Here is a 144179-nt window from a genome sequence, read left to right as displayed (position 1 = left end):
GGTGATACCCCAGACGCTGTGCTGCCATTCAGAAGGACCTCAACAGGTTTGAGAGATGGGCAGAGAGGAGCCTTTTGAAGCTCAAAAAGGGCAAATGCAGGGTCCTGCACCTGGGGAGGAATAACCCTGGGCACCAGCACAGGCTGGAGCTGACCTGGGATGCAGCTCTATGGAGAAGGACCTGGGGGTCCTGGTGGACAACAAACTGTCCATGAGCCAGCAGTGCCCTTGTGGCCAAGAAGGACACCTCCTGAGGGCCATTAGGATGAGCATTTCTAACATGCTGGGGGAGATGATCCTGCCCCTCTACTCAGCCCTGGTGAGGCCACACCTGGAGTGCTGTGTCCAATTCTGAGCTCCTCAGGACAAGAGAGACATGGACTCCTGGAGAGGGTCCAATGAACGGTGACAAAGATGATTAAGGAGCTGGAGCATCTCTTTTATGTGGAAAGGCTGAGGGAGTTGGCTCTGTTTAGCCTTGAGAAGAAACAACTGGGAGGGGACTTTATCAATGTATACAAGTATCTGAAGGCAGGGTGTCAAGAGGATGGAGCCAAATAGTGGTGCCAAGCAATAGAACAAGACACAAGGGACAGAAACAGGCAACTAGCAACAGGACGAGGAAATGGCCTCAGGCTGTGCCAGGGGAGGTTCAGGATGGACATCAAGAAGAATTTTTTCACTGAAAGGGTGGTTAAGCATTGGAATGGGCTCCCCAGGGAGGTGGTGGAGTCACCATCCCTGGAAGTGTTCAAGAAATGATTGGACTTGGCACTTAGTGCTGTGGTTTACTTGGCATGGTGATGTTCAATTGAAAGTTCAACTTGATGATCTTGGAAGCCTTTTCCAACCCTAATGATCCATGACTCTGTGATTCAATGAAACTGATGCACCTGAACATGAGGAATAACTTAACTGTGAGGTTGACTGAGCACTGGAACTGGCTACCTAGAGAGGTGGAAGAGTCTCCTTCCTAGGAGATATTAAAAAATCCTCTGGACACAGTCCTGAGTAACATGCACTAGGTGATATTGCTGGAGCAGGGAGGTTGGACTAGATTACCTCCAGCAATCCCTTCCAACCTGGCCCATTCTATGATTCTGAGATGGGATGGTGAAAAATGTGCATAATACATGGAATGGGGATGATAGATCAAAGGTGGATCAGGAGGGTTACAGGCAAGATGATAACTCCCTCAGCCATTGTCTCTAGGTGCTGTGCTCCTAGAGGGTTTGAAAGCTTATCTGCCTGATGAGCTACTCCAGGAGCAGTTTTCCACACTTCTCATAAAATGGACTACAACCATTTCCTCAATATCTACAATCTCCTCCTGACTGAAAACAACTAGCAGTATGCAGATAGCAGAATTAGAAGAAGAAGGAAGCTGTAGAGAATGTGCTATCCCCAGTTTTATGCATTTTTAATATCTATTTTATCAGTATTAGGACTGAGTTTGCAGTATAAATAATGGGAAAATATGTTCTGTACATAAAGCTTACATGTAGGATTCTTGCTAACATGACAGAAGTTGAAAGAATATGAAAACATAATAAGCTACAGACTATGTTCTGACTGTATTAGAATCAAGCACTATTGTATAGCAAAAATATTTTAAATAGTATTCTTCTTTTATGGATGATGTGAATATCTCTTGATATTTACACCATATATAAAAGGCTAAACAATATACATTAGCCATATAATTTTCCTCATCTTTCACCATTCCATTTGTTTTATTGCTCCTACAAAACATAATTCTCTGGGCAATTTAGATGAGCAAAGAGCATGAAATACTGGTAGCCCCATATCTCTTCCTTCTATAGCTGAGATATTCCTCTCTGGACTGATGGGTCTCAGTATTCCTAGGCAGTACAGGAGTATTAGACTTTTTTTAGTGGTTTATCAATGTGCTTTTGTAGCAGTCCTCCGAATAAATCAAAGGAAAACAAAATAGAAAAGGAAGCTAAGATTATTGGCTTGCAAAATCAGTTACCTGAATTTGAGCTGAGATCTAATAAACACCATTTATATTTAGGTTTAGGTTAGAAGGTTAGAAAGGTAGTCAAAATGAAATTTGCTACCTGAAGGGTGAGAAGGAATGTAGCAATCTGCTACAGGAAAGATAAAATGTATGAAACAGCTGGGAAGTAGAACAAATTCTGAAATTCCTGGGTTGGTTGGCAGAGGTTACTGTGTGAAGTGGTGCAGCTGCTGGAGGTGTTGCTGTCCTAGCTTTCCCAAGAAAAACAAGCAGCGGGACTCCAGTATTTTGCAGTCTGTTGTCCTACATTGTTTCCCTATGCCTAAAGTCAGCTAAGATAGGAAACAGAACCAGCAATATTTAAATGAATAATGGCAAATAAAGCATAGCAAATGACAGCAAAAACAAGCACTAATATTTAAAATAGATGTGGTTATTTCCTCAGTAGAGAAAGGACTAATGTTACACTGCAGTGAACATATGTGGAAAAGTGCTGCATGTTTCTTTGTGCCATGCACTGTGATTTCCAGACAGAATTCTTGTCATTCTAGTTTTTTGGCTGGTGAGACTTCAGTAGAGAGAAGGAGAGATGGAATAGAAGTAACAACTTTTTTCTTTTCTAAACCAAATTATTCTTTACTAGGCCCTGCAAAATGAATGACTCCAGTACCAGGAGTCCATTCCTGACTCAATTTTTTTAGCTGTATAAGCATAATTTGTACATACAGCTGTTTTGGAGAATTAATTCAAATAATTTATCTTGGTAGCTAATGCCAAAACTTTCTTTCATAATAAAAATTACCTGGAGAAAAGTGATGGCAGAATTTGAATTTCTACAGAGCAGTCTGTTCTGGGTGCTTTTGCACCTTTGCATGGCAATCATCAAAAGGCAAATATTTAAGATAAATATTTCAAAAAACAATATGCATACTTTTGTGACAAATCAGCTTTCTTGCAGATACATGTATAGGTAGCTTGATGCCACTGTTTTAGGCACATTGCTAAGATTCTAGCTGAATAAAAGTGTTTTGAAGTGCATACACAAAAAGTATATTACAGATAGCATACTTCAAAAAGGCAGCATAGTTCAATGCCTCTCCAGAAGAGATTTGTTCAGAAAGTTTTGAGCAATAAAACCTTATAAAAGTAAAGACTATTGTTACAAATTATCCCAGTATCTGTTGTTAAGTCTAACATGATTTCAAGCCAACTGATTCTGATAATGACTAACCAGACTTTCTAAGAATTTCATTGTGTGTTTCTAGGTTTGCTTTGTTGCTATTTTTCCTTCAGTGATGAGATAGTGCCATGCAACAGTTCTGGTCACTGAAATTACAGAAGACCTTCAGATTATCTCAAAACCACATTTCATCCTTATCCAGCATTTTTGTTCAACATTCACAAATGTCTCTCCTTTGACCAGAAGTATCCAGTAAGGTCATCCTCTAGACAGCCATGCCAAGTGTAAAAGAAAACCCTAAAGAGCTTTAAATGGGACTTGAACCTTTATGCAGGATACCTAGATCATTTAATTATATATCCTTTATTAAAACTATTATATTATGTGTTCCTATAATAGAAGAAGAACTTACCTTCTCTGGGCATGGGCGAATGGTGGAGAATTGAACATCTGTTGAGCAATGCTGAAAGCCTGGGTAGCCCTTGGTCTTTCAAAGAATTGTCAAGATCTTTCCCCATGAAAACAAACAAACAAACAAAACAAAACAAAATACAAAACAAAACACAACACAAAACAAAACAAAAACAAGCAACCCCCCTACACACACACACACAAAAAACCCCACAAAAAACCCCGCAGATATGCCTCTCCCCAAAAAAACAGAACCAAACAAAACAACCAATCAACCAACCAAACAAAAACCCCCCACCAGAATCCCACCAACAGTTGCCTGGGATACAGCCTAATGCATCATCCATGTGTTTAAATTAAAGCATGCACAAGGCCAGTATTCCAACAGAGGTACACAGCAGTGTGCACACTTTGATATGCTCTTAGCCCAGTGCAGAAATTACTCTGGATCAGGAATTCAGTCAGACATTTCCCTGGCCATACTGTGGTATATCAGGTCTAGACATTGACACAGAGGCCAAATCTGCATGATAAATTCTGGTTTGCCATAGTTCGTTAGGTGGTGTAACAAAGTGTGATTGACAGAACTATGGCAATACAAACTGCTAGCATGGATGTGATTTTCTAGAAAAGCTTTTCATGTGCCTGAACAGTGTCTTTAATTTAGGAAAGAGGGCACAAATTCAGACAGCAAAATAATAGTTTTGCCAGTCTAAAATATATGGCTTCACATTCTTTCTGAGGATATATATCAGGTGGTGACAGTAGGAAGCTTTCCAAAGGCAGACCTTTCTTCATTTGTAAACATTTTTATTAGAAAATGAGTATGTCTCAAAGATTTGGTTTGTGTCATTTTTCCAAAGTCAGGAAAATTCATTAGATCAACATTTGTTTGAAAAGTTGGCTTTTCACGTCCTTTTACCTCCATATATTATCTGTGAAATGTGGATTAGAGTATTTGCCTGCTTGACAGGAGTGTTGTATATAGGTTTTTTGAAAAAAAAAATGAGTTTCTCAGGTACCTTAAGCTCACAGAGCTTTTTCTGGAAACAGAAACACTTTTTTTTTGTTCAAGTTCTATGGGAAAATACACTTTTTGACAAGTATTTTTTGACTCAGAAGCTTCCAAATTTCCAAGCATTTTAAGACAGGAGAAGGATGGTGGGTTCAGGAAACTGACATGTCAAGATGATATATAATTTTTTACTTCTTATTATACACAATGTAGAAAAGAAAAATCTGTTCCAAACTTGGATAAATATTCAAAGTATTAAATAAGAACACAATGTTACCTTGATTTAGCTACCATCTCTGAAAATCTGAAATTCCATTACTTTCTGACTACAGCCTGACTAAATAATAACAGAAGAAAGTACACACAGAAGAGTTAGAAAAGTTTCTGTAGTTTTCAGTAAAACTTATTTCAAAATCAGAAAAACAGATATGTGAAAAGCATAACACATTAAAGGAGAATGTGTTTGCTCTGTAAAATAAGAGACCAGAAACAGTAAATCAAGACTTGGTCTTGCCTCTGGCAAACACCAGAGTTTCTGAAATCCAGACTCCTGGCAGGTCCTGGTCTTTAGGTAGTTTTATGTGGTTACACAGATAGCAGCATCATTATGCTCCTGCCATACAAGAGGCTGTACAAGTGAGAGATTAGAGATGTAGTTGACCACTTAAGTACTTTTCTGAGTCCTGCTTTATTGGTGTTTTAAAGTGAAAACACTGAACAGATTAGGTTTTGATAGAGGAATACCCACCAACTAACCAATGAACATCTTGCCTGCTACAGTGCAGGTACCTGTCATTTGTGCTCATCTTCAGACAGCTATGGCCCATCCTGTGAGTTATGACATTGTTGCAGTGTGTATTCTTACTCCGACCCTTTTATAAGGCAGAATGTGCTTATTTTGGTTTAAGCTGTGTAAACTGGCCATACTCCAACTCAGCTAAAAAGTATATGCAGTAAGATTTAGGGTGACTGAACTCATCAGTATAACTTAGTAAAACACTGCATTTGCTTATGGACTCATACTTTATTTCTGTTGTATTGGTTTCTACTTTCACAAAATTTACAGGAGGCATTCTGTAGATTGGTAGGTAGGAACACTTCTGTTTACTGTGGATTAAGAGTTAGAGACTGGAATACAAAGAAAGAGCCTAAGTCCAGCTAAGACAATTCTGTTTCCTTCAGGAGCTGTTTCATGGACATCTAGAAAGGATAAGACATCAGGGCATGGATTGAACTATTTATGAATACTGACATAATAATTAGCATATAAAATTCTCAAATCAGATTTTCTATTTCGTGACATTTTATTTCCTGACCATTATCAGAATGAATTTGTCTCTTTAGGAGCTTATTCACACCTTTGGTCTCTTTTCATTTAAAAATGCACAAAAAGGTATTTGCATTTGCATCAGTTTGATTTACAGATGTTGCCATATAGTAGCATGAAGCGTCCCTCTTTTGTGCTGAGTAATGTCAAAATCATGGGGTTTCACACTCAGAGAATCGAACATTCCTTGTGAATTTAGCTTCCCATCCCTTTTGTGAAAATGCAACAGTGAAAATGGTGATTGAAAAGAACAGATTCAAGACTATGTTACAAACTATCATGTTGTATTTCCTGAACTGTGTTTCATTGGATGACCTTCAGGACTATTAGCAGAGTTATTTCAAAAGTTTTCAGATTGCTTTAATGGATATGCCATTCAACTGATGTTAACATTTTAATATATTGAATTTGTTGTGATGTAAACGCCCTAGAGTTTTTCTCTCATAAAAAAACCCCTAAAGAACAGATAATGAAATTACATTGGCATGTTGCCATTTTCAGTACCATGACCATGTTTTGTCAAGGCATTTGGATAATGGTAGATCTTTTTATGGAAGGTAGCTTTCCGTCTATAGTTACAGTAAAAAACATGTATTGAGGAAGGAAGGAACAAAGTTCTGTAGCACTTTACCAAAAGCAATAAACCACTGACATTAGTGTGCCTTTGGATATGTAGTGGATTATCGTTGGCTAAGGGCCAAACACCCATCCAGCCTCTCCCTCACTCCCCTTCCCTAGCAGTACAGGAACAAAAATAGGATGAAAAGCTTCTGGGTTGAGATAAAGTCAGGGAGCCCACTTACCCATTATTTTGGTGGACAAAACAAATTCTTCTATGAGAAATTTAATTTAATTTATTGCTAGTTAGAGCTGAATCAGGCAGTTAAAATCAAAACCCTCAAAATTTAGAAAAACATCTTTCCTCCCCCTTTTTCCAGGCTCACTAGTATTTTAATTCCCTTTGATTTATTTTTTCTATTTTTTTAACTTTTCTTTCTGGTTTATTTTTAAATGACATATTTTTATTTCTTGCTCTTTACCTTACACTTGTTATATTTTTAAACAGACACCAGTGCAACCTTAATTCAGCAATCATTTTAGACAAAATTATTTTATACCATTCTTATTCTCCCTCAGGCATCAAAAATACCAAAACAGAGAAAACAGAAAAGCGTTTGTTCTGTGAAACTTTTTGTTCTTATTTCTAGAACTGGTCTAAAAATAATTTTCAGTGAAAAATATTTCTGAATAATATTCCACTTTTTAAAGATTCAAACCCTTTTGCAAAACACCATAAAAGTGATAAAAATAGCAAATAAATTCAATGCAAAATGTAACAGATTAGTGTTGCTAAAATTCAGTGAAACCTCTCTGACATGCTGAAGTAATCTCTGTGAAACACCGCTGTGAAATACTGCTTCCAAAGCTATTCAGAATGTATTTGATATCTACTGCAGAATTTAATTTGTATCCCAAAACATTGCTAAGTTCAGTGGGATTGTTCTTATTTCACAGCAATTTCAGTTTCAGTATGGAATGGGTTTTTTTTAGTTTGATGAACTTGCCTACATGAGCTCGCATCATTTGATAATTGATGTGGTTTAAAAGGACCTTTGTAGCACTATGGACAGTTGTAGAAATGGGTTAATTTACTTCTAGATTATCCTATCAATGCTATATTACAGTAAAAGTTATAGCTAATAAAACTTTGCTTTCAAAGTTATGCCAGCTACTTCATTTTTTTCCATTGTTACCCTATATCTAGAAATATTTTCTTATATTCAATAGCACATCCTGCTCTGATAACCAGTTCTAGGAAATATTTTGAGGTTTTCTATCACTGCAGTGACACCTGGTGTTGAAAGAGAAGTTGTTAATAGCTCAAAGGTATAGGAGAATCCATTTCATAGCATGTATTGTCTTAAGCCCACCAGCACATCTGACTTTTCAGTGCCTGCTAACTTGAAAGAGAAGGAAAGGGAAACAGAGTAGGAGAAGAAAAGCAAGGGGGAAGGAAAGGGAAGGAATTCGGAAGGAATTCAGAAGGAAGGAAGGAATTCGGAAGGAAGGAATTCGGAAGGAAGGAAGGAAGGAAGGAAGGAAGGAAGGAAGGAAGGAAGGAAGGAAGGAAGGAAGGAAGGAAGGAAGGAAGGAATTCGGAAGGAATTCGGAAGGAATTCGGAAGGAAGGAAGGAAGGAAGGAAGGAAGGAAGGAAGGAAGGAAGGAAGGAAGGAAGGAAGGAAGGAAGGAAGGAATTCGGAAGGAATTCGGAAGGAATTCGGAAGGAAGGAAGGAAGGAAGGAAGGAAGGAAGGAAGGAAGGAAGGAAGGAAGGAAGGAAGGAAGGAAGGAAGGAAGGAAGGAAGGAAGGAAGGAAGGAAGGAATTAGGAAGGAAGGAAGGAAGGAAGGAAGGAAGGAAGGAAGGAAGGAAGGAAGGAAGGAAGGAAGGAAACATTTCCATAATTATTAGAAGATACTTAACAGTTGCTGCATGGATAAGATTTTTCCCCACCAAAAAAACCCCAACTTGGTTTAACTCTGATGTCCCTTGGTCATGGTCTTATATAGAAAAAAATTGTCAGAAATCTGTCCTACACTGAAGACTGATTCAGACATTAGCACAGTTGCCAGGGTTAATTTTTCAACTTCACAATAGCAACTTTTCAAATTCAGTGGATTTAGAAAAGCTTGAGGTGTCTGTGACAATAAATCAAACAGAGAAGTGAAATTTCCCTGTGTAAATTTTTTTTTTTTCCTGAGGAGAAACACTGACGTTTTTAAAAAAAATTATAAGGAAAATTAAAGCATTCCTTTGTATGTCTGTGTATGTAGGTATATACATATGTTTCTGTTTCAGCTGAAGAAATATAGTTCTGTGATTGAATATAGAAAAATGCTTCAATAAAGTCTAAGTGGAATATACAATCAATGGATTTAAATCCATATATACAGTTTTCTCTGTAACAGAATTCCTGTGTGCTAGCATACATAAAATATGAACATCTCTAATAAACAGCAGCTGGAGTATATAGCAAGCTGGATCTTTGTGTGGAATATCTTTAAGGTGTTTTTGGCACAGCTTCCAGGACTGTCTTGACCAACACTTTCCCAGATGTGTAGGATTATGGGATATATCTTCTGGAATCTCTCAGGAAAGCACTTTAATTCACAGCCACACCTGGGTTGGATATTGCAATCAGCTCCCATTTTCCACTTACAATTTTCCTTCCTCGTTCATTTTAATTTCTCTGTTTTCTCCCTTATCACTTAATATATTTTCCTCATTATTGGCATCTGGGCTGTGTGTTCTAACACAAACACCGAAAGACCAAATCAAGATTAAAAAAAAAAGAGCAAAAATATTCCCATTTCAGATGGAAGAGCAGATGGAGCTCTTGGCACTTCAGAGGATTCAAATTGACCCTCTGCACCAAGCTCAGGGAAGACAGACTGTCACTGCTGACTGGAAAACACTAAAGAGACCTGTTTTCCCATCGAATATACAGTAGCATTTTCTAATTCTTTAGCTCTAAGCTGTGCATGGCCATGAAAGAGCAGCTGAGGGGTTTTTTTTAGATTAGACTCTTTCATATCTCATGGATGCTGTTCTCTTTCTTTTATGTTAAAATTATTGTCCTGAATTTTGACATACAAGTTTGATTCTACATTTTCTTATCAGTGCCTGAGAGAGGCTGTGATTAAGTGGTCACTACACCCTGCTCTTTCCCCATGCCTTCTTGATAGTTTTAGAAGTTGCATCACAATCATCCAAGGATTAAAACACCCTGAAACAGCTCAGGTGGTGAAAAAGAATTCAGCTCTGCACAGAGCAGTTCATGATCTGGCCTGAATGCTCAAAGTTACTATCAGGGAATAACCATCTTTCCCAGGTACTATGTACTATGGTGATTGCCTATCTTCAGTAATAACACACTGAGCCTTTAATGAGCTTTTCTGAATAGTTTATGCTATTCCATTGGTTACAGCAATGTTTCATTAGACTGGTGCACACTACTCAGTATGAAATGTAATAATTTATTTCTAAATTATATAACTGCAGTTTGAACATCTTTATTTTTTTTTCCTGAAGAGGAGAACAGAGATATACTTTGGTTAAAATTTTTCTGAAGAAATAGGGCAGACACAAGAAGTATAAATCTTAACATAATATATCCACTTAAAAGGCATCAAAGTTTCAGCTAAATTTAGAAGCTGAAAGACAGACACAAATCAGATTCTTGCAAAATGCTCAGGTAACTTGGATTCTGACAGAGCCTGAGGGACTTCTTGGAGATACCTCCTACTTTGGTATCTCCGTCTTATTCCTTATTCTGATCCAACTGTGTCCATTATATCAAATATGCCAGTGCCTGAAGGGAACTTGCAGGAAAGATGGGGAAAGACTATTTACAAGGGCATGTAGTGACAGAACAAGGGGCAATGGCTTCAAATTGAAAGAGAATAGGTTTAGATTAGATACCAGGAAAAAATTCTTTACTGTGAGGATGTGAGACACTGGAACAGGTTGCCCAGGGATGCCCCATCCCTTGAGGTGTTCCAGGCCATGTTGGATGGGGCTCTGAGCAACCTGTTCTAGTGAAAGGTGTCCCAGCCCATGGCAGGGGGGTTGGAACTTGATGATCTCCATGGTTCCCTTCCAATCCAAGCCATTCTTTGGCTCTAAAATTACTTTTGTGCAGTCACATTCAGGAAAAAATCTGTCCAAGAAGTAAACAGGAGATTTGAAATTATACTGTATGTGAACAAAATAGTATCTTTGGTGCTTGGCCAGCCCTCCTTTGTTACTCTAAACCAGAGCAGAGGAATGAGCAAGGGAGTAAGCACTTCTACAGGTTCAGAAATAGTAATAAGTTGTCAATATTTTACAAAGGACATTCCACGACTTGTGCTTCATCAGGAACTGTATTGATAGGACAAGGGGGAATGGCTTCAAAATGAAAGTGAATAGGTTTACAATAGATATTAGAAAGAAATTCTTTACTGTGAGGATACTGAGGCACTGGAACAGGTTTCCAACAGAAGCTGTGGATGCCCCAACCCTGGCAGTGTTCAAAGCCAGGTTGAATTGGACTTTGAGAAACTTGATTAGTGGAAATCCCTGCCCATGGCAGGGGGTTGGAACTATATCATCTTTAAGGTCCCTTCCAGTCCAAACCATTCTGTGATTCTATGCTTCTATCCAGTGTGGTAAGAAGCACACTGTGAGAATGTGGGGATTGCCCATGCTGTGAGAATTTTAATTCTTCTTTGTCACAAAGAACAACTGTGAATGGACACATCAGGACTTGGCAATTACTTGACTATTGTTCATGGGCAGGGAATTCTGTTCTTAAAGACGGGCTGAGCACAGCAACTGTACTCTGAAACACTCTGTTCAGCATATGTCATTTTGAGGAGAACAACACAGACTGAAGAGATTTTGCTCTCCAGGTATTGTCTTCTTGACATGTATATAGTGAGAACTGGGTGGAAGTTGCTGTATTAAAGGCATTACTTTTCTGAGGAATTTTTATGAACAATTCTGTAGCAAAAGTAGACTCTGAATGATACAATAAGGCTCCTCTCCTCCATCCATGGAAGGGAACTCTACCCAGGAGATGCCAAGAATCCTGTTTCCAGACATCACAGAACTTTTCCCTTTTTACACTTTCTTTGTTTTCTGTAATGGAAGTCTAATTAATCACTGAGCTAATTTTAAGAAGAACTCTGAAAAAAAGTCACCAGTTCCACTCTGTGCCGTTTTGCATTATGCCATGGTGGATGTATTGCAAAGGAGACTTATATGTGATGGCAATACTTCCTCTGGCAGGAGCTGCAGAGCCACATCATAGAGAGCCTCATCCAGGAAAGATGCAGATGTAATCTAAAATGTGCTGAGATCCCTCATGATTTATTTAAATCCAAAATAAAAAGTCAGAGCTGTACATAAATATTTCTCATCATATTTTGCTGAAACTAGGATAATAAAGAAAAATCCTTCACTCTACTGAATGCATAGTAAACTAAATTTGGCCCTTTTACTAATACAGTTTTAGTTGTCCCACTCTACCTCAATTTTAAAATTAATTCATTTTTATCATGTACCCTATTTTTCTCTATAAAACTGGCAAAAACAGATTAGCTTCAAAAAACATTTCCCTTTTAAATAGTTACTTTTCAGTTTTAAGGGAAAATAGAAGCATCTGAAATTATGAACATCATTTGCCACTCAAATATATTTTTGTGCCAAGTTTTGGTATAAAGCAAATTTTCAGCTGAGTGACAAACCAATAAATATGTAGGCTTACAGTAGCTCTTCTGAGAAACTGAACTTCAAATAGTGTCTTTATAATACTAACAAAAATGTGCTAATTTTTGTGCTTATTTTTCTTTCTTAGTTTGTTCCTGATGGTTAGGAAGTTGATCGTTCATTTTTCTACTGCCATTCACACCAGCTGCTATAAAGCAGCTATAAAAATACTCCCAGTGCAGATCTTGACCGTAGATCACTGTACCTAGACCCAGCTGCAGATGGATGGAGCAGCTGGTCCAGAGAGGTGCTGTTCCTGACTCCCACACACACTTGGTCATGATGCATGAAGCAGCACAGTTGCTCCCCAGCCACAATTCCCATTCAGTCACAGATTTATGAAGTAATGAGCCGCCTACCAGAAAAAAACAACACCAGCAGCTCTCCAGCACACTTTAAACAAACACCCAAGAATATTCCATAATTATAAAAAACTGCAACTCAGCCATCAGATGAATTGTTAAAACTTTTTTACATATCTTGTTAAATGGGAAGGAAATAGAGTAGAGCAGGGAAAGAAGGAAATATGCCTATGTTGGGAGATAGCAACATGAAAATTGGTAAATATTTTTCAGGATATTTTTCAGGATATTTTCTCTTTTTTTGACATCAGTGTGATGATTGATGGGGCTGTTTTCAAATGATTTATGAATATTTCATATAACCTGGCTATTTTAATAATTCTAATGTGAACATGCCAGCTTATCCTGACTTCAGCTATAAGATATGTATTCTGTAGTAAATCCAATATACTATGAAGGGACAGTAGGCAGCCTACATCTTGTGAGGATGCAAAGTCCTGGCTCCAAAGCAATTAACATTGTTTTTTACTAGCTTGGGTATAGCAGCCTGTCAAGGATTAGTGGCCAAATGGAAATAGTCTCTCCAGAGGGCAGGCGAGAATTTCTTGTGAGGGGTTCCTACATCGTCCCTTTTTGTGGCATGTGTGCAAAATAGACCTGTGCAGTCACAGATTGAGGTGATGGGGCTTTTGGTAAGGAGGGCATGGAGGGGGTTTGCTGTTCTAAAATTACTTTCCTTTTTGTGTTTTGCTTCCAGTTTTAAACTATTCATTCAAGAGCACTAATTACTGGAGCTGCCAAAGGTGGGGTGTTTTTAAGTTCTTGAGCAGTGTATCTCACAGCTGTATCCTGATACTGCATTAAGACATCATTCTGGTGGAGGATACACTTCTCTCCCCACGTCTAATGCCAGGGTTTTCATGTAAAAACAACCCAAGGACAGACAGAAGAAACCCAGTGCACAATCTGAGCATCAGTGTTCAGCCTTGACCTGGACACTGCAGTTCCCAGGGATGTGCTGTGGTGCAGATACTGCTCGCTTTCATCAGTGACCACAGTCTCAAACAGACAAGAACTACACTTGTCCATTCAGTTTGATCTGATGGACAAGTGCAGTGAATATGTAGAAAAATAACTGTACATTACACATTGGACAAAGACTAGAAATAAGGGCCTGAGAGTTAAAGTTTTAAAATACTTACTTGCAAAAAAGATTTATATAACAATTATGTACCCTGCAGTACACCTTTCAGAAACTTAATATTATTTGACTTTGCTTAGTATTATTTAGTGCTGATAAGAAATATACTTGCAGCTCTAAAGAACCCAATCTCCTGTATACTATTTGTTCCTACAGAAGCAATACTGAGCTGTATTATTTAGTTTATTTTCTACCAATTTTTCTTGAAAAATCCACCACAGATCTTAAGGCTTAAAAACAATACAATAACAGTGGCTGATTTTATTTGCTGTCAATTATCCTTGAAAGGGCAGGTTCAATCCTTTATGTCTCTCTTCTTCAATGAGCGTAAGTAATTCAATGACTTCTCCTGTATCAGCAGGAAAATGGCTACATTATATAATAGCCTTCTTCCATCTCTAACTTGTAAGATCCTATCAATGTGTATAGTTGAATTGTGTAACAAGGCTAATGTATTTACAGAAAGCCAAGATAATGGAAATAATAAAATCTAGACTGAGGGACACTCCAATTTTAATAAGATAATACATTGATTTTTTTTTAGCAGACAAAGATTTTCTTTTTTGTTCTCAATAGCTCTCCTCATTGACTTTGTCCTCTTTTTTTTTGGAGAGCTCTTATATGAATGGAATCCCACAAGAAATTAACCATAGCCATATATAAACTGATTAGTTAAGCAATGCATGACAGCAAGGGCTTGTATGCACAGAGACTGAAGGGAATTTGGGACAGAAGTCCAAACTGTGACCTTCCCAGGTACTAACATTTAGGAAGTGAGAGTATTCACTACCCTAGAGAAACCCGGAATGAAGTTCTCTTCTGACCTTTGCCTTCTCCTGCAGAATTAATTGTCCTTGCTCATTCCATTAACACTTTATTTCAGTGAGGTCTATCCAATGCAGTGGCACAGGAAACATAAGGGTTTTAAAACTTGGGCTTATAGGCAGCTTGGGCTACCTATATCTAGGCAGAAGACAGCTAATTTCATAAGGTGATTACATTCTCCAACTTCTCCTCACAACACAATAGAGTTGTAACAAGCAAGTTTGTTTTAGAAGTAACAATTGGAAAAGTTTACTTTTTGTAGCACTCATGTAAAGTGTACTCTTTGATATAAAGGAAGTCCCACCAATAACTCAACACAGTCATACAGAATTGTAAAACACAAACAAATACAGAAAGCCCTTCCTTGCTTGCTGACAAGTTTAATTTTATTTCCAACAAGAACATTTGCTGAGCAAAAAGTGTATTTCTAAAGTCCACTTCAAATACCAAGATGTGAATGAAATCTAAAATATGATCAAAGATTCAGTTTGCTGTCCTGTGGCCTCTCTGTTCTCAAGCACAGTGAAACATATCTGTCCACAAACACAACATGCTTCATTTGTTTGTTTTCTGAAGTGTTAGCTCAAACTCTGTGATTTTCCCTGGAGTTTTGTGTGCTGCTCTGCATGCTAAAATGAACCCCAGCATCATTTTCTGTGAAGCTTTTTTGGACTTGAGTTTATTTTAGAGGCATCTATTTTAGAGGCATTTTGTCTGAAGCAAATGGCTCCAGAGGAAAGTTTGCTAGCAGGATGGCATTTCTGAACCTGTCTTCCCACAGCTCCTGAGCAGTGTATGTGCTTTTTGAGGTACAGTGTCATTTTCCACTGGCTCTGAAGAATGTATCTTTGTGCTGTAGTGGCTCACCTACTTAATAATAGTAAATTGCTATATAATCATTAACCGACCAATATCTGTTAAAGTAAACCTGAAATAAGGAAAAACAGATGTTATTTTCTGTGTTTCATGAAAAAGGCTTATGCATCCTCATGCCATATTGTCTGACCTTTCTTGGGTTTGGACCTTATGTACCAGACAGAGGTATTTACCACATAATCCATGTATTTGAATGCTGTTTACAGATTACCCAGAATACATCTGGAAAAGCAAAACAGCAGCCCCTGGTAAATGTGCCGATGAACACAACCTTTGAGCAAAGAGAAGTGAGACACCTGAGAGCTGCAGATCCCAGAACGTAATTGCTCACATGCCCTGTCATCCCCTGGAGGCGTATGAAAATTTCTACACTTAAGAAACCAGAACATTTCACTTTCTTCAAAATTTCACAACTAGGTGAAGAGGAATAAATATCACTCCATCACCAGCACATTTTAATTATTTCATTCTGCTGCTGGGAAAAAAAATGCATCATTAAATGTTTTCCAGATAGAAACAGTTTTTGACACATCCAGAGTGAATGGCAGCTCTTCATGGTTGAATAGAATAAGTACTTAACCCATAGAGCTGACAGTAAGTGTGAAATGGTGGGATGACTTCTGCATAAATGGGGAGCACAAGCTCAAGCTTCTTTTTTCGGAGAGGGTAAGTCACCTTAGAGATATCATTGACATGGCCATAAATCAAGATGCAAGGATATCTTTAAAGGTATTTGACCCTATTTTACTGGTGTAACTCAGGTGATTTCTCTCTTTAGGCTGATTTTATAGCCTCATTGAAATAATTCTCTTATGGTAATCAAGGCTTCAACAAGGCCATCATTCTCTGAGTGTGATCCAGTCATTACTGGAGGAAGGATATTACTGCAAAGAGGCAGGAATAGCAGCAAGAATAACAGCTGCCACAATCTTACCTCAGCACTGAGAATGTTGCTCTAGTGCAGGAGGGCAGTGTCTCATGAGGGATTCAATCCACTGCTATAATTTCCAGTATGAAGTTGCAAAGTCATATAGATGTGCTAAAATTAGTGCCTTTGCTATCACAACTGTATTGAAAACCACACCTCCACCCTCTCCCTCATTGTCCTATAGGAAACCAACACCTTTCCTCTCAGGGGAAGTCTATCTACATGATTTTGGCCCTCCTTGTATTGCGTGAGATTAAAGGTTCATCTAGTTTAGTAACTTGACTTACAGTGAGCAGCCACAGATGCTCAGGAAAGAATAAGAGGAGGTCATGTGTAGAGTGATCCCTGCCCTGCTATGCACCTCTAGTTTCTGACAATCTAGATGTACTGACTTTTGTTGAATGAAATACACAACTTCTTTCTGTTTTGATGCAAAGTTCACACTCAAAGTTCACACTCAAAGTTCACACACCCACTTCAAAGTTTTTATTTTCAGCTTTTTGTTTGCTTGTTCATTTTTAATCTGCTGACAGCCAATTTCACTGTTTTCCCTCATTGTTCTTTGTCTTACCATGGTCCACAGGTACAAATGTGACAATTTTTCAACTATGCCAGTTGCTCTAGTTAAAGATACAGTCTTTCTTCCTGCAAACCTTCGTCTGCCACTGGCTGCTTTCCAGTTCTTGTGTTCTGAGATATAATGATGAATCTATCCTATATGTATTATTCAAAAAATCCATGGTTTTATACAGCTTATCATATTTTCTTTCAACTGTTCTTTTCTGAATGAAAAGTCCAGGTCTAGCCTCAATTCTAATGGAAATGAAAATACGGATTCACTGGTATAGCAGCTGAGACTTTGTCAAACTAGTCAAGGACACTTCACCAAAGTATTTATTCTTGGAAAATGTCAGTTTTTAGAAACTTAGTATTTTTCCAGGAACATATCAGACTTGAAAAATCTTTAGTAAGAGATTTCTCTAGTCAGGGTAGGTTTTCTGACCAAACTAAAACAGAAATGAGGGAATAACTGCACAACCGTTAGCTGCTGTGATGTAACAACACGGAAATGCAAATGTCATTCAACCTATCTTCAGAACCAAAGTGTTTATACAAAGTTAAAGAAATGCTCACTGGATTAAGTAGTTTGCAATTAATCCAGGTCAAAGAAGGAACCAGTAAGATGGTATAGTGAACCCACAAATTTTCACGCTTGTGGTATTACTCTAAACACTCTGACAAAATGCACTCCATTCTCCTTCACCCTAGGGCTCTTTTACCAAAGCTAGCAACATAAAGAGCCCTCAAATTATAAAGCAAAAATAAATTATTATCCATTTTCATGTAGTTCTACATAAAATGTGTGTTGCTGCCCAAGAAACACAAAATTGCTCTGAAATTATAACAGAAAGGAAAATCATTCACCAGAACTGTGAAACTTGCCTTTGTCACTGAATAGTGGCTTGAGCTGCATCTGGACACCAGGCTCTGCCTTTGGTGAACTTTGCTCCAATATTTTGCTTTGGAAGACAGAAGGGTAAGAACAAATTCATCATTTCTCATTCAGAAAGCTAAAGATTGAGGCATCTAAGGGTCATTTCTGGTGAAAGGCAGTTTTTGGATTGTATACCACAGTTCTCAGATACTCAGCATGTTGCTGCTTGTTTTGTATGAAGTCAGCTGTAGTGTTAGTGAGCATCAGGGATGTCATAGCCAACATTTCATTTCTTGGCTCAGTTAACAATTGCAGAGTAGATGCTGCTGACTGCAAAAAGTAGGGAATGAAGTATTTGTGCATGGAACTCAGTCCCAAGTAGAGGTTTTACTTAACTTTAAAAAGTTTCAAGATTTTGTTATTTTTCCAAGTTTAATACTGATATTATTTCAAAAGTAACAACCAAGGCTGATCCTTCCAAGTGTTCAATTTCCTCAGCAGCAGCTGAATTCCACATTAAAAGCTGGTGTGTACATATATTGCCAACCAGAGCAATGCAAAGATACCACCTAGAGTTGTACAGCAGTATTAGCAGTACTGCAGTTCCTAACAGCGAGGCAGACTGATACATCTCTTCCAGCCCTGGATGTGATGTGGGTAACTCTAGAGCAATAGGTAATTTCTTTAACCCACCAGCCTGGAGGTATAGTGAAAAAGAAGTATGTTTTGAAAAAGTGTGCCTTTTCTTTTTTCTCTCTATATAATTCTCTTTCTAGTTGGAATAATTTTCTTTCCCATTCTACTGCTAGGAAAGCAAGTGAGCTTTCAGTGAGGCTGAACAAAAGTGGAAAAAAATCTGTGAAGAATCATTGTTCTTTACTATTTAAGCACCATGTATGAATGCAGCTTGGAACAAATGTACCTCTGCTGAGAGGTGGAAGAGATAGACTTACTTGTGTTGATATAGCTGTATGAGAAAGGAGCTAAATTATCACTTTTCCCTACCATTCAGTATCCATGCTGGGAAGAGAGCTTATTATCTCTATGACAATTACTCTCCTGTGCATTGCAATATGGAGAGTAGTTCAGCTAAAGCATGTTGTCTCTGCTGAACTAAAAATGACAAATTTCACAAACTCATATTCAATGTCAGCTTCTCCTTTGTTCTTCAATTTTTTGTGATCTGCAAGATTAATCTCCTGGTTAAATCACTTAACAGCTACAGTACTTACAGCTTTATTGTCTTCACATTATCCAGCACATCAAAACCCAAGCCAAAACACAACCACCCAGGTCAAATTTTTGAAAGGGTGTGTCTAGGAACAAGTTTTTCCTTGTGAGTAAGGAAGCATTTATATAAGGTTCTGATTAAGAGTGAATACTGTGTAGCCAGTGACAAAAATATTATTTTCATAGCGATGCTTAGAGCAAAATGTCTCCTGTTCTGTACCGTACTGTTGCCTGAAGTGGGGAGTATAGTTCATACTCTTATTTTACCTACACCATGTTTTGTGTCCATAGTTTTCTGTGTTGCAGTGGGTTCACAAAAATCCAAGTTCAGGTCAAGAAGGCCCCCGAATGATGGATGTTACAAATATACCCTGAAGAATTATGAAAGATAAAAAATTAATGATACATACACTAAAAAACCCTAAGCCCCTCCAGAAAACAAACAAGAAAACAAGCAAACAAAAAAACATTAGGAAAGAACTATGTAAAATGATTTTTTTTAATCAGAACTTTGTAAAATGCTTTTATATCACTAAAAATGCTTCTTCAGCCTGGTAAAAAGACCCAGTTCTTCAAGACCCAGAGATTTAAGGCTTTTCTCAGGATGATACAACTGCTTTTCACTATAACATACATAAACCACTTATAATTCCAGTCAATTCAATTTTTTCAGTCTAATTAAAAAATCCGTATCTGTATTCTGAAATCAGATGCTTCCATAGAATCAGAGGCTTTACAGAAGGCCAGGTAAATTAGATTTCCCAGATTTTCTTTGTCTCAAAAATCAGATATCTTCTCAAAGCAAGTGAAGAAACTAGTACATAAAAATTACCTTAAATTGACTTTTTTTGTTCAGTTTTCAGTTGCACCTTTCTGTTATTTCTTTTGCAGTTTGTCCTACAGTCTCTCCTGCTTTTAAGGTGAGACTGGCAGCCCCAGCACTGCCTGCAGCTACCAGATGGAGGGAAGTCCTGGCCCAAGCCCTTTCTCTGTCCCAGACTTTTGCATTAATTTATTTGTCTGTGACTCCAGTGGTTATCTCTGAAATGGAACTGCCCTTCCTTTAAACAAAGTTGGGAAGTGATTTACAGTGGTGGCCAGTGGCACCCTCAAAGTCCCTCACAGAAAGAGCTGCGGGCAGGCTTTTACAGGCACACACCCAGCTTTCTGCAAAATGGCCATTTTGCAGCTTTTACAAACGCTCTAGAAAGCATGAAAGCACTAGGCAGCTTTTCTTCTCAGGCAGCATGTCCTTGTGTGAGTGTTCACGAGGTCCACACACACCTAATCGGGTACCAACCAGTCTCTGGTGAGGGTTCTGGATGGCCCCTAGGAAAGGAAACATGACTGGCAAAAGTCTTCTTCCTGTTCTGCAGAAAAACACTCTGATGCCTCCTGATTGCACACGCTACCGGCGATTGCCTTTGCAAAAGAAGGTAAAACATGAAATTTAAGGCACTTCTGCATTAAAAGACACAAAAGAAGGAGAAGGAATAAATGTTGCAAATATAGCTGTAGGGGATAAAGCTATCCTCTTTCCACTAAATGTGTCTGCGGAAGAACACTTGAGATAAGCTTCATTATCTTTCTATAGACACCTTGCTAACACAGGTGGGAGTCACTTAGGTAACTAGCAGATGAAGGGTTTGCTCAAGGTCAAGCAGATTCTGTCAAAGTCACTGTTAACCCCATGAAAAAATTATATTGAAAGCCTCCCACACAAAAAAAGCTCTTTTTCTCTTTTCAAAATGCAAATTTCCTTAGAGATATTTTTTTTCTTTTTTGTTCAGTTTTTTTTCACAAGTCATGAACAAATGTTTGATTTTTTAATTGTGATTTTTTAAGACCCTGCATTTTTCATGTCTTTCCAGTGTTTTGTGTGGACAATATTGCATACCTCTTAGCTGTAGTCGGTGCCAGTTGTGGAATCTGGAAGTACTGATTTCCAGACCCTTGTACTTAAGTATTTCATTTTATGTTTCAGTACTTCAGAAATACTATGGTTTAAAAAAAAAAAAAAAAAAAAAAAGAGAGGGAAAAAAAAAAGAAAGGAAAGAAAAAAAAAAGAGAAAAGAAAAAAAAGAAAACTCCCAAAATACAGCTCCAAGTGATCTGCATAAAGCAAACAAAAATGTAGATGCTGGATTGTGTCCAGGACTCCTGGTTTCCTGCAACACTTACAAGACAAAAGTTAGGGCAGCATGCTGCAAAAAGATACCACGGTTTTCCAGCACTGATAGGCTTTCCACATTTGCAGTGCCACAGCTATAGAATTAGTTGTCAGACCCAAATTATCTCTCTTGCAGCTTGTACTGCCCAGGTTTGCAGGGCCATAAATCAAGGCTACAGTCTGGCAATCGGGAGAGGAAAGAGCTTTTAAATATTTTTTTCTAAAAAGTCTATTACTTTTTTTAAAAAGGTAATTCCAATTTTCTTATTAAAAAAGGTAATTCCAATTAACTTTTTAATCTTTCTGGTGTTTTGTGTGGTAGTCTGGGGGCTTTTTTCCCCTTCCCCTATTACTTTTTTGTCGTAAGCAGTGGGTTCATTCCATGGGAGCTTCTGGAACAGGGACTATAGGGGAAAGAGAAGCATGCCTTCAGAGATGACATTTTTAATTAATAGTTGAGGGTAGTCTAGGAGCAAATATAGGCTAGAATGAAAATCTGGATTTACATACTGCTGAACTGGGACCAGCTCATGCAAAAACTTCAGGTACAGTGCCTTCAGAAGCAGTCAACCTAAACAGCAGAACTGAATTCAAACCTGGTTTGAGCCAGGTCTAAAATAAGCAGCTTGATCTTACATCTCATTCCTTGATACACATCTTTCTTATCCCCACATTAATGGCCAGACAGTATTTGTGCTCTTTTTTCTTGATTTTAAATTTTTCTCTTGTAAGAAAAATTAAAAGGTTTCTTGGGAGGAGAAAAATATATGTGCATTTTAGGGAAGGGGGCTCCTGCTTTTCTGAGGAATCACAGTGAAAAAAAGATTTTTGTCAGAGTTGGAAACCTGAACACGAATGCTGGTAGGAAGGCAGTTGAAGAGCTACAGCACCATCTCCTGGAACTCAGACATTTCTGAATTTGTAGACCCAGTCTAGAAATGCACAGTCACACAGAGAGATGAAATTTAACTTGGGGTTAATTTAATATATTTCCCTTCACAAAAACGTTTTAACAAAATATGGGGCTAATAAAAAAGATTCCCATGACTTTCAATATTTGCAGGTAAATTTTTCCATATAGGAGTTTATTGCCATCAGGCAGTACTTGGTCCTTAAATTTAAGCATTTGGTACTAAATCATGAGAAAAGGGAGTCATAAAATTTTACAGTAAGTGTGGTTAGAGATTGTCCTTCAACAAAAATGTAGTTGGTCAGTTTTTAGTAATTTATTGTGACATAAAAATAAAAGTATGCAACTAATTCTGCAAAAAATAGTAAAAATATCTAATTCTGAAAAAAACTGCTAGTAGTATTTAAGGTTTTGAGATGTTACATTGTCAATTTCTGCTGTCCTAAAATCAGCATTATAACCCAGTAGCATAAATTAGTCTTCAAAAAAAAGTGATCGTGAACATGTAACTGTGTATTTCAAAAACAAAATATAAGTGTTAAATCTTTTTGCCATGAGGATTCTTGACGATTTCCTCCCAAATACCTACTGAAATCTTTTAGCTGATCATAGTATTCTCCGGCAAGTTTTTTTCCTGAAACCAGAGGTTCTCCTCCATGTTAAGAGAGCGATTTCCCATTCCTGCTGAGGATATGACTCCCTGACTAAATATGTGCTGCTTATCACCTATTCTAGCTTAAAACATGTCCCCAGTGTGAATGGCCCTGGAGCTTCTCCCAGTTCCTGGTGCAATATGTCCCTGAACTCACGTTGGCTCTCAGGGCACATGGGATAGTGCCGAGAAGAAGCTGCAGTCCGAAGAGTCCTGACTGAGGCAATTCACAAACAGGGTTTGGCAGGTCAGCTCTGTTTTCCAGGTCAGGTGTTTTGTGTTGGGACTAAATCTCCTCTTAACCTATTTTTGTTCCATATGCATTTTATCTGCAGAAGGGTAGACCCCACTTTTAAAAAAGTGATATCCAGCAATAATAACTCAAAGAGCCCTGCAAAGTAATTTCCTTTGCTAAAACTCAGTTCAGCAATATTGATAGGCATAACAGGCACTCAACAGAGCTCAATAGGCTTTAAGACAATTTGCCTTCATGTGCCCCTGCTGAGACATATTTTGGCTTTTTTTATACTGAATTCTTCCCTCTTTTCCGCCTGCTCTCTGCAAGAAGCCGTGTCTTGTTGAGACACATCCAGAAACAGCTTATGTTTTTGCCGTATTCACATTTCTGTTTTAAATTTACAGTGTGAAATGTCTCAGCCAAGTTTGGCAGCTCGGGCAGCTCGCTCCATCCCGCGGCAGCTCCGCTCCTTGCAGCAGCGCTTCCAGGCTCCCCTCGGGCGGCTCCAGCCCGCAGCGCCCGGGCATCACACACGGCAGCGCACGGCTGCGAAAACCCACCCCGTGTGCCAAAGCTGGGGACAGCGCCATTGCCTGTTCCTGAACTCCATGGGCACCTCGTCCGTAACGCCGCACGCTGCCTCTGCTCGGGGACGGAGCGCTGCACGTTCTTGTGGTGCATCCTTGCTGCTCTGGCTCGCCTCCTCGTGCCAAATTGCAATACAGTCTGGATGCACCCCTTGGGAACAGGGAACAGTCCCCTGAGAGAGAGCCCTCAGAGTGTCTCTGGAGCAAGCGGCTTCAAATTCTGCTCCTCTGAGCATTGCTGATCACATCTGCTTTCACCAAGACAGGAACTCAAACTGGGCACACAAAAGGGTAATACAAGAGTGCTTTCAACATGGAAAGTAAACTCCTGTGTAGACAAATCATGAAAAAAAAATCACATTTAAAGACAGCATTTAGCATAGGGCTTTTCCACAATTATTCCAGTCATGAGTGAATCATGGCTAAACACTGAACTATTCTGTATTAAAAAAATAGAACCATAAAAAAATAGGATTTGAAGGAACTTCAAAATCCTACTGCTCTATGATGGGATCAGTCACATTTTTTAATTATACCCTAACTATGCCTTGTAAGTATAGATCTATACTATGTATATACTAAATCTCCTAATCACCAATCAACCTCTTCCACTGGTTCACTTTTACTTTTTTTTTTAATTTTAGCAAGCTTCCACAGTGTCTGACCTGAATGTCTTCTGTATTTCTTCAATTTCCCTGTTTTTCAGTATATCCCTACTGGATGTGAAAAACAGATTATCCTTTTCCTCTCTTCATGAGCTCTTTACATTATTGAAGCCTTTGTTGTTTTGTCTTCTTTCAGGTTTCTCCAGGTTGCCCTCCCCTCCCCTTTAGCTAGTTATGACAATATTTCCTCATTCCTCATGATTTTTAGACCTCTAATTCAGCTTCCAGTGTCTCCAGAAGGTCCACTTAATTCTTGCAGTGCAGTATTCAGAGCTGTGGTACTCAAGAATAGCTGTAGTGGTCCAATTAAGCCCTTAGCAGCAAAGAGAAAACTTTTCTTAGCAATACTTCTGTCTTGCTTTTTGTGGTTTTGGTTTGATTTTCTTTTTACATATAAAGATATCTCCTTCCTTTTATGTTCTTGTGGTATCCTGTCATCAAATGTACATTGTATTTTATTATTCAAAATTCCACCATGGATAAAAGCACACCCTCCACTTGGAAATCCAGGGTTTTTTTGCATGTGAGCTCTTCAAAGTCAAAACACTCTTGTCCTTGAAACACAGACTGGGGTCATGTCAAATGTATTCAAGATTGACTTTGTAATGAATGTTACGGTCCAACAAGAAGACAGAAACCAAAAGGCCTGAGAATTCGGTTCCATTTAGAACAATGGCAAAACACAGTTGGCCTGAGCTTCTATCCATCACACCTGGCTCAGAGGACTTCTAAGCTAAAGAGTCATGCCGGCATCAGCTGTAGATCACGTATTTTTTTATTATTTTTGTGAAATTCCAGGAGAAAGAATGTTGAAACAGTGCATATGTTACATATCAAAACCACCTGGATATATGTTTCTTCAGCTATTGACATTACATCATGACAACTGAAATAGCATTGCATAAATCTCTCTAATACCCTTCATGAAGGCCATCAATAATTCTTAAGTGTTCATAACACTGAAGTGTAAGATAGAGAAGATAGTGTTGCTCCTTTGGACATAGGGATGCATTGCACTTAACCACAGCATTTTAAATAAATCTCAATAATGAGAAAGTACATAGTGACATGGTGATGGTCTTGATTTTTACCTCAGCTACCTATGGCAATTTTAATATCTTATCTTTAAGCAACTTTACTTGTGCTGTTTCTCATTCTTTGCTTTCTCACATTTGTAAAATGGACTTCAAGATACCGTTTGAAAATTGCTTCCTGATCAGAAATAGATGAGAAACATGGAAACATATAGCTCTTATTTTCACATCTACATAGTCAAGATAGTGAAAACTAAAGTCTTCCCTTAAACAAATTGTTTTGTGAACTTTACAGCCCAGTATTTGCCTGGTTTAGGAATAGCAGAAAAGGTATTACACTGTAAATGTTGTAAAAATCTTGCAATCTGAAACAGACTGGTAAAGGACTTTGGGATATCAAATAGAGGATACTAGGAAGAATATAATCAGTTGGACATGTAGTGAGGAACAATATTAAAATAAAAATTACATGTCATTATATTTGCAACTTATTTCCCCTTTCTTCTTTGCCTTGAAATTTAGTCTAGGAATTTCTTCCCAGACCAGAAAGCCTTGCTGGCCATGGACAGACCAAAGAGCACTGATGGACTCCAAACCCCAGATGCCACCTGTGGGCGACTGCTGCATCATCTGAGTCAGGGCAGGAGAGGCTGGCCCTGGTTTTTTCTGTGTGCTGCTGCAGATTGCTGTGCCAAGCAGCAGGGCCAGGTATTTCTCCTCAACAGGTTGGTCTCTTATGGAGCTAAGGGATTAAGAGATGGGAGAAAAGCAAAAAGGATGCTGAAAAAGAGCACTGCAGCTAATGAGAGGAAAGGTGATGAAAGTCATTGTATGATCTGAAAGGAAATGTTATACAGGATGTAGTGCTGGAGTTTGGAAAGAGCCCAAATATCTCAGCTTCCACAAGGCTCCAAAGGGAGCAGAGATGTTTGGAAACCTCGACAAACACACCCTCCAGGGGCAGGTGTTCCATGCTGGTTCATCCCACCTCTCTCCCCTCCTGACCAGGTAACCCAACCTCCACACCTCTCTGTGAGTGGAAAGTGTATGAGATCTGTCCCTAGGGAAATGAAGCAGCAGAGTTAGATTGAGGAGGAGGAGGACAAAGAGCCTGTTAGTCACCTTGTGCTGAAGGTGACTCTAAGGAACAGGAATTTCTATTTATATATGTACTAAATCTAGGCTGAATGCACAGGAAGGTCAACTTTCAGCTACCGGCCCTGCAAACGTGGGAGAACAGACTTGACCACTGTCAGAGACTGAAATAGTTCATGCCTCAAACATTGATGTGAAGTTTTAAAGAAGCTGCAGCTACAGAAACCTCCTTCAAGAACTTTGGACTGTAAGTTGAACTGCTGATTAGATAAAAGGAAACCCATTGTTCAATCACCTCAGGATGAGGGAAAGGTATGCATCCACAATAGGCAAAGCCTCCAGCCGAGTGAGTTTGGGGTGGGGGAGAGCACAGCTCACAGAAGCCAGGTTTACACAGACTCCCCCAGCTGAGGGGGAGGAGAAGGTTTTGGGTGCATGGTGCAACCTCTGGTGAGAGGCACTGAACACCCACCCTCATTTACACAAACTGGCCCAGCTGTGGAACCCCCAACCCCACAGGGCACATCCACGGGACTTTCCCGTGAGAGGCTCGGCCCCACAGGACTGCACGTGATGGAACAGACCCAGAGTCTGCTGTGAGACACTGACCCCCACCCCAGGGGGACATGGCCAGACATGCCCACCCAGCCTGAGCATGTACACCCATGGGACTCTGTGCCTTCTGGGGGGACCTTCACCACCGAGAGACGAGCTGGAAAGGATCAACAGCACATCTTGGGGTTTATGGAGTGATGATATTTTCCTTATTTTGTCCCTGTCACTCTTTCTGTCCCCCACAACTATACAACTATTTTCTCTCTTTCTTTCTTTCTTTCTTTCTTTCTTTCTTTCTTTCTTTCTTTCTTTCTTTCTTTCTTTCTTTCTTTCTTTCTTTCTTTCTTTCTTTCTTTCTTTCTTTCTTTCTTTCTTTCTTTCTTTCTTTCTTTCTTTCTTTCTTTCTTTCTTTCTTTCTTTCTTTCTTTCTTTCTTTCTTTCTTTCTTTCTTTCTTTCTTTCTTTCTTTCTTTCTTTTCTTTCTTTTCTTTCTTTCTTTCCTTTCTTTCCTTTCTTTCTTTCCTTTCTTTCTTTCCTTTCTTTCTTTCCTTTCTTTCTCTCTCATATTTACCATCAAATAAAACCCTTACTATTGTCACTGGCATATGGTCTCGTTTGCACCTTAATTAGGGCAGAGGCATTTCTAAGAACCTTAAAACTGGATCATAAAAACCACTTAGGGAGACAAAGTAAAGCAAGGAAAGGTGGAGGTGAAAACTGCACATAACCAGATGACAGGAAAAGTGGGGGAAAAAACCAGCTTGCCTAAGGAAATTACAAATTAAGTGTCAAAGTAAATGAAGAAAAAACCAGGAGAAGACAAAATTGTAAAATTCAAAAAAAGGACAGTGCATCCCTGCTAAAAACAGTGTTTCATTAGGACTGGTGAGTGTTTTGGGGAACCTGAAGAGTGTCAATGACACAAAGATGACATATTATGTTAAATTAAAGACATTAAAAATTGCATTAAGCATAGAAGAAAAACAGCAATTTGAAAAAATACAGTCACCGAAACAAGACAGAGAGCAGGTACAGGAGCAGTTGCTTTTAAAAACTGAGATAATGCTGCCATTTTATCAGATTCTGAGAAATTCAGGCTAACTCCTATTCCCTTTCTCCTCCTGAGTGGAAAACCAGAAATCTGATAGGACAGGCACGAGAAAAGTGAGGTGGTATCAGAAATTTCACTTAGAATGCAAATGTATTTGAGAGAGGAGGAATTAGACTGAGGATGTGGTAACACTCTAAAGTTAAAAAAAAAAAACAAAACAGCAACTATTTCTGGAGTTAAAATTCCATTTTTTCCCCTGCTCCCTATGAATAACATTTAGCAATAGCTATTCTGGTCCTTTGGCCAACTTTATTCTGAGTACACTGATAGCTCTGCAGTAACCAAAGATTTTAAAATCTCTGTCAGACTTACACAGAAGAAAATATACTAATTTTGATCATGAAAGAAAACATGACAGCAGGAAAAAAGCAGGAGAGTTTACTGCACCTTGTTCTGGAAAATCTATCATACCATGGGCATAACTCTGATTTGCTACAGAAAAATAGTCACACAGCAAGGTGGAAAATAAGCCTTGCTACTTTCCTACCCTTCATTTTGCAATCTCTCCACATCTTTCTCTATTATCACATCTCCAGCATTTAGAGGATGGATGAAAGACCTGTGAGGAATTTTTAGAAACTGAGATTTTAAGAACCTCTTAAAGTACTCTGCTGAGTTTACTGGCTGAAATAATAATAGTCCTAATTTTATGCCACATTGCAGTAGTTCTCAGAAGATTTTCTTGAATAAGCCTGTTCAATTTTTTTTTTTTTATATCAACAAATAAGTTACACCTGATTCACAGGTGGCTCTTCTTTGAAAGGATTTTTCTTTTAAAGTATTTTATATGTTGACATAATATGAAAATATAATAGCAGTTGATTAACTATCAGTTTGCTCTGGGTAGAATTGAAATTAGTGTAAAATATCCCAGTACCATTAACCCCAATGGCTTAAGTCACACTCAGTTGCAGCTTTCCTTTAGATTTCTTTTCATGTCCCCTGCCAAAAACTATTGACCTTGTCTTGTTTAGTTTGAGTCTTAAAAGTGTGAACACAGGATTTTCAGAAGAACAAGCAGGGAGTTTTGGTGCTCCTCTGGAGGTACTGCTGGGGGGATGCTGCTGAGCTCAGTGGAGAAGTCAGTCCCAAAAATAAATGGGGCCCTGGTCAACCCATTGTACTTCAGCACAGAGGTTTAGTTCAGACTGTTGGTCTGGTCTTAACTTGTGGCTAAGAGGCAGGAATTGTGAGGGTCAGCACTGCAGAAATGCTGATTAGTAAAATGTGACTAAAAACCTCTTCAGAACATCAGCTGATGGGCTACCACGTTTTGATTCAAATTTGAGTTTCAGCTTTGAAATATTAAATCAGGGACTTACTTAGAAGCCCCTTTTCCCATAGAAAGCTTGGGATCACTTAAACAGCAACAGATGGCAGAAAGAGAGAACTTTGTAAGGAAATTGGAATAAACCAAGAGTTTACAGGCTATGGAAAAGAAGGTAATAAGGCCAGGTGATTTCTCCCTGCTAGAGGTGTCTCAGCAGCCAATGCTTCCTCCACCTGCCCTCAGCAGAGCTATGACCAGACCAGGATCCCAATGTAGATGTTTTTATCTGGATCACAGTCTGGATTTTCAGGGTATGTGGTTTATAGCAGAATCCAGAGAGCCAGGAAGTGCGATTTCCTAGAAATCAAATGGAAGAATTACAGGAAGAGAGGGTGGGCTGAGAAGTATGAGGGAAAGCAAAAACTTCATAGATGTACTAGACACGGAGACTCCAAGAACAAAAAAGCTGAGGTCTGCAGAAGCCTCAGCAAAAGAAAAGGAACATTTCTCCACAGGGAGAAAGTTGGCTGTGACCTACTATTGCTGGCAGATGGAGCTTCAGCCTCAGCTGGCAATCTATTAGGCTTTAAAAAAAAGTAGTGAACTGTCTTGGCAGTGAGAGGTAAACCAACTGCATTGCTGAAGGAAGAAAAACCACATGCTCTGAAGGCTTAGTGGTTCATGACCCCTGCTCTCAAAAGAAAATGAAAGGTGGCAGTGGTTGGTGACTCACTTCTCTGGGTAACAGAGACATCTGTTTGTTGCTATGACCTAATGCTTATGGAGAGGCTTAGCCCAAACCAGAGCTATTGCACAAGTTTGCCAAGGCTCGTTCAGCCCTCTGACATCTCCTCCGTGTGGCTCAGTCACTTCAGAGCTAATGCCACTGCTCTAGGAACAAGCAAGGGAAAACCATAAGGAACAGCAGGGATCCTGAAGTGATGGTGAGAAAATTGGAGCCTCAGCTGGTGTTCTTATCAATCCCACCAGAGAGGGTAAAAGCCCAAGCAAGGACAGACACATCCTGGAGATAAATATATGGCTGTACAGATGGTGAGGCTTAGAGTACTTGGGTTTCCTGAAGGGGGAGGCAGTATTCATAATCGGGTCATAAGAGGGATGAGAAGGAAATGACTGAATCGGTTGTAGATATGTGTAAAGTGTTTTGCCTTGTATGATGCAGGATGCACATGTTCACTCTGAGATCTGGAATCTGGAGGGAGACAGACCTGTTGAAATTCTCCAGGGTAATAACAAAAGAAGGACAGGACATCTTTGGGAAAGAAATAAAACAGGATGCAGAGAACGCAACCCGGGGTGTGTTTAAATTTATTTTAGATTTTCATAGTTAGGTATCTAATTTAAACTAGTCATGTGGGCTCATATTGCAATCAGACCCTTTCACCTGTCCTAGACTGCTATTTTATGATGGGAAAAACTGCCTCTGAAGGAGTTTGTTTCTCTTCATGGACTCTGAAGGAAACCTAGGTAACTAAGTGCCTAAGATAGCAAAAAATTCAGAATAAAATATTATCTCTTTCACAGATCTGAGTGGAAATCAAATCCATTCTTGACTTGATTCTGATCAAAAAGAAAAACATGACTGAAAATAAGGAGGGGCAGGTAAATTAAGGGAGAATAAGCAGTGAAGTGGTAGAATTGACACATCTTGGAAATGGAGGAGGAGAGAACACTGGAAAAACAGGACAGTGGGCTTCAAGAAAAGAGATTTTCATAACTCAGTGAACTGAACAATAAGACCCATTAGGAAACACAACTATAGGAAAGAGTGAGAGAGTTGCAGTTGGCAGTTTCTTAAATAAGGCAAAGAAAGATGAATGGCAAAGTAAGTATAAGGAGGAGCGGCCATTGCCAGGCTTGATTTAACTTTTTTGTCAGCAGCATTGCAAACAGAACAGAAGTGAAATCTTTCACTCCCTCACAAGTTCCTTTCTCCCTCAACTCTTAATTTCCCCTTACCTGTAATGAAAAATAATATTGCTTTTAAGTTCCACCTCAGATTCTCCTTGAAAGCAAATGAATGAACATAATAGAGAGACGCTTTAGCTACCTCTTCAGTATTTCACTCTCAAGAAATGAATATAAAAAAGAAATTGGCCAAATTCTTAATGACAAGCATGACAAATGACATAAATGTGAAGAGTCAATGCCAGAAAGAACAAACACAAGATAATTTCAATACAGTTGTCACAAAAAAAGGAGCAACATTAAAGCATTCTGCGGTTTTTTTAAGTAGTAAGATATACTCTTCTGCTTAATGGAAAGGGAAGGCTAATGACAGATGTTGCTGATGGATCTGAGGAGTTTCATGGGTTTCTGGCTTTAGTCTTCACCAACTGTGATCAGATAGCTAACACAATTAGCATCAATGTCAAAGGATATGAAGTCCACTGGCATAGAAAAAGAGCATCTTGGAGGCTATCTAAATAAGCTGACTGCTTTCAAATAATTTGATACTCTCTTAAAATTCTCTTCAGAGAAATTAGGGCACTGTCTGGGGCAATGCCAGAAAATGTAGCCTTTATTGAGGATGGTTGGGCTACAGAAGACAGAAGAGATAAAACACAGTGTAATGTGTATAAAAAGAAGAAAAGTAGTCGTCAGTCATTTACAGACCAGTGGAACTTCATATCAGCTGTGTGATGACACTGGAATAAATATATATAAAGAAAAAGGCTATAAGTATTTGACACATAGACTAGTAAAGAAAAAGCACAAATCCATTGAAAGACCTTTGATGACAGAATAAAGGGGTACATGGATAGGAAAGAAGGAATAACCAAGTATGACATAGTTGTGTTTCTTTAAGATTTGACTGTCTTCTATCCCAAGTCTATAAGCAGGTTAGGAATATATGGTTAAAAAAAATAAATGCAACATCAAGATGGGAAGATGCATAAAGATGGGATCTACAAGGTTTTGTTGTTGGTCTGGTAGTCTCCAGACTAACATTTAAATTATTTAAACATTAAATAATATGGACAGGAGAACAGAAATAAGTTTTTGAATTCTGAGGTTGTACAATCTTGTAATTGTAAATATAGTAGACAGCAAGATTAGAAGTCAAAATGACGTTGATAAATTGATTGTATTCTTGATGTCAAGAACGACATTGAGATATTGAATAAATGCCATGCAATAAATGGGACACAATTCAACAAAGCTGTGTGCAAAACATGGCACTGTGAGAGAGAAACAAAAGTGAAGTACAAATACATCACTAAATCAACTGGCTACAGGTAAAGCTCTTGAGGCTACAGTGAATAACTCAGCACATAAACTGATGGTTCAAATAAAGTGTGACTTCAGCCAGAGGTCCATTCTAAATGTATTTCTGAAAAACAGGACACTTTTGGAGAAGGTCCAGAGGTCACTGACAACTCTGATCAAAAGTCTGAAGACCTAGAAGACCTAAGAAGGAGCCTTGAACTCACTCTTTTGGGATTTCTGTTGGGGTTTTTTTAAGTGCAAATAGAAGTGAGGGAGAGACTTAAAAGCAATTTTCAACTACATCAAAGTTTACTGAAACAGAGGAAGAAGGTTTTGGCATTAGTTGTTTTGAATTTTTTTCATGCACACTGGAGACAGAACAATTACTGGGGATTTAAATTGCAACAGTAGAAATTTTTACAAAGTTTTCTCACTGTAAGGAGAAGGAAATTCCAGATTGTTTTGTCACAGATGATTACAGTATCCTCAAAGTTTGTTGACTAAGTTAGGCAAACAGGTATTATACACAGAAACAAGGAAGAGAGAGAAGGAGGAATTTCGCATTAGGTTTAGGCATTTTGGGCTACTTCTTTTAGGCTATTTCCTACATGCTTTCTTTGAATCCATAATCTTAGAGAATAAAAATTATTCAGAGCAATATTAACCTCTTTTTGGTGCTTCAATCCTGTTGCCAGTTGCTAGACGTGGTATTCATTTTGACAAAGATAAATGTGGAGAGTATAATAGTCATGACACTGGGATTACAAACTGCTCTGGAAGGGTTGAAGATTTGTGATGGATATCACTGCTACTCCTTTGAGAAACTTCATCTCACTTGTGGATGAGATTCACTGTACAGCATAAAGTTATTCCAAAGGAACTGAGCCATCCATGGGCCTAAATTTAGGGAGTTATTTTTAGATATCCTTGGTTTAGACTACAAAATATTTCAAAGGTTCAGAAGAAAAGTTGTTGCTGACAGATTCGTATTCTGGAGTATGACACAAAATTAGTCCATTTGAGGGGTGAAAAAGACACAAACAGCCATTCCTTATCACTCAGGTAGAGAGAGCATTCTTTCATTTTCATTTAAATCAGTAGGATATGACTGAAAGTTTTACCCACAGGCACTTCTGCTTGAAATCTTTCACATCAGTCAAAAACCCTTTTAATCTTGGGGAATAAAAGTAGAGGGCTTTACTCAGCTTTAATAAAATTTAAAAGAAAGGAAAAAAGAGACACAACATGAAAATAATTCCTTTCGGCTCTAGGTTTAGTGAATTTTTTATCATAAATTCTAATGAAAAACGTATATGACAAGCCCCTAAAATTGTTTATCTCCAGGTTAAAAAAGAAGACAAAAAGAATTTGTGTTGCCTTCTTCATTTAATAAAGGTTGATATCTTATTCTGTGTGAGAAGTAAATAAACACAGGTGGTCTCCTTTATAATTAAAAAAAACCAACTTGAATTTCCATTCTAATTATCGTGGAACTGTCTTATATCTCTCTGGTCTTTAATACATGTCTTAATCCTACAGTTTCATCCTTACAAAGGCCAACTTTAATTTTTCTTTTGCATGTATGGTAAGAATTAGTATTTCATGATAACTGCATTGATTTTGCATATGTTCCCTAAGAAAAAGATATTTTTAAAAAAAAGTTACAGAAAAAAACCACCAAGGAGACATTTTATTTTTATAGAGAATCTATCATTTTATAAAATTCTTTCTAACACTAGCTGACCTCATCCGTTTGTATTTGTTTACTAGCTGAGGAGGAAAACTTAAATAAAAATAAGCCTTCAGCAGCCCTTTTAGGTAGTGGATAATTTTTTTCTAATTTCACATGAAACATGGGAGTGATAGGCCTGATAGGCCTACTTGTTGAATGCTTATTATCAATTCTACCTAAAGCAAATTTAACATTCAGGAACTAATGAAAAAGAAAATCTGATCAATCAAAGTCAGAGAAGTTTTTTTAACATATATATTGAATTATATGCATTGGAAGTTTAAAGAAACTGATTTTAGAAAACTTTTCAGGGGACAAAGATTCTCATACATCTGTCCTATGAAAACACATAAGGCTTAGTCTAGGGTAAGCTGGGAGATGATTGTGTTCATCCAGCTTTTACAATGTCATAAGAAAAATGGTCCCCACCATTGTTATTCATTGCAGTTGAGAATGTCTTGTTTTTTGAGAGTGGTGTAAGGCTAGGACTGAACACTGATTCATTTAAATGTTGTTTCTTCCTTTGGAAAGCTGAAAAACAGACCTAAGTTATTCTTCTCTCTGGTAAGGATTTTGAGTGCAAATAATCAATGCCGGTAAAACAAAGGTAACAGAACTAGCTAAGCCGAAAATTGACTTTGAGGTTTTCTTACTCATGGGACCAGCATAATGGTAAAGACCACGGATTAGTCTGACTGAGTAAACTTCGTGCAGTTTGCAGTACAAAGGGATTGGAATTGAAAGGAAAAGGTGAGGATGATAAAATCTTTATAATATATCTATTGGGTAAAACACTCTGTACAAAAAAAAAAAGATGAGTACTACTTGGGCACTTGAGTGTGGAAAAACAGGGAAGTCAGTCCAGGCACTGGTGTCTCTCAGGCACTGAATGAGAAATGTCAGTGTTTCTAGAAGTTTGTTGAATGCATTTAGGGTAGGTTTCTTCCAGGCTTATAGTGTGACTGACCCAAATTTAAGATAAAATGCTGAGCAAATAAGAAATTCTGGGCACCTCCATCCACAGAATCACATTCCCACAGAATCACAGAATTGTTGGCATTCAAAGGCACCTCTGGAGTTCACCTAGTACAACTCCGTACTCAAAGCAGGGTCAGCTAAGAGCAGGTTTCCCAGGACTGTGTCCTTTCAGGTGTTAGATATCACCAAGGCTAGAGATGCTACAACTTCTCAGAGCAATCTATTATGGTGTAAAACCAGCCTCCCATTAAAATGCTTTTTCCTGATGTTCAAATACAATTATCAGTATTTCAATTTGTGACATTGTCTCTGGTATTTTCACTAGACACCACTGAGTAGAGTCTGTCTGTATCTTCTGCTCAGGTATTTATATACATTGACAAGATTCTCCCAAAGCTTTCTCTTCTCAAGGGTGAATCAACCTTTACTCATACGTCAGATGCTTCACTTCCTGCGGAAGGTATACTCACAGCTTTTACCGGCTAGGCTCGTAGTTCAATGCCTCAGAAAGCCTCGGGCAGCCTAGCAAGGTAGCACGGGCAATCCAGCATTTCAGTGGCTCTAAAAGCAGCAAAATGGTAGCTGCAAATCTAATACCACCAGTAGAAGCAAAGAGGGAGAAATATAGCTCTTAGCTTGCCTAATTTCTGCAATTAGAAGCTTTCAAACAGAGACAGAAACACACAGATGTTCGCAGAAGGATTGCAAAGCCAAAGAGGGCGGGCCCCCTCGCGGGCCCTTTCTTTTATTCGGAGAAGGGGAAAGGGGAGGACTGGGGGCGGACCCGGGGTGACCGGCCAATCAGACACTGCTAAAGAGTTTGAGTTACATTTGGTTTTGCCCGCGCTTGGAACAAAGGGGTTCAGAGCACATGGCAGAGGTGGAGGGGGAGAGGAAGGGGAAGCTTAGAACAGGCAGCAACAACTTCCTTCATCATCTTTGTGGTCCTTCCCTGTATTTGTTCCTGTATCTACATGTCTGTCTTGCTCTGGGTCCAGAGTGTACTTGTAGTCTAGATCTGAACCAAGCACTCCAGATATTCAGACCTGAATAGAGAGGAAGGGTCACTTCCCTTGACCTGCTGGCAATGCAGCCCCTGATTCAGGCCAGGACACTGTTGACTCTTGCTGTGAGGGCACATTGCTGGCTCATGGTCAGCTTGGTGTACAAGGGTATCCCCAGTGCTTCCTCTGCTTTCCAGCTGGGCTGGCCCCTAGTGTGTCCTGATGCAAGGGGTCACTCCTCCCCAGTGGCAGTACTTGGCATTTCCCTTTGTGGAACTTCATAAGATTCTTGCTGGACCATTTCTCGAGCTAGCTGAGGTCCCTCATTGCAGGGCAAGCACCTATTAGTGTATTAGCCCTAACCCTAAGTCCTACTCCTCCCAATTTTGCAGTGACATGAATATAAGCTGACACCATGAATTTAAGCACAGCCTTGGTGGTTCTCCTTTACACAGAGACATACATACACACAAATATACATATGATGCACTGGAATATATAGAACAAGTGTGTAGGCATTGGACTAGATGAGCATTGCTGATTCTTTACATCTGAAGTATTCTATTACTCTATGTATATAAATGTGGGTATGTAAGGATGTGTATATATGTATACACATATACATACACTGAGGTATACTAGAAAAATTCATGGGGTATGAATAGATTTTAGGGAGATGACTGTCATTTAAAGCATATTTTGGAATGTGTCAGTCCCATCCCTAAGCCACAGACAATGGAGAGAAGTATGATGGTGGGCAGTGAGCCACACCAAATCTGATCACCAGAATATGCCAAGCACAGCACAGGGATGGCTCATACCAACACTCTCCTGGTTCTCTCAGTTCTTCAGAAGTGTGGAATTGTTGTAGCTACATAATATAAAGGTTCATTGAAGCAAACACATACTGTCTGTCACCCAGATGAACCAAATATATCTACCTTGGCACCAAATCATGGAAAAGATGGCATTAAAATGCTTCTCTGCCTCCACCCAGTGCAATGTGAAGGCAAAACTCCTTCTAAAAAACTCTCTGTGCTGCAAGAATTGTGCAAACTGTTATATTAAAAATTCAGAAGTTAGTTGCATTTTGATGAGCGTTTTAAATGACTGAATTAAATGGTGCCTAAAGGAGAGCTGACATTCTCAAATGTCCCTTAAAAGGACATTCCAACCAATGCCAAATCTAGAAAGAAAGCTGTATTTAATGTCTTTAACAAAAGGCTTCGGATGTCATAGCCACAGCAGGAAGTAAAACCTGGATTTAGAGAGATGCAAGCTGATGTTTAGATTGAAATAGATTTAGAGATGAGATTCAGGCAGAGTGGACAGAAAAGATGTAGATGGGTAGACACAGTGCAGAGATGGAGAGATGAAGAGATAGATACAGCAGATAGATTCTCATGAAATAGTCTTTCCGTGTTTGGTGTGCAGCTGCATAGCACCTGCCTGACATTTACAGCAGATAGCTTTTATTCATTTCATGGGATATTCATCAAAATGTGGTTGAGAGATGGAGAAAATTCCAAGTATGTGTCATCACTTTACTGGTTTGTGCAGCTGTTTCCTAAAGCACACAATGATGTTGTGTTGTTAAGGAAATACACTGTCACCCTGCTGAACAAATAAAGCATTTAGTTTATTGAGTAAGATTACAATAATGATGGGAGATAATAGACTAAAAATACTGTTTATTCAGTAAGAATGGACAAAAACTTTACTGTCCATGAAAGAATCACTTCATGTACAGAAAGTTAAAATTGTGTTATTTATTTAAACTACCTTTTTAATAGTACTGGTGTAAAATATTCCTGACATGAGCTTTGATCAAGGATAAGAACCAGCAAACATCCTTAGTGGCAGAACTCATTAGACTAGAGCTCAAACTACTGGAACCAGACAGGAGACTGTATCTATCATGTGTAACAGCAAATAATTATGCTGGGAAATACATAAGCCTAAGATAGATGAGGGGTGGGGAGTGGGATGGGTGTTGTGTTTTTGTTGGTATACTGACTTAATAAATTTCTGATCATAAAGGCTCACGTTACCCTTTCCTGGAAATAAGCCTGTCTTGATTTTACAACTCTTTGTATCTGCTGCTTAATATTTCTCAAAAACTGATGCTTTCAGAAATATTTATTTACGATACTTTGGATAAGGATGGTATGTCAGCCAAATCATCCGAGCCATAGTTACACAGGAGGCTGTTACACATAGGCTGTTAATTCTATGAGACTCTTTTACACAGGCAAATCTGGCCCAAAGTCATAGCATTTTCTTCCATCCTATTTTGTTTCTTTTGTATTTGCAACTGTTGCAGAAGAAGAAAGAAGAAAGAAAAAGAAAAAAGAAAAAGAAAAAAGAAAAAAAAGGAGAAAAAGAAGAAAGGAAAAGAAGAAGAAGAAAAAGAAAAAAAAGAAAAAGAAAAAGAAAAAAGAAAAAAGAAAAAAGAAAAAAAGAAAAAAAAAAAAAGAAAAAGAAAAAGAAAATCTGTCATAGTGTTTCCTTTAAGAGAGGCAGATGGGACCAATTTTCTTGTTACAGTTTCATTTGTAATAGGTTTTTCTTATGTTTCTTTTGTTTGAACCTATGTTTTGGGGCTCTTACTTATTTAAGCAAACTTTCATTAAAAAGTTCAGGGACAAGATACAAGTATTTTGTGTTTTGCATGCAAGACTGTGTGTTGCAAGGCCCCATTCATGTGCTTCACCTGCCTCATCTGGAAGCTGTCACCACCTTCCCACATATCTGCCCCTCTGGCATATTCCCCAGAGAACACCTTACCCCTCACTGCCCCACACCAGCTCAGCGGTGCTGCTGCAGAGCACACTGACAATCCCCATCCCTGGGCTGGGGAAAGCACTCCCATGAGGGCAATCTTGGAATTTTTAGGTTTCCAATAAAGAAGTAAAAAGTCCACCCCGTGGCTGTGGCACAAATGCAAAAGCAACAGTTGATGGGCCCAGGATTACCCAGCAAACCAGTGTGAGCTGCCCTCGCATGGCCAAAGGAGATGTACAAAGACAGGAGGGACACCAGGACTGTGCTCTGCTGGACCTGCCTGCTGGAGCAAAGGACTGGAATGGTGCTGGGAGCCAGGAGAGATAAAAGAGGAAGGCTTCTACAAATGAGAGAGAGTGCGGGAAATAGTGTTCAGTAGATTTATGAGTCTTTACTTCTTACTTCTTTATTGGAAATCTAAAAAAAAAAATTATTCTATGAACAAGTTGCTGCAGAGGGCTGGATGCTGAACTAGTGACGTAAGCCCTCAGGACAATCCCTGCAATCACAGCTCTAGTGACACGCAGTTCCTGAGTTGGTCCAGGCCATCTGTGGTGGCAGCTGAAGCAGGGAGTTGAGATGCACAGTTGTAATTTATGGAGAAAGCTTCAGAGCTCCCTGAGATCCCTCCCTGTTCTAGTGGCAACCCTAACCACTGCAACCGCAAGCTTTTCTGACTTGAGCACTCAGTAGCATCCTCTCAAGGAAAGGAAAGTGGATTCAATTCCTAATGCAAACTGTCTGCTGAAGCCTCCTGGAGTTAAGTAAGGAACTCACGAGTGTTGGAACATTTTAGGCTTTGTCCCTTAGAACAAAGTTGTTAAACTATGACCTCATGGTGCCTCTCTCGTGGCCTAGATCCAAAGGCAGTTGAAGTCAACTCCTATTGACTTCAGCGGGCTTTGGAACAAGCCCTCTTCCACTTCAGCACAAGGCTATTTTTAATTAATCAAGACAGCCTCACTAGAATCCGTTTTGGCCTTTAAAAATGGAGTGTACTGTTGCCCTGGAACTGAAAGTCTCATCATGATGCTTGGCTATGATATCAGGATGGAAGGAGAGATAAAAGCCCTTTTCTTGCATCAAGCTGCTCCTGTTGGAGCAGCTCTTTTCTTGTTTCTTGTTGCTCAAATAGCAGTGCTATTGTTTGCATTTATTGGTCTCATCTTTTGGGATTTGGAAATCCCTCCCAGGGCAGGCAACCTGCACGCACACACACATTCCCCCAGACCCCCCACCCACACAGGCACACACCATTCATGTGTGCTCATTGCTGCCTATATTTCTGCAGACTTATTTTAACTTCATTGTCTACAATTCACTGATTGTCTATTCAAAATATTTTTTTTATACCTATGTATAATCCAGGACAGATTTCCCAGAAGAATCTGCTATACTATATAGCTATATTGCTGTATACAAGCACTTTTTCCATTTCTTAAACATGTAGCAGAACAACTTTCTTACTATTTTTTGTGTTCGAGGGAGTTTTTTTTATTTCCATTAGTTTTCACAATGTGTTGTCCTGCCTTAAATAATCAAACAATTTCATAGTAACATAAACAGGAGATACTGATTTAAAAAAAGGAAAAAAGAAAAAAAATGAGAAATTTCATTTGTTGCTATGCTACTACAGAGCAGTTTTCTCCACAGTCTAAAACAGAAAACAAAATCAAACTGGATTTTTCAACCATATTTCTATCTGTTACAGGCAGTGATAGTTTATATTTCAGACTGTAATTAATGATAGATGTTGACTGTCATACGTCTAAAAGAAGAAAAGCCCATTTCATAAGTAAAACAGAAAACTGAAGAATAACCTCTGATTTGGTATTTCAAAATGTGAATAACTTCTTAGGTTATTATATTTTATAATATTTGTGTCATAAGAAATCAAAGAATCATAGAATATGCTGAGTTGGAAGGGACCCACAAGGATCACCAAGTCCAGTTCCTGCCCCTGCACAGCACTGTTCCCAAGAGTCACACCATGTCCCTGAGAGCATTGTCCAAATGGTTCTTGAGCTCTGTCAGGCTGGTGCTGTGACCACTGTCATGGGGAGAATGTTCCAGTGCCCAGCCTCCCTCTGCATGAAGATTCTTTCCCTGATATGCCACCTAAACTTCCCCTGACTCAGCTTCACGACATTTTATTTTTCTAAATCAGAATGAGAACAATCTTCAACATGTTACAATTTCTTATTCAAAGTTAATTACAATTTTCAGCTGCCACTGAATTGTGAGAGGAGTAGAAGGTGAGAAGACCTGTTTTTCAAACCAAAAGGTCTTTATCTAGCTTGATATTAATAGAATTCACAAAAGGAAATATTACGAGCTTTCAGTGAGCTTTGTGGATGCAAGTCACCACAGAAATGGAAAGTGTTGTTATTTAAAAGAAAAATAGTGATTTCAGGTCCTGAGCCAAAATGAGCCAGGATATGGAAAGAGTCACATCCAAAGCCCTCTGGAGTTAATAATAAGTCTTTCCATTGCTTGCTGTGGAACTTTATTCAAATTGTGAATTTCTCATGGTGACATCTGTGCGTCCTTCATTGATGGATGTGGTGAAACAGTGCTGGTGACGATCACAGATAGATGCCATTGCTGCAAACTGACAATTTCCTGGCTTTGTGTAGCATTTCTTCAGTTTTTCATGCCATTCTTTGGATGTCATTATTCATCTGTTTCCCATGGCTCTTTTCTGTTTCCTACTCGATTTAATGCTCTCCTTTTTTTTTTTTTTCTTTCACAAGGTAAAGTTATATATAATCAGATGTAAAACATCATTCTGGAATATGACCAGCCACACTCTATACTTTCTGTTTTACTCTATAGAATTTGTTTCCCTGCTTTTTTTCTTCCCTACAGTACCATACAATACAATACAATACAGGTAAGAAGGGTGGAAATGAAGTACAGTATTGCATTTGTGACAACCTGAGGAATAACACCAGCACTCCTTTCCCATGGGACATGAAATTTCAACTCATGATTTCATGCTACTTCTCCCTATTTAGGTTCTGATGTCATCTTACATTAGAAAAATGCAGGGAAAATGAAAGTGCGTTTTTTTTCCTTGCTTTCCATTTCATAGGAAAACACATTGATATGATTTTGTTCCATTGCTTTGGGAGTAGGGGAGAGTTTAGGTCCAGCTGAGGTCTCCTGAACACGTGCAAAGTTGTGTGAGTCCAACCTGTGTAAGGCTTGCATAAGTACTACTGAGCTGGACTACTGCTCCTCAGTGCATGCTCATAGCTAGCCCAAAGGGACTCAGGAAGTGTCTAATACACCCCTGGAAAACAGTACGCTGTCAATATGTGCGGATGCTATCTCCACTTTGATCTACACAAACTGGGAACAGGAACAACTTGGTTTTGTGCATTGAGGATGTGTAGGTCTAGAAAGGGTCTCTAGATTCCACAAACACCGTGATATGGCAGGCTTTCAAAGATGATTTCAATTCAGTAAAACAATAAGAAAACAAAGAGAGTAGAGATTTAGTCTATTGACTTCCCAAATAAGTCTGACTTGGCAAACATCACCGCCTGCTATTTCTTTCCCCTCATAAAAAGCTTTCTTTAAGCACTGCAGCTGATACCTGAAAAGACAAGAAGTCTTGTCTCCAAGCAGAGTAGTATGTCCTTCTATTTTAAATCTAGTCAGCCTGGCAGAGCTGGTGTGCCAAACTGTCCCACTGTTTGGTTATAAAAAGAAAATAATGTTATTGAATGTGTCTGCATCAGATCTTACCTTCTGGACAAGCAAACTTGGTTTGACATAGGCCTTTGGAACAAGGCTTTCCTGCTTTCCTTTACCATTGTTCTTTCCTAAATACCCTTTTCTCTGTCTATTGTTTCTTGAGCTCTCTTCACTTCCAAACCTCTGTTGAAACTATTTCGAAGTCAGATATTTTCCCCTCTTACTGTCTTTTCTCAAAGCCTCTATAAAACAGAGCTCACTGAGCAGGATGGTCTGTCCTTTCATTTTAGCTGCTGGAAAGGCAAGGAAAAGCCTCTTGCATTTGTTAAGCAAGACTTCTCCTTTGTTCACAAACAGCCACTAAATACTGATATGGATACCTACATCCTGGTAATCATGTAAAGCGGCAGCTGGGACAAACTCAGGCTGCCTTCTCCATGTGCTGTCTTGAGTATTTTCTTCAGGGAGTGAGATTTTAGTATCAGTCCTATCTTATAAAATACCTTAGTGGCCATAGCGACTTGCCCAAGTGTGTGAGCACAGGTCTGAACTTTCCTGAAAATTTGGAGTAGGTACTTCTTGAATCATTACAGATAACACAAGGTCTCATTGTGGATTTAAAATCATTGAACAGCAAATTTCAGAGGTGTTTTTTGAGGTCCCAATCCATCACCAAAACAACCTTCTTCCTATGAAATATTTGCCCAATCTCTTACTAAAACTTTTAGCACAGAGAAATCTGAAAATCTTCAGCCTGTTCTTGGGCTTCACAAACTCTTCCATTAGTAAACCGTTGTTTCACTTCACTGTCCTTTTCTGCAGGCTAAAGCCACTGTTCACCCATCCACTACAGATAGAACATGCCTCAACCATTCAAGATCTTGCTCTGAGGAAATAAAGCAACTCAAGTTATTGCAGGATAGCCTGATACAGTGGGAAAAGGTGATAGGAAATGATAATAAGCCCCTGGCAGGCGAATTTTGTGATAATATTTGATTTAGCCATGTAAAGTACCTATTTTAAAATTACTCCATAACTATTGGTTCATAACTTGGAAGAGTTATAGCTGCCTTCCTGTACATGAAGAGGGCCCATGAGAGAGCTGGAGAGGGACTTTTTACAAGAGCATGTAGTGACAGGACAAGGGGGAATGGCTTTAAACTGAGAGCAGGTTTAGATTAGGCGTTAGCAAGAAATTCTTTACAGTGAGAGTGGTGAGGCACTGGAACAGGTTGCCCAGAGAAGCTGTGGATGCCCCATCCCTGAAAGTATTCCAGGCCAGGATGGCTGGGGTTCTGAGCAACCTGTATAGTGGACGGTGTGCTGCCTGTGGCAAGGGGGTTGGAACTGGATTATTTTAAGGTCCTTTCCAACCCAAACCACCCTATGACTCTACGATTCTGTAAGATTACCATCTAGATTTTCAGGGGCTGCATACCTGCAGATGAAAGTAACTGGCTGAGGGGTGACCAGTCTTCAGGTAGAAACTCAACACCTATCTGGATTTGAAATGAAATGCCAAAACAGAACAAGCTGAAGAAATCCCCTCTATTTTTCATACAGGCACGTATCTTCCCTGTGCAGCCAGGAGGTGGGGAGTACTCTCCAGACATCTCATTTGCTCAACTCACATTCTGGTGGGGGACGTTGCAGAACCTTTCTTAAATGCGACATATACTTCAGTAGCCTTATAGGCCACTAATTGTAGAATCCCCAAACCAAGTGACTAAAATATAACTATTTTATTTTTCATTCTGATCCCCAGAACCTTGTCACTTTGACTTAGGGACTTAGAGCACCAAATAAAAGATTAAAAAAAAAAAAAAAAAGAATAGATATGTCATCCTAGGTCTTACTACTCCAGAAATAATATCATTGGTCATGGCCTTCAGATTTAGGAGATTATGCTTTTAAACAAAAGTGAATATAAAACACAAGCATGAGACTCGATTTCAGCCAAAATACATTAAGAGGTAAGACTTGCCAAAAATATGATAATGGCAACAGTAAGGGAATTTAGTTTGACCTGCATTTTTTGAACTTCATTTTCATTATAAAATATTATTTTGGAATATCAAACTGCCCAGAAACACATAAATACTTGTGTTCAGCAAGTCTTAGAGAGTCACACCATACAAAGAATTATTATTTATCATTTTTCAATAAGAAAAGATCAAAGCATTCATCCTTCATTGGGATTTTTGAATGTAAGACACCCATCTATTTTTAAACTTACGAATTGCTCTAAAAACAAAGATCAGTCAGAAGGAATAAACCAGAGGGGACTATAGACTACATATAAATATTCAAAGTGAAGACATATGGCTTCTGGCACCAGTGTTCTGCAGTTATGCTGGAAGAGAGAAGAGAATGGAAAGAATGAATATTACCCAAAATTATATTGATTTAAAACATGAATGTCCCAATATGGATCTTCTTATATACGGGCTACACCTGGATATATGGAATTGTGAGCTGCTATCTGGAAAAGGCACACCTGCAGACCTGGTGGATATGAACAACTATAAGCAGAAGGGTCACCAAGATGGCCCCATGTGTTTTGGGTGAGTTTAGGCAAGTGTCCCCCACAGATAACTCAGATGACTATTTCTAATCACAGTTCAGAACAGGCATGAAAGCTTAACTATTTGCCACTTTTAATCAAATTCACTTCGAGTTTCCCATGTATGGCTGTATCAAGTTCACTGCTTTAATTTCTCTACTATCAGGTACTTCCCTCAGGAATTCAATTGCTGAAATAAAGCACATACAACACTCTGTTTGCATTTCCCCAAAAGATTTCTAGACTTTTTCACAGAAATAACACTTGAAAACAGCAAGTCTATCCTGTCAGCTCAGAAACAAAATGAGAACCAACCTCTGCAGCAGGCAGTCAGGAACATAACCCTCTAACCAGTTCCACAAAAACAAACATACAGAACGCCTCAGAAATAAATTTATCTCCGGAAGTTCAAGCAGCTAAAACTTATTCATCTCAGACTGCAATTTTACAGCAACTACAGTGATACTTCCAAGGGGCTGCTAAATGTACAAGTGTAAAAGTATCCCACAAGCTCCAGTGTTGGTTCTGGGGAAGAGAAGAACCTTCTGTCAGGCTTGCTTGGGCTATGGGAAACCAACCCCATGGTTCTTTAACATCAGTGGACTGAAAGAGAGAGCATTTAAACCCATCTCATTCTCCCTAGATACCAACCTAGAGACAAGACTAAAACTTGCATAACTTGTGAGATAAGCCTCCTCTGGAGGGAACTGCTTCTTTCTGTTGGATGTAACAGGAGGCTTTGCTGTCTAGCTCTCTAATTTGTAGACATCCAGTTTGGGTGAGATAAAAAAACGTGAGAATCAGTGTGAGAAACTCAGTTTTGGGCTCCTCATTACAGCTCTGTGAAAGGAATGAATGAATAATTTTGCAGAATATAGTAATTAAGCCCACCAAATGTAAATGCTGGAAATTTGCATGTATGCATGTGAAAGAAAGAGAGTGAAAGATTTTGGAGAAATAAGGCTGCCTTGTAAATCCATTTCTTTTGGACACATTTTCACTGTTGTTATTTATATCCCAGTCCCCAGACTAAAGTGGGATGGAAACTTGCTGTGTTACTGAAAGGTTTTGTTGCATGTTTTGCCACCACTACTAGAGCCATCACTGCTGTTTGATGCAGATCCCTTTACTCTTTTTCAAAATCTGAAGTTTCTCCAGGATACTTAAAAGCAAGAGAAGATGCTGAATAATATAAAACAAGTGACTTCCATGGTTACCTTTTGGGTTGATTTTTCGACTGGTCTTAGCATTTGCCTCCAACACTGAATACAACAAAATGTTCTTAGAAAGAAAGGATGGGAAATTCAGGGTCAAAAACTTTGCAAAGGTGGAATACAGGCATATTTCTTTGCAAGGACATCAGGTTCTATCAGCAAGGCGTGCATAGGCTGCCACCTAAAAAGTCTAGTCTTCTACAAAAGACAGCAGTTTCCAGCCCTGTCTCCTGAGGGGTTTGAACCTTTCAGCAGTGGCACATTGTTTGGCTGAGAATGGTGTCTCTGGTCCCCATCAACTTCCTACTAGGATGCTTAACCCCTAACTTGGGCAGGAAAAATACTGACTGGAAAAATACCCTTGAAAGGGTGCCAGTCCCTGATTTCAGTCCTTCTGCCAAGGTCAAATTCCTTTCAGTTTCCAAACTCTTTTCATTTAGTATTATTCCCTGTGGTTGAGAAGAGTTTCCCATGAACACCTTTGGAACTATTTAATCATTCTTTATACTGATCTAAGTCTCATTAAATGTTAAGCTGTAAGATGCTAAAATTACAGTATTACAAGGTTTGGCCCATGAACTTGCCCCATATGAGGATGAAAAGTGACTCTCTTCAGTGACCCTGGTTGAAGTGCTGAATGAAGGCAAGTCAGTTTGTGCTCAGCCAAGCGGGAATGCTGCAGCCATCAAGGGAAGTGTCCTGCCAGCAGTCCAGGCTTGAGCAGATTTGCATAGCAGAAGTAAAGTGACCCTGATATGCACTTTTCTGCACAATTTATTAAACACAGTAGAAATAGTCTTTTACACAGGTATTCTACGAAACAAAGTATGTATGTTTTTCACATAAATGTTTTACACTTGCTTGGTTTGCATATGGTGTTTTTTCTCCTTTCACTTGTACTTGCCTGATGGGCTTATGCAATGGTTTTGTTTTGTTTTTAATTACACTACTGTGTGTTTCCTTTTTTTAATAAGTACAGCATCCTCTTGTACTCTACTGGACAATTCCCCCCTAATTCTTTACACTTTTGTCCTTGCCCCCACATGAATCTGCTTTGCCAAGTTTTCAGCTGCCATAACATTGTTCATATCCAGGAAATTACTGAGCTCCTACTGTTTTACCACTTCTGTTTAAACATGGATTAAACAGACAGCCTCTCTTCAGCTGCCTGCAAGGTCTCACTGGTACACATCAGGACTCTTGATTGCTGCCTGCTTGCCAGTCTATATGGAACAAAACCTGGGTCTCATTATCTCCATGCATAAAAGAAACAGAGTAACGTAAAACAATATCCCAAAAAAATGGCAGTAGTAATTTGTGGAACTATTTGAAAACATGCTAGAAATCCTCCAGTATAATCTATAACCAGTGCTGGCTGCAGGCAGTACAGATTCAAAACACTGAAAGAGAGCCACAGTAAGAGAGCCACAAGGAAAGCATTATTTCTCAGAGTAATTGTGGACTAGTAAATCTGGTTATTTCCTTCTCTCCTACCTACTCTCCTTTAGCCTCACATATTTCTTCAGAAAGCTGATACTAAAGTGATATCACATACCAGAATATCTTCATCCTGCATCTTGGGGAAGTGTCTACAGCCCCAAATATTTCTGTTGAACTGAGTACCTTTCTGTCTTCAAAAATATGGCTAGCAGAGTTCACCTCTTCGATGCTCCATATGTGGACCCAAGGAATCAGGAAAGGTGCCTGAACTTGTCTCTTATATCTGGTAAGTGGATCAATTCCCCAACACTCTGCATGGAGGACGTCAAGATGCTGTTCAGTGCTTTTTGCTACTTTTCCCACATTCTTTCTCAGTTGTTGCAATGAGTTAGCTGTTGTTCTGACAGAAGTTAGTCACAATATTCACAGGTTATTTATGCAATACCACTGATCCCTGATGTCAAAGTCTGGGAGGGCATTAGCTTCTGGAATTGCCAATCACCAGCACGCATTGTGCGATAACTCTAGAAATCGTGTTGAGACCCAGAGGTAAGTGAGTGTGGAGAAACTTAGGGTCAAAGTGCCTTCTAAGTAGCTCTCACTGCAAAGGCTTGAACAGCAGTGATGCTCACAAGCTGCAGGACTGCCTAGTGCCTGACTTCTGGGGGATTATCAGCCTAGATAAAGATCTCTTTCACTCTTCACTAAGTCAAAAACTAAATGCACAGTGATATCTGAATATAGGTTGTTGGGGTTTTTTCCCCCAGATAGATATAGATTTTCATGCCAATATAAAAAGCATTTCTCTTTCACATTAAAAAAAAAAAAAAAAAGAAAAAAAAAGAAAAAAAAAAAGAGACTACTCAGTTTAGCCAATGGTAGATTGTTTCTGGGTACCCTATACCTGGAACATGTAATTCCGACTGATTTGGCATAAAGGAACTAAGCTGCATGCAAAATATTTTGTACAAAACAAAGAATAAAATGCAACACCTTGTTGTATTTATTATTTATTCAAAAAATCCTATTTTTGAAGCTTGTGCTGTATCTTAGTTTTGGTTTGTTTTGGGATTTTTTTAAACATATTGGTTCTGATTGTCATAATGAATGAAAACTTGCACACATGGATGTTTATTGTTCAAAAGCCAAAAAGACGGACATAGATAATCCAGAACCTCCTTTTTCTTTATGATAATGCCTTTACACCTCCCATGATTTTCCAGAAGCTGCCTCATAAATGGGTCATTCACACATCACATGGGGACTATTTCTGCATTATGCAGAACAGAGGCTGAAGGAATCTGCTGCAGGGTATCTCAGTCTGCATTGCAGTCCTTCACAGGATGCACAGTGTGTCTGCAGGTGGAAGTGCAAAATAGACTTACTGGTACAGATTTGCAGGTTTGCCAGAGCTGGCAAACCGGAGCTGGTTTCTAGGTGTAAGGATTCTATCTAATGGTTAAATTTGAATGTAGTCCTCTCTATATAAAAACTATACAATATATGACTGTTTAGCAATGCAGAGAAGAGAAAAATGAAGAATTTAGTACTTTGACTTAGAATGAGGAAGTGAAACACCTGTTAGGCTGGAAAGTTTAACTGAATTTTTATTGAGTTCCCTTTGTGTACCACCAAGGTGTCTTTCAGGTTAAGGCATCACCATATCAAAGCATGTACTGAGCGTGTCTCAGATGAAACACATTCTGATACCTGATTAATAAGTCATAAATCAAATCTTTTTAGGGAAATTGTTAACAGTTGTTAACAACAGTTGTTGAGCTGTTCCTGTTTAAAAGAGCATGCTTTGTTTTACTCAAGAGTTTACTAAAGTTTAACAAGATCTGTTTCCTTAATCACTTACTACTTCTTCCTGCTTTTCCCTTTGAATATTATTTTGTCTCATATCTCTGTATTAATTCAAAGTCATAATTTTCACTGGCAGCTTTCTACATATTCAAATTATTGACCAAAAGATCTTTACCAGAGAAAGAAAAATCCTTGGTAGCAAAGAGCACCTCTGATACTGCTTTGTCAAAAAAAAAATCAGGAGGCCAGGCTAAATCAAACATAACTAGAGGCCATCTTGCCTGGATTATAATTAATTTTGAATTCCTCCTGTTGCCATGACACCATGCATGAAAAGAAATAAGCCAGGCATTGTGCAGTACTCAAGAGCTCACTGAAATTTTGGTGTTTGCTTCTTATGTTTAAAATAGGAAGAAAACAGTGAAACAAAAGCCAGCAGTAACACGAGTGCAGTTTTCCTCTCTGTGGAGGGGGAGAGGGATACATGCCAGGTATCTTTTGAAATTTTGCTTGTTGAAGGAAGTAATAATGAATCAGAGATATTTGCCTAAATTTCCTGATTCTACTCCTGACAAATCAAGTAATTATCACCTTTTCTAATCTTTGCAGACTACCTTAATTTAATATTCCTAAGTGACTACCCCCTCCCAGCTGCTTCAGGGGCAGCAATTAGCCCAAGCACTGCACACAACCCACACACTCTTCACACAAACCTTATGTTGAGCCGTCAGTAGCTCTTCAGAGAAGCTGGGAGAGAATGAGTTCTTCAGGCAAAAAACCTATTGTACACAAAGAACATACAGGACACTCTAGAGAGGAATGAAATTTTTTCTGAACCTCCTGTTCTAACTGCTTTTATGGCTTTTAAAGAGATTATTACACTTTCTTGTTAACAGAAAAAGGTTTTCTTCTCCCTACCGACACGTTGAGTGCTCCTTGTATCCAGAAGCTTTGTTTGTAGTGCTTCCCATGTGGTTGTTGAACACTCAGAAACATAAAGCTCTATAAAACTCTTCCACTGGGGTGTTGTTAGTTGTTTTATTGGCAAATCCCACCTGATGCAGCCTCCTGAGCAAGACCAGTAACTGCTGCTTGAAGAAACACCGCAGATGTCTCTTTGGGGCTGCTGCCCACGCATGTTTGGAGATGGTCATCTCTGAGCAGAGACAATCATGACCATTGCTAGGGAGTGCTCCATGGTGCTGTGAGCTGCATGAAAAGGGCAGGCAGGCAGCTCTCAGCTGCTTTGCTGACACTGGATAGCAGCTAGAGCTCCTCTGCAAGCTTCATATTCAAGTTGGAATGGAGAAAGTCATAGTCCATCCAGCCCAGAGCAGCGTTATAACCTTACTGAGCTGTGCTGACAGGCTGCACATCTGAGGTTGCTGTCAAAGACTTTAAAGACTTTAAGTACTGAGTGTCCTGAAGGGTCATTAAGGTATCCTGTGATTTAAAACAGATGTTGCTGCAACCTCAAGCATTTCTCAGCTTCCTTTCCCTCACAGCTATAGCTTTTCCCTGCAGCTTCTGGCTAGACCCTGTGGCTCAGAAGGTGTTTTCTCAGGCTTAATGTTAAAAGCTGTGAAAGACAGATGGTTGCACCCGACAGAATTCTTTAGGTTTAAGGAGCCCTAGGATGTCTCTAGAAGGACAAAGGATGCTGCTTGGCTATAGCTTTTCACATTCAGTTTATTTCCACAACACAGTACCAGAGAAAATATCTGGGTAAATCCTCTCAGTCTTAGGGCAAAGGAGAAGCTGAGTCAGAGGGTCAGCTCTCACATAAGGCACTTGCATTTTAGCCCAGTCACAACCTTCCTCTGCCTCCCTTACTAAGTCTTAGGTGTAAGGAAATGCTAGTAACTGACTGCAGAGCCTGCAATGCAGCACATCCTGAGATCACAAGCGAAAGGATAAAAATTGCTGGTAAGGATGATGGCACTGAGCACCAATGTACATTTTAGTCACAGCACAGATAGAGATGACAGAGAGAAAGGTGCAATTTCGCAGAGCCTCTCCCTTCTGCTGCTCTGGATCTCTCTGCTTTCTGATTCCAGTTGTGGGAAACAGCAAGACAGCACTCCCCCGGCCCCCATTGATTTGCATCTTTCAAGGGCTATTCTTCAATACTCTGCACCTAGAAACACTACCCTGCTGCTGGGAAGCCAGGAAAAGCTGCAAGGAACACTGAAAGGCTGGAGGCGTCCTTCACTGAGAAGATTCTCAGTCTGTAGCCCCCTCATTGATATTGAAGGCTGGGAAAATTTGCTGAACAAAATGCATGGATATGGTGGGAGTAAAGCACTAGTGGTCTGGTAAGATACACTGTCCTATCCTAATCCTCTAATTGCACTATTTCACATAAGAGAATTTCAAGGTTCTGAAAAGGAAAAACGGATTCAGCTCAAAAACATTCTCCAAGCACATTCCTAACAGGCTGAAATTGGCATGAACTAGAAGTTTCCTGGGAGTCCCTGGAATTTTGTCAGGGAGATGGTGGCAGCCAGGAATGCACACGATATGTTTTTTTTTAAAAGTTAAAGTTTGTGTTAGTATTGGCAGGATCCTGAAACAAACCTCTAGGCCACAAAAAAAATGAGAAACCAACTTTTTGCTTTGCTCTACTTGGATGCACTTGGTGGCTAGGCAGGGGTAGGAAGACATGCGAACTTTGGAATGTATATAAATAGAGAGGTAAAGGCAGAAGGACTCACAGCAACCTCCCCTGTTGCATCTTGCCTCCCCTGCCAAACAAGTTGACTGTTGAAGTGATGATTGCAGTTATTGTTTGGACAGTTGCATTGTTTCTGCTGAACATCTGTATTAAGGAACACAGATACAACAGCAGGCGTGGGTAGGAAGGGAGAAAAGAGTAATTTGGCTGAGCTACAATATCCGTCCATTACCAAATATAGAGAAGATGCAGTGTTATTAGCCAAATCTTACTCTGTTTGCAACCAACTGATTTTTAGTGTTCCTCCTTCTTCTCCCAGTGAAGTCATTGTTTTTCATACTTGGCATTTTGAAAGAGACCCCTGGTACCCCTGCTTTGCACCTCTCATTTTACATTTGTAGGCTGGAACATCTCTATATCGACTTTTGAAAGTTCAAACACTTGGGCTTTTTCCCTGTCAGAAAAGGTTTATACATGCTCGGAGAACAGGAGCAATAATGCCTGCTAGTATCAGAGACTGGAACAGCCCCAGCAGAGTGTGCAGGCCCATCATAACATCGTTATTTTTAGCCCCGTCTTTACAATTAGCTCTGCGGAGGCTTTGAAACACAGACTTTACAAGCCCGAGGTAGAAATCCAGTTCCCAGGGATTTCTCCTGCAAGGCAGTCCACGCTGAGCCGAGGCGATCGGCGGCTGCTCCCTGCTGGTTCGCGGCAGCACCGCTCACTGCCCGGAACACCCTTCCCGGGGGCTTTGCTAAGGCAGCTGGGACAGTTTATCCCTATTCCAACTCAGGAATCCCTCACTCAACCTGTACCCCTTGTGGCAGCTACATGAGGCTTCAGCCAAATGAGTCCACTAACAATTACTAAGGCATGAAAACAAAGAAACGCTGCACTCTGCTCATCTGCTGCGGCAATTTTAAACGCAATTTTGCACAAGCTCATGCATTTCTCCTGTGGCTAACCCCTGAAGTGACAGTGGCATTCTCAAAATACAGTAAGATCTCAAGATTTTGAAGCAGCCCAAGCATTTCTGCCACCCACCACATCATCATCTTGAGGGAGCAAAGAGAAAAAATGTATGCTTGTTTGCAATTGTTCTCAAGAATAACACACAGCAGTGAGATTACAGGAATGGCTGAGCCAACACCTTTTAGACTGATACGAGCAGCTCAGGCCTACAGAACTTGCTAAATTATTGCAGTTTCTACAAAATGATGCAACAGAATTTCTTCTTCCTGTAGTCATATATGAGTACACAAACTAAAAGACACATTTGACATTTAGGAAGTGCTGTGCATAAAAATAAAGTACACATCAGCTAGACTCATATGTAGATCCAGATTTTAGAATTTTGCACTGAGTTAGGACACTTACAGTTTACTTCCAGGGGCTCTCTTTATTGGGCTTACAGTGTTAATTTCATTTTCGGCTTTAAAAAAAACAAACAAATAAAACAAGGAACACTGGAATATATTCACAGCACACACAGCTTGACATTGTTCTCTCTGTCACATACCACAAAAGAACTGGAGTCTTTTAAGTGCATTTCTGTTGCTTGCATGTGTGAGTTGGTTTGTATGATTTACAGCATCTAAACATTTTGTATATGTGACTCATGTTAAGTTATAGTCATCACACACAGAGTGATCTGGAAAAAGAGTAACCTGGTTCTTATTTGCACCACTGAGTTCTGCGCTGGTATCTGAAAGCAGTCCTTGTGAAAAGGCACTCTGTAACTGCTGTCCTCAGTTTTAGCCATGTAAGAGTTACAAGGACAAGGACAGTTTACACTTCTGTCCTCAAAGTATATGGGAAAAAACCAGACCTGAGAAGCATCTTGAGAGGCTAAAAAAGCTGATTTTTCTAGACAACAACCTTAGTAAAAGCAGCATAGAATGGGAAGGGAAATGTCCCAAAGACTCGGGAAATGTGTCTTTGCACTGACTAGCACTAGTTAAGGCCAGACACACAAATGTCAAGACACCTCATACTTAAGTGATGTCAGATACTAGGCTGAATCTTGGTTCCCAGAGCACAGAACCTGGGTAGCAAAGCTTTCTTGTACAAATAGCCATACCTGTCATCTTCAAACTCAGCAAAAGTTTCATTGGTTTCAATACATCCTGCGTAAAATAAGTCCTGGTACAGATGCAGTGCTGACAGGTCAAGTACCCACGGCACAAAATCTCTTATGAGGAACTTCCTAGCAGATCTTCAACTAAAAAAAAGAAGAAAGGTGCTTTGTGGATGCACTGTGCTCACAAGTTGGTAGTGGCAATTTCTAGCACTACCCCCCATACATGTGTGTGTACACAATACTAATTCTATTAGTACTACTGTAACTAGCAGAATGCTAGAACTAACACAAGGGTTTTGTGCTGTGCAATTCTATTGTCTCAATCTTTCAGTTCTTACAGGACAGTTACTGACATGATTTTGACCGCAACTGTTCCATCCAATGCCCAGGTAGTACTTCAGGAGTTACTCTGGGGCTGGGGTCCCTCCTAACAGAACTTACTACTATGGATGTGGTTCAGTTCTGGCAACTGAATGATCTTGGACACTGTTTACTAGAACATACGTGTGCTAGAAGTTTGTCACCCAAGAATTCAACTTAAATTTTCTTATTTTAGACAGTTGACTGTTACTCCACTTAATTTCTGCAGTGCTTGATTCTCTGATGACAAGACTGTTGTGCAGAAGCCCAGCCACGCATCTGAAAGGCATGGCTTATAAAACCCTTCTATAGCGAGGGAAGCTGAACCTGGTAGATGAACAGACGGCCTGTCCAGGAGCTAAAGATCACTAAACTACACAGTTATTGCACATGACTGAGAAATAATCCTACTCTCCAAGAGAAAACTACACCACCAAACATACGCTAATTGGAAACAACCCAGTGTGGGAGTAGCAGAAGCAAGCAGAAAGATCACTTTGTTACCAATACCTGCTCCTAGAAGAGGTCAAAACTCCTTGAGGCTTTTAGAGACAATTTTCTGCCCAATTAGTTGAACAAAATATCTAACTTGATCTTACCCTTACAGAGAAAAATCATTATGCTTCATGAAAATGAAAGAAGAAATGACTTAGTAGCAGCTATTATGTGGCCTTTTCTAAAGTTGTCAGGTATAAAGCACACGGATGCATATTATTTATGCACACTGTTTTCTTGAAGAAATTGTGCCTGTGCTTTTTTTATGGGTATAGACAAATTGTACCCTAACAAGTGAGAAATATACTGTGGGGATTAAAGGAAAGTCTCCACTCTCAACTGCAGTTTAGGCAAAATGCAAAGTGCTTGTTGATGGAGTCAAGAACGAGAAGTCATTACCACTGTTGGAGAGTTAAATACACTCACTTATTCAGGAGATTGGGCTTTGCCTTTAAGTTTCACTTCCACACCACCAGACTGAGGGGAGTACAAGCTGCTTGCAGCCACCTGCATCAGACCTAAACCCACGGTGCAAGAACACACACACACACACACCCCTCAGAGTGATCCTTGGGGCAGCATGTTCACCTGGCTAGAGCATCCATCCCTGGACTGCAACAGGAGCTAGGCCAGGGACCCAGCTGTGCACCAAATTAGCACTAGAGATACCCAGATTCCCTCTTTTAGCTAAGCTGGGAGATGATGAGTCAGAAACCACAATTATGCCCAGAATTGTGGCAGGAGGTCTCCAGGCCGCAGGCTGTGCTTGCTCCAAAGGACTGAGAGGCAGAGAAGCACAGGGAAAAGTCACTATGAAGAATCACAGGAAACACATTCATTTAAAATATCTATTGAAATTACAAATTAAACTCTCCAATATGATTCAAAGTACAAAACACCACATTAAAAGGCATTCAACAGCTCCTTTATACATCACAGTGTTAGTGGCACAAAATGCACTTACATTTCAAATACACCAACAGAACTATTTTTACACTGGTCAAATACATTATTTTTACATATGCATGACTCCTTCATGCTTATCCCTATACAATTTTAAAATACATCATAATAAAATGATCAAGAAAGGTTCAGTTATGTACCATGTACCTGTACCTAATGTTCCTGGAATTCTTATAACATATACACAAATCAAAGCAGTAATGAAGGCCACAGGGCTCTAAACACAAATAGCATGCCTTACTTAGTACAAGTGCATGAGCAATTAAGGGCTGATGCTGGCTTTTTTGATGTCCTCAATATCACTGTGATCAACAACTGTAATTTACTTGTTTCCCTCAGGCTTTTGGATTATGTACATGAAATGTACAAACTTTGGCTTTAAAAAAGCAAACCTGCACAAAGGTTTATGCATGCTGCACCTCACTATAATGATAATGGTCAGCATTAAAAATATTTATTCCTATACAGTAAAAGGCCTATAGATGAAATGCACACAGAACTTCATTTTAATCTTCCTGCCCACAACAATTTTTTAAAAAAAGTACTTCGTATTTTTCTGACCTATGGATATTTTATCCTGTCAGCTCCATAAATGAGAGCTTTTCACTAATTTTGATTGTTTTCTGCATGTCAGGAGCTCAGCTGTACACTGAAGTGTTGATCCAGTCAGCTGTTATTTGGGATTTTGCCTAATTTATGCACCAGAGTATCTGAGGAAAGATCATGCTTCTTAGTACGCGGGGGACAGTATCCTAAATTCTTGACATGCTAAGGTCAGTAGTAGGAGGCTTCAGGATGAATGCCAACATGAATACAACTGAAATATTAACACAAAACTACAGTAATCTTTTGTATATAATTGTTCATTTTGAAGAGCCTCAAAACCAATGAATTTGCCTCCACAGCCCTCCTGAGGTAAACACTGGTCCATTCACTTATAAGATGGTTAAATTGAGATAAAAGGTGGTAAGTGACTTGTCCAATGTCACAGGGGAAAACCCAACACTACCACCACTGAAGATGAAGTGGGCTGCGCTCCTGATCTCTCTCAGGACTGGCTTCAGCCCAGCTAATGGCAAGCCTAGGGAGATGCACAGCCTCTGGAGCTGGGACTCCACACTCACTAGACATGACACCACATGACACCCCAGAAGAACATGCAGATGATGTACTGTTACAAACTCCATTAAACAGCATTTACAAACAGGCCTTTCAATTAAGAGCTGGACTTGATTCTTGTGGGTCCCTTCAACTCAGAATATTCTACGATTCTGTGTGAATATACACCCCCTAAATAATAGCATAACCATAAAAATGCAACAGAAATCATGCTGTGATACTTATTTTTCTGGTTCAAAAAAAAGCCATAGCTGTTGTAACAGATTTTCATTTGAAAAGAAGAAGAAACAAACATTCCCTTTCCCATGGCAGGAGGTTTAAATGTCAGAGTTTAAAATGATGTATTTACAATTCAGTTTTAGGGTATTAAATGTCACAGTATCAACATAAGCTGTAACATAAAAGCACCCTGAATTTAATACATCACCACCAAAAGTTGCTACTTTGGAACCAAATCAGCATTAAAAATAGTAATAGTAGTAATAATAATATTAACAATAACAAAAACAAACAAAAAATCCCCGAGAATACAGATGGAATGACATTTAGCAAACCTGAAGAGACTAGGTAGGTATTTGGTAAATATATGTAGGCATATAGTCTATCCCAACAGCCGGGATGCGAAACAAGAGCTGTGTCGTTAAAACCACCAGTAGAAATTCAAGTACGTTGAGATCAGAGAAATACTGACACAGTTTTCTGATTATACATAATGTTACCTGTGAGTATCAATTATAAATTATCATTTTAAAATTTCTGTATTTGCAAAGAACTTATTTCTCTTTCCTTTTTCTTTTAAATCTGGAAATGCATTAATTTTGACACTGACTATTAACTGGCCGCACAGCACTTTGGAAAAGTCAAATTTTGCTGTATTTCCACATAAAACCTCTAAGAAAGTCACAGAGAAAATAAACCTCCTCATACCAGGACACTCAATACTGTTCACAGGCCACTGAACCTCTCCTGCTTACTATGATCCCAGTAGGAGAACTGGTCATCAGTCACAGCCACAATACAGCAAAATCCCTCAGTGCCCCCAGCTAGAAAATTAATAACCCATGAAGTCTTTACATCCTGTTGTCCAGAGTTTTTTTCTCCAGTTAAACAGAATTACAGGGCCAAGGAGGAAAGGCCATAGTTCAAGCTTACCTGCAGGAAGCTGTCCTTTGCAGAAGGGTTTCCATTAATTCTGCACAATGAAGCTGTGACACAGGACAACTCAGGTGTGTGGCTTGGGATCCCTCTGGGAGATGGACTGAGCTGATGCCAGAGCCAGAGGAACACAAGCACTTCCCTGCCTGCTCAAGTCAGCAGTGCTTCACACACCCCTGGGAGCTGGCAAACATGGATCAATTACCAGACTTCCCTATGGATATTCTTTAACAACTAAGCAATTTTTAGTAATAAAGATAGCCGAAATACTAAAAATACTCAGATAACAAAAGATATGAACTGTGCATTGCCATAAACAATCTGAAGATATCACAAGGAGTTCAGATTTGCTGGAAACCAGCTATCCTTTTTATTCACATTACAGAGGCTGAACTCATTAAAATCAAGCCAAGCAAGTGAAATGCAGATAATCTTCAGCTCCTAGAGCTAAAATCTCTGGTTATATACAGTTTGTATTTGGACAGCACTAAACTTGGAAGATAAGGGAGAAGTTTTATAAAAAGAAATTGTCCCTTTTCAAAACTGTATCCTACAACATTTTTATTTAACAGATAGACAGTGTAAAACAAAAGATAACAAGGATTTTTTTTTTTTTTATGGTTGAGGTATGAAAACATATTCCCAGCCTGTGACAGCAGCCAGATCCATTTGAGGATATTAAGATATTTTCAGTGGAAAGTTATCTTGGCTTCAAGATATTCATCCATCTCAGTACACTGCCGACACACAGAAATAAATGATGAAGAAAAAATGCAGTACAACTTCAGTCCAGAAGCCATTCAAAACAATGTTTTGCTTCAGTACTACAGACATACACATTGTCTCAGGTGCTTTGCATTTCATGGCAAGAAGTTATTAGTCAAATTCTTGTAGCCTTTAAAATCAGAGCAAAATGGTTTTCAACAAAATATTTTTAGAGAAACCTCTATGATGTAGTATGCTGAACAGCACGCTTTACTGCCCTGAAAACACAGCACTGAATTCTGCAAAACTATCAAGTGATTAGTTCTCAAATAAAAACTTATTTTGTCACAGTATTGTTATTAACATAATACACCACATATCATACAATATTAACTCTGGAAAATGGGCTAAGTAGTTTAAATGCAAAGTACAATTTCCACAAATATCCCAGGCATTTTCATATTAACTACAGGGATAATAACCATGACGTATTTTTGTATTTAAAAAGAAAGACTCACTGATAACCCAAGAGTCTGCTAAATAGTAATGTTAGTCCTGTATTTTTTAATAGTTGTCCTAAAGACAGAAGCAAGCTATCCTGAATTTCCAAAATATTTCAATAGCACAGCTATTTACACATTTGGTTTAAATAGGATTATATATATATATATATATCTATGTATCTATAAAAAGATTAAGATACCTGGATTAGAACTTACATAGCCCTATAAGTGTACCAGAACCCTAAACAACAGAAAAAAATAACAATTCAGAAAAACACTAGTGGTCCAGGGGTAATCAATACCATCAATGCATTTTTAAAAGAAACTTGATTAAATAGCAGGTTTGTGTCACCATTCAACCTTTCAGCTTCATCAATTAATTTTAAAATGTAGCTTTTAACCAAACAAATTTCCTATAAGACTTTATAAAATTTGTGGAAGGCAGTAGGACCAACTTGTCCCTCTGATCCTCCCAAAATTTCAAGAAAGGCATAGGATGGCCTATATGCACCTTACTAATTTTGTTACACTTGGAAAAATAGGTACTAAAAAGGACATTGTGATGGCTTTAACAAAAACAGATGTGTAATAAAGTCACACAAAGTTGACTATCTGATTTAAATAGTAGGCAACTTAAACATATGTTTAAAACACCAAATTTGGAAGCAAATAGATATGCAGAAGTTTGTATGCTTTTTCAGCTTGGTTTGCTGATGTCATTCAGTACAGTTTCCAGTTCACCAGCAAGGCAGCACCAACTTTTTGTACTATATTTAGCAGTATCACCTCTTCATTTCAGATAGCTACTCAGGTCTGTGGTCTCCCTTTAGCACCTAACTTGCCTTCTATTACCCTCCTTGTCTATTATCAAGTGATCTGTACAACGGTAGTAACAGCAGTTCCTGGAATCAAGACTGTGTCAATGAAAAGCAGAATGGGGCACGTAAGGCTACAGCAATGTAAGTGCAAGAGGGAAACGTAACAGCAACAGTAAAATCAAAACATGTGATGAGTCCAATCTTCTCCCAGGCTAGGTAGGTAGAGGGTCATCATCTCCTTTATTACATTTGCACTTGCAGCACAGAACAAATGGTGTAGCAAGTAGAAGGAAAGGGGAGGCCACCAAAAGTAGAAGACCAAATCCTGCAAAAATGCCTACTACCTGTAAGAGAAAGGGATAGCACTGAGTCAGGGATAGCATTGCCTAGATTCTGTGTCTGCTGACACCATTGCATCATCTGTGTCCATCAAAGACTTCAGCAAATGCCACTGACCTTATCAGAGCCAGGACCCTCCCACAGGTATACTACAGTCAGCTCCTGTGACCAGTAAATGTGAGTGAAAGCAGAGTGTGAATGTTCATGTTTTATGGCTCCAGTCAAACTGTGCCACACAACTGTTTTATCATACAAAGTGATGCAGAAGGCTATTTGCCTTTTTGAGTTTTCCTTTATCTCAAAAAAATAATGAAGCAAATCACTACTTTTTTTCTGGATCAAACCTAAATACTAAATATTGGAATCAAGGCTACAAGAAAGTTAAGACTTCCACTTTCAGATGCTCCCTTTTTTTCTGAGGAAAGCTTCAAGAGGAATTAGTCAAGGTGTTGGTGGTGTTCAGAGAATATGGGAATACTCCCACAAATGTCCCACCAGCATACCCACAACCTTGGGAATTTCAATCACAGATTACAAACACTATGGGCTACAGGAGGACTTTGCATATGCAATGGCTTTTTGCAGTCAGACCTGAGCTCAGCCTGCTGCTTCAGGGAACAAGATCTAACTCTAAGTGCATCTTTTCCACTGACATTTATTGATCACCTCCTTCCCAGCATGAGCAGAGGACCATAGATTTACCCATCCAGTCAATGTAACAAAGTAGTAATTTCTACAGAGCATGGATTTGGAAAATTATTTAAAAAACATTCAAGTTGAGCTTCATTGCCTGAGAAAGTTTCCCATTTGCCATAGGCAACTCTAAGAGTGATGCTGCAACAATATGCCCACAAATTATTTGAGAAAATAATTTAGATTTATTCATATGAGAGTGTCTCTGAATAATTTTGAATAATGAAGGCAAGAGTGCATTGCTAATGCAATAGCAAAACCTCACAGCAGAAGGTGAAACGAAATTAAGAGCGCATTACTCATTAAGGATTCTTCTAGTCAGGGCTAGATACGCCACTTCAATTAGCTGGCAAATATTAAATTAGCCATGGTATAGATGGGATGATGCAGTAGCACTTTTGCTGGCCACGGATAATTGGGTGTTGATGATCTTGCACATGGTCCGAGGTTGTGCTGCCGCGGAATTCCGGCGGTGGGAGCGCCGGGCAGCCGCGGGAGATGGCGCTGTGGGACAGCGCTCCCGGCGCACACGCACCCACCCTGATCAGCATTCCGGGCCCGGCTGCCCAGCCATGAGGAGCCCGAGCTGCCTTACTCTAACGATTTTATTTCTTCCCAGCAACAATTTCTTTTTCAGCTTCAGAGGTGGGCACGTTTCATAACTCATTCTCTTTATTTTGGTGGTGCTGACAATCTGATGCAACTTCTACTAATCTTTACATTTATTTCCCAGAAACCAAAGTTCAATTCTCATCTTTAAAAAACATGAGCTGCAACTATTGCCATGCTGCTCTTTGCAGCCCAGGCTGAGTGCACTGGTCAGATAGAGCCAAGCTAGAACTTGGCAATTCTGTGCACCAGACTGATTACTCGTAATTAATACAAAACATCTATTTACACCTTCCTTTCAGCCTCAATATGCCATCAAATAAATCATCAAGTTTCATTTTTTTTTGTTTTGCTGGTTTTGTTTTTTGATGTGGTTGGGGGGCGGAGGGAGGTGTTTATTTTTAAGTCAAACTGTGTGCTGAGTATTATTTATTTACTTTTTACTTGGTTCTTTTTCTTCTGAAGAAATTGCTGCCCTACTAGGCATCAAGCCATTTTCTCTGGCCAAAACAAGTATTTTTTTAAACCCACAAAAAACAAACCAAAGACTCACCTCAATTTGCTTTGGATAAATCTAAGAAGAAATTTAACAACTTACTCAAAGTTAACATAAGGAAACAATTGCAGTGTTGATTTGGCTTCAGTGGGTTTAGCAGAATTATATCTTGACTAGTAGTGAATTATCACCTTTCTCAACAATGACCAGATTATCAAACATGCCGTGTATCAAACAGATTTGCACAAACTGCAATGGCTTAGAGCATATTTCAAATATCAGATTAATCACCTCATACTACAGCTTTGTCAAGTAAGCTTAATGTACTCACTTCCTGAGATACCACTGGCTAATCCAAGCAAAACCCAGTCCACAGCTCAGACACCCAGCAGTGCGGGTGGAAGGAGAGGGGTGAGATCCTTCTGTAATTCAGTTTAGCTGTTTATCCAGACTTGATGATTATTCTATAGGCTTGGGGTTTTTGCTCACATGGAAAGACATCTGTACTTCAAGAAAAGTACCTCATCTGAAGCTAAGGTAGCTTTTTACAGGCACACAGTTAATTTAGGAAGAGATGACTCAGATATGCAGATGTCCCCGTATCTCTGAAGTGACTGTAAAGGCGGTAGATTGGACCAAGTCACACATGAGCATTTATACTGCATGCATCAAAGTGCTGCAGAGAGCTCTTTTATTACCAGCATTCCTGCTGAGTCTAGCAACACTGAATCTAGACTACAAGAGGTATTCCCACACTCTCTGCAATTGTCAGTTTGAATCTGTGTTTGAAACGACTGAAAAACCTTCAGGGTTACTTTCTATCCAGCCTACAGGAACGAGTCAGATGGAGTCCATAGCTAGTTAATGACTGTATTCAGGTTAATTCCTTTCCAGCTCTGGATCCAGAGCTAAAAATGCCTTGCAGGAAGAGCTTGCTTGAAAATAATACTGACGGTGGCAACCTAATTCATCCTCCAAATTCAGTGAGAAGATATCTGGACTGGCACTGAACTGGCTCTGCAAATGTATCTTTTCTTCTCAGTGGTGTTTTGCCAAGGAGGCTCTTCTCCAGGAGAGCTAATTGTTCCACTCCAAGCTACTGCCCTTTTTTCATCTGCTATGAAAATCAGTTACCATTTGGCACAGAATTTTACCCTAAGGTGTTAAAATGAGGCGTTAAAATGACAGCAGCAGACCTGTAGAGAGCTTTCAAAGACCTGAGCTTTACCTGTGTCCTGTGCCAGATAACAGACGCCCTGGAGTGCCCCAGCTTGTTTCGACAAGGTCCTTTGTCATAATGTATAAGGAGAAAATCATCCTACAAAATATTGAATGAGAAGGTAGGCAATAAACAGAAGTTCTTCAAGTTACAAAATACTATATCCTGACAATTTAAACCCAGGAATCACACAGGAAGATAAAAGCAAGCAGATACAGCCATACATACATACATACATACAACCTTTCCAAAGAGCTTTGTTTACAGTTAGGTGTCTTCACAAACACGTTTGTTTGGCGTGTGTTGTAGATATATAACAAATTCTTCTCCCAAAAGGTCTCAAGCTGCATATTTAAATGCTAGCATGAAGTTTAGCAAGAGAATCCAAGAAGATAAGCCAACCATTACATGTATTTTACACACATACAGAAGGAGCAAAGGAAAATCAGTACTTGTACTGCAGACTTCCCAAAGTTGGTTCCTTTACCTAGCTGAAGAACAGAAAGACAATACAGATTTTTCAGATATTATGTCCCTATCGGTCCTGTAAGCCTCTCACAAACCAGCCAAGATTGAAGGCCTAGTTATAAGTGAACACTGCTTTTTTTATCTATGAGAGCATGTGAGAAGCCTGTGACTTCAGGACTGTTAGTAAAGTATTCAAATGGGACAACCACAGGATTTGAATTGTCGGAGTAGCTTTCAGGAACCTAATTTCCTTTGCTATTGTTAACAATGTTATAAAGTAAAACTGATGACATGGAAACAGATGCTGTGTATTGTACATACTCTGATCTGTAGGCATGATAACAGGCTGATTATAAAAAAATATAAACATATGACAGCAGCAGCTTATAGACCAATAAATTCCTGGTGTTGTGAGAACACTGCATTCTTTCTCCTATGTCAGATCTATTTCTTGTCCAACAGAATACAATGAATGGTAAACAAATCTGACTGCTAGTGACATACCACATCTAGTTTTTTAAATTTCCTCAGACTAAAAGCATTGCTAGTCTCACACTGTAATGCCTTCCAGAAAGGCAACATTGAAAAGTCACTACTGGAAAAAAAAAGACACACCCCTCTCCATGTTAGGTGCCATGTAAAGATCACGAACAGATTCTTGTCATAAAATTTAACTATTTATTTACTGACTCAGACCAAATGCTAAGTTCATACAGGTCAGACAAGTAAAACAGAGGATACAAATCCTATCAAATTCCCAGCATCAGCTCTGGTCAGTTATGGCCAGAAGCTAGTGAGCTATTTATTTAATTGATTAAAGAGACAGCTGGATGGCAAAGCAATGAACTTTTAAGCTTCTGAGAGCCAGAGTGCATTGCATGTACTCACATCAAGAGATTCCAGGCAGTACCAGCAAAAGGCATGTTTGCAATTCTTACACATCATTTGGGCACAGCCTTCATCTCGTTCAATGTAAACTTTACACTTTGGACAGCGTTTGATTGGAGCATCATCATCTTCCATTTTAAAAACTGAACTGTGGGAGAGAGTGAGAAATTAGTAAAATGTGTGGCCATGTCAGTTTATAGAAGAATGTCTACTAAGAACTGTGCTATGAAGGCAAGCCTGCTTTTTTATTTAAAAAAAGAGAAATTACTAGAGATTCAGGTATTCGAGTGAGTTTTATTATTCAGATATTTTGGCTACACACTACTTTTCAAACATATCTCTAGAAAACGATATTTAATGACTACAGTGTCTACGTAAAAGTTAGGATATTTTCTTTACCATGTAAAAACCAGCTGGTTTTGTTATAGAGTGGTACTAATAGATATTGAACAGTTTTCTCCTGTAATGTGTCAGATGAGCAGCAGCTAGCTCACACCTAAATGTTTTGTACATCTAGATTATTTTCCTTTTCTCCCCTTTCTTTCTCAGATGAAGAAACAATCCCATGATTGCACAAAAAACCCCAGACCACATTCCTTTGGACTAGGGCACCAGGGATAGATTACTCGTCTGTGCCTTCCTTGAGGATTCTCCCCAGGAGTTTCCTTCCAAATCAAGAACCCTAAGGTTTTGGTGTCATGTCCTTCTTTCATTCTTTCAGTTAAACTTTGTCAATAGAGTGCTAACAAGTCACTATTCATGAGTTAGGGTCAGCACTGACTCTTCTTGCACAAGTGTGCAGAACCACAGATGTCCCCTCACATAATGGGCACAACACAGAGGAATTTTGAAACAGTGGAACAACTTTTATCTCCCTTGAGTAGCTTTCTACTGTGTGCAGGTTTTATGCTAACAACTAAAATGTACCTTAAATGACAATTCCTGCAGCTACTGCCAGTGTGAAATACAATAATGACTGATGGGGAATCAACAGTTTGCTGGAAAACAGGACTGATGATTGATTGATTGATTGATTGATTTGCCCAACAGCAGGATAAAAGGACACACACTAATTACTAACACTAGGGGCTACTGTACTAGAAAAAAATGCTTTGTATACATAAAATGCATATGAAACTCCAAATGCTGCTAAGAGGCACATTATGCTCCAGAACATGAAAAAACAAATTTTACTTTTACTCGGTGGAGTAAAAAAATGAAGCGTGAAATGAAAACTAAAAGCAACCAGAGCACTAAACAAAAATAGATTATTAAGTTTGTTACCTCGCCATGAAGTTTAGCAACCTTCAGTTCTAGTCAAGGACACACAAAAGCATGTGCAAAAGTCAGCGTATTTGATCAGGAACTCATCATGACAGCATCCTAGCTAGTCATCTGTTACAGCAAAGTGTCAAAGAAGATAAGTTATGAGTAACTAAGTCCAAGGATGGGCAGGGCTTTAATGATGCCTTGGAGTGCAATACAATCTTTGAAAAAGCCCAAACATGACGTGGAACACATGCACAATGGCCTTTCTTATTCAGTGGCTGCAGTTTGCCACCAGAGACCACTTGAAACAGAACCTAAGATCATAGGCCAAATGTGCAGCAGAGGAGATGATTGACAGGGTATCCTAAAAATCACTGTCTGGCATGATGTAATCAACTCTCACATTGTCCAGGAGAGCAGCAGTAACGAGATCATCTCTCAAGAGAAGCTGATGAGCTGCCTGGATGTCATATTTTTCCCACTAGGGCAAAAGGCCAAAGGCTTAAGCAGCTCCTTTGTGCTTTGCTGGGAATGGCGGCAAAGAGTAAGGCTGCCAAGAGCTATTCAGTTTTAGAATACAGCATTAAAAGAACAGGAATGACTAAGTGAAGGAAACAGCTTTAGAACAAAACATCAGGAAAATGCTTCTTTACTATTCATAATCCGATTTGTTCAACGATTGAGTGTTTAGCTTCTAAATACTTGATTTTTTGCAGTATCTTACCTTGTTTCTCCTGGAAGAAAAGAGATTGGCATGTTCTCTTGACAGCCTTGACCTGGATGCCAATTAGATTTGCAAGCAGAGCAGAACTCAATGTCACACACTTTGCACTGCACCAGTTGAGGGTCCTGTGGGCTTGATTCCTGGAGTTGGCAAACTGCCTGGCAAGTAGAGGATGGACACCAAGTCCGGCATGGATCCAAAAGCACTTCTGCAAAGGGACATAAAAGAACCAAATTCAAAGGCGGATACAAGATCAGCCTTCCATAACAATGCATTCCAGCTGAGGTTGACTGGCACGGCATTTGAAGACACAAATTTTCAAAAGGAGCTTTTTAATTTATGCAACCTACTTTGACATAAATTTGGCCTGCTTTGCAAACAGGCACCAAACCAAAGTGAGTTTCACAAGTCTCAATTAATTGCCCACTTTCATTCACTGAACTAAACTTGTTCTGAGAATGAGATGTGTTTTTTTACAGTTGTACTTGAAGTTAAATACAGCGTATACTATGCCATAAAACCCACCAGAAAGTGTTTTTACAATGCCTTGCCCAGAGGAACCTATTTCAAGTTGACTTCTACCCTAATGTAACCACATGATTAACAATAGCATAAGATACAGTTTCCTCCCTTTCTTGGAGGCTCCTTACACGTAAGTCATTTCATGTTTCAAAGCCTACTGAGGGCAATAAATTACTGCAGTGGTTTCTAGGCTGGGTCCTGCCCTCAGTAAAACCTTACTGTAAGTTCTCTATGGCCACACCATTCCACATCTCCATAGGCACACAGTCAGCTTATGTTCTTAACATACTCGTATCATTACACACAGAACCACCCATTAATTCTGTACCAAATGTCATCCCAGGAGATAATGTTGGCTCTGTGAAAGAGGTCAGTATTCTTCTCCAGCCCCTACAGTACTAGTAGTCAACTTAAACAGCAAAGCTCAAAATAGAAGTCACTCCCTCCTTAGTTATTTAGGAATATAATACATAGCAATTTTCTTTCCTTAGTTTATTCCCAGAGTGCTGCAGTTCTGGGAATCATGCAGGCAAGAACAGAAGCAATTACTTTTTAGGTTTTAGGGTTTTTCTTTCTGATGACCAAGCAATTAACACACAATGCTACTTCAAGAACATGTGCAGAGATTCAGACTTATAGGATCACTCTGAAACAAACCCATTCTCACAGCCTTCAGTGGGTAGTGTTACACGTGTTACCTCTTTCAAACTGTAGCTTCTTATACCTTTGCATGATTTCTGATGCAACCATGCACTCAATCTGTTCAAAGAAGGAAAAGAAGAAAAAAATTCTAGTTAGGAACAGTAATAATCTAAGTCCTTTTAAACAAACAGAGACAGAGTATTTGACCTTTGAAGAATGAATTAAGATATATATTGTCAACAATGGAAGCTGTAACATAAAAAGCAAGACCTATTTAAACATCCTGTAAGGAAAATAAAACACCCTGTTTGCAGGAAAAGCATACCTCATTTTCTTGCAGATGACCTCTCTTTGGGCAGGCAGCATCTGGGCAGCTGATTGCTGTTTCTAGACCTTCTTTGATCAGAAGTTCCACATACTGTTTTAGGCACTGTAAGAGAGCCAAACACTGAGTTAACTATTCTGTGAAGGATAAATCACTCAGTATTTTAACTGCTTTAGTCTAAAAATCTGAAGAACTCAACTTTGAAATCAAACAGGTACTACTGTGTCCCTTTTACAGCCATGAGCCGCACTCATAGCTTTTGCTACAAGTAGAAAACAGGAAGTTCATTTCCCTATCAAATCACAGAATCATTTAGGTTGAAAAAGACCTCTAGGATCACTTAAACCAAAATTAACAAAATAACTCTTCATCAATTTAAAATATGCAGCAAATTAAAAAATAACAGTGGGGAAAGCACAAATCAAACAGGAAGCAGAGGGGGCAAAAACAATAAAACACCTCCATGACACAATTAGATTAACCACACTCTGAAGATCATTGAGTAACTGGAAGCCACAACATAGCCTAGTAAGCAGTAATTCCCCATAGACAGACATCTGTCAAGCATACTAGAGCACAAAGGGAGTTGTGTATCTTGCCATCTATTCCTGGAAAATAACTATTTCAACTTCATGGTTAAAGAAGTAACTTTTCCATAGAAAGGAAAAATGTGAGAATTAGGACTCCCTGAAGAACTACAGTTTCCATGGGGACCAAATAATAAATATTGGTAATACTAATACTTTTCTCCCCTAGCAACCACAGCATTTTACCCAACTCATAACTGAAAATGTAGTCTCTAACACAGCAGTGCACCACACGGCTGTCAACAAAACAGGGAAGAAAAGTGGGTATTTTTGACCAAGGGCAAATTAAGATCAAACCTTGTTATTCTTGAAGAGCAACAACCCCCCTCCACTTCCATCCTTCCTACATCAAGCTGAGAGCTAATGCATAGGCATCTGTTGGGAAGGCAAGGGAGTGATGAAGAGACCCAGCTCTCTGCTGATACCATGCAACTTCTACCTGCCCAACACTACACAGAAAGAGCAAACGAGGGTCTGCTTCCCAGTGGATGGGGCACCCTGTGATGTTTTCATTCTGCTTGTGAGCTCAGCTGGCATTAGTGAACTGCAGACAATTACAGAACGAGGTCCCTAACTCTCTCCTAGCAGATGTGTGAATAAAGAGTGAGGCTAGACCAACAGCAGAGAGAAATGAAACCAGCTCTGCATACAGCTGTGTGGGAGGCAAGAAGGATTACACACTCTGCAGCAAAGTGGCAAAACAAGGATTTTAGTTACCATTTCCAGACATTTGAAAAAGGTATGCAGCTGCTGACTCACCACCAGCCTGGAAGGCAACGGGCTGCATTGACCTTGCCAAGGCTTGTATGCCTAACTTCAGGTCAGAGCACAAAACTGCTTCTCCCAAACTGCTTCTGCCTTCAGCCTGCGCAATCAAACAGCCCATCAACAAGCACCTTCCAGCCTAACCCTCAGGCATGTGGCTTATAGCTGTTAAAAGTTCAGACTTCAAAACTCTTCTCTTTCTCTTCTGCCTCTTGATTTGTCTATTCAGCTCCTTTCAGACACCTCTATTAACAAACTATTCTAAATTTTACCTCTTGCAGCTTGATTGCAGCAAAGATGTTACTTCCTGCCCACACAATCTCTGTTGCTCTGGTCCGGAGCATTTCTGGTGGCAACTTGCCACCACGTTGATAGCACAACAAATCATTTCTGTTAGAGCCCCCTTTCCCTGTGTCTACCATGCATTAGAGAAAGCAGGTCAATTTTTTGGAAAAGAAAAACAGAGATCAGATAACTGATATTTATAAAACTTTTAATTGTGCAATGAAATCCATGCATGACAGACTACATGTAATCTTTGTCTTCCTCAGCAGGGATTTAATGAGGCAACTGTTCACTTAGAAGATGTTTGACTTGCAGAAGGTTTCCAAGCCTTCATTTGGAGCTCTGCAGGGCGGGTGGTGGAACACTTCAAGAGAGTCAGTACCAGCAACCAACAGGCTGAGCTCTGCAAGACCCAGGCCCTAGGTTGCATACCTTGGCAAGCTGTGATTTCAGCTGCAGTGAGGTCATTAGTACTCCTATAATGACACTGCTGGCTCTTCCCTTTCCTCTCCATTTGCGGATGCAAAGTGTGGATTAAAATGAAAATGCATACATTTTTAATGCCAGCACTTAGCACTTATAGAAAGTACTTTTCAAGCTGAATGAGCTTTGCTATCATTAATCATTAATGTGGCTAATTCTCCTCCTCAACCTGTTTAGGACTATTGCCAAAGCCTATTTGATTTGCTTCCCTTTCCTCTCATTTTCCAAGAAACGACACAGTTCATCCCTGTCATAAGCAGTGTCCATGGCCTTTCCCTTCCCCTGACGGGGCATTGGCCTCTGCCTTCTCAAAATCAGCACAACCAAGTGCACTTCTCATGCTTCACCTTCTGACAAATGCCTCAAGGCTACAGAATACTGCTGGAAAATAGGCAGAGGATAAAACACGCTATCAACTCAAGGCTCCCCTGAGAATTCTTGGGTGGAGAAAGAGTAACCCAAAGCGGTTGTGAGGGAATTTGATGCACAGGGTACCTGTGGCTTCTCTTGAGAGAGGACACAAAATGCGCAACTTGTATCAGACAGGCTACAGTACCAGAAATGCAGCAGAATGCAAGCAAAACAACAAAGCAGGATTAAGTATTCAATCATATACTATGAAAAATTCATTGTAAAACAATTACAAAAATATGACAGATTTTTGCTAATTTTCTATGCAACTTGACCTAATGCTGGAAGAAGTTCATACTCCTTCCATTAAGGCAATAAAGTACTGTATAGCACAAACAAAAAATGTGGGAGTGCAAGTCACCCAAAACAAATTCAAAATGAACTGTATTATGTAACTTTTCTCAGAGAAAACAGGAACCAAAATTAGATACCTAAGGGCTGAGATTGGAGTAAGGTCACAAGAGTACACTGATCCGTGTAAAACGAATATGCTGAGGAATGTATTTATTATTCCTCTAATGGACGTGTGTCAGAAGAGACCAGTTAGCTCCCCTGAGCACTACTCCTGTATTGTTCCCCATGCATACATACTCCTTGTGCATCCCTACTCTGTCCTCTTTCCATCACTGTTGTCCTTTCTGATGTGTGGATAACTTTTTCTGTCACATGGTAATCCATGAATCCTACTGGCATTTGCTGTCCCCATGACAAAGTGCAGGAGCACATCCACTTTGAGGAGTTTTAGCCCAGATCCATTCCCCCACAAAGATCAACTGAGAGCCCAATTCAGCAGCAGTTTTACTATAAGCTGCCTATATAAATTGGGAACACTTTTTTTTTCTGTTGCCTCAGAGACAGATGACTAATAAAGGAATGATTTCCTTTCTGAAGCTGCCAAGCACAGTGTAGTATTTAAAGCTTGGCAAAATGTGTTGTACTTCTAACTTTTATACATCAAGGATTGTGCCACTCAGAAAGATACATGTAGTGACCACTGATGTGCCATGGCTTTAGAGCTGCATATCTTTTTGTCTAACATTATAAAGATCAACATACCTATATAAGAATCAAAATGCTTATTTTTTTCCTAATTTCAAAACCGTAACACATAATCTTGCTTTGCTGCATTTAGCTCTAACAAACCTGCACAGGCCACAGCAAAATTTATATATAAAGAATTAAAATTTTTTGCCTTTCCTTTTCTTTTAGAAGAATTTCAGGAACAATCACGCTTACTTCTGATGTTGGTGCTTTGATTTATTTCTCCGGACATCAAACCCCAAATAAACCCCACCATAATTCCAAAAAAGGAATCTCAACTTTCATTGTTTACATGGGAGGCAACACTAATCTACCATCTGCTTTGACAGAAAAAATGTGTTCATTTGGTGCCTGAGGTCATTTTAAAATATGAAATGCACATAATTAAAAACATTTCGATGGTTTGGGAAAGTTATAACCAATTTACTTTTAAGAACATGTTATTGCTGCTATTGCAGCAAACAAGGAATGGTTTTTCAAGATGTCACCTTTTATTTGAGAGTTAGGCAGACAAAAAGATTATCCTGCACTATTTTCTTAAGAGCTGATAGGTGGAATTTGTCAAAATGGAGACTTCTGACTACACTAATGCTGCAGATGCAAATGCCAAATCATATGGGAAATTTTTAAATCAGCCCAGGGATTTGGAAAGGCCAAAAACACATGACAAGAGTCAAGTGTATCTTCACCATATCACTTGATTTATTTCTTAAAACTTCAAATATATTTTAGTGTGGGCACTAGGCCACAGTCATCAGATCGAAATGAATTGTGCACTACATGCAGAATCATCACATGCTGGTATTGGAAAACAATTTTTAAAAAACCAAACACATGCACTGGTAAAACTGAAAGGGGAAAAAAATAAAAATAAGAAATCTAGCATTAATCAAATTCTAAAAAAGAAAGGGAATTGAGTTTTTACAATGCATTTAGTAAAAATAAATATTAAAAGTAGACAAAGGCAGTTGCTATTGTGCACAAACATTAACCTTGGAAATAACCCTACACTTCAGGCAGACAATCACTAAGAGTTTACACTGCATTTCAGAAACACAAGAAAGGGCTGACATGCTTTTTCAATGAGGGTGATTTTTTAAAGCTCAAGCTGAAAATGTTTTCAAATAGGATGATTATTAACATGTGGACTAAATTGCCGGTCTCAAATTCTGTATCATCTGCAAACCAGGGTTAGATGAACATCTAAAAATATACATGCATAAATACACATACATATAATTACATAAACTTGCATTCAACCACATGAAGACTCAGGAAACACCGGATGGTATTTTGTGATCCACTTTACAAGTGACATCAGGGTAGATGCACGCAAAGATCCCTTTGGGCCCTACATTCTAGGAAAAAATATGAAGAATATGAAAGGATATTGAGTGAGAAGAATTTATTTCGTAGTGTCTTGTAGCTACAAATGTACAGTTTGGTCTATGGGTTGCTTTATGCTAATAGGATACTAAGCTAAAGCTCAAAATTCATGTGATGGGGCTACAGAGATGACAAAAACTACTACTGCATCAGCTACTTTTTAAAGTATTTTGTAGCATTTTTATGCTATGCATACAAGGAATTTTTCTTTACATTGCTTTGAAATGACTACAAAGAAGGTGATATCTTTTCCTTCCATAAGACAGTGCAATACCACGGTTATTATACTGCTCTGTGCTAATTCCCCTAAGCCAATTCTGCAGTCAGTCTGGTGAATAGGTATTTATACTGGTAGACACATTGCCTGTCAATCTTTTGGGTAATGTGATGTAATGTGCTATTTTAACTTCAAGTTATAACACTACAGTGATGCAGTGTGCAATACTCACTGGGGCAAGGGGAGACAGTGTGTGTGAGAGTGAGTGAATTTCTTCCACAACAAAAAAACCTGAGTGTCTATGTCTCAGGCGAAGGCTAATACTCTTGGAATAATAGCTCCCATCCCTTTTGTCCAAATAGCAAATTCACTCTGGTAGAGAGCTTTTACCTGAATGTCATTTTGCAGAAATATTTTCCATCTAGAAAAACCTGAACAATTCTAAGAAGATAAACTCCCCTAAAATAAGCAGCCTACGTCTCAGGTGCTCTCTGAAGAGGGAAGAATGATATAAGGCTAGAGTCTTTGCTACTCCTGAAAAAGAGATTCTTGTAGCCATATATAACTATCATATGCTACCTTTTTAAATATTTTGGTGATGCTTCTAAAAGCAACAGGAATGCTCATCTGGTAACAGGACAAATCACAGAATCATAGCACGGCCTTGGTTGGGACAGACCTTAAACATCTAGTTCCAACCCTTTTGCCATAGGCAGGGACACTTTCTACTAGCCCAGAGCTCAGAGCTCTATCCAAACTGGCCCTGAACACTTCCAGGGATGGGGCATTCACAACTTCTCTGGGTAACCTGTCCAGCACCTTGCCACCATCATCGTAAAGAATTCCATACTAGTATCTAATCCTACTCTTTTCCAGTGTGAAGCCATTCCCACTTGTCCAGTCACTACATGCCTTTATAAAAAGTCCCTCCAATTTTCTTGTATGGCCTCCTAGTTGGACTCCCTTTAGCAAACCCCATTATAAGGCTACCTGTCCCTGCCCTCCCTTTAATCCTGACCCACAAGCTCTTGGTCAGCTCCTTATCCATCCTGAAGTACAGCTCCACACCCTCCAGCTGGTTACTGACATACAGGGTGACACCTCCATTTCTTCTGCCTGTCCTTCCTAAAGAGCCTGTATCCTTCCATTCCAACATTCCAGTCACAGGAGCCATATTATTTTAAACTTAGTTTTTCACAGAAAAAGAAAACTACTTCCTGAGGAATTTCCATGGTATACTTACAGCACACAAGAAAACAAGTGCAAGAAAAGAAAAAGAATGGGAGGTTCCTCAGAAAGCTTTTAAGCTTCTTTCGAATTTACTACGTGGCCTTTTTGTGTTTAGTTATAAACCTGCCTCAAATCTATAGCTGCTTAATAACAGGCTCAACCTGGAACAACTCTTGCATTGCTGCTCCAGTGTGCCCAATTCTCTACAGCAGATCTACAACCTAGCTTTTTAATATCACCCTAATCCTACTTAGTTGACGAGTGACTTACTGGAAAATACCTATGCACACTTAATCACAGAGATCTGTTTGAGGCATATGCGTGACTGTGGGAGTGATTTTTTTTCTTTACTAGATAAACTGTCAGCTATACTGACCAAATCCACAAGCACAAGCTATACTTAACATCACAAACCACCTCGATTGGAGACAGATGTACGTTAGAAGTGTTTACTTTGAACTTAAATAATTTCCACTTCTACAGACAATTTTTCACAAAAAATTACCAACTTGCAAAGAGATCTTCACTATTACAACTCAAATTTTTATAAACCCTAATTTATCATCTTAAGAATAAATCACAGGAAGAAAAAATCCACTTATCTTGACATGCAGTACTTCAAATCTGAAAGCAATAACAGAGAACTCTTACATGTTTAGCCTTTATATCCTTGGTTTTGTTACAGAGACAGAAATTCTGCAACGCAAGCATTATCAACCCTTGACTCCAAGACAAGCATGTGCAAGGCACTCCAGAGCTCTGCTGCACGGAAATATCCAGAGCCTCATGCTGTGAACAAGAACGTACACACCGAGAGACTCTGGTCAGGACCAGAGATAGATAACATCACAGCTGATACATGTTTTCCCCAAAGTGGCAAGCAACTTGGAAGACCTCTGAGAGGTTTCCTGCCTCTACCTTCCCAATACTTGGCCTCTTTTTAAAGACCTTTTTTTGTTTGAAATTGCCAAGGGTAAATGCCTCTTTCTCCCCTCATGCTGCCAATGATTAAAGACTCCGTCAGCTGTTCTGTAGCCCTTTCATAGACTATATTGACAATCTAAATGCCATCACATCATCTTGCCTGTGATGATGGCCGGGAAAGATAAACACAACCCATGTGCTTCCATGTTTGAGGACAAACCATCCGAGCATTCTTTCCTGAGCTGTAGAAATTATTCTTGTCCAAGAGTCCCTGCTCTCCCAGCCCCTGGAAGAATCTTCGTATGGGGACTGACTGCATCTTGGCAGGAACACACTCACCCATTGCAAATGCTGCTGTGGTTAGTGCAATGAGGGTTGTTGATTCATCCTGTGGACAGCACAGCAGACATTGCTGCTTTGGTTCTACCTCTGTCTAAACTCCTTCTGACAGTAAACCCAAATATCACAGCAGTCTCCAGTACACACTACTTAATCAATGCAAACAACAACCCGCAGACAAGATGTTCATATTAGGGATGAGGTGCATCACCTCCTAACGCTCCACCATAAGACTGCCAGTTTGAGTACAGGGAACAGCACCATCAAGCCCATCAGTCAACAAATGATGGAAGTAAGGCAAGAAGAAATGCATGTACTATCAAGAATGCAGAAAGAGGCGGCCCGATGTTTACTTCAGCTTGAGAAGTATCAGGACATGGCAAATAACCTTGGAGACACAGCAATCAGTGGCTGCAGAAACCACAAGCAGGACCAAGCAACCAGAACTAAATGCACTTGACAAACAAGTGCCTTATTGCAGCTGAGTATCGAGAAAGAAAAGGCAACACAGACTTAGAGCTGCCTAGCCTTCGAAAGGTGGGCTAGTTTTTTTTATATACACACTTATTCATGGCTGTGTACTGTAAGACTTATAGAAGTTGAACAATTTTTCTTCAGAGAAATCAATCATATCAGTAGACAGCAGAAACTGGCCAAATGAGACAAGGATAATACCTTGTGGTGTGGGCATATCTTCATCTTTGAGTAGGTATTACAAGTGGATGTACATGTAAGCTGTTTTCATTATGGATTTTTATCCCTCCATTACCTTGCATAAAATTTTGTTCTCACCTATTCAGGGCTGCAATTGGTAAAAACCCACAGAATAAACTTTACGAAAATAAATTTATTTTCAAATGTCAACATATGTGGGATGAAACAAATATTCAGAAGGCAAAAACACCACACAAAAAAAACAGTCTTTCTTTATATGTTTGAGAAAAGTTTATTCTATTTCCGAACAGAAATAGCAATTCTGAGTGGGAAGAAAATACACCTGCAGCAAACAAAGGGCCTTCCCTTTTCACATGCAAAACCCTATGCAAACAACAATGAACTGGTTTTCCCAACACCCTGATGAAGACAGATAACAGTAACTTAATTTAGTGACAGCACACAGGAGAGGAAAGCTGAAGGCTCTGGATCAAGTTTAGTTTTTACCCAGGGTTCTGTGGTTCCTGCCTATTAAAGCAGGGAGTTCTATCATCCCAGCACCTGCACGACAAGTGAGAACCCAGCCAGCCATGTGAACTGCTATGCAAACACACAGTGACCTCGAACCATGAAGCCTCTACTGACACATCACGTGTCAAGGTCAGTATCAGTTCTGTGCTACGGCTGGGGTATGTGAGCTCAAGCAGCGAGCTCTAAGCTTTGCTGGTGGGAAACAGGGAAACACTACAGCTGCTAAGAAGGACCTTGAACTCTATAAAACCTCACAAGCCATTAGGGTTTCCCCCGACCTCCGGTCTCCAAGCAAGTAGGGCATCTCCTTTGATAGAGGTGAGGAACAGCCTGGCATCAGCACGGTCCTGCCCTGCTCAGGTAGGCTTCTCTTGGCAAGCAGAAACAAACTGCACAGTATCAGGAAGGCAGCCAAGCCCACCTGTTTCCATCCACACTGCTCTTGGTGTCTGCCTTGCCTTGGGGGAAGGAGAGGCTGATGAGGCACTCTGCCTCATATGGAGTGAGGGATAACACTAAGGAAATCACATGTTTTCCTGTCCTTCAACTCAGAGAAGCTCCATGTGCTTCCAGTCAAGCATGACAATAAAAAAAAAAAAAAGGGATGCCCGATATCAGTTATAGGCAGGATAATATTTGCTTTACTGATCTTCAGCCTATAAGGAAGCACAAATAGGGGAATGATTAGAGTATAAACAGTCATGATTAGGCAAATTCAGTAATCCTGTTTAAAAAGGGCTAGTGATAGCAGGAGTCTGTCACTATCCTGCTTGTCAAGCTACTTGAGATAGAATACAACAAACTTAGAGGGACACCTAAAGGTCCAGGTAAGATTAACCAGCTGGCTCAAGGGCTTAAGGTTAGAGCTTAGGGGCAAGAAGAGTATGAGTATCTACTAAGCACTGTTAGTTTCAAACACCAAAGTTGATCCACATGTGTGTATCTGGCCAAAAAGAAAGCACAAACAAGCAGCAGAAGGCAGGTCTTAACATTAGTTTTGCTATTTTCTAACTGTAGGTGGCCCTCTCTTTCACATATCTGACTACAGTTTCTCCTATCAGTAAGGAGGAAGACTACAGAGGAGTAATCAAAATTTTTCATCGAAGACAAGTTTTCTGTCATGCTTCATATTTCTTCTAGACATTTGCTTGCTTGGACTACCCACTTGACAGATTTTAAATTTGAGAAAAGTAAGCAATAAATCCGCTGGTACCAGAATGATCAGTACTGCATAACATCTGAAGGGAACTGAACAACCTAATATGAGGTCAAAAGGAGCTTAGCCTGTCTTGAGCAATAGTGGCATCACTGTACTTGCAACACATTGACACATCTGTGTGTTATATATATATAAATTATACAGTATTTATGTACACAGATGTACATGTAAATCCTGAACCAGAACAAATTCAAGCAACTAACTGCTTGACTTCCATGCAAGAATATCAACTGGAAAAAAGCTGTTGTAACTTCAGCACACATACAATTGGTAACACATCAAAGGAACATTGTCTTTTAATTGAGAATTAAAAGAATTTCATCATAGATTACAAAATAATCAGAATTTCAGACAGGAATTGGATAAAATTGCTCCCTGCTTATCTCCCATGATCCCCTTAAAAAAACCAAGGCTAAGTAGTAAGTGAAAAAATTTAGTGCAGCAAATAATGCCAAAAAAAAAAAATTAAAAAATGGTGTTCTCTGCTTTACTTTCCTTTTCCTTCTCTAAATGTAAAGCTTTCTGAAGAAAAAAAATGCAAAATCAATTACTTCTTCTGAGGCAAGCAACTCCTAAGTGACTATCTAAAAATTTAAGATTACTAGCTATGTACTGTGTGCTATTTAAGTGGGGAAAAATAATTTAATGAAATTATATTTAGGTATTTTGGTCCAAAAATTACACAAGCACACTTAGGATTGGTCCTATTGTTAACATGATTGTAAAAAGAGAGATACTGGTTTGTCCCTTGATACTACTCAGGAAAACAAACAAAAAGCTAACAGCAGATATCTTGTTTTCCTCTCTGCTCTTTAGACTTTTGTTCCTCTGGTACCTCAAGCAATCCAAGGACAGATTTGCTTGAGGTACCAGAGAAAATACATTCTTATAACATTCCTAATGGATGAGATATACAAAACTTGAGCCCACAGCATTTCCTGGGCATTAATGATCATAATGATAAAAACAATAATGGAGTATTGTACTAACTGGCAAAATAATACTATGGGAAATTGTAGTGCCTACGCCTTATCAGCAGAGGAGTGGCAGTCTGCTCTATTTAATCCATGCACAGCTCTGCCAGAAAGCAAATGGAAACAGTGTCCCCATTCTATCTTTCTGAATAGCAATGCTGAACCACTGTACAAGTGTCAGGAAGAGACAATCCTTCATGGAATCTTTACTACAGCACTTCTATGATTATAAAGGGTGAAGACTTGCAGACAAAAATATAGGATTGAGAGACCAGTATATTGATCCAAATACTGCCAACATACCAGTAGTACTGCACTTGAAAGGTCTCTTTGTAATACATACTCATGTTGTTTCAGCTTGCTGTGATTTAGACAGAAGGGCTAGAGCTAGTGGTAAAAGCTGTAGCAAAAGTAGTATTCACATTTGTATGGACATCCCTTTTTCGCTTATATTTCTGGAAAGGCGATCAGTTATGTCTGTTCATTTACAAAACGGAAGCCAGAACAGAATTACACAGTGGTCAAACAATAACAAAGCAGAGAAGAACTGGGTCTACTGTACATAACTCCATGCAAAATCTTGAGTCAAAAGGCTACTCCTTTTTCTTGTTGATTTCAAACAACTTTAATTTGGCCATTTACAAAGCACAGTTCATATGCTGTGTCCCTGGTGTTTCTGGAAATTGTCGCTGGAGGAACACCAGTGGAGGATTCTGCATACAGCTGTCACACTCTTCCTTAACAACTGTCAATAGGCCAAACAACCTTGCCAGACTCATGGGAGTATTTTCCTCAGCAATTTATCAACCTTCAGGCTGGCCAAAAGATAGAGATGATGGCCTTGGGTTTCAGATGGAGGTCTGGGCTGTAACAGGTTTACAGCTATTGCCTCTTGCATTTAATGGGATTGATTCTTAATACTTCCCTCACCATCATCAAAGAAAGTAAGGGTAGTATTTCCTGTTAATTCACAGTAAAGCTTGAAGATAGATAATTTTTTCAGGGCACTCTTATGTCACCGTAGTAAAGCTTCTAAGTGGCAAACGAGAGGCAGACGAACTACTACTAATTTCTTTAAACAGGATAAAGTTGAAAGAACTGTTCAAGACAATCAAATACAAGTAGTAAAAGTGGCTGATGATTCCACCTGAACAGAGTTCAAAACACAAATTCCATGTCACCAGCCAGATTACTATGTCAGCTGCTAAGAACAGGTTATCGGTAAAGGTTACAGATCTAGTGTCTGTAACTGGTTGTATCTTTCAAAACAGCAGGAAGAGTCAGCAACCACATCCTACCAAGAAGCAGAAGATCAGGGACAGCAGTAAACATCAGAAGGAACAAAGCGAACATGATAAAAAGTGTATTTGGTAACACAGTCTTTCTGCTGCCATGGAAATGTTACTGAAAACTGACATTTAAATATTCTCTGCATTCAAGCAACAGGGAGAAACAACACTCAGCTGTAAGTACTAGAACACTAGAGAACAGTTTTCATGAAGCCTATTATTTTATATGCTTTTGCATGCTTGAGCAAACACTTTTCTCATAGTTGATCTACCTTATTCCACTGGCTGCCTCCTATCTTCAATAACCAGCAGGAAAAATAAAATCTGCTATTAAAAAATGGTAGTATTTCCATGAAGAAAAATAAAATAAACTAACTAAAATCCTTGATCTTAAATACTAAAAACACATACCCAGAAAACTTTGCTGGAAATGACTTTCAAATTAAAAAAAAAGTCACCCAAACCCATGTCTGAGTCTATAATACCATATCATAAACCCTTGGGAAATTAAAGTCTGAGCATCATGTATTCCAGAAGTTATAGTCTTACTGATAATACTCCATTTTTTCCTCTGCTGAACCATCATTACAAGGTTTTTGGTGTAAGTGCACCCATTGCAAAATTAAATGAACTAAAATTTTAATTTAAATTCAGTATTAGGGATGAAAACTTACTAGTAGTTTCCTCTGTTCCTAAATTAACAATATCCATTAACTGTGATGATGATGTTCTTTGTCAAATACTACACTTATGCTCCACAGTGTTTTGTACTTAACTGACAAGATTCTTGTTATTCCAGGTAAGCATTTGTACAATACGGTAATGTGAACCTGTTATGTGACTAATTATGATATAGTGAAATTAGAATCTGTAATACATTAAATACTTTTCTAGTTACAAGCATGTGCATGGCTATGCTGGGTACTTTTAAAAGGCATTTAAAGAACAATGCAATCATCAGGCACTGTCAACATGGGATTATAAAAAGAAAGTCTGTTTAACTAGTTTCATAACCTTCTATGACAAGGTCACCCACCCTGAACTAAGAATTAGGCAGTGGATGTACTTCCTCTATAGTTTTGTACAACTTTTGTTACTGACGCTCTCAGCATTCTTCTGCATGAGCTGTCCAGCTGTGAGATGAACTCTGAGTGAAAAACTGGGCTCCAAGGGTTGTAGCGAATGGGACTACATTTATCTGGCAATCAGTCACCAGCACTGTTCCTCAGAGCTCAGTTCTAATGTCAGTTGTGTTCAATACGTTTATCAACTGTTTGGATGCAAGAGATGAATGCACCATTAGCAAGTCTGATGATGATATGAAACTGGGAACTGCTGCTGATTCTTTTGAGGGACAAGATGCCTTGCAGAGGGATCTAGATGAACTGGAGCAGGGAAATGATTAAATCTAACAAGTTGAATTGCCAGATTGTGTACCTGGCATTGAGTAACACCAGGCACAAGTATGAATTAGGAGAGGAGTGCCGGAGAGCAGCCCTGCAGACAGGGATCTGGGGGTGTTGGGGTGACCCAGCCCACTGCGGGGCTGGGGCAGCGAGATGCCAGTCAATCCCAGCCCCTCCCCTGGATGGAGTTTCCCGAAGAGGCAGACTCAGAGGGTGGGTCGAGGGGCGGCTCAGACGCCTGAGCCGCACCCCCTGGGCGGTGCCCGGGTCCAAGCCGCCTCCCCCGGTTCGGGAAAATTCCCGGTTACTCGGTTGTTCTCTGGTTCTCTGTTATAGCTCCCGCCTCTCGGTTCCACCCCCACTCCCGGCAGTGGCTCTTGTTAAATTGTATCCTCCCCCTGGCTTGTACCTCATTGGTTGTTTTCCCCTTTCACCGGTGTTTTCAAATTCCCTATAAAACTGAGGACAAGGCTCCGAGGAGCCATCCCATCACAATCCCATCATTCCCATCACATCGGATTCCAGCCTTCCGAGCTCGTTCGGGTTGCGAAACTTCTCACAATAAACCTGTTAGGAGCCAGACCAGAACAGCCTCTCTCTTCCTTTGTCTCCGAGCTAAGGTGAGCTGATACCATCAGTTCCTGCTGTGTTTCCTCTGCCGAGAGGCCAGCAAGCTAGCTCAGCCAGCAGCACCTTTCCTGATTCCGAAGTCGCTTCAGCGACGCGTGGAGGTAACGCATCTGGACTGACTCTGATCTGGGGCACGCCAGAGTTGGTGCCTCGAGCACCAAACGCTGGGTTATGGGGGTGCTGGGTGACAGCAGGCTCCACGTGAGTCAGCAGTGCCCCGGCAGTCAGGAGGGCAAAGCCCATCACAGGATCACCAAACACAGCATTGCCAGTTGGTCAAAAGAGGCAATTGTCCCACTGTTCAGAGTTGGTGCAGCCTCACCTTCAGCACTGGGTGGAGTTCTGGGCTTCACCATTTAAGAAGGATGTGAAGGTCCTCGGATACATCTCCAGAGGACAACAAAGCCGGCAGAAAGGCTGGAAGGGGTATCCTGTGAGGAGCAGCTGAGAACCTTAGGTTCGTCTAGTTTGGAGAGAATGAGACTGAGGGGCAACCTCATTGCTCTCTAAAGCTTCTTGAGGAAGGAAAGTAGAAAGGGAGGTGCTGAGCTCTTCTCCTTAGTATCCATTGACAAGAGACATGGGAATGGTCCAAAGCTGCACCAGGGAAGATTCAGACTGGACATTAGGAAGCACGTCTTTACAGAGAGGGTGACCAAACACGAACAGGCTTCCTAGAGAGGTGGTTGCTGCACCAAGCCTGTCAGTATTTAAGAGGTATTTGGACAATGCCTTTAATACCACGCTTTAGCTTTTGATGAGCCATGAAGTGCCCGGGACCAGGGACTTGGAACACAGATTGTTCAGTTGAAATGATCCCTTTCAATTGAAAGGTTCTATTCTCTTCTAAAATTAAAAAAAAACCAAAACAAACAAAGACCCACCAAAATCCCAACAGAAAAAAACCCCACCTAAGCACCCAACAAAAACCCAACCAACCACAAAACCACCCCCAAATCCAAGCCAATGACAGATAAAAGGAAAAGTGTGAATAACCTTGGTAAGGAGATAACCATGCAGTATATTGAAGTGCTAAGTAATTTATTTTTTTTATTACAGGAAAATGAAGGTTTACTTGCCAGTATTTGTGTCATGTACACAACACCATTTCCACTGCAAGATCAATACTTCAGGGTGCATCCTACCCAGAAGAAACAGAATTTATGCAGTTAAAACTGTCCTGTTTTTTACGTGTAATAAAGAACACAAACTCACCAGGGTACAGAAGATGCATTGGCATTGTGCTATTGTTGTCATCTGCTCCACAGGGTATTCACCAAGGCAGAGCTTACAGGACACTAACGGGTCAAGTACCAAGTCCCAGGTAGGCCTGTATCTTGCTGTAGTCATTGCAGAGCAGTCTGAAGAACAGCACAAAAAGCAAAGATACTCCATTATTTCCTTGTATTGATACTCTGTACATTTCTGCCACTGGAAATCACATTGTCAGCTATTGCCTGTTGGGTTCGTTTTTTCCAGTGACCTAACAACCAACCAGCAATAGTTAACTTCACAGTGCCAGCATGTGCACTCCCTTTTATATCCCCTGCCTGATAGAACCTGCATACAGAAAGCAGAAGGAAAAAAAACCTCACACCTAATACACTGAAGGTATGAGAGCAAGCAGGAATACCCTGAGGTCACAGGCTTTTGTTGCACATTGCAAATACAAAAGTCTCATTTCCAATTCCTATGATTTTCATCACTAGTTACAAGCTTTCTCTCACCAACATTAAAATTTACTCACGACATTCCTTAACCTCAGCTACCCAGACAAGACTCAAAAGGAGTTTCATAAGCCAGACATTTATTATGCCCTTTTCCAGAATGATGATATTTCAACTCAGAGCCAGATATTTTTGTTCCCAAGAGCATGACAGATCAATCAGTTTGCTGTTAATTTTAGCAAGAACAATAAATTTTGAGTACACTACAAGTTTTAGCCTGCATTTTCCTCCAACCCTTTCGATATGCTAAGAGCACAACTTTGTTGTGGCAACAACCAGCTGGTAAAATAAGAGCACAAAGTCAACTATAAGAAGAGGCTATAATAACCTACGTATCACCCTCAAGACAGTGATATGATAGGATCATGCAGAGCATCTTTATCCTAGGCTTCAGGGCCCAGATGGAGCATTGTCAACTGACTAAGCAGAAAGAAAACCTTGCACATAAACATTCTCACAAAGAGGAAAGCTAATTTATGAATTTTACACGAAGAAAAACAAAACAAAAACCCACACTCCCCCGAAACATCTAGGATAACTTATGGAGTACAACAAATCTTAACAACATTATTTACTAGTAATGTTTTATCACTGTGACACTGACCTTCCAAAGTGTAGAAAATTCACATCCCAAGCTGCTAAGAGGTTCACATTATCGTGCCTGCCTTCTTCCCAAAATTAGGTGTTTCCTTAACATTGTCACACCAGCAATTATGTCACTTGAATCATGATTACAGTTTTTTTCAGGTTTTGTTTTCTTTTTTTTTTCTTCCTTTTCTTCCCCCCCACTTCCACCACCCGCCCTCGCAGGAACTGCTTATTTTTAAGTCATATCTGTGAACTTTGCAAGACCTCCAGAACTGCAACAAACTAATGTTTACTAGACTAGATTTAGGCAGATGTTCAAGAAAAACGTGCTTTTTGTCCCCCAAGAAATCACATGCAGACTTCACAAACATTTCTTTGAAGTACCAGTCTTTGATATTCAATTAATTGTGGGCATGACTCCACCATGGTCTCTAACATTTCTGAAACAAAGTGAAGATTTTGTCAACCCTCCCATTCAGTCCAACTCATTAGAAGATGCTTTTTATAAGGTACATAAGGGCCACCAAAAGACATTTTTCTAGTGCAGTCAGCGGGGAGAAGAATGGGGGAGGGAAGAAAGGTTAAGCAACCCGATTTCCAGGGCTGCTCTAGATCACTTCCTCTGAAAGCCCACACACAAACTCCACACAGTTTCTAAGGAAACAGATGGAACAGCCCCACAGAACAGCACATGAATAACGGCTCCTCCTCACAAAATACAACTTGTGCTGTGCAGTCTTTTTGTAGACCTCAACAGGAAAGTCTGATATGGTGATATGAATGAAACCCCAGGACTTTTAAGGCTACTAGACTGCTTCTTTACTTCACCACTACTTTTTCATTACACACAAATTACCAGCAAAACCAATTTTCTTCTTCCAAACTTTGGTTTATCTGACACTTACAGACAGATTCATGAGGTATTTGAGAAGTAGTGACCAAACACATCTGAACTGTCTGCTATTAGTTATTTGCTTGTCCTGCCTAGTTTATTGTGTATTTGATGCTTGTGGTAGCAAGTAGATGATACTAGGAAATGAACAATGAAAGACAGATTTGTGTTAAGAATGTACTTGCATACATCAGGTAGACCAAAATCATAGCAAATTTTGCAGTTAAGATGTAGAATCTGACAATTCAGACTAAAGCTCACCAAATATGTGACATGGCTCAATCCAGAAAAAAAAATTAAATATACATATATTCAGTGTGGGTCAATAAGTGACAACAAAGGGAAAATATCAAGCTTTCAGCCCCAAGGCTTACCCTTGTTTTCTAGGACATTCAACAGAGGCTTATTGGTATCACTGTGGTAATTCCACTTTTGCAGCACAACTATACTTCAATAATACCTCACTAGGAAATATTTCTCCTCTTTGTCTTCTGCAAAGCAAGAATGAATCCAAGTAAAATGCCTTCCAAGTTGGCTTTCAAGAGACCAGCAGAAATTATCTGCCCCAAACAGCTGGCATGTAATCCATGCTGAATTCAGCCCTGGTGATAACTGAGCAAGACCTGAATTCGGTCTCAAATAGTAGCAGAGCCATTCCTGCTCACCCCCCCTCCTTGCCAAACACCTTATTTTAATAAAGAAATTTTGCATTCATTATGGGGCAAGGGGAGGACACACAATGTCACTGGTGCCATTAAAGCAAAGACCAAGAAATTTGCCTAGAAAAACTTGTACAAAAAGCCTCCACACCCCACTGGATCATCTCTCCTGGGTACCCCTGTAAAGGAACAGAGAATGAAGCTTTTAAAAGCACGCACCACATCTTTTTTCAAGATCATCCAGCACATTGCTGCAACTAAATAATAAGCCTCTATGTTTACATCACAACACTTTAAAAAGCTTTTTTTTTTTTTAAATAAAGCATAAAACTGAACAACAAATTCGTAAGAGAAAAGCTGAAAAACAAACACCTTCTGTCAAAACCAGACTAAAACTCCTACTGTTCCACAACTGTGGCCTCTTATGGCTTCAGACTGTATTCTCATGCTCTGTAGCGATTTGCAGTGCTTCAGGGAGAATGCTAAGTAATTGCAAGAAAAACAAGGTAACTAAAAGGATTTATAGAGGAACAAGATACTGAAAAACATCACTGTGTTGAATGACAACACCAGTTACACAGCCAGTAGAAAATTCTGCCCCATGGTTTGGCTATTTATTAGGAGGTCCTAAGAAATACAGCTAGTAAAGGTACAGAACTACAGTCCAACAGACCTTAGCACACTAAATATATAGTTCACTGCAGATTGTGTTACTTGCCAAACTCAGTCCAAACATCAATACTGATAGCAGATACACCAAATCAGACTTAGAGGCACCGTGAATTAGAAGAGAAGTTAGTCATTAGTTCAGACTCCCAATTCTACTGCAGTTAAGGTCAGTCTCATTTACATATTTTCGCCATGGTCCATATCTGGTAACACTGAATTTGTGAGATACATGGTAAGACAGCACATGATCTTCCAGGACAGCATCCCAAAGCAAGCTGGAAGTCAGAAGCATAGGATATAGCTTTTAGTACTAAGAGTTTGTTCAGAGCAGTCTTGTCATAAATAATTAACAGCCTGACTAATGACTGTTTAATTCTACAATTACGTGCACATCCACACTGAAAGGGAACCTCTGCACAAAGAGAGACAAGAGACTGAAGTCTTCTTACTGTAATAGCATGCTAGTATATATGAATGCAACTCTTAGGCATTCCCGGAGATGCGCATGGAGTGAGAAGGAAACTTTCATTATTTCTGAAGAACAATTAATGAATTAAGTGAACATGAACTGTATTTCTGAATAGTAATCCCTCAGTTTTCAGTCCACCTACACAGAGTACATTTTCTAGTGAGAATAAGTGGCTGATGACCTCTGGTAAGTCAAGAATAGAACAATTTTCTTTTTAGGCCTCAAAGAGTTGCAGAGAACAGTGAAACAAAAAATACTGTGAAAACTCCTGTGAAAGCAGGAAATAATGCAACTTTCTTATATACAAGTCATTCAAGAAATCATAAAACAGTATGATTTTTCTTATTGCATGCTAGTCAGGTATTTAATGGCATTGTACAGTTAAACTGCAATTGCATCATCCACACTTAGGATACATGACTACCTATGTGAGAAGAGTGACTAGAAAATAGGGTTGAATAAAAAGTCATATGCAGCCACATTAGTCACACTAACTGGTGGGTCTTTTCCACCAAGTAAGACTCAAAATAGAGATTTCAGCAGAATCTCAATTTCAGCTTTAGGTCAGGGATGGGTTTAATTTCTAAACTGTCTGTCTCCTACCAGACAGACAGTTAATCAGGTACACTTAAGACATCTGCCTTAAGGAGTTAACTTAATCTGAATTTACTGACATGATGAAAAGCAGCTCTTTTATAAATCAAAGGAAGAGACTTAAATGGGATTTAAAATTTGTTCTCAATCCTCTCGTCCCTCTTTGTCAAAATAACTCTAATTAAAATAATAGAGGCTACTAGATGAAATCAGACATCTACTATAGTACAGTTTTAGTACTGTGTATATATATTTATAGATATAAAAACTATATAATTCAGATAACATTTCCTCCTATATAAAGTCAGACATCTGTCAGTACAACTGTATGTATTTATTTAATACATAGGAAGTATGTTTATATACTATATATTTATACAATTAATATTTATAAATATATAAAAATATAAATCTATACAAAAATCTACAGATTTTTACTTACATGGAAGAAGTCCACAGATGTCTGAAGTGGAGTCATCTGTAGAAGGGCTACTACACTGCATCTTGAAACTGGCCCTGTCTGCCACATCCTTTAAGAGAATATTTTTGACTTTGACCTAAACAGTTTTGAGCCTTCCTCTGCAGCCACATCTGTGCACACGATCCCACAGCTATGGGCCACACCCTCATGCCAGCAGGGGCTAGCCCCATGATCCAGGTATGGCTAAGGGTATTCAGCAACAGTCCTGGAGCTTGCATTATTTGCTACCCCTCCATCAGAGCTGGAATGTGATGTCATTTTTCATTCTTCCTAGGCTTTTCCAGAGATCCTCAGACAGATCATAGGAAAGAAGCCTACATCACATAATTGACCACTTTGCAACTGTTTCATGTTGGTGTCACCAGTTTTTATTATGCAACTATACAAAAGATAAGGTAATTTTAACGTCACTTTATAAAACAAATTAATTATTACACCCCCCCATCAGGTGGATTTTACAATAACACAAACTGGCAGGCAGACTTACTATCTCTAACTTATCAATCACAGTTAGTTACTGGCATCTATCACTGCAGTAACTGTGTCTCCTGTCTCCAAGTCTTAATCCTCACAAAACTGCTTGGGAGGTAAAGCAAATCACTCTCTGTGAGAGGTATCAGTCACACCAACACAAGACTGATTTACAAGGATGTTTAGAGATGACTAACTTCAGAGCTTTGATGCCTGCCTTCCTTAGGTTCTTAAATCCTGTCAACCTGTCAAATGCCTACCTAACTCTCCAGGCTTAACTCATAATCTGATCCACATTCAACTGCACAAGTCCAGCAGATACGTATCACCCTGTGAATTCCAGACAACCCCAACCACTAAAGCCACATTCTTTCTTCCAGCAGTATAACAGAGTGCTGTTTATAGGCATAACTCTTTTCAACATGTAAGAAACTTCTGTTTATACATATAGTCCCTACACAGGCTAACCACTAATTTCAACCTCTCCAGGTTCTTATCTTCAAGCTATTCCAGGGCCCAAACCCAGAAGAGATAAAAGACCATGTATAAGCTTAGAGCACTGTCAGCAACTTCAGTCTCCTGGACAACATAGCACAGGGGAAACAAGCTCTGAATTGAGGGACTTCAATCCATTCATAAATAACCACTATGTTTCTTTGCTTTACCTCCCTGACTGATAAAATCCTATGTTTTAAATATATATATATAACATATATACACACACGTATCTATGTGTACATATAGATGTATAAATATATACATGTATAAAGATTACATTGATATATTCCAATGCCAAGAAAATAAAGAATGTCTTTTTTCACTGATAAAAGGTATCTGAACAGTAACATTGAGTGCAAAACAAAATAAATCTAGTGGACTGTTTCAGGGAAAAAACATTGTTAGGACATGTTAAAAGATGGAAAAAAAACCAAACCCACACCAATTTAATTGCTAAATACCTGGTTAAATTTTTTTCTTGTTTCTTTTCCAGAGAAAAGAGAGTATTATACAAGGCAACCACCCCTGCCAAAACCTTAGACAATGTGGTTTGATTACTGTACAGACCATGAAAGATTTTAAATATTAGAAAAGCAATGGACAGTTTCTAGACCTATGGATATGAGGATACTGCCTATCAAACACATGGGTGGGTAGAGAGGAAAATATGGAGACAAACACAGAAAACAACAGATTGTTATAACCTCCTTCAGAAGAATACTACAAACAGACATGTCATAAGCTGTCCATGCAGAAGTACTCCAGAGAGCTGGATCCTTGCACATATTCCAAAAAACACAGTCACTGAATGTGACAGAGCCAAAGACTTTCCTGACCTCGCATTTTCCTATGTTTGTCACTGGCACTGCTGCCACTGTGGCTTCTTGTAGCACTGCCAAACAGCAGCAACCTGAAATAAACTGGGTGAGGCTGTTATTCAGATCCTGTAGGCAAGGGTGAAAACATTTCAAAGAAAAAAAAGAAAATCACTTAATTCCATCAGAAAGAAACTGCAGATGGGAAAGGCAAACAGGTAGAAGGGAAAGAACTGCAAGAGTCAAAGGTAAGAAAAAAGAAATTTAATAAATATAAAAATGGTGTAATAAGTAAGACAATAGAAATCATAGGAAAGATGGGAGAAATCTGGAGAAAACAGCCGAAACAGATCATCCTCCTGGCTCATCCCAGAAGCTGCATATTTTGTTACACAAAGTAAAATAACAATTGAAGTGGAATCCCACTGCAACATGGCCCAAACATTCAATATTCCCAAATATTCAATATTCCCAAATATTCCCAAAAGGACAGGTGTGTAAATACTAAAGAACATTGCTCAGAACTCATGCATCTAATCTATGTTTGCTATCCAAGAGATTATAAAAGCATTGGAGCAGCAGATGACAGGCAAAAGCTGGGAAATCCTTGCACCATGCCATTTCCCAGCACTGGAGTCTCAGATCCTCAGCACACCTCAGAGCACTCCCAGCAGTCAGAGGCACAAGGCCTAAGATAATTTGAAACAGCCAGGTCAAGATGATATGCATTTTAAAAGCATCCTCATCTCTGCTGGATGGGAAAACTCCATCCCACATAATATGGGAGAAAAGCCTGGACACTGTAGAACTGGTTTATCAACTGGATCTGAAACTGGAAATAGTGCATCACATTTTGGTCTACAAAGAACAAGCCTGCCCATCTCATCTTCTTGCTTTAAGAGTCATGAAACTATTAGATCCTTATTAAAAACCTTCATATACTTTACCACAGTAAACCACTGTCTTTGAATACTGGGGCCAACACCAAGGCAACCATCTGTGAATTACTGTGGCAATGACTAAACCCATACAAAGCATGCGAGGCCACAGGTTAAATCACTAACAGTCAAAATGTTTAAACTTTGAGTATTTTAGAGAAGGGAAATCAGCTGCACACAGAAGGGGTCTTAAAGTGAGGCAAGGTGAAGTCAACCTAAAAGAGACTGATCTTACAGTCAGTTGTAACCTAAGCACAACTGCATAGACCCTCCAACACCATCTGGCACTCAGAAGTGACTTGAGACCAAATAGCATCCTAGCTTGTAAAGGCCACAGTAACAAGAAGGGCACAGACAATTCCACTGCTCTCTAGGGAAACATCTTATTTTATTATTTTCCAGACATTCCTAGACCACCCACTCAAAAACAACTATGCTTTTTGCTATGTCTTTCCTCCCCATCGCTTACATTTCCCCATGTTTTTATTTTCTCTTCCCCAACTCTTTTCCCCTCCACCCCTTTCCTTGTTTCCTCCTATTCTTTCCCTCCTCTCTGCTTACAAGAATTGATGAATTAATGCACTCTGGGCTGTCTCCACAACAGCAATAAATCAGTAAGGAGCAGTTTGAAGCTCTGACATACCACAAGCTTTTTCCTTCTCCAGAGTTGACTCTCTCAGAAAAGTAAGAGCTATGTTTACACCAAGTCCAAATAACACCAAGTTTGAGCTCTTTAGTTTTCCTTTTTGGGGGGAAAGAGAAAAGCCTTAGAAGCTTAAATCTAGAAACCACATTTAAAACTACGCAAAATTATTGTGAAACTGAAAATATGAGGAAGGGCAATGGGGCCCTAATTCTTACCGAGACATTTGGACCACCTCTCAAAAGGAAATCAAAACTGTTCTTTTACTTGCAACTATGACAAAATGCATGCTCAGGGCATGCTGTATTTCCATTGTGCTTTGCAAGTCTCAGATGAGGAGCAAGTACATGGGATTGAGAAGCCCACCACAAACCCTCTCAAGGGGTCACTTACATACTAACAGTGGAGCTCAGGTTTGAACAGCAGCTCCTGTGTTAGTTGTAAGACAACACATATCTAAGTACCAGCCCTTCCTATGCTAGATCTGAAATGCAAAGCAGATATGCTGCTGGCTGAAAGCAGCATTCAGAGGGGGGTAAAGTCTGGTTAAGGCTATTAACTGTAGCTCTTTGTTCTTTTGTCTCAGTAACCACAAAATTCCAGGTAGATATTGGTAAGAGACAGCATCTTTCACAGCTCTCGGTGTGGACAAGTTCCTGGTCTCATTCCCCCAGAGATCAGAGTGAAGGTTTCCCTTGTTCAGGATTAAGAGGAAGAAGAACCAAGAGAGCACATATAATCAACAGGATTAGAAAGACTGTATTGCCAAAACACAGAAAAAGTGAAAGATTCTTCACAGAGTAAATCTTTATAGGTGTATTTTGTGTACTCATTACAATCATATGGAAAGTTACGTTTACTTTTTCCAAAACTATGCCTAAAACCAGCTACACTAGCGAGAAGTCAGAGCTTCTCTCCCAAACCACCAGCTTCTATTATACCATTTCACCCTGTGAATTAGACATCATGGCATACACATTCACCATGCTGGTGTGACACACCAGACTAAACATAAGGAAAAACTTAGGATGGGATTTAGACTGCCCAAGATAGTTACCCTACTGCTGGTGCCTACAGAAGCAGATTTTCAGGTAACTGCCTACACTACTTATTCAGAGAGAGGAAGGAAAATGATTCTGAAGACCTTCAGAGGAAGACAGTGTATCTAATAGCAGGCACCTCAGCCAAAGGGAAAAACCCCATCCAAACAGGAAAAAAACCCCAAACCACCACATGTTTCTGTAGAATTCTGTCTCCTAATAATAAACCAAATGGCTTGAGCTGTGCAATGGGCTGAATTATGTGCCAGTACATTTTTTTCCCCCCCTCTCAAAAACTGAAAACACTGATACAGCCTCCTCAGTACATCCTGCAGACAGGATCTAGTCTCCTCAACACTAGCTGCTACTCACTGTTTTTCTTACTAATGGTACTAAATTTCAAAATAGATAAGAGAACAAAATATTTTTATCACTATTCATATCATCTGATGCTTTACATGATAAAAATTACAACTATCAGCTAAGACATTTTACAACAAATCTCTGGCCTGACAAACTTGATGACTCCAGATTCAAATCTCCTTTCTTGCACTGTTAAATCTAATTGATTATTCCCCTGCATCATCCTGAAAGTTTTGTCTTTTTATCTCCTTTCCTATACTTAATACTGTCGTTCTGATTTCCTCCTGCTTGAAGCAGCCTGCCCTCTTCCCATCATACCATCTGTAGCACATTCCAGTTCTTCACTCTTATTGTCCTACTAGGCAACTGGCTTGGAACAAGTGTTCCTTTTCTCTTTGGGAAAGGAGCATCTTGCCTTTAAGCACAATGTTACAAAATTTAATTATACTTTGGTCTATGTTAATATCTAGCCATGCTAGCTTGGTGAATAAAGTGATATTTGTTTCTACATTTCATCTCGCACATCCAAAATTCCATGCTCCAACTACGTATCTCCATGTCCTGGTGAGACAGCCAGCACATGCCTGTGCACAGATGTGTCACTCACATGGGCCAGGGAACGTAAAGACAGATGTTTAATACATAACAGTGCTTGGATTAGGGGCAGATGCTTAATTTGGTCTAGTTTCTCTCTGTCTTCTAAGTGATGGTCTGGTCAAGTCATTTAGCACAGGCCTTGCAAGACCTTCAATAAACAGTCAAGACAATTTCTTATGTCAGTGTGAACCACTAAGACTGCGTGCACCAAATAAAAGAGAATCTGATGATTAGAACATCAACTGTGTTAGAAGGAACAACTGATTACCTCTTCTGTCCCAAACTTACTGCATAACTGAGCAGCTCACACAGCTTAGTCAGACAGACACATCAGCTGGTACTGACTACAGCACATGGGCTGAGCAGAGGATGGTGGATGAGCAGTGTATTAGCCGCCTGAATACATGTTTTTCTTCACTTCTCCCCCTGCAGAGAATCTGCATTTAACAGTATTTTCAGAGGTATAATGTATTAGCCTCAACATCAGCCCCAGCTCTAATCCTTCACAGTAATATTACTGTTGCATAGTAATGCTTCATTGCTGTTTTTTCCTCCCTCCCCACCTTAAAACAACATTTGCAGTACAACATATACAACCCTTGTTCACTGCAGAAAGCAGCAGCATGTGGCAGCAGCTGTGCCTAATGCCCCGGCAACACAGGCAGAGATACCAAAACCAAAGGCTGAAGCACTGAGGGCACGTAGAGACAACTGAAAGCATACCAGGGAAGAAACAAAGAGCACAGAATCACCCGTGATGGAAATGCTTCCCTCAGGGCTCCCCTTATTTAGGTAGCAAATACAGTAAGTTACAGACCTTTTGATTTTGGGAACACATGCAGAGTGCTATTGGGATTTAATCTCTACCACTCTGTACACTTGAGCACAGCTCAAAAAATGAGTATGTGTTGGTCTCTGGTTTATTACTCCTAGTTTACATTTAGTTTCCTCCTTCTACTCATGAGGAATTGTAATAAATTAAGATTAAAAATTAAATTTTAGTGCTTGAACTACAGTTTCCTTCCTCATTTACAACAAAATGTTAAGAACAAGCTACTGATAGTTCTACAGCGGCAAATCACTTTCCCTGCCAACTAATTCATTTAGTAAGGACAAGAGGCAGAAGGCAGAAACTAATGCACAGTAAGTTCTACCTGAATATAGGAAGAACTTTACTGTGGAGGTAACTGCACAGGAACACATTTCCCAGAGAGGTTGTGGAGTCTCCCTCACTGGAGATATTCAAGAACTGTCTGGACGCAATCCTGTGCCACGTGCTGCAAAATGACCCTGCTTGAGCTGGGAGGTTGGACTGGATGATCTACTGTGGTCCCTTCCAACCTGACCCATTCTGTGATTCAGATCTTTGGGATTTTTAACTTTTACGATTAAGGGACTTGGCTTCTGATTTACACAAACAGAACAGATGTTAAAATTATTCAAGGAATATACCAACAGAATACGCTATCAAAAAAAAATTAAATAAAGCTTTTCTAACATGGTATCAACAAAATCAATTTGTATTGCAATAAAAATATAAACAGAAAAAGGATGCTGCCTTACATGCCACTGTATTGCTATAAAGAGGAAGCTGAAGGTACTTAAGTCAATCCCTTAGATCTTCTACATACTCATGTAATTCATCCTGTTAAAGAGGGAACACCTCAGGTACAATGATATGCAGGCATTAATACCAAGTGTGACCAGGCAGTTAACTCTGTTGTAGATTTGGTATGCAGTGAATGTGACAGCCGATTCAAGAGAGGAATTGCCTGCTACCATTTTGCATTGGCTCCTAACACTCCTAGACCATAAAAACCCCTTCCCCCAATTAACACAGACATTGCAACTGGTGGTCAGTCCTGGTATTCAGAATACACCCCATACTGCACATTCACTGGAGCACTTTTGGGTTTTGTGTCTGTACAAACCATTGAGCATCCTGCTCAATCTGTAACTTTTACCTGCTCATGCACACGGGCAGAAAGAATGCTGAAACACAGCCCCCCCTGGACATCTTGTGGATCATAGTGCTGACCTGTTCACTAGCAGAAAGCATGCTGGGCCCAGGGATAGAAAACACCTACTTACTCTTCAGTTTCACAGTGGAGAGATCTGGCTTGCTGCATAAAGCAGCTGAAATTTGCATAGACTTATTCTAGCAAGGAGAAAAACATTTTTAGGGCAGCTTAAGCTTGTGGTTATCATTCTAGAGGTTTATAAAGAAAAGCTTTAAAAACAAAAACAGTCAAACAAAGCTTTTTCAGTGATTTGTGATGGTTTTTAAAGGAAGTTAAAAATACCAGAATTAAGTAATTTTATTTCCTAAAAAAGGAAACAAAATAAAGCAGTGATACTCATATTTAAAGCACTGACATACACAATATATCCCCTAAGCAACTTCATAAAATTATCTTCTTCCACAGGTACATATGATCAGTCTATGTCCATTACCTAAAAGGTAACTAAAGCTTGTCCCACAAAAACAGGATCCAGGAAAAGGCTAATAGTTCTTTGAAAACATGGTTCTCCCTATGTAAAATATCTATGTCAAGTCTTTTACCTTGGACATCCAGTTATGTCTGAAAAACACCTTTTGAGGAGCTTGACATATACTCACATGGGTACTCTGCACAGTCCCAGGTTATTAACAGAAATCAACTGCAAATTCCTCTGTGGGAAAAAAATTTCCCTTTTTCTTTTATATCTGATTAGTGCACACTGCACTGGGCCACGGGTTACTGAAGTTTATATCAATACAAACAAGTTGTAAGACAATTCAACTAATATCAATAGCCTTGGTACTAAATTCTCTCCCTCAGAAAACAGATGACTAGCTGAATTTAGTGAGCAACCATTTTCTGCAGAGCCATTTGGGTGTCTACTTTGGGGAAGTATCCCTATACAGTATTTGTCTGAGCAGTTCTGGCTCCTGTAGCTTCCCTCCCTTTGTATGCAGCCCAATCAAATCAAGTTAACATTGAAATAGCTAATAAAGAAAAAAGCCTTTTTTCTTTAAAAAGTTATGACTAAAAGGCTGAATTAAAAACTGCTAAGCAAAGATACTCTACACTTCCCAGACGTCAAGTGGAGAACATTTTAGATAGTAGGAAACTTTCCAAGTTCAACTTATGCTTTCCCAAACCAAACAAGACACAAACCACAGAAGCCTGCCCTCTTTCCAGCTGCTGGGAAGATCACAAATGAGGTTGTTCATTTATGGTCCCAACCAAGTAACATGGTACACACGCCACCACCCACTTCTTCAAACATACCTCTCTATTTAAAGGGAATCCACTGTACTAAAAAATAATTCTTTATTTTAAGTTCTGTAGTTGTTACTTTTTCCTATTTACTTTAATGGTCACCATAGTGTTTTATGTTCAGGACATTGTGAAAATACAGCCAGAGGTCTGACATACCAGTTTAAAATAGACATTTGGAAAGGAATTGCTGCAGGGGTTCTAAACCAAACAACATGGATTACAACCCACTGTTTAAAATTAGGTTTTGTGGTTTGTTTTTAGATATTCCTAGTAACAAACTCAATCTGATTGCTCTTTCTTGGCTCAAGTTACTGCACCCAGCAATCTAGGAGGCCAATAATAGAAATTTCATTTAAAATATTGCTATTAACGTTACAAAATAAAGAACTATGTGACTGAGCTGTGTCATAGGCCTTAAGTCATTCTCTAGGTTTTGCTGTGGTTTTTTCTTTTTGGATCAACGGACAGTAAATGCTTGACTAGAAGTCTGACATGCTTTTAGGATTAAATAGTTTCTCAATTTTAAACTACGCAGGAAAGAAAAGCTTTCAGGAAGAAACTGAACCTGGAACATCTTTGAATTCCTATTGCACGTTTAATGACAAGACCCCAGCACCAAAGAACAACTGTTTAACCATCAAAGGTATCCCACATTTCTTTTCTGAAATCCTTGGGTAACCTATATTGTCTACTAATAGAGTGTTTTGTCCTAGTTAATTGGCAAAGGCAGCCCTTGAGTTTCTTTCCAGCAGGAAGCCAATTAAACAGATTCAAGAGCAAAGCAGTGCTACTTTAAAAAGCAAACAAGAGGGAGGAGCACAGGAACTGGCTGCTGCTTCTCCAAAAGATTTGGAACAAGCCATTCCTTGAAAAACTGGAGACACAAAGCAGTGCATCTCCTTTACTATGGTGAGCACAGATGGGAGCAGGAGCATTGCAGCTTGAAGCAAGGGGCTTCAGAACTTGGTGGGCTTCAGAACCCACTTAGGTGGGAAAGGCTAGAGCAGAGCAGTGTAGGAAGACCCCATAATGCAAGAGAATATGGGAAATTCAGGTTTTATTTCAGCCACATCAAACTCTGTTCTAGATAGAGAATAGGGAGGATTTAGCATCAGCCATACTGGACCAGTTGTAAGCCAAGGCAGTGCTACATAAACTCTAAACCTGTGAAGCCTGATAGCTGAAGTCATGCAGTTGAGTTAATGGGGAGTTTGGGAATATGACTGACAAAACAACTAGGTCAGTTACTACCAGCACATTCATAATTTATCTGTACTTTAAAAGAACAAAAAACCCCAAACCCCACTAAAGAAGGCCCATGGGAGACAGTGGAAATGAGAAGGATAGACAGGAATCATCCAAACACTAGATTTAAAAACAAAGCAAAAGCTGATCACATGGGGCTTCTAACCATGTGGTTGGTAGAAATTGATAAAAGTAACCAACCATTTGTAAAAATGGCTAATGAAGATTTAAAAAGTATAAAAAAAAATAATTGAAACTCTATAAAAGGAACCAATTATGGACACAGAAAAATAGCACTAGAGCAAGAATTCAGGGTGCTGGGCAGAGACCTCTTCACTCGGGTGTTGAACAACAATACAGGCTCTCACACTTGGGCACAACACTTCAATACTGAGCAACAAACTGAACTTAACTTCTAACCACAGATCTGAATCACCTAAGCCGGCTTGAAGAGGATGCTACAATACCTGCTAGTGACCTGAAATAACCAGGAGGTCCAGGTTCTTGCAATGACAGCAATGGTCAGAGAGTTAGCAGATGGAAAAAGCAGACAAAGTGGTATGTAGTGCATAAGACAATATAATTATCCTGTGACAAAGACAGTTTGTACTCTTTCCTGCCTTCCCTACTAATACTCAAAATGAAATGTTTTCTTCTGTGGAGACTGGTTTTGCTTTTTGGTTAAAGAAAGCAGCATTGAAAAGTGGCTGCTGGGCTTGGAACAGCAAGTTCTGAGGTCTGAGAGGGCTCCCAAGTACTTGGAGAAGTTCTTTCCATAGCTCCAGAGAAAACCAGCTTGCTCGTGCAGCTCAGCTTGTGCCTGACAGGCCAGCCACCAACCAGCTTCCTCGCCAGCCCTGAGCTCAAGGCTTTACAGAAATGGGAACCAGCATCTCAATTTATGACAGACATTAAAAGGACTGCTGAATAATATAGCAAGCTGTAAATCAGCCTTTCACCATGGCAGAAAAGGAAAAGGACTAACTGGACAGTTCCCCTCTCTGAGATCCAGACCTCCCAAGCAGCTTCTCTCCTATTGGCAGTTCTTATTCTGCAGTGTTACTTCAAGCCAACCTGCAAATTTTATAGAAAAGTGAAACTGGATTGAGACATGCAAAAAGCAAGCCAGAAGAAACAGGAAGAGCTGAATTTGTACCTACTGTGGATGGGAGGAAGATTTAGTAATAGACATGACAGGAAACACAGAAAGAGCTATCGATCCCTGTAAGGATCAGTATACTACCAGGAGAATGGAAAATTGATCAAAGAAAATTAGAGTCTCCACTGTAATGCCTGAATCTAGGGACAAGAAAATTCTCAAGTACTGCTGTAATGGAGTTGTGTACATTGCATTCAAAAAAAAAAGTGGAAGACCGCTTGTGCAAGCTTAGGAACTGACTGTTATGCAGCAACAAGACTCTTTTGCACAAGATAAATGATTGCTGCAAGGTATGCAGCAGTTGCCTAACTCTTTCATAAAGGTCAAAATATACAACAGCAGACAAATGTTTTGACTTGTGCCTCCTTCCCTGCTTCATACATTGCCAGTACATTCCAGCACACTTAATACTTTGTACATCTGGAGTAGTCAGTGTCCTCTATACCCTTTCTCGAACACTGAGCTGGAAAAAATGAACCATTCCCAACCCCACTAACTCTTGCAATCCCCTCTTAAAAAGGTGACCAATTTTACAGAACCTGGAACAAACCAGAAAAAGAATTTCACACATACACAGAATCCATATGAAAAGTAAACATTCACAGCCGGATTTAGTCCTACAAACTTCAAAAGAGGGGAGAAGTAACTCCTAATCAGGTTTTGGTACATGGTACAACACTAAAACGTCTCTATGTTAGAAGCTAATACTGATTAAAAAAAAAAAAACTGCCTGCAACAGCAAAATGACACAAATATACGAAAAGAAAACCCCTCCAACATTTGAAACAAAGCCTCAGAAATGCTATCTACAGCTATTTATTTCAACAGGATGCCAAGTTCTTCTGCAGCAACAGAGGGGCATTGAAAACTAAGAATTAAAAACCACAAAGGCTGAGAAGGCCATGTCTGGTCAGAACCACTTCCATGTTGCTCTGAACAAGCCACAAATCCAAACATACAAACAACCAGGTAAACAAGGAAATACAGATGGCTTTCAAATGAGCTAATTTACTTTTACAAATTTTGCTAACTGATAAATATTTCCCACTTTCAAACCTTTCTTTATTAGTGGGGAATATTTTTTGTGAATAAAGCTAATAAAGACATTTAGTTTTTCATCCTATTTCATGAACTATAATTAAAAATAAATTTCACTTTGAGGCTGACAGCACAGAATGAGTTTGTCACCTCCACAATGCAATTCTTTCTTCATGTCACAGGCTGAAAAAACACTTCTTGACTTTTGTAGACAGATATTTACACCTTTATTAAATTTCATTTTACCTACCAGTTTCCTATGTTGGACTGAGCCAAGCTGTGCCTTTGGCTACTGCTATAAGACATAGCAATGATGATTATAATAATAATAATAATGCAAATTATTACTGTATCACTAGATCTTGATCACCCACTTGTCACTAAATTACAGTACAATGATTCAGTTCATATAGGTCTTAGCTGCATTAAGGTTACAGACAGCTACTTAGAAAACATCTTTTTCTGAAGCAAAGCCAAAATATTTTGATTGCTTCCTTTCACCATGAAATGAAACATTAGAACCATTTTAAGGTTATAAACAATGAGACACATGACCAACTCTAATAGAAAGCCCCACAATTGCAAGCCAACACTAGATCATTAGAGAAGAATTTTGCATTTTACTGGCAAACTCTGACTTTACCCATCTGCTCCCTTCTCTCTCTACTAGTGAGTAGGAGCAAGCTATGAAAGCATGTCTAAAGATGACAAGAGCACAAGCTTCTCTAGATGCTTAGCAAAGATCAGTGAGCTGTCCCCCTATGTTCACTATCACACTGACAGGAGTGGCAGGCCCTTGCCTGCCAGACGAGGAAAATCAGAGGGCAACACTCCTCTGCTTTGTATTAATCATCTGAGCTATGTATGGTATGTTCTTGTTCTTTACACAAATACCTCATGATCATCTGTGTGCCACAAATATTTTCTAATACAGATCTCTGCCAGGACATGCTCCATTTCAGTAATCCTTTAGAGCCATTTCAGTGAAATAGGGCTGGAGAGCAGCAGAAAGATTCAAGAACTCAAGGCACATTTCAACTATGAATGTTCACAAGATGCCAGAGCTGCTCTCACACTCATCAAAGGCCAGGAATGATTATAGAAGTTCACAGTTGTTTGACTTTTGCCAGAACATATCATACTCAACTTAGGTTTCCACTTGTTTGAGAAAATGAAAAAAAGACTGACCAGTTATACATGCTTTTTCAAGACAATGGACACAGCTCCTGAGAGTACTTTACAAATGCTTTTTCCTTTGTGTTTCAGAAAATGAGATATGGTGCCTGGAGAGGTTTGAAGATCTTTAGAGGCACCTCAGCAGAAAACTAAACAAACAGCAAGGTGCAAACAGAACAAGCTTCACTGCTGGTAAGAACATGGTGGTGAATGTAGGAAGAAGCAGACCACTACGCCTGAAGGCATGGGACTCTTCAGGAGAGGGATGGAGAGCTGAAGGAAGGGAGAGAGGCTGAGGGACCTTGGCTCATTTAGCCTCCCACATGGAGATCAAGAAGAGATACAGTCACTCCTGGAATATCCATGATGCAGGGTAAAGTACATCACCAAAGGGGAGAGGAACTGTTTCAAGAAACCATTGACCCCAAGGACAGACATGTATAAACTTGTCATTTTCCACTTCTTAAAATTTTCTTCAAGTTTCTAAGTATCAGAAATAAATGTGTTTCTACTATAGCTTTCTAAAAGTAGGAAAAATGCTGATTACTTGTAAACTGAAAGTTTATAAAAGGAATTATCTACAGCCCAAACTGTGATGGACACACACACAAAAAAAATCTTTTTGATTCTTTGTATTTAAATTTTAAATCAACTAGTTAAAGAAGAAAACAATAAAACTGTAGATTTATTTTTTTTAACCTCAACATGTTTTTTAAACAAGGGATATGACAGACAGCATCAGACATCTTGGTTTTAAAATAAATTTTATCTTCTTCCCCCTCCATTTAGATTTTCTGCTTATAAAAATATGTGACAATACAGACTTTTCCACTTAGTACTAAAAAATGGAGCAGAAAAAAAAAGCCTACATGAAAAATATTTCAACTAGCTATATAATTAAGAAGTACTTCTTTATATTAAGATATCTAACTCAGACAGAGCATACAGATTGTTACATTAAATCTTCAGTACTCAAATACAAGCCAATGAGGGTATGATTATGTTTCCACAAGAGGTTTTTCCTGTGATCAAAGAGTCAAGCAAGAACACCATTACACTTTGATAATTAAGCCAAGAACATGAGTTTCAAAAAGGAGGGGAAAAAAAAAGTACAGTCTGCCAGTGCATAAGTATATGACTTTTTAGTACTATTTCCAGAAGATGCATATGTACAAAAGTGGCAGTGCTTGGAAAAATGGAAAGCTACCAACAGCAAGTCACAAGCTCATGCAAATGAAAAATCTAGATCTGTCATTATTTCTGCATATAGCCACATATTAGAGCAAGCATAATGCAGAACTTGCAGCTCTAGCCATATTCACGGGATGACCTTTTCCAAACCACAGAGGAATAGATAGGTTTTAATTATTTAAACACAAGTTCTGCTGCCTTGTAAAAGATCAGAAGATAAGTATGTACTCTGTTTTTTGTTTGACTGGAGATACATTTACCAATTCTATCAATAATTAGCTATGGAGTACATACAGAACTGTAGCTATCTCAAAAAGGAAATGACTATTATCTCACTCCCTTACTTGGAGTATATGGGACATATGGAGGACATGGGATATAGAACTATTAAATCAAAAACCATATATGAAAGCAAAATAGGCTCTGCTACAGAGATAAAGATATATGTGTTTTATATGTGTGTGTATATATATACACACATATGCATGATATTTAGAGATTTGAATTTAAAAGCCTAGTGAGCCCATTTTAGGTAGTACCATAAAACTGTGCTTTGAGGACTACTATCAAACAAGTCTCTGTGATTTGGATTTTGCTAGGAAGCTAATTAGAACGCAGATTTGGTTGTTTTCCTACATTTCTTTGGTAAATGAACCAACTTTTTTCATGCTAGAGATCCATAATTAAAAGCAAACTTTGACAAATTCCCTCCTCTATACTACCCCAGGCTATGTGGCTTCCACTTTTAGGGGAACCACAAGAGCAATTCCAAAGACTGTAAAACCCATGTCTCAGGCATATTTTTCCCTTCCCACAGCTTCTGTTGGCATGAGTCCTATGAAAGTGTGGCTGCATTGAAAACTGCATCTGTCTGTGCCCTGGCCAAGTGTTGTCAAGACAGTCAAGGCAAACACCTACCACAACAATCTCTCCTTTGTCAGTCACAGGGATCCCATGAGAAAGCACCAACCAGTCTACGATTTCAGTAGTGTTAGATAAGCCTGAAAGAGGAAAAAATAAGGGTCACACTTTATTTCAATTGACTGTATAAAACAGAACTAAGAGCTCCATTTTGCCAAGGAGCTTTTAAAATTTGATAGCACGAACAGTCTTAGCAAAGACAGACAAAATTCACCTCCTAACCCTTCCTACTCTCTGCACTTACTGAATCAGTTTGTACTTATCAGCTTGGGAAGATTAATCTCATTACACAAGAGACTTTCACTATTATTAATTTTATTTTTAACAATGATTTTCCAAGCCTGAAAAAAAAAATTACATATTACTGTCATCTTGCATACCTGCAGCCCACATTATCCAGAGCTTCAGGAAAACATCACAAACTGTATCCAGATCTAGGTTTAGGGACTTCTTACATACAAAACCAGCAGTGAGCTACAACAGCTTTCTACACACTTAGCAAAGCCATTCTAGAGATTGTACTGGGCAAACACACATACAAAACAATGTACAAAGCCCACTATGCTGAGCAATAATCACTCTGTAGGCAGAACATTTTAAAAACTGTGATCAGATGGAAGCTATTGTGCAACAGGAAGGCTATCACACAGCTGCCATCAGAGACATGGTGGGATGGCCAGCACAACTGGAGTGCTGCAATGGATGGCTGTAATTCTTCGGGCGGGAAAGGCAAGGAAGCAGAGGCAGTGGGGGTAGCCCTGTATATTAGGGAATGTTTTGACTACCTCGAGTTTGATGATGATAAGAGGGTTTATAGGTAAGAATCAGGGGAAAGCCAATAAAGCAGCAGGAGTGATGTAATCCTAGCAAGAGTCTGTTACAGACTGTCCAACCAGGTTGAAGAGGCAGATGAAATATGCTGTAAGTAGCTGGAAGAAGCATCATGATCAGTAGCCCTGTTCTTGTGGGGGAATTCAACTTCCAGATAACTGCTAGAAATACAATACAGCAGAGAGAAAACAGTCTAGTCCTGGACTGTGCAGAAGAACTTCCTCAATCAGCTGGTGAAATCAGTCAACCAGAAGAGGTGTTCCGTTAGACCTGTTTTTCACAAACCCAGGACTATGATAGTTGGAGACTGTCTTGGGCATAGCAATCACAAAATGATGAAGTTTTTGATTCCTAAAGAAGTAAGGAAGGAGGCCAAAAGAAGAATAGTTTATGACCTTGGCAAATCAGGACTACAAGGATGTTGCAAGGTTATGCAGGGAGAAAATTAGAACAGCTGAAGCCAAACTAGAACTTCATCTGACTACTGCCATAGAAGACCATAAAAAAACTTCCATAAATACATCAACAAGAAAAGTTTCTATAAATACATCAGCAACAAGAAGGGCTAAGGAGTACCTCCATCCTTTATTGGATGCAGAGGGGACAGCATAGTCACAAAGGCTGAGGAAAAAGCTGAGGTAATAATACTTTCTTTGCCTCAGTTTTCAACATTAGAGTAACTGTTCTCAGGGTTAAGCAGCACCCTGGGCTGGAAGACAGAGACAGGGAGCAGAATGAATAATTCAAGGCAAAGTTGTCAGTGACCTGCTACACCACTTTGATACTCACAAGACTGGGGCTGGATGGGACCTACTCAAGGGTACTGAGGGAGCTGGCAGACATACTCACCAAGCTACCTTCAATCATTTACCAGCAGTCCTAGCTAACCAGGGAGGACACAGGAGACTGGAAATTACCAAAAGTGACACCCATCTAAGAAGGGGCAGAATGAGGATTTGGGAAACTACAGGCCTGTCAGCCTGGTATCAGTGCCAGGGAAGGTGGCAGAGCAGATCATCCTGAGTGACATCACACGGCATGTACAGGACAACCAGGGGATCAGGCACAGCCAGCACTGCTTGATCAGCCTGACCTCCTTCTGTGACAAGGTGACAAGATTCCCCCATATGTGGCACTGGTGGGCCCCTCACTTCAAGACATTGAGGTGCTGGAGTGTGCCCAGAGAAGAATGACAGAGCTGCTGGAGGGTCTGGAGCACAAATCCTGTGAGGGAGCTGAAGGAGCTGGGGGTGGTTCAGCCTGGAGAAAACAAGGCTTTGAGGAGTGACCTTATCACTCTCTGCAGCTACCCAAAAGGAGGTTGTAGCCAAGTGGGGATCAGCCTCTTCTCCCAGGTAAAAAATGATAGGAACAGAGGAGATGGCCTCAAGCTGCACCAGAGGAGGTTTAAGTTGGATATCAGCAAAAGCTTCTTCACTCAAAGGGCTGTCAGGCATTGCAATATGCTCTCCAGGGGAGTGGTGGAGTCGCCATCACTAAAGGTATTTCAAAGATGTGTAGATGTGGCACTCAGGGACATGGTTTCGTGGTGGACTTGGCAGAGCTGGGTTAACAGTTAGACTTTATGATCTTAAAGATCTTTTTCAACTAAACAATTTTATGATTCTGTGAATTCAGAAAATAGCAATTGGCAGGAGTCCTACTTTCACTGCAAACTATTTCCCATTTTTCTGATTTATCCAACAGTATTTTTTTCTCAGAGATAAACCATCAGCTGAGTTCCTTTCCAACAAATACTTATAAAACTTATATACTCAAACTGAGTATATAGATTTTTAACATAAAACCTGTCTTTTGTTACCAAATCTAAAAAAAAATGCAGCCTGGAATTAGTTTATAGCCAAACACACACAATTCTGATCTTCATTATTCACCTCAACATGCTATTTAAAAATATTTGTAATTATTGAAGTATACCTTAACATTTCAAACTCCTAAAAATAAGCATTTCATTCCTGCAACATTCTCATCCTCCACTGATTTCCATTTAGAGGGAGATGTGATATGGGAAAAATATCTACTATACTTCTAGAAAAAACAAACAAACAGTAGTTACTGCTACTCAGGCAACCAATGCTCAAAAAAAGCTCAGATATATATATATATATATATATATATGTACTCTAAAATTCTAGGCTACTGATCAGTAATTCAGCCAACATGTGCCACCAAAACAAGGTTCCCCCCTCACTTCTTCCATATCTTCCTCACTTCAACCTTCCCCTCCTTCTTTAAAACAAATCTTGCTTGAAAACTAGGGAAACTGACAAAAATTATTATTGCCCTCTTCCTAAATTATCTTTACCTTTCAGGAGGAAAACCAAAATCTATTTTCATTATGGTGTATCTACTCGTAAAATCAGAAAACTGCTTCCTGGACATTGGGGTCAGAATGTCCATGGGATATATCAGATTGTTAACCTGAACACCACAAATTATTACACATTTCCCAAATACCTGGACAGCAATAAGTAACTTTTACATGGATTACAAATACTGCCTGGGCATACAACCTGCCTTGGGCTGGAAACCTCAAGAGATTCACTGCTTTCTCTAATGGCAGGAAGGGCAATTTACTGGTTTGAAGTAACAGATATAGCTGTTCACCTTTCCATTTAGCTCTTCAGACAGTGTTTCTAGTTATGCTTATCACTCTCTAAATGGGAGGAGGAAAATAAATTTAAAAAGGAAAGTAAAAGAAATTGAGTACAATACACTTTCTTGTCAAGGGAGCTAAGATGCTCAATCTTTCCTACAGTCAGGGTATGGCTAGTGTTTAAGCTGCTTTCAAACTCATTTCCTAAAGCTCTACCACAGATGTTTTTCATTTCTTCTGCCAGCCCTCCTTTTTAGCACACAACTTGTCCTGGGCCAGCACTCTCAGTCATTGCATCAGCTTCATCTGACTTATGCATCTCCTAATCTCTTTCTTCCTCTTAAAACCTTGCCCTTGCAAGCACCTCACTCAGCACTTCACTAACCTCTCTACCAGAGCTGCCTTCCTGGGGCCCTCTCCCACCTCTATCTTGCAAAGGTGAGAGAGTTCCTGAGGAAACAAACAGTTCTTTATCAGCAGCGTTTGTCACTCCTCCTGTTTGCTCCTGGCAATCTCTTCGAACCACAAAGAAACAGTTTACCCTCTCTAAAGAACGACCTCACAGATTTACCTCCTACTCCAAGTCTCTCTCTCTCTTCTTATCCAAACTAGAAATTTCAACTCTTCTCTCTGACACTTCCTTGGAGTTATCCAGCTATTAGGTTAAGCTCTACACAGATATGGACAAACTCTTATCTCCCCTCCCATACAAACTTTCCCAAGAGGCTCTTCTTGATTAGCAGCATTCTGCCAGTCCCCCAGCCTGCAGACTGATCAAGAAGCTGTAAGTCTAAATCCTGTAGAAAGAACATGCATATAATGTACATAAAATGCAGTATTTTTTCTGATCTCTTAGACAACTAAAATGGTTATCCTGGTACTCAAGATCTTCCTCCTTTTCTCAGGCTTCAACCAAGTAATCCAACTTCAAGAACTTCTGAAAGGACATAAGCAATGGTCATCACCTGTGCATGCCGCTGGACTATTTTAACTCCTTTATTGCTATTTAATTCACATAACTCCCCCCCCCCCAACTCTTTTCCCATGATTTTAATACCCTTCTCAGTCTGTTTTCTCTTGATCATTTTTACTAGTGTTTTGTCCCCCATTAGCAACAAAGCAATTTATCTCACAAAGATGACCTGACTAATCAATCCATTCAGCATTTTTTAGACATTTGTCTTTGGATGAGATGAAGTCTGCATTAAAATTATCTGAACAGAAACCAGTAACTACTAATAAAAATGCAGGCAGAAAAAAAGCAGCTGCTCACACTCCACCCTTTCTATATTAAATCAATTCCAGGCATTTTTTCACCAATAATGATGATTGTGGGTCTTTCTATACCTTCTGAAGGTTTTCAAAAGACCTTTTAAAGATGTAAAAACAAGGAGCAGACACAGAATTTGAGTGTTATTGCCATTAATGCCATGCCAGGAGAAAAATGCTTATTTTATAAATCCCATCAGCCAATGATTTAATTAGCCCTCTCTTCTCTGCCTGTAACAGTGCACTGGTACCTTAAGAGTTCTGTATCCAGCTTGATCCCTACACTTTAGCAGAGTTGCTCTTTTCCATTATGCAGTCCCTCATGCTTCATTGTCTGGAAAACTTTTCACCAAAAAACCTGAATTCAGCCACATCCTGTATACATACCTTTTGGTTTTACTCATCAAAAAGAAAGAAATCATTCTTTGTGGCTACTTACTTATTATTACAATCTGGTAATGACAGACTGGTAAACAGTGTAATTGGATGCTTTTTTTTTTAAGCTTCTGTCTTAGAAATGAGAAATAGTGTCTTGTCTAGGCCCAGTCCTGGAACATCTTGATTCTCAGTTTATTTCCCACAGATTATCTATCTACTTGTTTATATTTTACAGTCAGCTGCTGCTCCATTCACCTGGCAGGCTTTTGCTGATATGCTGTAATGTTTTTGCCAACAAGAAAGCTGTATTGTACAGAGCCACAAGCTGACAGACAGAATTAGGAAACCTGTGTCAGTCTCAGCACAGGGCCAGTGGCAGATGTGGAAAGAAAGGCTGTGGGATCTACTCTCTATTTGTGTGACAGCCCATGGGTCATCTGTTTTTTGTGTCAGCCAAGAGTAGCCAGGAGGCACAAATAGCTGTTAACTCATCTCTCTCTACTTCATCCTGTCAGAGCTTATGATGCAGCTCACAGCCTGGCAGCCACAGGGTCCAAGGACAAATGCTAAAGGACACATAGGAAAGAGGATGAGGTTTGACAGGTTATAAGCACAAGAAGGAATTTCAGCTTTGGATTCTCACTTTACTTATAGTGGTGACAACTTGTGATTATGCAAAACATGTCGTCACCAACCTCCTTAGCTTTGTCAGGAGACAGCATTTCATACAGTCCTACACTGTCACCCCTACTCACAGGGGGAAGGGACATGGGATGAAAGATGAGAACCCACAGCAGCCAGGGGCACAACACACTACTCAAAGGGAAATTCTGCTGTGCAAGGTATTTGACACAAACAAATTGAAGCCCTGTGCCAAGGAGACACAGAGCTACGTCCTGGAAACTTAAGCAAAATTTAAGCGTACAGCTTAGAGAAGAGAGAAGCACATATGAACTCCACGAAAAGCTCTTTGCTGTGCAGTGCCAGCCTAAGTATGCTGTTGCTCAAGCCAGGAGAGGAAATTCCCATGGATTCTCTGAAGCAGAGTAGGCAGCTACCCACCTGCCACAGTCCTTCCCCTCCTTCCCTCTGGTTTACATATGCCAGACCATTTTCTCTTAGCAAGTGCTATTCAGGTTACCACAGCTGAACAACTATTTGACTGGCTGGTTCCCAACAGTGAGGTGCTTTTCATCAGATCAGATGTGGGAAGCCCTTTAAAGACTTTTTAGAGAAAGCAGCTACATGATTTCATGAAGACAGAAAAGCTCAAAGCACAGTGATAAAAGACAATTTAACAGATCCATTCATACTAATACAGGAGATACTGTGTGCTGAAAACAGGGAAATATAATACATTTCTAGCATGATAGGCCAGAAGATTTAATTGCTAGCTTTGCTTTGAACCTGACAACTATTACTACTCTACTAACTCTTGGATGCACTTCCAAAGAAGCTTTGTCATTTTAGATTTTTAAGAAGAGGTGGTTGGATTTAACTATCAGGTTTATTATAATATGTGCAATAGAAAAGCACACCAAATTAAGCCTTTGTGAGAAGACAATTCCCCACCACATACACACCTGCTCATTAAAAAGCTGGAATGGAAAATGTCTTCCCTGTATTTATTTTTCCCTCCAATGAAGAACAAACAATGAAAACCTATGGTTAAAACAATGAAATCACCATTTCATATTCATTTTACTGGATGAGCTTTTCTAAGCCTTCCAGATGATCCCCAAATGCAGTAAAGTTGAATAAATATTGTATGGGGAGAGGTAGGCATATCACATCATTTAGAAAAATAATATAATTGTGTAGGAAAAAAAAATGCTTTTTCCAGATGGCTAGTCTAATTTCCTAGGGAAAATATTAAAATAGTGTAACCACTATTGGGACCTGAGTGTAGTGTAAAAAATGTCTAAATTTTGCAACTTGTCTATCCATCCCTCATAACTGTATGAGAACATAAACCCATTTTTAATTCCTTCATTTACAAATATTTTTAAAGTTATTGTTCGCTTACAAGTAGCAGAGAGAAATTAACTAAACAGGGGTCTAAGGTTCAGTCTGACCTAGAAATCAACACTTAACTTGACTTCATTTTGACAGTCAATCACAAATGGACCAAAAGTTGCCAGTCATCTCAGATACACTGAAACACACAAGGGATTTGACTGAAAGAAAGAAAATAAAGGAAATACACTCTTCCATTTTGAAGACCTCAGATTCACATTCCTGCAATCCTGAAGCATCTACATTCCCTCTTGAAACTTGACCACCCAGAAGGTGGACTGGGTGAAGAGAAACACAGGGGGCAACTCCTCTCAGGCTACAAAGTGACCACACAACACACAAAGGGGCACAGATGTGAACTGCGGTACAACTGCATTTTGCACAGCCTAAGCCAGATGGACTGACTTGGCAATGACTCCATCACTGCGACTGCCAGTGAGCTGCACAGCCAAAACAAAGGCACAACAGAAGGCAAGAAACTGATACAATGGCATTATCCCAAAGCATATGCTCCCTGTAACCCTAGAAGTTTTGGGGATAGTCTCCCTAAGCCTGTTGCATGCGAGCTGTACAGTGACTGTCAGTACTCTTCTATACGTTGTTCCGTGTCAGACATTTCCCAAAGGCACTCTATCAGTTAAGAGAGGACTATGGTTCTTGGATGGAAAAGGGAATTAGACATGCAATTTATCTTCAGTTTTCTGCCTCAGGTTTCCCATGTAGTCTCAAAAACAAGTCAGTCAACCAACACACCCCTCCTAACACACACAGGAGAACACAGGGACAGTGTGTGAAAAGAGGGAATCCAAATCGGAACTGTCATGAAGGAGAATACAGATCCACATACAGAGCACACAGCCCTTTCCCTGTGTAATCATTTATGACAAGGCAAGCAATGCTGCAATTCATAACACCACAGGCCCATTCAACCTGGCTGCCTTCATGGCTAACACCAGACTACCCTGAGAGGGTTCTGGAATAACTCACATCTTTCCCATCATACAGCACTGCTCATTCGCTAACGGGCACATTAAGCCTTCACACATTCAGAGTTCATACAGTTTCAGATGTACCATCAAATGCCCAACATTTGTTTGTTTTGGGACAGACTGCCCCAAAGCCTCTCTTTGCATTTGCATGCTTTGCATATGTGGTACTTCTCCGGAATAGATGACATCTACAAAAGTATACAGCATTCAGATGAAAACAACTGTATTTGTATTATTCTTTTCTGAGGAGTTCATACCTTATTTTCTTTGACAGTTTCATTATATTCCTTAACTGTTAACATCAACAGAAAATATCAACATTCAAATACAGCAAAATATTTTTGGAAATAATTTATGCAAAGTACCCCTATTTCAAAATATCCTCATTTCCTGGTTTCCATGTACTGAATGGCTGCTGAGTAGGAAAAAGAGTATGGAGGAGAAGAATTTGGAAGAGGCTTTTTGTATTATTGTATCAAAAGTAACTTCTTTTACAGAAATATGAAAACAGTATATTCAGGAAAAAAAAGTTCTCTGTTAAACAAGGGTATCTTTCCTGATCCATGCAGACTTTCCATCACTGTAGGTACAGATAATAATTTTAAGTGTCAAGAGCCACCTCAATTAAAGAGAAAGTTAATTTGGCACTTAGACTCCCTAAGCAGATAATGATACAATAACAGAAAGTACTGTTACAAAGCCCTCTTGACCATTTAAAAAATGCATTAAAACATGATGTGCTTTATCTAATGCATACATTAAAAAATTAAGTGTCTGTATAAAATATGAACACTTATAAAACAGGAGCACAAGTTTTAAATTTTTTCTTATTTTCTTGTTACAGCATTTACTATTTTCAGGTAGTGGAATTCTACATATTTTCACTGAATGAAAAAAATCAAAGCCTGATGAATGCCTGGGAACAATCTCGTTGAGTAACTGCCGATTTTCTCCCACTCGAGCACTGAAACATTTGGACAGCAAACACAAAGACTTTAGCTAACATGAAATACCTAAACTCAGGTCTACAGCTCCTACAAAGAGCATTTCCTGCACATTTCCAGGAAGACCTATTTGCTGATGGTCAGATACTAACCTTCTGTAGCCTTTCAGCAATTTACAAGAGCTCAGATACATACTGTCTGGAATTTAAGCCTGCTTGTTTTAAGTTTATTTGATTGTAAAGATTTTTTTTTTTAGGAGAATGATTTCCTCTCTTTCCTGTAAAGCTCTAGATACTGTGAATTCTTCATAAAGAATAGGGCTGGATAAGTCCCATGTTAAGGCAATCACATGAAAACTCCCTTGGTATTGAGAAAACACGTGGATTTTCACATTAGTTGAGATGGTCTTGATAAGACATCCTTATGTGCACACACTGTTTTACTCCAGAACTCTCCAGGTTATAATTTTAGTAACACCCTGTCCAGCACAGCACAAAAACTGTTTTGGGGTTTTTTTTTTCCCCCCTCTGAAAATAGCACCATCTTTGCCCTCCCACAGTTCAAGATCAGAACTGATTGATACCATAGTGAAAATACACTGTTATTTCTACGAAAAGGATGGGTTCAGTCTCATGGGGTGAGAAATGAAGCTGCACAAGAAAAGATACTAAAGGGAAAAAGTAGAGATCCTCACCAACCCTGCTGCCCTTGCAGCAATCCCTCCTGAAGCTGTCACTAACAGCAGCGTTGCCTGCCAATAACATGGTACATCACTATTATTAGCACAACGAAGGGGCACAATAGTTTGACTCTTTCTTATATTGGGAGCTGTGGTGAATCATCCCATCCAAAAGCAACTATTCCTATTAATAAAAGCAACAAGGACATGCCTGTATTGGTCTGAAGACCAATACAGTAGAATCATGGAGGACAGGGAACAAAACCAAAGAAACCCTCAAAAAACCCATGCAGACCTTTCAGATAAGACATAGCAAAACAGTAAACTTTCCAAAAAAGAGCAGACCCTGAAAACACATTTATCTGTAACTATAAGAAAGCGTCACAGCAGTAGTCTAAATCAAAAAGCAGGGAACACAGTCATAAACATTGTATTTCATTCAAATCTGTGAACTTCAGCTTTTTAAGGAGCTAATGGAAATGTGAAGTGACTGATGCAAATATTTAGCACTAAATGACAGTTTGCTAAAAAGACGATCACATTCTTTGGATTTACAAGTCGTATCTGAATTTGTCATTCCTTGATTTTTGACTAAATACGTAACAAACTGAAGTTAGAACTACCTTGTTGCTCCCTCTGAAGTGAGACTTTATTTTTAAGACAATGACGACCGGGAACAAAAGAGAACAGAAGACAGAGAAGTGGCTTATCACACTCCTAGTGACTCTACAGATGCAAAAGGGCTAAGACAGTAAAACCACTAAGAACTATTATGTTTCACTCTCAAAAAAAGTCAGTGGTAAAACATTTAAGAATGGATTTTCAGACATAAATCCATGCAAAGTAAATGGCAAATGCTGCTGCTCCAGTGGGACATCACATCATGGAAGAAAGGAGATAGGTGATGGCAGATCATATATTCTGAACACCACCACAGCTGATGCCCAGTGACAGCAGCAGTTTGATGAAGTCAAGCTGTTTGCTCCAGCAAGCAGCAGAGGTAAAAAACTACAGAGGAGAGAAGGACGAACTCACACTGCAGAGAATGGCTCTCTCAGAGCCACAAGGATCCAAAGTAAAGGGCATAACCGCATAGAGCGGAGACAACAGCATGGAGAGGTGCCACGGTCAGCAGCATTGCTTTGAGCAAGCTTCACACAGCACCAATTTTTCCAGCATAACCTTCCCCAAGGCCAAGATTGACATATCTCATGGTAAAGAGAAACAAACAAGCTTGCAGACTTTAGATAAACTTACGCCCTGCAGGTGAGTATGAACGGATGAACATCCATAAACTTAAAAACCTTCTGAGTGCTTACCATCAGAGCTACAGCTACACCCTTAGGAAGTGGTTGGCTTCAGCTCCCGTAGCAACTACAAGGCTCACCACCATCTTGTGCCTAACCTGTACAGATTTCACTTCTCAGTGATTAACAGGAAGAGCTGACTACTCTGTTTTACCTGAGGCACAAAGCTTATGACCTCAGCTTGGTCTTTGGAGCAAGCCAGAGCCCAGCAGGCTCAAAGTCTGGTCCTCAGTGATCAGTGAGACCAAACTTCAAGATGGAATAAGCATCAACAACCCATTGGAGCTGGCACGTGCATCCTGCAGCTGTGACTGTGGTTATCCTACTTCTCACAGCTTTCCAGCAACAGTTAGTGGGACCTAATGAATACTGTCACGACATCTTCCCTAGAAAGCTAGACTCACACAAACAACTAAGAAACAGTAATTGACACAAGCATAACCTAGTGATTTTAAAGTAGAGAGAAATCACCAGCAAACCTTTCAAAAGATAAGATGTCAATAAATATCTCAATTACAAAGAAAAAAAACTGGAAAGCTTTAATAAAAGCTGTGGCTTGGTTTGGTTGGGTTTTTTTTTTTTTTTTTTAATTTAAATATGGTCTGCCTTTCCACAAATCTAACACACCTTATATACCTTCAACATGTATCTTTGGTCAGCACTTTTTCCACAAAAGTAAGGACAGTACGCATCAAAGGTAAAACTAATGCATAATTAATCTAAGAAAGTAAGTGTAGGTGTTTTCTCCTCTAGGTTCCAACTGCATGACAGGAAATACATTATTCATGAAGGAAGATGATGGTACAACATTAATCAAGTCAGCATGACAAGACAAACAAAGACCACAAGATGTATTCAACAGATACCAGTGTGCAAAAGTGATCAGCTAACTGAAAGGTTCACACAGAGTCTGTTTACAGAAAACACATACTGAGGAGAAATACAGAAATAAGATGGAACTGTTTGAATTTGCGTCCTATTAAGTCTTGTTCCATTTGGGGAACAATCTTTATACAATACAACTACAAAAACAAGTTTCTGGGTGCCTAAAGAATTGTTATTACAAATCAAAATTGTTAAAAGAATTATTTTAAGTCTTGCCTTCTATTAAACTGAAATTCACATAAGCAGGACATATGAAGAACAACAATAAAATAAAATCTTTTATAAACCAATGAATCTTTCCTTTCATATCATGTACTTTTGCCATATTACAAGGCTACTTAGGGCTAAAGACTAAACACTTGCTCTTCTTCATATTCAAAACTATTGCAAAAATATTCAGAAATGAAGGAACAGTATAATTTGAAACGGTGTCAACAATGTAAGTTGATTTGTAAGCAACTGAGCCAGTAAAACTCAGTTTCTTAGGAATGTGTGTCAAAGTTGCAGGAAGAGTTCAAGCTCTCCTTCAGCAGGCATCTTTCCATCTGCTGAGGCTACCTACTGCCAGAAAAGGTGTAGATTTATTGGAAATAAGCTACCACCCTCTCACAAATGCAACTGGAATTGCTCAAAAGATTTAGAAACTAAGAGCAAGAATTAAAGTTACACATTCACAAGAGAGTTGCATGCAATCTCTGTTTTCTCAGAAAACCAGGCTAAAAATATACATACACTGACTGCAAATAGCTTGGTCTTGAACTTGCAGTTTCCGTCATAAGACTGCACTGGAGACATGAGCCTGACCACACAAGTCACAGAGCATTGCTCTCATTCGGTCTGGATGGATGTACTTCTTAATACGGGAATAGAGAGACGAAGGGAAAACTGTTTCCCTTAAGAAGGAAACCCAGACTTAACAAAAGAGGACAAACATTGTCTGAAGCACCAGGCCCAGAAAAATACAGTTGCTTTACAGAATGCAGCAAGACCCCTCCTATCACCAGAGGGAGGGTGCATTTGGGCAGGGAACAGACTCTGCCCACCCACATCACCACAGCCATCCTGTGCGGTCACTAAAGGGACGCAGCCCTGACTGAAAACATTGTGTAGGACAGAATGCAAACACTTCTGATGCTTCTGTCGGACCTACTCCCACCAGATGCTGTTTAGAGTAACGAAAGAGTAAAAAAAAAAAAAGTATTTATATATATACATTACATAAAATATTCTTTAGAGCATATGTTTTATATACATACACATATAAAAGGAAATTAGTATCTGTGAGATTATAAAATCCATACACAGATCCTCATCAGTGATAAAACATGAAGCAAATCAACAGTTAAACAGCAATGACAGAAGTAAGCATAGGAAGAAGCTGATCATGTACCAGATTATCAAGGACCAATAATGGATTTTTGTCTCAATATATTTTCCTAATTCATTTTCATATTCCTCATACTTCCTATTCCTGGCTAAATGTAAGAGTCCTCTACAAGGACTAGATGTGTGCAACAGTATACGATTCTTATCCTACACATGATCTATTTATTAGAGATTGGAGTTGAGATGAAGGCTGGTCAGCTGAAACTGCCTCCAAGAACCATAGTGATAGCTTTCATAACTTGTAGTTCATACTGGAGTTTTATGGTTACAGGAAATAACCCAAATACTCCAGAAATAGAACAGTCAGTAAAATTTCCAAGTGAAATTCAAGAATAAAGACTCCAAAACTATGAAATCGGGCATAGCAGTGATCAGTACAAACAAAGCTGAACATTCGTATGTCGTGAAAAAAATTATGCCTGAACCTGGTAAGTTAGAATTTTATTTTCCAGACGGCCTGCAAAACCCATCTATACTCTGAAGTATTTTAGATGATCCATTGGAGATCATGAAAAAAAGTTTGAAGAAATACATTACAGCTTATTTAATATAAACACAAATCATTTCTGTTCAATATAAACATGATGTAGTTGTATTAAACTGTCATAGTGATACCTGGAGGACAACAGCAAGGTGATTCAATGCAACAGGCTACCACCCACTTGCTATTCTTTGAATGAAAAGATGAAAATACTGCTGTAATAAGGAAATAACATAGTCATGCCAAGACTAGAACCCTCTGAAAAGATATTTTTTCCTCACAGTAACTAAAAGTTACCAGACATATTGATTCACTTTCTCTGTTCCTCATTTTCTTCAGCCTTTTTGAGAAAAGTCTGAACTTATAGTGTTACCACTTTAAGTGGCACCATCAGCAAACAGTCAAGCTATTTGAAAATCCATTTTGTACGATCACTGTCAGCTCCAGAATTTGCTGACTGCATATGCAGAAAAACTGTAAGCATTTTTGATCCCAGCTGATTAAGAAATACAAAAACCCATTCCTATCACTTTGCAGCACGCAGCCAGAGGAGTAAGTATATTTTCAACAGCTCCTCCCAGCCATCAGAAGTGAAAAACAGACATTATCATTATGATCATTTTGTTTGATCTCCGTCAAAAGGTCAGGGAAAGATGAATTTTATGAGCTTGTTTCTGCAAAGCAAAACAGAAAAGGATCCTGCCTTATAAAAAGAACAGCTGAGCACAGCCTCAGTTGGACACGGCAGAATCACTACACCACTCAAACCGAGTGGTGGGTTAGTTTGTAACTGTTTTCCATTTCTTTTTTGTAATTCAAGATGTAAAAAGTAACACAGTGAAAAGCAAGTCTTCTAATGAAACCACAGACTACTAACTCAACTGCATAACTACTGATATTAATCCACAGGAAATATGGTGATAAGTATAACAGGTTCCAATTCCCCTGCTGCATCAGGTCTCTAGGAGAGAAAAGGTCTGTGCTCGCTGACCAGGCTGCAGGATGATCAGAGCCATTATTTTTCCCTGAATCAGCACTGGGAGGGCAAACAAGAGTTTTCTGCCAGCCTATGAAAGCATTCTTGTAAATACAGCAGATATACTGAAGCCATTCATACCCACTGCATGACACTGCAGCCAAAATTCATGTTTAAGACAGCAGCCTTGTCCTTTGGCTTAACTGAAAGAAAAGCTGTCAGAAGTTATAAAAAAAACCCACAAGAAATATGACAAATACTTGGGGGGAAAAAAAACCAACCCACACTTAAAACCAAAAAAGTTAAGCAAACGTAGTATTTTTTCCCCTACAAATGATTGCCTTAAAATACTGAATTAGGCAAAACAACAGTCTCTAAGTGAAGGTAACTTACAATACTGTGCTTCAAGGGCAAAAATCTACAATAAGTGAATACAATAAACATATGATCTGATCTAGCAGCTCCTAGGATATGAATTATGGTGATTTAGAAATAAGGAAAAATCAACCTTCTGTTTTACATAAAGGATGGCTTATACAAAGTAGTTATATCAAATTGAAACACCCATCATTGTAATATTATTTCAATCACAGATGGTTTTTCCCACTCATAATACACAGACTGCACAAGTGGATAATGATAATGAGACATGATGGGAAAGGGGGGCAGTAAAGAAATAAAATTTCATCCCGGGGGCAAGGATGGTGGTGGGAAAAAGCCTGTCTTTTTCAAGACACTCCTAAACAAAAGAACTATTTCTCCCTCCTACCACCACTCTTCTCATGTGATCTTGCTTTTCTTGGATATTTAACAAACTTCATGTCAAGTCACTTTGATACCTCACTGCCAGGAAAAAATAATCTAAGTTTTCCCACACTGTAAAGTCCCATTTAAGTATAAACTAAGCATTTTCATTAAAGGCACAAATCTCCCCCTCACCATACTATAACCCCACACACTCTTTTACCCACCCCGATCACCCCTTCACTAGCTTCTGATGCCTGCGAGAGAAGCATACACAAGCAGACAACCAGCCACCAGAAGTTAAACTACTGATGTAATCTCTCCGGTAGCACTCTGCCCAAGAACATGTAACTTCAGTTCAGCCACTCCTGGGCCAGCGCTGATAAGATAATGTGAAATGAAGCAATCCATTTCACAATGTAAACAGTTGTTTGGCTACACGGAAAACAATATAAACAAATGCATCTATTTATAAATCATTATTTATACTTGTTGTAGAACAGGAATATTATGTTCCAGGGCAGAAGTGACAGTATTTCCAAGAACACAGCAAAAATTCAAACAGCTGGTATCTTCTTCCATCAGCCTTCCCCGCTGACAGTCCCTGTTCCAGTTCTATAGAAGTCATAAACCCATGATGCGGGGCCTGATCTGTTCAGAAACAAGATACCCTTGAGCCAGCGGGTGGGGGGGGGCAACCTCATTATCGTACCTATGGGTTTTTCCAACAGCTCAAAAAAGTCAACAGTAACGTCTCTTCAGCTCAGGGAAGGAAAACGCGAGCCTTTTCCTACTCCTACCACGCCTGCAACCCAAACGAACCAGTTTCTCCCCAAGCTGCACACTTCGCTTCTACCAAGAACACTGGCTGGGGATGGCACTTCACAGACCCCTATACTCGTTACTTCTCCCTCCCCGAAGAATGGCTACTGCACTCCAGGGCACTGGGCTCTTTCGAGGCGTTTTCGCTCATTTACGGAAACCCCAAGACAGAGCACACGCGGGGCTGAGGAGCCGCTGTCATTACGCCCCCGACGCGGCGCTCCGCCGGCGGCAGCGCTTCCAGCCGGCAGCCTGCGCCCTGCCGTGCCCTCCTCACAGCCAGGCACCGCTCCCGACACAGGGATAGGGATAACGCCGCCCCGGGGAACGCCCGGCACAGCCCTTTCCGTAAAGGGGTCGCGGGTCCCCCGCGCGCTCCGGCGCCGCCTCCCGTTGCCCCACCGCCCCGCCGGGGTGAGCGACGACTGCCCACCGCCGCGGGCGCCTTACCGTGCCGCAGCAGCCCCTGCCGGCGCCGGGCGGCCCGCGGCACTGTCCCGCGCTATCCCGCGGAGCCACGGCAGGATGCCGCCGCCCCATCCATGATCTCCACCTCCCGCGGAGCCGGAGTGTGCGCGGCAGGCGCCGCTCCCGGTCTTTTCTCCGGCGGGGGAGGAGGAGGAGAGGGTGGGGTGAGGGCGGGCGGGGGCGGGCGCGCCCGCGGCGGGCGGTCGCCATTAACGGCCGCGCTCGCGCCGCCGCCCACTTTGAAGCGGCCGCGCCGCGCCAGGCACAGCGGCGCCCCCTGGCGGCGGCGGGAGGCGCCTCCCGGCCCGCGGCCGCGGGGATCCCGGGGTTTCCCGCTTGGCAGCGCCGCCGGCCCGGGCGTGCCGAGCCGAGCCGAGCCGCCGGTTTTACCGTGGGGTTTTTCATCTGCTTGAAGCAATAGCACCTTGGGTTGCCTGAGCGTGATAGCCCGGGCCCAGCAGGTCCGGTAGAGAGAACAACGGGGCTGGTTGTGCAGAGGAGGCGGGGGTTTGTCCTGCCTTCCAGGGAAGGAAGGAGGGGAGCGCACGGGAGCCATGACGGGCACGGCTCTTCTGCGAGCGCTGTTCGAGCCTCCCTGTTGCTGGTGTCTGTACGGAGCAAGGGCCGGTGCTCCTGCGACAGGCAGGGAGGCACAGCAGGATGCACACAGAGCTGGCGTGCGAATGGGAGCTGTGTGGTGGGTTCATCCGGCGCAGCTCAGCCCTGGCCCGGACCGCTGCGGGGGTGACACACAGCCCAGCAGCCACCCCGGGCTGACACACAGCCCAGCAGCCACCCCGGGCTGACACACAGCCCAGCAGCCACCCCGGGCTGACACACAGCCCAGCAGCCACCCCAGGGTGACACACAGCCCAGCAGCCACCCCGGGCTGACACACAGCCCAGCAGCCACCCCGGGCTGACACACAGCCCAGCAGCCACCCCGGGGTGACACACAGCCCAGCAGCCACCCCGGGCTGACACACAGCCCAGCAGCCACCCCGGGGCTGACACACAGCCCAGCAGCCACCCCGGGGTGACACACAGCCCAGCAGCCACCCCAGGGTGACACACAGCCCAGCAGCCACCCCGCGCACGGGCCACACAGCATCTCGCTGCGGCACTGCTGCTGGGCACCCTCACACCACCGCAATATGCGGGGGGGGATGGCACGGGGTAGGGGGGCGTAAAAAGCTAAGCATCCTCTCACACACAGCCAAATACTGTGGAAAGCTCAATTCAGATTGTCTAGTACAAGAGTTTACACCGAGCCTGAAGATGGAAGATGAGCTTGAGAAGCTGCTTGTCTCCAGTCTTCTAAATAGACTGTCTTTTCTCTCTTATTTACCATAACAGAAGATAATCTTATTTTTGTCCCCGGATATTTATGGATAGCTGTGCCTTTCGTATCAGCTGTCGTCTGAACAGCACAAGGTATTTGAACTGTCTTCTCCCAGCACAGCCCAGTCCACTCAGGCTTGTAACAAGTGCCTTTCATCACGAGGAGAATCACCACCATTGTTCTCCATTTCAGCCTAGATGCTGCCCTTGGCACGGTGCAAGCAGCTCCCCCCCCCTCCCCAAATACAGACTAAATGCATCCAGAATTACAGATCTCTTGTGAATGCAGCCACACACTCTGTGAGTATGGCTTATATTACAGGAAAAAAAAATACAGACAAACTTAGGAAAATAGAAATATTTATTGAAATGTGCAAGACACTCGTGAAATACTTAGCACTAATTATTTGACACTATTACTCCAAAATTCAGCATTTGTAACATTCAAATATATCAGCATCCTTCACACGGAAAAAGAGGGCATCCTAAAGTGCATCTTAAGTGACAATTTTACTCATTAGCCTAGGTATAGTCACAATTTTATCAAAGTCATTCTCTCAAACACTCATTCTCTACAAATTTTTTACTATACTAACTGTATAATGTTAGTAGAATGCAGCGTTAGTTCCTAATTCAGCTTGTTTAGCAAGTGCTTAGCTGCAATGCTATGATATTACACACAAATATACAATTAAGCATATCTGTGTTTATAAGACTTAAATTTAATCCTGACTTTTCAGGATCACGGCATATCTGTAATCCCTAAACCTGGGAGTAACCCTGTTGAATTCAGTTTTATTTTTCTAGTCCCATACTGAAAGGTAGCCCCTACTACATAATGAAAGCCTAAAGTCCACTTTTGGTCCAATATGAACTGTGTTTATAATTTTTTTAAAATAAACTAGATTAATCAACTGTAGCCAAATTTTTGTTGTTTTACACAACAATAGATTTTGTGTATAAAAATGCTAATAGCTGTTCATTAACTTAAATAACTCTCAGTCAAACTGTGTAATGTCAGATTCTTCATTTCTGATTTATACAACTCGTATTTCCTTTGAAAAAGAGTATCACACAGAGCAGAAACTTTTTATTAATTATGTATGGTAGCAAGAGGTGATCTAAAATCCCTAATATTTTAAGAAGGTAAGAATGTAGAACCTTCTAACAAAAGCCATCTTAAATGTCTGTCCATTATTTACTGGATTTTGACATTTTTAGCTCCTTGTTTCTCCTGCAGCTTCCTCCATAGGCATAGAGGAAGCAAAAGAATAACCATTTACAGGGTAAAATGCAAAGCAAAGAATGTCAGGATTTCTGGATCTGAACAGGAGTTTGTGTACCTCACATCTGAGTGCTGTGCTACAGCTGGCATTTTCTGCAGAAGCTGCAAGGTGGTAGATTTTTGGTACATTGATGCACTAAATCTTTGCCCATGCTGGGACTGAGCCAGCAGCAGAGGAAAATGCTTCTTTTCTATCAGTGTGGTGTAGGTACAGGGGAAGAGACTAGATTTAATATTTGGGCAGGGGAAGTCAAACCCCAGTTACATAAATTTGCACTGCCCATAGAGTCAGGCAGAATTCCAGCCAAGGTCAGTGAAACAGCTGCCAGAAGACTGTGGGGTTACTGTGTGTGGGACACATTTTAAATGTCACTTTGTGTTAATACAAGAAAAAAAAAAATACTCAAATGTCAGTGTCTAGGAAGTGTTGTGATTGCAAAATTCAAAATACAAAGGGACAAAAGAGCACCACTGAGTATACTTACAGTTAGGATAGTAAAAATAAAAACTGAAGGAATTATAAATGGAAACATTTTCACAGTGCATTCAGAGTAGCACTTTCCTTTACACAGAAGTAGCAGCTCCTATTTAAGCATTTTCCCCTTCATCTTTGAAGATCCATTAGGTGAATACAAAACATTTCTCTCAAAAACCTCTTAAAAAAATCAACTAACATTTCCAAAAAAATGAAAGAAGGTGTCACTTTCTCTACATGGTACATTTAATGCATGCTGGCTCCCAACTGCTGCAAATATTTAAATGTGTGAGACAGCCCAGACATTGAGTTCAGTGGACAGGACGAATGAGTAGTGCTGTCTCACTTCTGCTCTGTGCAGTGCTTATCCCCGTGCCCTTCAGAGAGAGGGAGGATGGGACTAGTTAAATTTGAAAAACCTCAATTATAAAGCCATAACTATTGCCAGAAAACCAAGAATGAGGGCAGTATATTAGATTATTTTTCAGTTTTTGGGGATTTTTCTTATTTTTCTGTATTTTATATTGATGCTACCTGCTCTTAAAATCATAAGCAGCTCTCACAAAACCCAATTAGTTTCATTTAATGTCTGCAGCTTTGTAACCAGCAAGCTAATTAGTTACTGAGACAAGCAACTTTTAAAACAAGGTTGTTTGATATATGAACTTTGTTGTTTGTAATTCCATGGCTTAGCAAAAAAAAAAGCTAGTATGCAACAGAAGATATATGTAGGTTGTTCTACATGGTATTAATTAGTTTGAGAAGAAATCTTCATCAGAACTGTATGCACACAGAGAGAATATAGTTAAAAATATTAAATCAATATTTACAAGTGAAAGGAAAATGGAGCAATTAATTAATAAAATGAAAACAATGTTTCACTGTAAATATTTGTTAGAACCAAGGACAATGACAGTGTGAAATATGATGTTGTTTGTCATTAGGTAAAATATACTTCTAGGTTTTAGGACGCACAAATACAATATTTTTTCATGCCTAAAAATATGTTTTCACAGAAAATTACATCCCCCAACATTTTTGCAAATATCATGTGTATATAGAGGAGAGGGAGAAGATGATGTTACAGTTAAATCTTAAAGAATGAAAAGTGACATTTTTTTCACCTTGATTTCCTTTTAAATACATGGTTACTTAATGATTCCTAGATTCTGACCCTCTATTACCCCTGAAAAAGGCAGAGGGTGCTTCCAGAGGCCTGCCAGCTGGCCCTTGTGTGATCTACTGAGGAACTGCAATCCATCTTTCCCTGAGAAACAGGCAGAATGCATTCCCCTATAAGAATTTTGACTTCTCCATCATTACAGCTGTTTATAATGAATTAGAGATTGGGGTGTTTTTTGGTTTGTTATCTGACATGCACACTCATGTAGTATTTTATAAACATTTCCTACATGACATTATGTTAACAGTTTGCATTTAAGTCCTTTGTGCAATGGACTAGAAAGTTTATTTCAGAGATCTGTTCATGTGAAAGCTCTGAAAGTACATAGTCATGTTTAAGAAAATAATAAACAACATAACCTGCTTTTAAAAAACATGTAACATGTTCACATATAGAGTTATACTGAACATCAGTCTGTGTAAAATACCAAGTGTAGTTAAAAGCATTAGATACAAGTATACACTCACCTATAAATATACATCTATTTTTACAGAATGCACTGCCCTAACTCAGTATATTGAGTCACCAGTCCAGTTTCATGTCAGCTTTACTCCATACATACTTTCCCCCTCTTCTTAGGAACATCTTCTCATCAAATCCACTGAATTTTATAGCTGCTTCTACACCAACATCCAGGATAGATTTGGAAGGCTCTTTCCGTCCATTTCTACAGTTTAGAAAACGCATCTGGAACATCAATATACAAGATGATAAGATGTTGGAAAGTCAATTTGCACAAGCTTAATTTTTCTACAGACTTAAGCAAGTTGGACTGCAATTCCACAAAAGCCTTTGTAAGTGCATGAAGAGGTTCACTCTAGTCCTTAGAAGGCTCAAAAACTCATGGTTAAACATGTGACCTATCTTAGCAGGAACAAAACAATATCATAATTCATGAAGATTAAACATTGGCTCTTCAGTTACATGTAAACTAAGTAGGCACTTTGAAACTTAACTTTCAGGGCAAGTTCTGTATTTTTATATTACAGAAGAAAAAAAGCAAAGATGTCCTGCAAAAATAGACATCTACACTTTGTGATGCAGTGATTATGCATGCAAGCTGATGGCAACTTCTCCTTAGGTCATACTATATTATAGTTCACAATATGTCTGATGGGAATAAATCACATCTGTTCCTTGTACTACATGATAAAATTGTTTTATAGAATGCAGAGTAAATTTAACTGGTTATCACTGTTGTATACACACATATATTAGCATACAAATACCACGTATCAAAAAAGACTTACATATTCATCCAGAATGAGGTATGAATCCCTCATCTGTAATAGAACAAAAGGAAAAACCAAATTAATATACAAATCAAAATTCCATTATAGTGAAAAACGAGGGACAAAACACACAACTATTCATTCAAAGTCTGATACAAATCTTTGAAACAGTTGCTGTATTTCAGTGAGCTTGGATGAAATTTATAGAAATAAATTACAGAATTGCTAGAATAACTTTATGTATGAATAAATTAATAATTGGAATATGACCTGTCCAGTTTCCAATTGAAATGTAGGTGTCCAACTGGATAAAGCTGTTTTAAATAATATCCAAGTTTTCTATTAACTTCTACACCAGAAGAACTTAAGAGTTTTGCATGCTGGAATGATTATGCCATTTTCCAAGCAAATGACATGACCATTTAAACTGGGGTATTTAATCATTACCCCACCAGACAAAGGTGTTCTCCCAGCTCAAAGATAAAAAAGCTCTCAGGTCTGCACCAAGAAATAGGCCAACAGCTGAAATAAGACAGGTTTGCTTAGCTAAATGGGCATCTCCTAAGTAATCCTCCTTAAAATTCTCTGGGTAGCTGGAGCTTGCTGCTGTGTAGGACAGGAAATCTGATCAGTTTGGTGTCCCTCTTTCACACAGGTTTACCAGAAATCAGAAACAGTCTTCTGGAAGCAAACCTACCATGGGAAGCCTTTTTCATAGGACTTCTTTTATGAAAAAATAAAAGTAGAAACAGTTCTGGGTTCTCATCTTTACCCCTTCTCTGATGAGTGCTCCCTCCCACCAAAAGCCTTGAATGCTAACTGCACAGTCCCACTTTTATGTCTTACATAGCAAAGGCAACCCAGTCTGCTCACTTGAGCTCTCCATACATTAAGAAGTAACCTGTAAATGGAGTCTTAATCTGTGGAGAGGAAAAGGAACATAAGATGGAAGATTTAAGGCACTCCTGAACTTGATTCAACTTGCTATTTCCTCACTTAGCTCATAAACTTTCTGAACGATGAGTCTTCTTACTCTTCCCATCCCATGTTTAGGGTCTGTAGGCATTTACAAAATGGCCAGAGCTCCACCCTTAGGCACCAAAGTACTTTAGTGTGGCTAATGTAAGCTGGATGGCAGCTGATCAAGTTAACTGGTAGGCTCTGCAGGAGCACAAAGAGTCTTCTCCTGAATAAAGAGCCTAAGTGTGCAATCCAAAGGAGTTCAGACAGAAAATGTTAGAAATGTAACTTTATTGTGAGCGGGATTACCTAAAAACACTAAATATATTGCTGGCTGCCATGCTGTCTTACTTCATGTAGGTTGATGACACTGGCATAATGTAACATCATAGTGAATTTCTGTCAGGAAACAATACTTAGAGTATAAATTGTGTTTACATTAACTTTGAACCTTTTCAGGATCTTGCGCCCAAGTCACGAAGAGTACTCCCACTGGTGTCCACAGGACTGGAGTCAATGTGTTTTTACTGTTTTGCTAATAATTTTGTTGTCAATGAAAATCCTAAAAGAAAATTAAAACTCTTGGCTTCCACCATAACAAAACCAGTTGCTGATAAAGTTGTACTGCACCTCTTCTAAGCTACCTTTAATAGGAAAAATACTAATTGCCATGAAGGTTTCTTGTTCCTTTCAAATATTTTAACATTATTTAAAAACAAAGTTACAAAAGGACAGTTTAATTTTTACCTTCTGATTAGATTCAGGTACCAAACAGGAGACATCTTTGTGGCGATCCAGGAATCGATCAAAATCTTCATCACTAATAACAAATTTTTCTGCTTCTCTTAGAGCATCCTCACCACTGTTCTCTCCTTCGATAAGCAGGCACTGGAATACCTGAACACAGTAAACACCTGGTTAAGACTTTATGTTTTCGCTTGCCTTGAGGATAACAGTCTCAGTAGCAGTGTCTTTAATTTCTCTGTCAGTGGAGTCATACTGACACAATTTGTGATAACCAAATACTACACAAAGGGCATGGTGCAGATTTATTTTTTGTAAATTAACATTACAGAGTTTTAAAGGTTATAAATGATGATTTTCCTTACCATCTCAGATTTCACTTACAGTGTGTTTTGGTGTTTGTTTTTTTTTCTGAGTAATTCAGTGTGCATAAAAAATCGCATGAAGCAAATATTGAGAAATTATTCCACAAGTTCTCCCATATTTATGTCACATAATCTCTACCCATTTTCAGAGTTATTTCTAGTAAAAAATCATGTGTGTACAGTAACCTCTAATGCTCTATAAGAGAAAATTAATATACACTTACATCTTGCTAACAATATATTGACTTTAATGTTCAGTAATTTTTCCTAATTTTCTCTACACCATAACATATTTTCACATATTAAAGGCTTTCTGTATTAATTTTAATATAATAAAACAACCTAGATCTACACACACTGAAACAGTAATTTTCTGTACATAACAAAACCCAAAAAAGATTCTTGACCTACTGGGCTCCATTTAAGTGCAGAAAGAGAGAGAACCTATCTCAGCACTATGCAACATTGACAAGAAGGCTCCTAACACCAGCCTAAGCTGGAACTAAAGATAAGACTTGGGTAAAATAGAGGTTCAGACAACTCCAGGACTTCATTATTACTTTTCTTTGAACAGGAAATCTGTGGTAACACTACTTTCTTACCTTCCAGCGCACAGGGTTGAGTGCCTTGATCTGCTCATTCATATCTTCCTCAACATTAAATCTGTTGATGACTGAATTTATTTTAAAAGCAACAGCATACTCTCGGCACCACTGTCTCAGTTTATGCAGATTTTCTACATGGTTCTTCTTTCCTTGACGACGGCCAATTAAAATGTTGACATCCTCATCAAAACTATCACATGAAATTGCCAGAATATCTAAATATTCACCTGAAAACAAGTTTTAAAAATTGATTAATATCTAGTCCTTCAGCTAAAAGCTGTCAGGACTCTGCTCACTTTCACTTCCTTATCATCTGTCACGAAACGCCATGTAAATACAGTTCTGTGGAGCCATCCCATCAACCACAAAAGCCACATCAACAGCAGCATCAAAACATAGTTTGTGTGTGTGTGCGCATGTGTGTGTGTCCCCAGCATTATGGAGACAGGCGGAACTATTGTTTTGTTATACCATTATACCAAAAAGTTTTTTGGTATAATGCCTATATTTGCAACAGATAATCAACACTGTTTCACTGGTATTTACATTTGGTTTGCATTTACTATAAATAAACCACTAAGAAACCATCTCCCACTTGCTCCCAAGCCCATCTATGGGTGAGGCTGCCCCGTGGAGGCTCCCCAGCCCTGCCAGTGCAGCTGTGCCCACTGGTTCTCCTTACCATACTTCTCGAACCACTGCTTTCTGATCAGGCTGCCATTGCTAACGATGCTGACACTTGGGAGCTCCAACTCCTGCTTGCAAAACTGGACCAGTTTGCCTACAAATTCGCCTCTGTCCTGAAGAAACGGTTCTCCTCCCGAGAAATTGATTTTCTCCATTCCTGGAGAAGGACCAAAGTAAGATGCTGTAAACTTCTGCTGCCCATCGCCTGCTCCTGCTCAATGCTATCAGTGTCCCACGGCAGAGGGGCAGGGACATCCCCGGGATAACTTTTTCGATGGCACTTGGTCCTGCGGGGTCCTCCCTTCCCGGTTCCCTCCGGCCGCCCCTCCTCTGGACTCACCTGCCTCCTTGAGCATCGCCAGCCCTCGCTTGGCTTCCTCCAGGGGCAGCACGAAGGAGGTCTTGGCCGTATGGAAGCAGAAGCCGCACTTGTAGTTGCACTGCCGGGTGAAGTGGTAATTGACGCTGGTGGGTATCGGGGCCGCGTCCTCCCATTCCCGCTCCCGCTCCGGCCGGGGGGCCGAGTCCCGCCAGCCGGGCAGGGACAGCGACAGGGGCAGGGACAGGGACAGAGGAGCCAGGCTCCAGCACAGCGCGCCCAGGCGCCCCCGCAGCGCCGCCAGCACCGCCCGCCCGACGGACAGCAGCCGGCCCAGCACGGCCAGTTGCATAGTTCGGCTCGGCTCGGACCCGATGGGCTGCGCTGCCGTTCACTTGCACCCGCCTGGACACAGTTCGACTGGACTTGGTTCGGCTGGTCTCGGCTCGGTTCAGTCCGACCCGGCTCGGCTCGGCTCGCAGGCTGCAGAGAGGTGCCCGGCGTTCCGCATTTAAATGCGCGGTGACCGCCTCCCCTCCGCGCCCGTCCCGCCCCGCCGTGCCGGGCCGCGGGGGAACCGCTCGGTTTCGTTTTCCGTTCTCGCAGAAACGAAACTTGGCACCGAGCCGCGATGTTTTCCTTCTCCCTCCCCGCCCCACGCGTGACCCCAGTGTCCCTACGCCCCAGAGCCGCTTCTCGTCCACGGCCACCGCGGAACCCGCCGACTGCCCGGGGCTGGGAGCAGGTTTGAGCACCTCTGGCTTTGAGCGGGTCTGGCATCCAGGACCCCTTTTGGTGTATGAGGTCCCAGTGACTTTGTCTCTTGTGGTTAAACTCATGAAGCATGGGGAAAACTGAGCTTGTATAACTGCACTGCACCCTTGTCAGGCAGTCAGGAGCTTCTGTAAGTTTAAACAATTTTGCATGGAAGACCAATCCAAGTTAGGAAGCCTGATGACTTCAAATACATGAAAAGAAAATAATTGCAGGTTCTGTAATTCTTGGTCTCCAATAAAGCACCTCGAGCAAAGCTACTGCACCAAGTTGAGCATATGGTTAGCCTTAACAGCAGGAACAGTTGGCAGCCTAAGGTGAGACATTGGTGGCTGCCCACTCATGGTAACACCAGAAAAGACCAGGACCAAACTGCCAGTTTCCATATTCCTGAATTCCTTGGTAGCACAACAGGTATTGCTGGAGAAGGAGCCCCTCCATCATAACAGCAGTTGCCGTCTTCAGTCCTCCAGTGCGTCCAGATGCACCAACAGGTTTGTCATGAATTTTAAGCCTCACTCTGTCTTCAGCCAGCCTGTCCTCACTCATGTGTGAGCTGTTTAATGTTGCCACTGCTGCCAAGGTACAGAGTGGTACTCAATCTTAACACCTTCCAATTGCGTGTTGTCAATGGCCTAAAATGGAGCTTGCCTCATTTTCATTGGCCAGTCAGAACTGCTGATGTAGCCAAGCAGTCTTTTCCTCATGTTGCCTTCTTTTTATCTCCTTTTTCTTTCCCCTTTGAAAAAAAGGGGTGGAACTATCTTCATCCTGTTTGCAAATTTTCATGGAAAACAAAACCTGCTTGTGAATAAGGAGTGTTAATTATGCCTGTCATTGGCTATCTTCAAATTCCTTTCATCCTTCCCTCACTTTCCTGGAGATGATCTACTGGCTGAATAATGTCTGGATCAGCAAAAACCAGTTTGGACAGTTTTTACTGTTTGAACAGTTTTTATTGTCATCTGTATCAGCTGTTTCTTGCTGGAGCAGGTTCATGCCAGTAGGGAAGGATGAGAGACTTCTTGCTGTGTCTGGCTCCAGTAGTGCCACCTCACAAAGGTATTGCTGCAGCATGATGGGAAACATCTCCCTTCTGAGGCTTTCCAAAATGGTCTCAGAGGTTGTCAGCAGAGATTACTCCAGCAGGAGTTAACCATGTGCCCTTCCAGTTCCTTGAGGTTTATATAAGACACAAGCTTAAGGATAAAAGCAGGATATTCTAATAAATAAAGAGTTTGTTGATCACAAACTCGAAAATATAATTGGAAAGGGAGGTGGACAAGACAATGCAAATTTAAACTGAAATCTGACATTGAAGTTGTGCATTGGTAGGGTCAATGTTTCAAATAATTTGGAGAAGTCTGACATACCCTGTTTCCTCCTCACTCCATACATCCCTTCTGTTGCATGGTAAGAATCCTATTCCATTTCTTATCTTCTCTGTTCCCAGTTCAAATTCCTTTATTTCCCCATTCATGTCTCTTGTTCACGTCAAGTTGAGCCAATGCAGGTGTAGAAACTACAACCTTTTTCTCTTCTTTGAGGTGGAAACCTTATTACTAGCCCTGAGCTTGTTGCCTAGTACCTCAGCTGGCTAGAAAAATTAAGTTCAAAATACTTAATCTCCAAAGTCAGTAAAGAATCCTTGATGGTTATCAATTTCTCTCAACACAAAACTTACATCCAATACCCAAACACTCCAAAAACATGTCATAAAAATATTGCTCAATGAATCAGAAAACTAAAACATTAACATCTTTGGACTGTTTTTTCTTTGAAATCACAGATCTCTGTTTCAAGGAACAAAACATGCAGGGAACTTTGCACCCAAGTGTACCCAAAACTTTGTAATTCTATCAGTGCTTTCTTAGAAAATGGAAATTAAAGTTCTTTTTATTTTTTGCTTCAACTAATTATGTTTTCAGATGACACTCTCTGCATTACTAAAGAGCCTCACAAAGTAAACCCAGACCAGGATGTGCCCCCTGCATATGTACAAGTCCCAGCAGCATCAAGAAAGACATTCACATTTGACATCCCAAAATGTCTTAGCTCACAGGCTCTATGGTGAGACCTACAAGAAAACACAAGTGTGCATTTTTATGCACAGGCTTTGAATCTACACGAAATATTGCAAGCAAGAACTGTAATGAATTTTTCTGTCCTGATGCCTTCTGGAAGAGTCTCAGAAAAGCATAAATGTTCTTTGAAAATTGTAGGAAGTATGATTCCTTCCTCTAGCTTCCTATAGAAATCATCTTACAGTGGCCTGATGGAGTCCCAGTACTAAAAATGTTTCAGTTCTCCAAATCTGCATCTAAAAACCCTTTAAAGATTAATAGAATTTTTCAAAAATGATTGAATAATGTTATTAATGGTGCACTAGATAATAAATAAGTACACAACTAGCATGGAAGAATCCAAATGGATAAACATACATAATACTCTTGTGCTTAGTTGCTAGGAAAGCAAAACTTTTAAAACAACTATATATTATTTATCAAATTAATGTAATTTTATATTTTAAATAAATAGATTGCTTTTTCCTGTGTGGCTGTTTGGCAGTTTCAGTCAAACAGTTTCTTACTAGGGAAACCAAAGTACTGATACAAACCAGTAATATAAAAAAGGTTAAAGGAGGAGTCATATCACGTCACCTGGGAGGACTAGAAATGGTTCAAGGACAACTAGGCAAGTCATTCAATGGCAGATGTAATTTTTAGCATTTGATAAATGTATTACTTCTTGCTCTAGTCTCAGCTGGAAATTATTTCTTTCTCATTGCATCTGCAGCACTATAAATGGGATTCTGTCAAGGACCTTGTACTTAGAGTGACTCATCTCTCCTTTGGATGCAGAAATCCGATGGGAAATTACCAAACAGAAAGCTAAAACTCACATGCAATTAAGTTATGACAGACATATGAAACACACAATATAAATATAGACACAGATTAGGCACATTTGAAAGAAGTCCACCACGGGCCCTTAGTAGTGTACATGTGATTTCCCATTCAGAAAGTATTTTAAAAGATAGTTTCTATGATCTAGAACAAGATTAGAGAATTGTGAAATGATAGAATACCAGGTTGGGAGGGACTGAAAGGATCTGATGATCCTTTCTTGACAAAAGTATGTTGCAAGAAGGATCCTTCTGTGTCCTTTCCACAGCCTTCCCCAAACATCTGGCAGTGGCCACTGTCATGGGCAGAAGAGGAATTCTCCTGGCCTGACACTATGCTGACATCGGTGTTCTTATGGTCTTATCTCCAAACCTTTTTCTTTACTGGAGGGCCCTTTAGTGATATTCTTGAAAGTTTATTCTGCATTAAAAGAGCAGTTTTATTTGCATGTATTCTATGTACCTATAAATTTTATGCGCCTTCAACTTAAGTTTTTCCTGCCTGTGTATGACACAGCTGTTTACAGGACTGTACACTTAGATATATTTTTAAGTTACAGGCTAATCAATTTTCAGTTGTTTTTTTTTTTTCTCTTTTTCTACCTTGTGTGGATCAGAATTATTTGAATATTCATATGGCCTTTTGTTGTCTCTGTATCTCTTCCCTATAGCTCTGCGTAAACACAGTGGACACTCAAAAATGTGAAAATGCTCCTGAGCAGTGTTTTGTACATAATTAGCATATTTGTTCTTCAATACTGCTTCATATTATACAGAGGACAAAACTATAAAGGTCCTTGTAAAGAGGCTGAAAAATGCTTACTATAAGTTACTTTCAAAACTGGGTCATACTCCCCCACTGATTTTAAATACAACAAAACATCTTGGGCATAAAAGACAACTCTTTTTTCCTATATTTTTACTTGATTCCTGCAAGACAGTACTTTTAAGTAATTAGGCAGGAGAACAGGCATCACATGCCTATTATGAATGATCTCCTAAGCCTATTATAAATGAAGGAATCACCACCAGCTTGGCTCAGGAATGGTTGTAACAAGGTTATATCAAGGAAGTGAGACGGGAATAGGGAAAATGAAAGTAAGTGCTTTCCATTTGTTCAAAGGGTGGAAAGGCTACACTAGCAAAAGCAAACAAACAATAAAAACCAATCAACAACAAAAACCAACGAGAAGAGAAAGAAGCCAAGAGGCCAGTGAGGGAAATGAGGTCAATGAGGGAAATGACCAGCTTTACAAGTGAAATGAAATGAAACTTGGCTTCAAGTCAGCTGGACCTCAAGCAAACAAATGACTAGAAAAGTGGCAGGTAAGTTTCAGTATGGATAAAGGTGAGGCAGTGCAGATGTGAAAGAATCATTGAAACCTCGTGTACCTGATGCTGAGCTCAGCAGTGGCACTTGTGCTGACGACGGAGATCTTAATCACTATTGCTACTCCCCTGAAATCAATGGCTCTGTGGGAGGCAGCAGAGAAAAAAGTCACCTTAAAGCTTAGTATCACTCAGAAACAAGGTAGATTGCATTACTCTGCCAGTCTGTGAAACTTTGGTAAGTGTAACCAAATTCCAACTAGTGGTCCAGTTCAGGTCTCCACATCTTGGCAGGACCTTACGGAGTTAAACTTATCCTTGTTTCTAAATGATCAAGGAGATGGAGCAGCTGCCTTGCAAGGGATGGAGGCTATCATTTCTGGCCTGAAAAGCTGAAGGGGAAATCTGAGTGACATTTAAAAAAATCCTGTAGGTAATAAATAAACTGAATGTTGAACTGTTATTCACCAAAATCAGTAATATTGTTAGAAGGGTCACTTGCTGAAGTAAGTAGGATGTGAGTTTAAAACTTATAAAAGAAAAGTTTTTATGCAACAGTTGCATTTCTGGAATTGGAGACCACGGGGGTTTGTGGAGGTAGATTCCATCACAGAGTCAAAAAGACATTTAGGTAACTCCATAAGCAAGGGTCTACAACAGGTGCTGAAAGGGAAAAATGAAGATGTACTGTGTAACATTCCTAATTTGGTGAATGTGGATGCTGGAGGAGCACAGGGACTAGGAGAAGGGACCACAAATAAGCCAGGCATATGTACAGCATGTCATTCTGACAGACAAAATATTGGCTGAGAAGAGCCCCTACTCTTAATCAGTGCATATTATTATGGTCTTAAAACTATCTATTGGCTTCCTGTATAATGAACTGTGTTTTACCCTGTGTCTTCTGGTATCCATACCCAATGCCATAGCCATATGTTTGAGTGATGTGGAATGGTGCTGGAGTTCTCAGGTATGAAACAGCCTTAAAAAAACCCAAATGAATTTTGATACATGATGCTGAGACTGTATTGAAGAGCTTCCAAGGCTACATTTCCAGTTCCACCCAGCCTTCCACCAGCTTCTTCGGGATGGGCAGTTTCCAACTAGTACAGATGATTTGCAACTGTTACTGCCTATGAGCTGCTCCCTGCTCCCTGCAGTTACACTAAGCAAAAGGTATTTGTGCATGTCTTTGAAATGACCAGAGGAAGACAAGTTTCCAAGGAATTTCTTGTAGAGTATAATCGCTTGTAGAGTATATTTGTTCAGAAAATGCATCAGAAGTTTAACTTTAGATATCTCTAAGTGGCAGTTTTTCAACTATTGAAAAAGAGGAAAAGTTTTCTACAGAGATGCAGGTTGTCCAGCATTTTAAGCTACATCTTCTGAAAACTCAAAAACTACATTTTGGGCAGCATTACTCATAACAGCTGTCATGAGACTCAGTGCTATTGCTGTTTTCAGTGCTTCTGGTTCCTGCCTCTGAGCTGATGAAAGCTGAAATTGGCCACTGCAAAGTTATGAAAACAAGCTTGTTAATGTCCGGTTTGCTCCCAAAATTATTTGTGTCTGTTGGTCTTGTTATCAAGGCACTGAGTGGCCAAATAATGGGGTCAAGTTACTGATATGCCTGACAGCCCAGTGGTGCTTGGGCACTGCTACTCAACAAAACACTTTAGTTTATTTACAGCTTATTTGCAATTTTGGGCCAGTCTCAAGCAGCGGAGCATATTTGCACTTCTGGGGGTTTTTGTGTTTCTCTTTTTTTCTTTTTCTTTATCTTTTTTCTTTTTTTTAGAAGATAACCAGGATTCAGCCACGAGAGCCCGTGGGAATATGACCCTTTCTTGCTGGCCGGCGGGACCTTACATCCCATGATTGCTGGCGCCCATCCGCGCACAGAGCCATTCCCCGCGGGACCGAGCCCGTTCATCCCGGTGCCACTGACGCAGGGCGGGGAAGGCAGAAGGGCGTTCCGAGGAGCTGCCCCTTGCTCCGGGCTGGACCCCGGAGACCGGCGCTTTCCCGGACGGCCGGGCCAGTTTCGTTTCCGGCTGGCTCCTCCTCCGCCTCCGCCCGCCTCTCTGCGCCCTGCTCCCTGCTCCCGGCTCCCTGCCCCGGGCTCTCGGCTCCCGGCTCCCGGTTCCCTGCTCCCGGCTCCCGGCTGCCGGCTCTCTGCTCCCTGCTCCCGGCTCCCTGCTCCCTGCCCCGGGCTCCCGGCTCCCGGCTCTCTGCTCCCTGCTCCCGGCTCCCCGCCCCCGGCTCTCTGCCCCCGGCTCCTGGCTCCCGGCTCCCTGCCCCCGGCTCCCGGCTCCCGGCTCCCGGCTCCCTGCCCCCTGCCCCGGGCTCCTTGCTCCCGGCTCCCTGCCCCCGGCTCCCGGCTCCCCGCTCCCGGCTCCCTGCCCCCGGCTCCCGGCTCCCTGCCCCCGGCTCCCGGCTCTCTGCCCCCGGCTCCCGGCTCTCTGCCCCCGGCTCCCTGCTCCCTGCTCCCGGCTCCCGGCTGCGGGCTCTCTGCTCCCTGCTCCCGGCTCCCGGCTCCCGCCTCCCGGCTCCCTGCTCCCTGCCCCGGGCTCCCGGATCCCGGCTCCCTGCCCCCGGATCCCGGCTCTCTGCCCCCGGCTCCCGGCTCCCTGCTCCCGGCTCCCGGCTCCCGGCTCCCTGCTCCCTGCTCCCTGCCCCGGGCTCCCGGCTCCCGGCTCCCGGCTCTCTGCCCCCGGCTCCCGGCTCTCTGCCCCCGGCTCCCGGCTCCCGGCTCCCGGCTCCGGGCCCGGCGATGCTGCGGCGCTGCGCCCCGGGGTCACCGGGCCCCCGGCCCGTAGTCCGCGCTCTGCCGCCTTCCGCCAGCGCCCTCCGCCAGCGCCTGCGCCAGGTCAGCACCGCGGCCGCGGGGCCGACGTTCGGCTCTTCAGCGCCGTGCGACGGGCGGGTGCCAAGGGGGACGAGGGGTCATCGTTTCAAATAAGGGAGGGCAGATTCTGACCAGATGTAAGGAAGAAGTTTTTAACGGTGAGGGTGGCGAAACACTGGCGCAAGTTGCCCAGAGAGGTGATGGATGTCCCATCTCTTGAAACATTCCAGGTCAGATTGGACAGGGCTCTGAGAGACCTGATCTAGTTTAGGATGTCCCAGTGCACTGCGTGGGGGTTCGACTGGATGGTCTTTAAAGGTCCCTTCCCACCCAGGACATTTTATGATTCCATGATCTCTCCTTGCAGTGTGCGGGACGGATCCCAGAGGCTGAAGCAGTACTCGACCTGCTGGAGAAATGTCCAGAGCACCAAAAAAAAGGAGGTTTTCCCGTCATAGTTTTTGAGGGGTTGGATGCCACAGGTAAGAGCAATGTATGGTTGAAGAACTACAGATGAGAAATTGTTGAAAAGAGCAACTGCTATGGTTTTTGTTCAGGAATAAGGCTTAAAAATAATAATAAAAAAACCCAGCCTGGATTCCTGTGACAGAAAAGGAGTTAGTAATTATAAATGCCAATCTCTCTTCCTTACTTGTAAAAGATTAGTGTATGTTAATTTACATTCAGTGGTTTGATTTCTTACCTATGTAAATGAAAGAATACAGAGTGGAGTACTGAAAGTTAAATTTCTTGTGCAGATGATGAAACATACTTTTACTGGAGAGTTTTCAAATAAATGAACTAAAATAGTGGTAGTCTGGGAAACTGACAGCAGTTTGTCTCAGGGAGAAATATTACTTGCCTCTGAATAGCTTTGCTTTCTGACTTGTCAGTTAAAGAGAATTGAAAATCTCCATAAAAAGAAAGAACTGGATGACCAGCATGACAACATTAACATAAATTGCAACCTAGAAAAATATTATAAATGAATATATAGAGTAATTGCCATGACTATACAGAGAAATTGCTATGCAGTTAATGCATTTAAGGGAGTGAAGGCTAAGAGTTGGTGAAAGGAAGTACTGGAAGGCCCAGAGAGCAGGAAGGGGAGGAATTCCTGCAACCAGACTCAGAATCAGTTTCCGCTGGAAACCTTATGACAAGATACTCAGGTTACATATTCAGATGTCAGAACCTGTGCTCCACATGAACAGACAGGAGCGTTTTTCAGTTTTTAAAACTCAGGTGTATCTGGTAAATAATATAACAAATCTTTCCTTCTGTAAATGTAGGCAAAACCACGGTGACCCAGGCTGTTAAGGACACCCTGAATGGTGTTCTGCTGCGGTCCCCACCAGCCTGCATCAGCCAGTGGAGGATGGTATTTGATGATGAGCCAACACTCGTTAAAAGAGCATTTTATGCTGCGGGCAACTACATTCTGGCTTCAGAGATAGCAAAAGCATCCACTCAGGCACCTGTGATCGTAGACAGGTTTGTGTACTTAAGAAGCCCTCTTATATCAGTGCCATCACACAGTTGTTCAGTGTTACAAGCAGTCAGTGATTGTGTTTCTTCAGGGGTTTTGTTTTGGGTTTTTTTGTAGCTTGTTTTGGGGTTTCTTGGAAGCACTCTGCAGAGAGTCAGATAAGCATTATGTCTTCTAAAGAGTAACACTTATAACATAAAAATAGGGAACTTCAGTCAGTGTAATACTCATAACTAGCTTTAGGACACAAGAAAGTTCTTACATCTTCAGTTAGGAATAGTGGAGGCACAGATTGTGCATCCTGAGCTAAAACTGTTTTGTGACAAACCAGAGGAAACTGTGGGCTGCTGGTCATGGCTGTCTCTAAGACGTGTCTGAGATATGGGTGGATTGGAATGACTGAGTTTTAGGTAGACTCACTCTTTGTGAATGTAAAGCCAGAAATATGCTTCCCACTTTTTTGGGTTTGTTTGCGTTATTTCTGGTTTTCACTAACTGTGTCGGCAGCTTACAATATTACTTTTAATAAAAAGTCTAGATGCACTTTGAACCCTCTGGCTTATTTCAGTAGGTGTACTGTAACCTCCTGCTGCAATACACACACACACACACATACACACACACACACACACACACACACACACACACACAAAGTTGTTTGCATGTGAGTGCTATTTTCAACCATCCTCAAATCCACTGAAATCTATCAAACACAGTGCCTTGTAGTGGTGAGAATGTTAAAGAAAGTGAAATTGGTAGCATTAGTAATGTCTGTGTTCATTCACATGTTTGTGAAGACTGCATGTTCTCTACCAAATCTGTTTCTTGAAGTAGGATAGGAACCACAAAAAAGGGGACTCAGAGTAAAGTATTTTGAGATATAGTGTATCTCTTCTTTGACCTGTCTCAATATATGAGGAGACTTTCTTTTGACAGGAGTATCTGGAACAGTCTTTGCATAATGTTTTAATTAACAATTCACATTAGCTCTGAATAGTGCACCGAGCAATATCATTGTTAAGAAATAATGGATAGCACAGAACTGTTACTTGGTTTTCTCTTCAAAGCCATGGTGTCACCTATCTCATTGTTAATGACTTCTTGTTATAGTGGCAACTGTCTCCTACATTACTGAAGAATTAGTGTCCTCTTTAAAATTTCTCTCCCTCCATTTGGTGTTTTCCTGACAGATATTGGCACAGCACAGCTGCCTATACAATTGCTACTGAAACAAGTGGGGAAGTCCAGGATCTTCCACCAGTTCAAGATGAAGTGTATCAGTGGCCTGAAGATCTGCTTAAACCTGATCTTGTTTTTCTCCTGACTGTTGACCCTGACGAACGAGTCCGGAGACTTCAGCATCGGGGGCTGCAGAAAACAAAGGAGGAAGCTGAGTTGGAAGCTAACAATTTGTTTCGCCAAAGGTACCCTTTAATGGGGAATACGAGGCTGGAGGCAATCTTGGCTCCTGTAGGACCAATAACAAACGTGCCTCTCACATTATTGGGATAAGATTTTCCTTTGTATAAGCTTTTGGTTTGGGTTTTTTTTTTGGAAAGGATTCATGGCTGACAGGGAGAGTAAATTCTGTCACGTCTAATTGAAACTGTTTGAAAGATGCAGATGTAGAATTTAATTGTTCTGTAAAGAAGCTTTGAGTTCAAATACTTCTATTTTGCTTTGCTGCTTTTATTTGAGCACCTTTCTTAGTGAGGTCATGAAGGAGATAGACCTAAAAGTTCCAGGACTGGGAGGCAAGAAGTTGAAGCACACAGCTTCCCCAGGAAATTCTGGAATTGAGCTCCAGATTAAGAGAATAAAATTTAAATGTCCTCTTGTAGATTTCCTTAGTTATGCAAAGTGTCTCAGGTACCAGTATAGTCAATACATTCAGTGGAGCCTTCAAAGTGATTCACCTCACCACTCATTTGGAGCTCAGTGATCTAAACTTCAGTATCTAAAGCCTTTTGATATGAGCGTGACAGATGTGATGCAGAACCTGTGGAGACTTTCTGGGCTAGGAACTGGAAGCTAAATGATAGTCCAGAGCATCTCAAGCAGTACTAGGTGCATTAACTTAAGCAACTGAATGTCACCCTAGGTATCCTACTTTAGAGGGTGCTGAATTGCTGTCTAGGCTCTGCCAGTGTATTGATTAGATCGTCTTTGTTTAAGGTGGAAACTTAAATACCCAGTGTTTGTGTAGATACCTCAGCAGAGACACCTGAATATTGGTTTCCATATCTACAAGCAAGGCTGAAATCTACCTCTAGTGTTTTAAATTTCTGGTGATGATATACCTTAAAAATAGTCACTGGCAACAGCCAACATGGCTTTACAAAGGGGAGATTTTGCTTGACAAATTCAACATTGGTGGATAGGGCAGAGCAACTGACAAAGCCTACCTGGACTTCTGCAAAGTATTTGACAATGTCCCACATGACATCCTCATCTTCAAATTGGAGAGACGTGGATTTGATTGATGGACCATTCAGTGGATGAAGAACTGGCTGGATGGCAGCACACAAAGAGTTGTGGTCAATGGCTTATTGTCCACATGGGAAACAGCGACAAGCGGTGTCCCCTGGGGTCGCTATTGGGACTGATACTATTCAGCATCTTTTTGGTGACATGGACAGTGGAAGCAAGTGCACCCTCAGCAGATTTGCTGACAGCACCAAGCTGTGTGGTGCAGTGGACATGCTGGAGGGAAGGGATGCCATCCAGAGGAACCTGGACAGGTTTGAGAGGTGGACCTGTGCAAACCTCATGAAATTCAACAAAGGGAAGGACAGTGTCCTACATCTGGGTCATGGCAATCCCAAGCACATCTACAGGTTGGACGGAGAAGTGATTGAGAGCACCCTGCAGAGAAAGATTTGGGGGTGCTGGTTGATGCACCATCAAAAGCCAACAGGTTGAAGGAGGGGATTCTCCTCCTGTACATTGCTCCTGTGAGGCCCCACCTGGAGTGGTGAGTCCAGTTTTGGTGTCCCCAACATAGGAAGGACATGGAACTGTTGGAGCAAGTTCAGAGGAGGGTCACAAAGTTGATAAGAGAACTGGAGCACCTCCTTTATGAAGACAGACTGAGAAAGTTGGGACTGTTCAGCCTGGAGAAGAGAAGGTTGAGTGGACACCGCATAGCAATCTTCCAGTATCTGAAGGGGCCTACAGGGAAGCCAGAGAGGGACTCTTCACCTGGAACTGTAGAGATAGAACAAGGAGTAATTGATACAGATGGAAAGAGGGGAAATTTAAGTTAGCTATTAGGAAGAAATTTTTAACTGTGAGGGTTGTGAGATACTGAAACAGGTTGCCCAGAGATGCTGTGGATGTCCCAACTCTAGCAGTGTTCATAGCCAGGTTGCATAAGGCCTTGAGCAACCTGGTCTGGTGGGAGGTGTCCCTGCCCATGGTAGAGGGGTTGGGACTAGATGGTCTTTAGAGTCCATTCCATAGAAACATTCTACGATTCTATGATTCTGTGATTGCCTAATTTTGACAGAAATTCTGTGGACACAGAGCTCATATAGAGGGACCTGCAGAGGGATGAGTTAGCTAGGGGACACACTGACATTTAAGAAGCTTTTATGTTTTAATTCTGTTACTTATTCTTGTCAGAAAGCCCTTAGTTATTTCCACCTGCTAATTATGTCAATCTAAATATGAGAACATCCAAAATCTTCATTGATTTGTCTTGTGACTTCCATCCTGAATGGCATTATGGGAACATAGAAAATAATATTCACATCCTCATTCACACCCTCAAAGGCTAAATGTGAGAGAGTTCTGCATTACGCTTATAGCCTAAGTGAGGAGGTTTTCATCCTGTATTTCATCCTTTTATTTATCCAGTTAGTTGATCAGAGGAAGAGGTTGAATGATATGTCAACTCTGTAATCCAGTGAGTCAAAGCTGAGATCAGTCAATGAGCACACCTACACAATGCAATGCCAAATAGTTCAGAGATACCTTAGCAGAAACTGAAAAAATTAATTCAGGTGCTAGGAGCAGACTGTCCACTCTACTGCTATACCAGACTGTATACAGTGATAAGCCTTTATGCCATGCCATGTTAAAGTGGCTGGAGCTTTGGAAATCAATGTCAAGGAAACTATATGCTTTGAGATTTACATTGTAATAGTTACTAATGGTTTATTGCTCTTTGCAGTAGATGTCATTCTTATCTTCATATTAGATTT

General features: G+C 40.2%; 3 protein-coding genes across 3 annotated transcripts in view; 1 reads left to right on the top strand and 2 right to left on the bottom strand.

The window, feature by feature from the left end:
* Positions 1-59354: 59354 nt before the first annotated feature.
* On the bottom strand, positions 59355-121520 carry RNF144A (ring finger protein 144A). Its single transcript, XM_082302669.1, has 9 exons — positions 121417-121520; positions 104640-104722; positions 84418-84563; positions 68832-68936; positions 68563-68623; positions 67343-67550; positions 65350-65497; positions 64003-64092; positions 59355-60981 (listed from the first exon to the last, which is right to left on the bottom strand). The coding sequence occupies exons 3-9, from the start codon at positions 84550-84552 to the stop codon at positions 60850-60852; spliced, it is 879 nt and encodes a 292-aa protein (XP_082158795.1). The 5' UTR covers positions 84553-84563; positions 104640-104722; positions 121417-121520; the 3' UTR covers positions 59355-60849.
* Positions 121521-126239: 4719 nt separating this feature from the next.
* Positions 126240-130981, bottom strand: RSAD2 (radical S-adenosyl methionine domain containing 2; the record flags this gene model as incomplete). The annotated part of the gene is made up of 6 exons (XM_082303051.1): positions 126240-126404; positions 126968-127000; positions 128657-128806; positions 129621-129850; positions 130306-130467; positions 130651-130981. The coding sequence occupies 6 exons, from the start codon at positions 130979-130981 to the stop codon at positions 126240-126242; spliced, it is 1071 nt and encodes a 356-aa protein (XP_082159177.1).
* Positions 130982-138371: 7390 nt separating this feature from the next.
* Positions 138372-144179, top strand: part of CMPK2 (cytidine/uridine monophosphate kinase 2) — a 6052-nt gene continuing 244 nt past the window's right edge. The window contains exons 1-4 of the mRNA XM_082277295.1: positions 138372-138506; positions 138853-138967; positions 139778-139979; positions 141165-141398. Of these exons, the coding sequence (XP_082133421.1) occupies positions 138411-138506; positions 138853-138967; positions 139778-139979; positions 141165-141398 (647 nt within the window). The 5' untranslated portion in view covers positions 138372-138410. The remainder of the gene's footprint in view (positions 138507-138852; positions 138968-139777; positions 139980-141164; positions 141399-144179) is intronic.

This window comes from Coloeus monedula (genome assembly GCF_965178545.1).
Source record: "Coloeus monedula genome assembly, chromosome: 2".
In the NCBI taxonomy this organism is placed as follows: Eukaryota; Metazoa; Chordata; class Aves; order Passeriformes; family Corvidae; genus Coloeus; species Coloeus monedula.
Note: the sequence above shows the minus strand (reverse complement) of the source record. Positions and strands in the feature narration are given on the sequence as shown.

Bases quoted from the DNA above. Each gene is read 5' to 3' on its own strand.
- RNF144A (XM_082302669.1), bottom strand. From the start codon at position 84,552: ATGACTACAGCAAGATACAGGCCTACCTGGGACTTGGTACTTGACCCG. The intron at 68,624-68,831 runs GTATGCTTTTCC...TTCTTTGAACAG, and splicing joins GTCATCTGCAAGAAAATGAG to ATTGAGTGCATGGTTGCATC. The intron at 65,498-67,342 runs GTAAGATACTGC...TCTCTCCCACAG, and splicing joins TTTCTTCCAGGAGAAACAAG to TTCAGTTTTTAAAATGGAAG.